The sequence below is a fragment of the Anguilla rostrata genome, chromosome 17 (assembly GCF_018555375.3).
Source record: "Anguilla rostrata isolate EN2019 chromosome 17, ASM1855537v3, whole genome shotgun sequence".
In the NCBI taxonomy this organism is placed as follows: Eukaryota; Metazoa; Chordata; class Actinopteri; order Anguilliformes; family Anguillidae; genus Anguilla; species Anguilla rostrata.
In genome coordinates, this window is record NC_057949.1 from 12,682,698 (window position 1) to 12,826,876 (window position 144,179).

Below are 144,179 nucleotides of genomic sequence, written 5' to 3' on the forward strand. Positions count from 1 at the left end.
GGTTATGGCTTCACGCCTGTCTAGGATGTTAAATGCGGTCTCTAACCGTTTGAAGAATATTAATGTTTTTGTCAATGTTGTAGAACTCCATTGTTTTAAATTACCAGTAGTGATTGTTACATCACCACGAGAACGTTCAGTGAAGAACATGTGTGATCTTACCATTTACAGGGTTAATGTAGATGAACAGATTATCGTTTTATTATTATAATTTTTTCGGACCGTTTGATAGGACGCACACCACCCATTGCGAGCTTTGGCCTACTACTCCCCTCTACTGGCGCTTCCCAGGCGTACAGTGGGGGCTCAAAGTTATTGGCATCTGCGATAAAGAAAGGAGACAGCGAGACAGTTGTCCGCACGCAGCATAACACTGGCGCTTAAATATTTCAGAAGTTCTGGAACAGCTGGGATCACCATTAAGAAAATAATTGAAGGCATCGTATTTCATGTGTTTGATTTATGAAGGTTGGCAGTTGGATACCTAGAAACTGGATGCAACTAGAGGTTGTGTTAGAATATCTCGTAAACCAGCTTGCTAATGGTTTGAGAACATCTTGAAAGTTAGCTAGTTAGCTAAATTATGATCAAAGCAAGATAGTACTTTTCTTGTAGTCTGGACTATATAAATGCAAATTACTTTATAGCGTGATAAACGTGTTATAACCAAGTAGTCACTTAGTTTAACGAGCAACTTGTCCAGGTAACGGGAATGCTGTAACGTTAGCTGGCTAGGTGTTGCCTGCCAGCTCGCTAGCTGGTTTCATTGATGGGCTGCAGTACGTAGGCTACTATCAGCGTGAGAACTGAGAAAAGGCGCATCCTTATTTTTTTTTACCGATGAAGTAAGTTACAAACTTTCAGATTCAAGGACTGGGGTTAATTACAAAGTTTGGACTGCAAGCAGTACGGAAGTCGGTGTACTTTCAAATGAAAAAAGATCATTAAGAGCAAGCATTTTGATCTTGTAAATTCGCAACGATGGCTGGCGTGGTGCGCACCCTCAGCCGGTGTTTGCTGTCAGCCGAAGCCAGTCGGGAGCGAAGTAATAGCAAGGAGAGAAACCTGGATCGAGATGTGAATCAGGAGCGAGAGGCAAGGCGCCGGAGTCGCGAAATCGATGCCATGCTTGCCCGTGAGAGAAGGGCTATCCGCCGCTTGGTGAAGATACTACTGCTCGGAGCTGGAGAAAGTGGCAAGTCAACCTTTTTGAAACAAATGAGGATTATCCACGGGAAAGTGTTCGACCAGAAAGCATTACTGGATTTTAGAGACACTATCTTCGAGAATATCATTAAGGTAACGAGAAGTTCACAAATGATGTAGTTTTAATATGTTAAACAATTGTTAACGTTAACATCCAAATGTATTGTAACTCTATTGTAACTATTGTAAAGTGCATGCGGGCAAATCTCATTTGAGGGCATAATTCAGCGTGATTGGCAACCATAAGGCCTTCTCGACGTAGAATTTAATAATTTGAGATAAACTTAAGTTAATGTATCCCAGTTATACATATAGCTGTCAGATTACAAAAGAGTACAACTGCTTGCTGTAAACACTTTCTATGTGGAAAATGTAAGCATACTGATTGGAGACAAAGTCAAAGACCTAAAAACACAGGAACAAAAGCATTGAAATATACAGTTGTTAATTGGGAATTGAAGAATGCTTATATTAGGCCTATTTGGTATTAGTGGTGTAGTAATTTGTAATGGTCAAGTCAGTGCAAACTGTCAAAGCTTTTGGAGAAGAAAGTGAGTTTGCAGGAGAAAATGCTTACAGAATTCACTTAATGGTAATGATGTTTACTGTCATAAATTGCAGGGATTCAAACGGAAGTACGAAGTATAGTGGTATGGGCGTGTGCACGCAGAGAATGTTTTGGGATTCATTCCTGAACGGGACACTGCTGGTCACTAGAGGAAGGTGCTAGTTCTTAACCTGAACTGCTTATAGTTAAAAGTGAAGCCAAAAGGAATAGTGACTATCAGGTCTCTCAAGGGCTGAGCCATCAGCAATTTCTATAATGCAGTCATCCGTTACATAACTTCATTTGTTTGCTGTGCTGACTCTTAGGGGGTCTTCCCACAAGCCTGTAGGAAGCATTATGCCCCATAGACTCACTGGACGACTTGGGGTATGGTAACCACTTGCTTACTGTTGGGTGGTCAGCAATACATCCAGTTTTATGCTGCCACATTGTTTTTTTTTTATAAGTTCATCCGAATGTTCGGCAAAGCAGAGGTGGAGAGCTGCCTCATATATGACTTTCTGATCCATCGGGCTTGTTTGGCATGTGAGAATGCAGCCTCTTGTTACGCCCAGTGTTATGCTAATGCCCCCTTGGCCTCCTGGGAGAGTGGCTTCTCTGTCTTCGTTGGACTCTAAATGCTGGTGTTTTTCAGCTGTCTACACCCCCCTCACCCCCCAACGTACAGCCATCTTTCTCCTTGGCTCTGCAGCATCTGTTTTTTTTAAAGGGCTCTGTGGGCTCTTCTCTGTAAAAATAATCTCTTCTCTTGAAATAATTAGGCGTTCTGGAGAAGACCGGTTTGTCTGTGAACCCCAGGGAGCATGTTTGGTTTGACGCACAAGTTTCACAACAAGCCAGCGGCCCTTTCAGCGTCTGCACATCAAGCTAACGGCCCCAGGCTCTCTCTGTTGGGTGACTGCTGCTTTTCTTGAGGACTGATCAGCATTCAGTACAGTAGAGAGACAGGCTAGGCTAGGGTATACCGGTCCATGGGTCCTTTTCATATGCTGGTTCTTTTCAAATGAGGTTTTTATACAGACTCATCTAAATAGCATCTAAAAACACTGGTGCTATTTAGGATAGCAGCCTAACCATTTCCGCATGGTTGTGTGTGTGGTGCCTATAAGCTCTGAATATGGTCTGTGATTCGTCGAAAAGAGTTGAAGTCCTTGGCTTCCCCTCATTTCTGTATAATAAATGATGACAGTGCTGCATGCACCCTTTCTCTTTTGCTTTAGCTTAGACTCAAACACAAAATATGTTCCTCATATTTCGCCTTTCTTCTCTGATTGGACCAGCTGTTAAAGGGTGTTCACCGGAGGGCGACAAAAGAATTAGGCTACAAAAGGGTTTATGGCAGACTGACATTGTGCACTGAGGCCACTTCTTGCCGATTGTCAGTTTTATTTTTTGTTTATTTGCTCTTATTGTATGAACAATATTTTTTGCTTCCATATATACAAGGTTTTGCAATTATCACATTAAACAGAAAACGTCCAACCCTGCAGGATGCTTCCAGTCATGCATATGAAAGAATACAAACCTAACGAACTGAGCAGATACTGGATTGTCAGTTTATAAATAATATTGCACCTGCTTCCCTACAGTCATAATGATTCTATACCATGAATTAATCATTTTGGATGTAGCTACACGTAGGCTAATTGGCAGAGGAGCTTTCAAAAGCCTCTATAGTTTGTTCATTTTCAATTTTCTTTTTTGTCCCCCAATTTGAAATACCCAGGGCAGCAGGGTAAATGGGAGGGGAACACACTGTACTCGGAAAAGTGTCACTACCTGAGCGATACTGAGGCCGAATATGTCTCAGGCAGCAGTACACATGGGCAGGTTTATCATCGTTAAAGATTCGGTTTTGAACCGCGTGATACATCAGCGTACCACGAATCAGCGTTTTAAGTGGGTAGTCCATCTGAGAACGCGCCGCGGTAGATGGTTTTATGCAGCGGCCTGTGCAATCATAATGTAGGCTATACATTCTTCATATCGCAACACGACTCCTGGGTTTTATTCTGTCCTCCGAAAGTCCCCGTTTGCACGTCTACTGTAATTACCGCCGTGCTTTATTGCTGAGGCGACGAACTTTAATGAGAAGTGAAAAGCGCATTAACGACTATAGGTCCATGTTTTTTAAACTCGTTTTAAAATTGCATAAAGCCAAAGGCGGGGCGCTTTACCATCTCTGGCTGCATTTCTCAACGCTTGCAGCACGATTTGCTTTACATTCGGTTATTTCTTTCAGGCTTGACCTGTGACCATGTGAGTAAAGACCAGTGTTTTAGGTCAGTAAAAGCCGTCCCCATTGGCCGTTGTTTTCATTACAGCCAAGCGGGTGGTTAACTGATTTCCTCAGAGAGCCCCAGCGTAGCAAGTAAAAGAGCGATCCCTGGAAAAGCCCCTCTGGCAGAACTCGGAGGACCAGGGATTTCAGCTGGAAAAAAACAGCTGACGAAGCTGGGAGCTGCAAATGGAGAACAGGCAAAAAATATGGAGAAGACGCACGAGCACGTAGTTGCAGAATCTGCACTCTTTTCAGTGATTGACATCACTTGTATCAAATTCCACCGTAAACAAACGTGAATGGTCTTATAGTACCACGTACCGATTCAGTTTCTGTTTAGTGACATTTGGTGTGACGTGGTCATTTTCAACATTTTATTATTTCGTATCAGTATCCAAATATAATGCAATACATTTAGGCTTAATGTCTGGAGTATGGAAATTTTAATGTAGGCCGTAAAGTGGGTACTGCTGGTGCTGGAGAGCAGCCAGTGTTCCATGGAAATATTCCTCCCCTTTGCGAATTCTAAAGGCTTCAGCCCCATTAAACGGCACCCGTCTCTGTAGCGGTGCCAACCCCGCTGTCTGATTCTGTTGTTTGTGCGAGACATCCAGCTTGTTAGCAATTGTCTGTGGTCATTTATAGCTTTGCTAGTTTCAAATAACTGCAGCTGATAAGCTTTTTGACATTCTGCACAGCAGCTGATAATTTGTAGGCTAATCGCTTGTAAATAGTAACTTTGCCAGCTAGTGAATAATCCTCACTTTACACATCACAAAGCACCTGGCAGTTGGTTGTGAACAGGCGAAAAAACAAAAACAAACACCATCTAGGAAAACCAAACCTAGACCTACACAACAACCAAAAACACAGGACAGGATTGCAGGATCCTAACAATAACAAAGAAACAAAACATTGAAACAATGACTGAACTAAAGCTCTATACCAATTGTGCTGTTCTTGCTTAGAGAAATCAATCTCTCTCTGTTTCCTGTGGACTGGAAACCTTTTTATACTGGTGTGCAGGTGATCCTGATCAAGAGATCAGCTGACAATATTGACACTCCATAGCTCCACCCACATTCCATGCTGACAGATGTAAACACAGGCACCACAGAAAAATGCAAAGCAAAAAGGACAACGTAATAGGAAGGAAACATAAAATGAATCGTGTAGATTCATGAACATAAAGATTCAAAATATTTAAAAAAATAATAATGTCAATAATCTTGGCTATACATTGGTTTGGTTTTGGTGTCTGTTTTGGTGTTTATTTGTGTATAATGTCATACATTTCCGAATCAACAACCTCCACTTTATTGGGCAACATGCAGGTTTGTCATGAACAAATTAGCCTTCTGCTAGTGAATGGAAGAGCTTATAAAACTGCACAAGCACTAAAATCCAAATACAAACTTTTGTGCCTTTAAACTGTGGGAGGTTACAGCATTAGCAAATTGTAACAAACCTGTGTGGAGTTCATTTTTTAGGTGATTTTTTTACATAGTCAGATGAAACTGACGAAACAAAATTAATGAGCTTTTTTTCTTATTATACCAGGACAGAAGACAGGCATATTGAATTTGTAAAAGTCAATTTTTCCCCGGTTTGATGTGTTCTTGTGCTACAGGGAACACTGATCTGAATTTAGCACACTTGAAAATGTGTGACCCAAACGGAGCTCTTAGCATGGAAAGGCGGGTATTTTAAATAGTGGTCTGACCAGCCAGTCATAACATTGAATGTCAATCGCTCCACGAAAATACTTTTCTTCACTGGTATGAACTTCCCAGTCGTATTCAGATAGCATGAGCAATGCATTGCCATAAAGTACTGGATTTATCTGGAGGCTTTGATTGAATTTCAGATGCCCTTAAACTGCCAAAACATTTTTTGATTGAATCCAGGCTATAGACTCTGAAGTGTTAAAAAATCATCCAGGCAAGGACACTTGATTTAACGGGAAGAACTTGATTTAACGGGATGCATGTACTACCGGAACACGCATGCAGTGCTGCCTGTCGGGCACCGTTTTCACTGAATTACAAGTAGCCTACTTATAATCGTGCATGAATTGAAAATGATCAACCGAGATAGCTGGCTCAGTTTGGATGATTTCCTTTTTGTGCATCCATCCACAGGCCCGTGTAGGCCTGTTGAGTCGCAGAAAGTGGCACCGCGTTTACCTCGTTTTCTTTCTCTTGGCTGGTCACTTTTGCCTGCTTCGCGTGCTCCTGTCGCTTCCGATAAACCGGCGCACTTTATCTGTGCCCAAGGCTCAGGTTGATGCTGAAATGAATTGCATTACTTAAACCTTAACAGCTCTGAAAGGTTGCGTCTCTGTAACCTCTCATCTATTACCTTTATAAAATAGAATGTAAAACGTTTTTCGGTGCCGGAAAGGCAGCAGCCGGTGAAGGAAGAATAAAGTTTCTTATCGTGTTCTGAGGCGACGTGCCTCCTTTTGCCCAAACTGTAGCTGAGAATGAAGCTCCCAAAGGAAGTGTTAAGCGAAGAATTTCCCTGCGTAGGTTTTTGCGCATTTCCTGCGCTGCGCAATGGAGAAGTTTTGGCGGCAGCGGAAGCCGGTATGCGCGTTGAGAGGTCGCTGTGGAGGGCGTGCTCTGAAAGGTCTGCGCTGTTTGCCCTGAGAGCGGTTGAGATCGTCTCTGTCTAAATCCACAGACAAGCCGATCAGTTCATAGATTGCACTGCACGTATTTATTTCAAAAAAATTGTTAGTACTTAAACCTTTGGATAAAGCAGGCTACCAGTGAAGCACACAAGTGCGTACGGGAAAAGGGTACCGGGATGTCCAGCGTTTCCGTGGTATTTTGGTGGAAATTCTAATTGCTCTTGTAATCTCACGTATGACAGAAAAACACCTCATTATAGACCGACACCTTTTTACTCAGGAACTAAAGACTAACGGAGAGAAAACTGCAGAAAGGCAAGGCCGTTAAATGCCAGCAGAGAAAGTGCCATGTCCCCAGTTCTCAAAATTTGATACCTCTGTGACATTTTTTGAAGGCCTTAAACTGTTTCGTTCCCTAAAGTAAAGTAGAGTACCAGTGCTTGGAAAAAAAGCCACGAAAAGTACGACCAAGAGGGGATATCAGATGTTAAATCCGCAGTAACTAGGCCTGCACGTGAGTCAGGGGCTGCTTGAGAAACGGTGCATGAGCATTTACGTGCCTGAACGAGTCCTCTGGGTGAGGTCGCAGACTCTCTGATCGACTCACCGAGGGAAACTCAAACGGGTATTTTATTTTCTCGTGACAAATGCAGCAGAGACAAACAGGACCTTTGCGGGGGAATTTTTGTCTACTTTTTAAAACTGTGCGTTCGTATACAACTCATTTTTGCAGGGACGGCACTGTTGTCGGAACACGCAGGGAAAACGTTTATAATTTCCTGAAGGACCGTGGGGTAGACCCACGTTCATCAGGACCAGGTAACGCCAGAGGTCACGCGAAAGAAGCTCCCGTGAAATCGTCTCCCTCGCGTGCGTCTGCTCCGCTCACCCCTGACTCAGCCGTAATGCCTCGCGCGTGTCATAACAGCGAGCGTGTAGCGCCTGGGGGTGGTGACTGTTCCTCTGCTGACTAGGCTAACCTTCAGCAATGGAGGGGGCTTAGGGGGCCTGCCTCCGCATCGTATTTCTGTCTGGCGTCCCCAGACAGCGGAGCCGCGCCCCTGCGACATTCACACACGGTTTCTTTTACCGCCAAACCCGCAGACCTTACTCCTGGGAATACGCGGCTGGCTTCCACCTTGGTAGCTCTCACTGCTAAAACACTGCAAAAAAACTTACCTAGTAAGGTTATTTTGCCTAATTTACAACATTTATTAATGGAAGTTGAATTATTTATGTGCAGTACATGAATTAGTGAAGGATTAATGTTAATTAATTTAAATTCTGGGAGCTGATCTTTACAGTTGTGGTGGTTTCTCTTCTGGGTTAGTATCTTAGTACATCACTTCAGTCAGAAATATTAGGCTAATTGTCCTTAATGTTTGTCTTTTCGATGCGTTTTCCAAACAGTTTGTTTGTGTTCAAAGTCGTCTGTAGTTTTTGGGCCGGTATTCAGGCCCAAGTGCATCATGGGTCTGAATACAGTGGCAAATAAGTTCTTATTGAATTCCAATACACCTGCTGTTCTGTGGGTGGTTTGATGCAGGAGATTGATAGCTTTTAGTTGTGCTTGTTTTCTAGGGTTAAGGGCATACCTGGGTATTTTGTTAGCCTGGCTGCCGTTTGCTTTGAAGTAGCAGCCTTGTCCCCAATGGTTGTTAGCGCACAATTGATCAAAAAACGGTGTGAAAGGCATGCAACTCCCTCATACTTTGCCTATCAAAACTAAATTGAGAGCTACAGGTAATGGAGCAGGTCAAACTCGTTCGGTTTGGAGCAGCCTGTCATGGTAAATTTCACTACAAAAGTGACTTAGCACCCTGCGCCAAGCTACGCTTGCTCAGCAGAAAGTGCTTATGAAAGCAAATAGCTTAACATAAATTAAACTATCTGTGCTGTCTGTAAGAATGGGGGAGGGGTGGTGAATGAAGGCATCCGGACAGTTGGGCATGTTTAGTCTCTGGTAGTGTAGGGTAACCTCCAGGAATTTATTAAGAATCTCTGTAATATAATAAGCGAAGCGATCGAGCTCCCGGGAGAAGCCCCTCGCAGGGGCTTCGCGTTACGATGCCGTCGAGCCCGAAGACCCGGCCCACGCAAGCTTGTGTGCAGGGAGAGTGTTTATGTGTCCGTCTGAGTGCCCTGGTCAAGGTCACCCTACAGCGGCTCCGCTCGGATGTAAACACCCTGCCTCGTCTACGCTGTCGTACGGGCAGAGGGCCAGAGCTGCGCCGATCGCCTGAAGGCCTCGCGGCCTTCGCCTTGAAGACGTGAATACGGCAAAGGGGCTTTTTTGTCTCTTAAAGTCCAGCTTAACTTTGAGGTAGGCCTACAAACTCTTGGGTTTCGCGACTCTTTCCAGATTATGTCAAATTCCTCGTTTTGTCCCTTTCCGCGCTCAACAGTTTGCCGTTTCGTCGCGACGATTTCGAGAAGCATGCCCGCATCCGTTGTTTACTACAAGCCTGAGAAAGAGTCTCAGGCATTCGACGACTGACTGGAATGTCTGTGGCAGAAACAAGCGTAAACGGAGCGTTTATCACAGCAGGCTCTAGATACTCAGCGCGCCTTCCTGGTAAGGTTAACAAGTTCCTGTCTGTGTTGAAACCTTAATGGGTTAACGTGGTGGTTCAGCTCTACAGGAACAGGGCTCTCAAAGTTAAGCATGGTCTGGCATTTCCGTTACTACTGATAAAGCATCTCTGCTAATACTGTGTCCACATTCCATGTGGAAGCGGAGCTGTATGTACAAAGGAAATGGGAGTCTCTGATTGTCTAAACCTCTCCCATGATATTTGGAAAATTTGTGAACATACTTTTTAATGCGTACATTTTAAGAATTTGGGAGTGGGTCCAGTTTGTAATAGCTGAGTCCAGTACAGTACTATCAATATCTTGTCTACAGAAATTCTAGGGGAGCAACAGATTTCATGGCTTGAAGCTTGCAGAATATAAAAAAAAAAAATGAAAGCCTATTTGTCAACTCCATTCAAACTAAAGGCAAGGCATTTTGTCCTTAAATCTGAGTTACGTTGAAAAGGGCAGACAGGACAGCTCTGGTAAAAGATGGAATGCGTAATTCGGATGATCGAGAAGTCTGTCAAAAGTCGGATCGGTCCACCCATCCACTTGTACGTGAACGTGCAGGGAAAGCATGTGTCTCGTAGATAAAATGCACTTCTTAAAATCCGAAATTGAAAAGCCAGCTGAGAGCGGGCTGTCAAGGTACGAGGACATAATTCACCATGCAATAACACCACTGTGACAGCTTGGGGAGGCTCAGCAGTGATCCGCATACACTAAAAACACTGGATACGACTGGCCACGAGGAGCGTCCCGCTACAGGATTCTTGGAGGGGAGGGGACAAAAATAACTGACGCCAGTGTATTATTTACCTTATTCTTGAGATGGCGTGTGGCTGTCAACAGTAGTGAACCAAGGAAAAATTTTTCTAGCACTGACAAAAAGCCCAGTATCGTATGCTGTGTTATAACTTAACAGCAACATAATATTGATTTGATGGTAATGCTCCACTGTAAGGCTGGTCAGTTTAGCCTTTAGCTTTAGAATGTAGGCTATCTTCTGTAAGTTTTAGCAACTGTTGTCAGGCATACCGATGTGTGTTTTAAGAGCTTTTGGGGGGGGGTTGGGGTCTTGCAGAGGGTCTTTCACTTGGCTTTTGTACAGGTTTTATGTTATAAAACTGCCCTCTTCAGTCTTCTGGCGACATCATTATTTACTTCATGGGTGCAGTCAAATGCCAAACTCTTGTAAACCCTGGTGTGAGGTTCTGGAGAAGGAGCCAAAATGGCAGATTTACCGGACGAGTTGGGGACATTCAATACTTAATGCGGTGTTACTGTTTGTCCACAGCCAAAGGGCATACTCGCTTACTTCATTTACGGAGCTCTTTATAATAGGCTGCCTTTTTTGTTCATCCAACAGGAAGTAGTAGGAAACCACAGGTTTTTTTTTTATTTTTTACTTTCATCTGCTATTTTATCGGTTTACATAATTCCTTTCCAAAGGTTATTCAGAGAGGAGCGTAATGAGTTCTGCGCTCATCAGGGAGAGCCTCTTGTGGGGTGAAGCCACGGGTGTCCATCCTCACAGTACTGGCTGCGGGCAATTTAAGGTGGTTATTAAAACCGAACTTTCGGGAAAACCGTTTGCTTGGCCGTTTATTTATTTTTATAAATGTGCCCTGTAAGGGCAATTAACTTTGGTTTGCTTGCGAAGCCCAACTGAACTCTCTCCCTGGGGCCAATTTCTAAACATGAAATAGTCTAAAGTGACCTCCAGTTTAATCTCTGACTGTGCGAAACAGTTAGCTAATTTGAGGAAAAACATTAATCAGTCGTCACGGAAAAAATCCTGTGCCCGTCTAGTTTTCTTGTTGTTGTTTTGTTTTGTTGCCTGAAATATCCCGGTTTTTGTTGAAATACTGCAGCACAGTGTGCTTTCCTTGTTAGAGTTCACATGCACTGTCGTGGTCTCTGTGAAATGTCTGGCTTAACCCAGCGGCAAGGGAGAACGTCGGTTTCGATTCGTCGCTCTAATTGGTCGCGTTGGGCGGCAGTGTAACATAATGGGTAAGGAACTGGGCTTGTAACCTAAAGGTCATCAGTTCGATTCCTGGTTAGGACGCTGCCGTTGTACTGTTGAGCAAGGTACTCAACCTGCATTGCTTCAGTATATGTCCAGCTACATGAATGGATACAATCTAAACGCTATGTAATGAGTCGTGTAAGTCTGCTAAATGCCTGTAACGTAATGTAATGTTTCTCCTCTACAGGGCATGAGGGTGCTGGTGGACGCCCGGGACAAGCTGGGCATCGTCTGGCAGAACTCGGAGAACGAGAAGCACGGCATGTTCGTGATGTCCTTTGAGAACAAGGCGGGCGTGCCCATGGAGCCGTGCACCTTCCAGCTGTACGTGCCCGCCCTGCGGGCCCTGTGGCGGGACGCCGGCATCCAGGAGGCCTACGGCCGGCGCAGCGAGTTCCAGCTGGTGAGTGCGCGAGGGGAGCTGCACTAAAGACTGAAGTCTCCCAAAGGCCTGATTTCATTGGCCGGCGATTCATCCGTCCTCTTGCGTGATAGCAAGCTATTGATAGCCTCTTCCTGTCCACATCTCCTCAGTACAGCCTTTTTATCAAAGACCACCCCACCCAATGGCCATCTTGAAAGTAACTATCGTTTTTTTCATGAGCTCATAATGGTGGCTTCGATGAAGTGGAGGGGGCCTTGACGTCTCTCGTGGCAACGAGAGAGAAATCTTTTCCTATTTCACTGTGGCCACCGGTAATGCGTTTATATCTGCAGCTCTCCAATGGGAATACGGTACACGTACCCTGAAGATGTGAGTTTTGCCGAGGCGAGATATCGTCCTGATCCACATTGGTTTCAGACAGAATCGTGAGCCGCAGTTCACTTCTGCTTGGAACAGATATGGACCAGGATGGTATCACCGCGAGAATAAGACATTAGGTTGCGAGAATAGGTGGGAGAATAAGTGCGAGAATAAGTGCAAGAATAGGTCTTTTGGTTTCCACGGCCGTTTTCCTGAGAACCATGAAGACAAATTTTGAAAATTCAAAGTTGTGAAGGTTTGTGCAGAGTGATTTAGGGTGTTTGATTTCCTAGTGTTCAGTGCGTATATTCATGAATCCCCCACAGCAAGAACCTAAATCATATTGCCCCATGCCTTGGATTTTATTCCCATAAAATATTCACACAGACTTCTTCTTCAGTTGACTCAGTTACATTTGTACTCAAAAACTTCCCCTGTGACTTTTTCTAGCCTAATCCCCCACATTTAGTATGAAATCCTGAAACCCCAAAGCTCTCAACAAACTTGTAAATTCTTTTACTTCAGACATTTTTTTTCTGTTTTCCAAGGTCAGTAATCTGCCTGATAAATTACATGGTTACAGAATGAGGGATGGATTTTTTAATCACCAAAAATGTCTTCTGATGTCCATTATTCTGACATTCTCAAATGTCCTCGTAAAATGGTAAAATTTTGAATGCAAAGTATCCTGTATTTTAAGGTCTGCATTAATTGGCACCGTATGTGAAGTGTGCTACAGACCAGCGCTGGGACTTTGGAATTAAGACATTTTCACAGATCATTTTGAACACAATTTTCACAGAGACTGAAAGAGGTCTCTTGTGGTTTGCGGTCAGATACAGATACATGTTAGCGTCTTTGAATGGCTGATACAATCAAAAAAAGAATCTTCTGGGAAGTATAACGTAATGTAGTACAGACAACTGAACTACGTAAGAGGAAAACAGGTTTTTCTGAAGTACAGCCCATATAAGTGCAAATGATACAAAAAACAAAAAAATAAATCAAGTGGAAACTATTCTTTCTCTGAAATGAATCTGGTCACGCCCCACACAAGGGTAGCCTGACAGGTCCAAGATGGTTGCACCGTTGGGCTGGCAGACAGATTCCCATCAGTTACAGTCACCTTGTCCTGTAAATCTTCAGATACACCTTGGCCAGAGATTCCCGCCAACTACAAAGTCACCCTGTCCTGTAAAACTCCGGATACACATTCCAGGTAACCTCAGAATGCAGAACCGGATTGCTGAGTGACTGGTTTTTTTTAAAATTACACATCTAAGTCACAGACTTTGGTTCTCATCCTGTTCTCGCAGCTTGTTTTGAGGGCCGGGAAAAAATGGGCCAGGCCTCTCTTTTCAGGTCTTGCTTAGACCGAGATGTCTGCTTAGATGGTTGCCTTTGAACGAATGAGACGTGGAAAAATGAACACAGAGCACCTTCATTTTTCCTTAACTTTAACTGCCTGAATTGAACTTTCAGTCGCAAAAACATTAAAAAACATGCCATTGTTCCTTTTGAATAATTCCATCTATTACCCTACCCACTATGCAAATTCACTTCTTTTTTGCATGCGTTAAGGTCTCATAATTGCCAGTCTGACGCACGTGGAGTTTGTTTCAGTCCTTTTGCCTCTGTCTCGGGGACAGATAAGCCCATTGACCCTGCCAAGCCATTCCATTATGTTCCAGAAAATGTGGACGTCAGTGGTTTTAGGGTCCCTCTCAATGTGTTTTTTTTTTTCTAAAGAGAGAGAATCTCACTTGCTAAGTGCACGCATTCAGTGCCAAGTGAGTGGGAGGACTCCACAATGAACGGTGCATTATCTGCGTCTGGTTTCGTCTGCCGGAGCGCACAACGCAAATCTGTCTAATCTGTGAAATGTGGGGTCTGCGCTGGCTTCTTTTTTTTTGCCTGTTAGACCCCTGACACAATGTCCCTCTCTCGAACAAGGGCCCGTTTGTGTGGGGGCGACGGGTCTCCTGTCCGCGATGAGGTCATTGTTGTCATTATCGCCGAGGTTACCCGCCCTTCGGTGAAAGCCCGGCCTGTGGAATTTGGGCGAAGCCGACGGCGGGACGGCGAGCGTGTGGCGGGGGACGGCCCCGCGTCTCATTAGGGAGCGTGTGGCCCCCGTTGCGTTTCGCTGTGCTCTTTTCTGCCGCCCCCTGAAAGGCAGGCCTCTGGTACAGAAGCCGCAAGTTAAGGGGACTGTGGAACTCAGGGAGTGTCTCAGTCTGTGTGTGTGTGTGTGTGTGTGTAAACACGGTGCGTGTTTCTGTCCATGGGAATGTGCATGTGTTGTGTGTACCTGTGTGTGTGTGTGTGTGTGTGTGTGCAAGTATACATTCTTGGGTGTGTGTGTGTGCGAGAGAGAGAGAGAAAGAGAGAGAGAGAGTGTGTGTGTTTCTGTCCATTTCTCTTATCTCACTAAGTGCACTTCATTTGTTTCCTATCTGCCTCTTTGCCTTGTACTGAAAAATGTGGCCTATCACCCACTTACAATATTATGTCCAGATTGGTACAGGCTCAGATAAGGAATTGTGCTTTATATTAAATGTGTGGGTTATGTTCAGTTTTTGGTATGGTATCGGGGTGATATGTTGCTTAAGGGAATGGGTCCAGTGGTGCCGGAACAAGTGTTGGGTGGGCCAAGATCCAATTGTACGCGTGCTCTGAAGCACATAGCAAACCTACAGCATAGACTACACATGTGCTGTCGAGTTTAGCATGTTAGAGATAACAATATAGATATATAGATAAGTGAAATAACGCCAAAGAAGGCAAAGGCTTTTGATAAGTAATCCCCACAGACATGGACATGAACATTAATCAGCAAAATGTACATGAAACCCTAAATATTTTTATCATAACCGACCCTAAACACGAATCAAGTTTGGCTCGGCAGCCACAAGAAGATCGATGAAAGAAAAAACAAGAACTGGACCAAAATGAAAATGAGCGTAATGTGTTTACAATGTGTTTACACTTGGTATTGGGGAAAGAAATGATGTCATCATACTCCAAAGACTCTAGTTGCGGTGTGTGGCTTTGTTGTTAGCCTCAAGTCTCATAAAATACTGTGAAACATTTCGTCTTCATGGCCAGTTTTTGTTAATCAATCATCTACAGTCACCACAGGGACGTTAGTGCCTTGTTTTGTAGAGAATAGTGTGGCTGCGTGTGCTATATGCCAGTTACTGAAACCAAGTTAGCTGTCATACCACCGGGCAAAGGAACTGCTGGTTTTAGAGGTAGTGGCTGGTCATTTACAATGTCTGGACTGGGTTGGCGATTCAACGGGGCTGCTAACTTTAACAACCACCAGACTAGGGGTACAGCTAGGCGGGTACATGTGGCCTCATTAATGTTAGCTGTCTTGTTAGCTAGCCTGTATGTCCGCTCATCATTGACATGCTGGCTGGAGGGTTTTTGTGCAGCAGTTGGAGTAGCTGTTGTAGGGGCTGAATCCTCACTTTCTCCTACCGTGTGAACGTGATTAAGAAATTTGAAGAAAGTACTCTGTTTAGTGTCTTTGCCATTTTGTTTATGTTGGCCTTAACTGACCAATCAGAATCGAGAATTTCACAACTTGCTACAGGTGAACAGATTTGCTGATCATAGAACATTGTGAGTCTACGTTATTTAAAAGTGGGGGTTACTGGTAATTACTGTGCTGTACGTCGACCCCTGATCTTTGCGCTTGTGCTGGCTTCGTTAAATCAGCCCGTACAGGCTTTCTCAACTTAGATAAGGAACTGCGGTGCATGCTAGCCGCAAGTTTTTTTCAGATTATGGCAAAGCGAAGCAAATGCGCTGTGCTTGTACGACGGTGGAGGCATCTGAGTGGAGAAGAAGGGGCCTGCTTCTTCGCTGTTGGAAAGGGTTCGGCCCCCCTCCTCTGGCCGCCTTCCCCCACCGCCTCCACCCCCCCCGTTCTGCAGCAGTCCTGGCCCGGGGCCCTGGGATGTGGAAGCGGTCCGGCGTGGGTGCAGCGCAGCTGTAATCAATCCCCACAACTCCCAGCGGGACATCCTGGCACAGGCCATGAGAAAAAACCGGGCCAGCTTTCCACCCCGGACGCAGGCCTCGTCCCTGAAAGCGCTCTCCTAATATCCCTACCAACGCACAAAGGGGGGCATTCAGTCCGACCGCTAGGCCCGCTAAGGCGCGTTCGAGCGCTTGGGCTCCAGTAAGGAGCCGAGCGCAGTTTATTCGATTCTTACGGCTCGTCGAAAGTTCGGCAAAACGGGCGAAAAATATTGTGTTAAATATTAGAAAAAGAACATGCAATACAGAGTCAAGTACTTTGTGCTTACAGTTGCAACGTGAGTAAAATGCTTTGTATCCAGTTGCCACATTTGTCCCTTGTGTGAATGCTGTACAGACGCTGAAAACGGTGTGACAGCTTGTCTACAGGTGCGAGTTCTGGCGAGGTGCCAACATTGTAACATGAATTTTCACGAGTTGTGTCTGAACTCCCATAGAAAGAGACAAACCAGATTCTGGCATATGTTTTCAACAGAGCGATCTGCACAGAATGGAATAAATGCTTCGTCTGGCCAAGTATAGAGCTCTTAATATCCCTAAGCATACCCTTGTTTTTTATTTAGTTAGTCAGTCTGTCATTTAAAGTCTACTCATTAGTCCAAATTCGTAAATCCAGTTGGATAGGCACTGTACTATGCTGATGCCATCAGCAGTAGAGTGTGAGCTGCAGTATTAGCATTACTAACAGGTGCTAATGAGATGTAATTTGTCAACTCTTTTGAAATTAGGCCTATAACCTAGAACAGCATCCAAAAAGCCACTGATTTGGTCTGATTTCAGATTTTCAGCGATTTTCAGTCACAAGTCAGATGCTTGGAGGAAACATATTGCTGGATGTTTTCGTTTTGAGCGGAGTGCGTTCTGTGCCAAGCGTTTGAGTCACAGCTTTCAGCTGGCGGGTTTGGCTCCTTGCATTTGTACGGACTTGCTGGTCGCCAGAATGAAAGAAAATGTTTTCTTTTTAGAGTTAAAAAAAAAAAACGACTCGATGCTTGTGTGAGTTTCTTACTCAAAGGAAGAGTCAAAGGAGATAGGGGAAAAAAATAAGCTTAACTACTTTCTTGGTGGGTTTCAAGTTTTGGCAAAAGTCTGTAATGTAGAATTGTTGAAGGTAACACCTTTCCCTCCAAGCCATAGCGGAGCCCACAGCCGGCAAGCTGTTACTTGTAAACATGCAGCTTATTTTCACTGTTTATTTTCTGAGATGGCTTCGTATCCACACTACGGAGCCAGGGAAGGAAATTGAGATAGCCTGCTGGATATTTGAGCACTTGATCAGCGCTCCTTTTTCGAATTATAATGCACGTTGCTTTCTACACTGCACAGCAATTAGGCCTACTTTTTCTCTGGGTTTTCCCCCCATCTGAAACAAGTAAAATACCTTCAGTCCATTTTTCCGTTTCAGTCTTTCCCCACACATGACAGAGACCGTTTAACAACCGTTTAGCACACGCTGCAGTGCAGGTTTAGCTTCTGGCATGGTTTACGTTACAGTGGATTACGGAGGTATGGATCTCGTTAGGATGACAAGGTTTAGGAGTGCGAGTGCGAGTCGCGGGTCAATATTGAGTGAGACAGGGCCGGTCTTTAAATCGTGAGCGTAGTGCTTTCTGTAATCTGCTCCCGCAACCCACTTCAAACCCAACACCAGATCCGATTATAGCGCATTGCCGTTCGCGGGTTTAATTGGAAAGGATCGGGTTTTAGATGAAGTCCTGCAGATATGATCCAGTTTAAACACAGACTTGCAGAAGCTGCCTCATTTTTTTTCCTGTTGCGTCCTTGTTAATTTTACAAGGCGAGATCAAAAATCTTTTCCGCCAAACTTAGTTGCATATTTTAGCGGACAAATTCGAAACAGATGTGATTGTGTCGCCACTTGGAGAAACGCTGCTGACACAGTGACACTGCCCTGGCCTAAGCTCTGGAACTTTGAAAAGACTCCAGTCTTTAAATTCTTTAATTAAAAACTTGTTTTGGGACCACAGAGCAATAAACATCCATGCCATTAGAGGGTTACAATACGCTACACTCTGTATTCATTTAGTACATGCCCCTATTCAGAGAAACTAGCAATGTAGGGGAACAGAAGTCTATTCACCTGATTTACATGTGCAAAAGAGCCAGCCTTGGCTAACGACATTCCCAGACCAGCGTGCACACATGCAACATCAGTAAAGCACTCATGCAAGTTAACTTTGCTAATCAAGAGCAAAAATGCAAAATACAAAGCCTGAATACATACAGGTAACAAGCCCTAGGAAGAGTCTTAATTATGCCATAATGTGAATCAGTACAAAAAGTTACAGTCTTAGAGGTAGAGTGTGGGAGGAGAACCAAGATGCAGTCTGAAGAGGTGTTCTTACAATTGATATGAGCTGTATGAGGTACAGTAGCTAGTTGTTTCCCATGAATTGTTCCCCCTGAAGCCTTTTGCGAATCTCTGTGGTGTTAGCAATTTGAGATACAGGCCTTTTCTGGTCTTTAATTACGTGTGTATTATAAAGAAAATGTTTTTGTCACCCTTAACAAAAACCTTGTTTAATTTAGTACTATGAGATTGTTCGTCCAGTCAGGTTTTGGAGGGGGGTGGGGGTGGGGGGGGGCTCGGAAGAACCCTGGAGATTTGTCTCCATCTCCATCCTGAAGACTGATATACAATTCCCTACAAACATTATTATTTTCTAATTTTATTTTCAAGTGAATGCCAGGAAATGGAAATCTCTGGGTTCACGTCCTCTTGTAAAATAATTTTGTCGGCACTACTCAGACCTTTTGTGGGTTACCACAAAATTCAGCGTAGTCTTTTATTGTCTCCGTATTCCGTGGCAAAAAAAGGACTGTTTATTATGAGTTTGGCTGCTTCTTCTAAAGACACCGCAAAGTAGATCAAAGAAAGAACAAACAGTGTTTGTGTAATGGACTTAAGCTTGGCGACTGTCCAGTGAAAAAGGACACACATTAGTCATGCTTTTTTCTCTTACCGTTTGCTCTCTCACACCTGCAATGTGCCACATGCGTGCTGCAGAATTCCCAGGAGTTGGGCACTTTTCCAGGGAATGTGACGGAAACTTCTTTACCGTGTAGTGTACACGCAGTGTGTGTGTGTGTGTGTGTGTGTGTGCACGTGCATGCGTGTGTGTGATCACAAGATCCTGCCACTACAACTGTTTTGTATGGTAAGTGGTAGGCTACCCAACCCTGTTACTGGAGGTATGGTGCCCTGAAAGTTTTCATTTCAACCCAACCAGGAGCAGGGCTGTTCTGCATATTGTTTCTTTTCATTGGTCATGAAAAAAGGAAACCAGTTGAATTGATGGCTTTTTAAGAACACTTTGTTGTTTTCCTTATTTTTAAGCGATTTCTTGCCGATGTTGGCAATTAGGCGTAGGCCCCACAGCTAGTCGCGTTCGTGCCCTTAAACCGAGGAGGCCTTCCCCAGCCACGGCCGGGATACGTTTCAGTGTCTGTCTCGCGGTCCTTGCCAACGAAAGCATCCGCATACGCTAAGGAGCGAGCAGGGGTGGTCGCAGTTTTTTGGGTGCTGAGTTTTAGAAGAATTACAAGAATTATTTGCTAGGCAAATGCCCTTTCGCCCGGAGTGCCTCGCATAGCTTAAATACCTCCGTGTTATCCATTTGCTCAGCTGGATGTTTACCAAAGCGTCTATAGTTAAGCACCTCGCCTGGGGGTACAGCGGGCAGCGCCCCGCCCCCATGGTTCGACTCCCGGTCGCTGACTCGCCACCCAATCACGGGGCTTCTGCAAGTCGGAGTCTCCGGCGAGAGTCGCCCGGCGAGGTCTGACTCGTTCGCGCGTCGGAAAGCCCGCTCTGTCGAATATTTTCGAACATTCCTTTGGCAAAGCCTGTAATCCGGGCACACAGGACCTGCGCTATCCACGGGCGCCAGAGGGGAAGGCATTCTTCCAGCCTTAGTCACCGCCCTCCGCCAACGCGGTAAACAGCCTGGGCCTGGGCCTCTGCCAGCCTGGCAGAGTCTGCACTTTGACCTCTGACCTCAGGTGGCTCTGAAACATCTGCAGCTCCTTACAGGTCAAGAGCCTATGACGGTAAACTTGGGTGCGTCTGACTCAAACTCTCATTAGCAACGGTCTCTGGGTTAGAATTTCGAACTAAAATAAAGCTAGCGGTTCAGGTCTGACAAATACACATGGTCATTTTTCTAATGATTGCGTATTTTCATAGTTTGCGCAAGAACTGAAGTGGCTAACTACAGTGAAGCAACTGACTTCTCTTCTAATCCCTTGTGTGGACGTTTGGACATCCTTCTGGTTGACAAAATTTTAAATATCATACTAAAAAAGGTTCTAAAATAATTGAAAAAAACCAATTGCTGCATAGTGGAATCATTCAAGAAAAATGTATAGGCCTGAGCATTGCCACATTGCAGCTCTTACAGGCAGTTAAGTAAATATGGCGTTCTGCTGGACTCCGGGGCTAAGTAAAGCCCTGTAGTTACCGTAGCAGCGGGACGCCCCCGCCGCCGAGTTTGGCCGCACAGCTGAGCCCAGCTGAAGAGACTGATAATGTGAGACGACCGGTCCAAAGCAAACAGCCCGGGGGAGGAAGGGGGAGGGGCTCGCGCGCAGGCCGGGCTAGAAGCGGCGGCGGGCCGCGGAACTCGAGCGGGCCCCTCTGGAAGGCGCGCTCGACGAGGGAAGAGTCGCGCATTCCAGCGCGGCCGCGGCGAGCCCCCCGGGGGGCGGATCCCTCGCCCGCCTCGTCTCGAAGACCCACCGGGGCGGCTTGTGAAATGGGGAACAATACGATGTTTCATCGTATAGGAATGTCATAGCCCCCCCCCCCCCCCCATTGCTTATCCCCCTCTACATTTACTGCATATGATGTTCCATTGTGATTTCTTTTTTAGTTTCAGGCTAACCTCAGTGGTATACGGTGATTCATTTTTTCTGGAAACCTTTTCTCGCCCACCTCTGTGATCAACCCTTCAACCCTACATGTACGATAAGTCACTCTTCTAGAAAGTTGGCTTATCGAAACCTGGATGGTGTCCTCCTCTGCGAACCAACACTTGAGGGCCTGATTTACTAAGACCTTTAGCATGTGCAAAACCTTTTAGCTCACGCAAAACAAATACCATGGCCAAAAGAATGGTTTTGCACACACTAAACGTTTTAGTAAATCAGACCCAGGCCCTGAATGTGTGGACATTTGTTTTCCTGGCAAATTTCTCTTAGCAAAACATGTTTGGTTTTCACCTCTGTGACTAGCTAAATGGCACCCTGTGTAGACAGGAGTTGTGGATCTACCATAATTTCTGAAGACATCAGCAGTTTGGTTCCCATGTTTGCTTAGCAGCGTTAAAATGGCTTATTTTAAACAGGCAGCTGCTTTCTTTGACATGGTTCGGTTAGTCTATTGTAAATTCAGGATTCCTGCAGGATTCCGTAACCAAACAAAGCATGGAAACACTATAGGGCTTTTCGTGGGGTCTGAACTGGGCAGGAGCAGGCTGACTTCTGAGAAACCCAACAAGCCTGACTGTTCAAAGGCATACAGTTGGCAGTAAAGTCTGTGAGAAAAAGCTGCTTGGCTTTTTAAAAGATCTTTTATTGCTGTCCAGTGAGAACGAAAGAGAGAGTCCTGGTTGCTGGGTGATGTGCCTTGACGGGGTGACTAAGCCCGATCTGGTTATCACACAGTAAAAGTTTCATTTAAAAATCTACTCTGATAGAGTATCTTAACTCTAACAGAGCACATTTGGTCCCTATTGGTCCCATGCCGTGCAAACTCTGATTTACAGTATAACTGAATCTTTCCTGCCACCTGAGTAGAGGAAGCGGGCTTGACTGATGTTGGCCTTGGCACACTCGAATCTTGGCGCTCAGCTATGCGCTTATCCGAAATTACGCAACTTACCGCATCTCCTCAAATTCCTGTTATGTCAGCACGGACCGCCATTACCTGCTGATGGCCATCGGTTCAGGAGGAAGCGCTTTCGGAAGAACGGCCCCTCTGTTGCCGCTTGTCAGCGGCGCGCACAGCGCACAACAGAGCCCCATTGTCTGAGGAGCGGGAGTCCGGGGTTCGCGACAAAGCAGCCACACAGCCGGTGTGTGGGGGGTGAGGCGGGGGCAGGGGGTGAGGGCCGATTCGATTGTGCGACGTTCCGGAAAGAGGCCAGACTCATTCACATAGCTGTCCTTTCCGGCCCAGTCCAGGCCCCGAACGATAGCCAAGTCTGTCCTCCGTGGGCTTGCTGAAACGTTTGATTAAAAAAAAGACAAATAAATAAAACATAAGAGGACGCTGAAATTAGGCTTGTAAAATCTGTATTATTTTAGGAGTAGGCTTATAAATTTTCATACTAATTCAAATTGTAAAGAAATTTTTCTGAATTTAATTTGAGGAGCGATAATGCAATGATCTTGCACTGTACTTGTAACCCATTGTATATTGTATATTACATCCCAGGCTACAGGCTAATGACCAGATTACCTTCAGTGCAATTATCATGTCTACAACACCATAGTGTTTTAGTGACCTACACTACCATGATAAGTGTATTCTATATGTAGATTATGCATGTATATATTAATAAAATTATAGCTAAACTGAGCCATTAACTGAAGAAATTTAACAAAGCTTGATTAATCTAGTGACATTCAGTTTTTATCATTTAGTTTACGGTGCACCGTCCAGTTAAAACTGTATTTGGCATGCACTTTCTCCATTATCTCCAATGATCTGGCCTTGTCTCATCTAGTAGACCCACGTTACTGTGGGCTCGCTGTACATTGGAAAGCCTGTTGTGTAACATCTTGGCGTGATTCTACCCCCTCCCCTCAGTGGGCTTAGACCCAGTGCTCTCCCTGCCTCCCACTGACAAAAATAGTTCAGTCTAGAACAGTTATCTGTGTGGTCTCAAGGGAAGAGAACCCACAGCCCAGCATGGAAAATGATTAGCGGACGAAACCTAGAGGTTAGCAACAGAGGTGGAAAATCCAGGTTCAGAAAGTCGAAGTCTCCCCCAGTATTTTGTTCCAATCACCTCGATTTGCTAATTAGCACAATTCTTCAGCCAGGTGGTAGAACTAATTAGCGAAATTAGCGAGTTCATGGATGGAAGAAACACGTGGCAGAACTTTTACTTTCTGACCCCTGGACTTTCCAGCTCTTGTTAGCACACATTGCCAGTATACTTATCAGTATATTTCTCTCAGTGGACAGCTGCTTTGATGTCTCTCTATAAATGGCCCAGATATTTCTGTTCGTTTCTATTTAAAGCTTCATCGGGGCTGGGGAGCCTGATGCTGCCAGAACAATGGCAGAGTTTGCCCTCCTCCAGTTTTGTTTATTTTTATGATCTTTTGGCTAAATTGACATTTGGAGTGTTTAGGGGGACGGAGGGGAAGGGGACTCGCACTGTAGCGGAGTACATCCTCCGGCGAATGTCTGCGGTATTTTGGACGATGCGTACGCAATCTTCAGTTGTTTACTCGGAGTTAAAATTGAATGTAAACAGCAGTCTCTTTCCCGATCGCCAAGTGACGTTTCAGGGCGGAACAGCTGAATTTTAGCCCGAGGGCTGCTGGAATTTGGTCGGTTCCTGACAGGTTTCTCCGATTTGTTTCTCCTTTTTTTGCGCGCCTTACTAACCGCGGTTTATTTTCCCCCTTCACCCTCTCGCTTTCTTTCTCTCGCTCCAGCTGTGTGTGGGACGCGTAATATCCGTGGCCAGGCAGGAGTCACCACCTCACGGCCCATCTTGTTTTTCGAAAGGCGATTTGGTGTCTCCTGATGGGAGCTTTCTTTAATGCTGCGCTTGTCTCCGTTTTGCATGCTCACACCACATTCAGTAACGCTCAATGGCGGCAAGAGGAGATTGTTTCATCAGCCCAGGCTGAAGTCAAATGGCACACCAGGTTGGCTGGAAGTAGAAAACTTTGATCAAACTCCTGTACGTCTAACCAATCATGTCTTCCGGTTTCAGTTTCAGGCTTTTTTGTATCGTTGGAGGGAGGTTGAGTGCGTTACTCACTAACTAGACAACCTGTACATCGAACGACAATAGGAAGGTCAGATTTTGGTAGGTTTTCAGCAAACAGCACCCTTTATGTCCCTTTTTTGTTTGATGGGTCGGGGAGTGATTGTTTAACACTGTAACACTGTCATGGCCAACTGTTGCCGTCGACAGCCCTCGTGGTATCGGTGGGGGCGAGGGCCGCGTCGTGAATAACCTGCCCCGCTGTTTCGCCCTTCAAAGACGCGCTCTTTGCCGACATTGCTCTCGTCTTTTTGGCATTTCCCCAAAACCCCTGCCAACAGTAATTTTGATTCTAAAAGGAGCCCATTGCATTTCCTGTGAATCCGCGCATGTAGCCCTGCCTGCTCCCGCGCTTACCCTGAGCGTCTCTCACGCCATGCTCCAGGAATGGCGTGCGCGTCAGGGTGAAGGGGTCGCAAGCGGAACTTAGCGGTCAGGCAATGGCACGGGAGCCCGCCGGACAAAGCGCGCCTCTGTTTCCGCGCTCCCTTTCGGCTACCTGCGACGGGCGCCGAGCCTCTTCCGCTCGGAGGTCCCGAGCGGGGCATTCCAGCGGGCTCTAGCTCTGTTACGCAACGTTATGAACCTGGCAGTGTCGTCTGAAAAGCCCGGAGATTGCCTGAACAATTCCACGTCCGGCGCAGTGAAAGAGACGGCCTGCGGTCGCGAGAACTTCTCGCGGCGTCAGTCACTCTGATTAGCTCTGTTCCGCTTCAGCAGCAGCCGCGCTCGTGGAAAAAAAAAAAACCTGCACCAGTCAAGAGGAAGCAGCAGCCTCTAAAAGCAGCAGGGCTCTAAATAACTGCCCGGTTATCTACATCTGTGCTGCGAGACCATGTGACATTTCACAAATTAGGCAGAAATCAAGCCAGCGGCTCGAGCCTGGACGTTACTTTCCTCTTGTTGAGAGCATTCTATAGCAACAACAATCGAGACCTGTTTTGATCGTATTTCTTCAGGTACAGGGACACAAGAACACTTTTTTTGGATATGGTATTCACATACAGAAGTCAATGGCAAAGTGTACTGTTTTCTTTTATAGTGGAATCTAAACATTTGTGGGTTCACATGTCCTTCTTGGCTGTAAGGTGAAATGTGAAAAAGTGCAATGATTGAGCCAAAGGAGGGGCGCTCGTTAGAGACAACAGCTGAGCGAGGGTTTCGTCAGCAAGTCTCGCGCCTCATTAATCCGATTTTAACGTCCATGGGAAACTGTGAAGGAAAAGCAACGGGATTCGCAACTGATATTACAGTAACCTATAAAAGGCTTTGTGAAACAGATGGCAAGAGTCTTGTTTTTTCTGCTACATTTCAAAAGCCCAAGGGATCCCGTTCTGGGTGGAAAAAAATAATAAATTTACGAGAAGCCGTGTCCTCAGATGTGTGTTTTTTTTTTTTTTTTTTTTTTGGTCCTCCGAAATATTTTTCCCCGTTCTTTTTTTGGCTCGCTGCAGCGGTCCTGTCTGAGGAATCGAGGCCCTCGGGAACCGGCGTTTCAGTCAGGAGGGGGAGGGGGTAGCGAGGAGCAGCGGGCGGGCCTGACGGAGGCGCGCGGGAAGGCGGCGGGATCGTGCGCGCGTGGGCGGGAGGGAAGCGGGGGCGAAGGGTCGATCCGTCGGGAGGGCGGCGCGAGCGGGAGGCCTGGATTTGCCCGGGAGGATCGGGGGGGGGGGGGTTTTCGCAATGGTGGACGCTGGCCAAGAAACCGAGAGGAGCATTTTGGAGCCCCGATTGGTCGGGGGGGGGATGGGGGGAATTTCTGTGTAAAGGCCAAGGAGAGAGTTGTAGGGGGAGAGTCATTGTTGGTAGGGGCAGCTTTGGGAGTCTTCCTGTTTGAACTCCTACGAGGAGAACGTTACTGTGAAATAAGCTGCTATGACTAAGCAAACGCCAATCTGATGAAGCAGGCCGTAGTCTTATAAACCAGACCTGTACACTCTACTGATGACTAATGATTGGTGAGTCAACACACGGTGTTGCACAAGTGGCACTCTTTCGTTGCTCTTCAAGTCCACCTCAAATGTGAAACCTTCCAATTTTTTCAAGACCCTCAACATGCCATTGGAGCCCAGCCCCAGGTCTTTACCCTTCAGATAGCTCTCTCCACACCCTCCCAGAACAGAACCACCAGCACAGTCTTCCCATCCGATAGTGAAGTGTCCAGTAGTGTAAGGGAAGAATGACCAGGCACATATAGTCTAAGGTGATACACTGATTGGTACAAATCATGTCATTTTACAAAGATTTTCCAGGTTTTTTCTGGTAGCACTAGGTGTGATCATTTTTAAGGCTTGCTATATTCAGTTCAGCTGAAGTACATTGATGAAAAGTTTGAAAGCGGATGTCTTATCTACTCAGGCTATTTTTAGAGCTGTGCGGACTGACATCTCCCTCTGAGGGGGGCACTGTGTGTGTGTGTGTGTGTCTCGGGGGGGGGGGGACTGCACTTTTGTACCATGTTATGACAGGCTGTGGGAGGGGGGCTGGCCTGTATCAACAGGAGCTATGGATGAGGGTTGTTAGCCAGGCTTGGACAGTAGAGGAGGATGACCAATCGTGCAGCTCGACAGCTTATAGCCAAATGGCTAGCCTTCACGAACGTTTGACTGCATTTACTTCCATTCCTGGCATCACTCTAAGGGTCGAGTTAACATACTTAAGGAAACCATATTTAAAGGATCCTTGTGAAAATTTAACAGCATAGATCTCTAGGGTCTTAAGTTTTGGAAAGCTGTCTTTTGTAGAGCAGTTACTATTAGCCTAAATCTTTACGGTAAACTAAACTGTACACTAAACAGTCTGTTCAATCCGCTCATTATATAATATATGTCATCATTATGAAGGCAGACAACATTATGTTGGTCTGTGCTTACTCTTCTTGTGAAGTTAATTAAATAATAAAAAATATTAGATTATCATATATAAAGTGATTATTATGTGGGATGGGGGTAAGAAATATCCTCACTCAATTAAGCCTTGCTCTCAGTGACCACTTTCATAAGTGGATCAGATATTCGCTGAATTTCTGCTGGTATACCTAACCCTCCATCCCATTTCAGCACGCTCCTTTTTATTATTTTGCATATGCATTTACTTATTACTTCTGCCACGCTCAAATTCGAGTTCATTCTAGTTTAGTTGGCAGCAATGAAATCACATGTAGTTATAATATGTTAACCTAATTTGTTTGCCTTGCTCAATGATAGAATAATCTTCATGTAAACTGGCTTTGACGGGGCCAAGGAATGATGCCTCCGGTGGAAATAAACCTTAACAATAACAAAATTAAAAACTTGTTAAAAGTGTCACGCCAAGCAATAAAAACACATCTTTTAACAAAAGGATCATAGGAAAATTACCACAGAAACCCATCCACAACATGTTTCTGACGTTCTTCCTGCAAAACAGACATAATAATCACATGAAAAAGGATATAGAATCAATGTGCCAGACTGCCAGTATCAATAGGATCAACAGAACAATAACTGCAAATGAAGCCTTTTGTTTTAAAAACCCAATAACCTTAGATTGCTAAATGTATCGTAAAACATTTTTTGAGTTCTCTTAAGCGGCACACTGCTCTGTAAAATGGCGGCAGTTATCGAATGATTGATCTGACCACGTTGTCAGAGTGGACAGAGAGGAGCCATAAGTCTTGCAATTACAATGAAACAGAAAAATAATCAAATGAGCGCCGAGTGAAGTGACGAGGCGGAGGAGGAGGCACCAGGAAGCCCAATTTTCCATCTCTGGGTAATTTACAAGATGTCCAGTGCCTTCCAGGAAGGAACTGTGAGGTCCCTATACACAAAAATAGAACCTTCCGGAATGTCTCCTCCTAGGCAGTCTGGATCTGCCGGCCTGATCTCGGCTAGAAGTCTTTAGTGGGAAACCCTGTGAGTCGACGTGCTGACCTCTCACCTCATTACATTTTCCGCTTACCTGGATGTGGTTTCGCCAGTCTCAGCACACGGTGCGATGTGTGCGGGCGAGCGAGTCTTAAATGGCACGTAGCGCCGACGGTTAAAGACGGCTTCAGATGGGGGCGGCCCTATCCCGCGGATCAGCGGCGCGCCGTTCCTTTAAACAGGAACGGGCAGCGACGATAGCGATCGCGGCCTGGAGAGACGGGAGGACCCGCTCATTCGTTCGCCCGCCCGCCCGCCCCTCAGGGCGCCAGGCCCCCGGCGCCCTCCGCGTAGTCTCGCCTCGCTTGGGAAATGCCCGGGGGGGCCACGCTCGCGCCGGTCGTTTGAAAGACGCCACCGTCGCGCTGTCCGTCTGCCACCCTCGAGGCTTCGTGCTTTCCCACGCTCCGAGACGACAGCCCTGCATGTCACGCAGCATGGCGTCACTCTTTCATAGGACGGAACATATTTAAAAAGGCCACATTTGGGAATCTTGTTGCTGATTAACAGCAGTTATTGTTTGACATTTACTGTAATGCATATTTTGAAATTGCAGTGTCAAGTTGAAATCAACTGAAGTCAACCTAAGCCAGTGTTCAGTTGGGCATCTCGCTCCACAAATGACAAATCAGATTCAGAAATACCACCAACCCAAACACTTCATATTGCTTTCTTGTTAAACAGCTGTTAATGCCTCTTTGCCGTGAATACACTGGTTGAATGCGTACATGTCAACGGCCTGGACAAGTTCTATAGCAATCTGCCAAGACATAGCCTATTCATAGCAGTTTCTGTGTGTTGCATCATGCAAGAACCGTTTTAAAGGGGGGGATAGTTTCAAAAAGCCTGAAATCTATTCTGCTCCTGGTATACTAGGGCATTTGTGACTCTGAGTTGGCCTGCAATGTAAACGTTGCTGTACGAGCTGCTTCGGAGTTGAATTGCATTCTCTTGCTTTCGACCATGAACCCCCGATTGCTGTGTACTTTCCATTGTAAGCTGACAGGCCACCAGAAATTTCTCTGAATATCTAAATTATCCTTTAGCACACACAAGAACTGTCTAGTCCAGTCAAAACATACCTGAAAACACATAATATTTTTAAGAAACCCAGAAATTGAGGTCTGCCTTTAAGGGTCATGACTGAACTTTGCCCTTGACTCTTGTCCTATCTTGTTTTCGTAGTGTTGTGAGCACATCTCACTCATGACGTACAGTACCATTTTGTGTTTTTTAAGGCATTGTGTGTCAACTGTATTATTTTCTTTTATTCATATAGTTGTTTTTGTTGTAACATAGCCTAGACTTTCTAAAAACTTTCACTAAGTTACCAAAGTTCAATATAAATAAAATGAATTATTGTTATTATTATTATTATTATTATTAGTTGCAACAACTCTCCCTTTGTTTTTCTATGGAACATGCTCGTTGGTTCATGTTTTGGTAAGACAGCAAGCATCAACGATTTGGTTTTGAAGGTGTGGAACAAGATTAGGCTACAACAGTGGGCCAGCTGTGCGGCTTAAGAGCCGGATGACAAGTAAAATATTTACTGCTGTTGTAACAAATGGTTTATTTTGCATATCTCTTAAAGGAGGGTTTGATTGCAGCTGCAGGCTGAGATAGCTGCTTTGTTTATTTGGCCGGGATGCGTTATGCACCCGGTGGCCGTCTTCCCCTAGGATTCCGGAGCGCGGCCATGGTTACGGTAACCGTGGGCGGAGCCGCTGTATTAATCCCCCTGTTTTCACACACAGCTGTTTCCCGTCAGGAACGCTGGCCGTTTCGGTGGGGGGTGGGGTACGGGCGCGTCAGATGTCTGACATTGTCTCAGGCAGACAGCGGTTTTGAAAAGCCATGGTCTGAGAGACGGGGTGGGAGGGGTCGAGGGGTCAGGGTGGGGCGAAACCATGGAAACACAGGGGAAGCAGCCATCTCAGGAAGCGAGCGCTCCTCTAGGTCCTCAGCGGCGTCTCTTGTGTCAGCTTATTTCCTTCATAAATCTTGTTTTTTTACGGCGCGTCGCCAGTAGCAAATGAGCACCTGTGCATTATGGGTAAGTCTCAACATTTCAGACCGCGCAGATTGTGCCACCCACAGACAGGCTTTACTATACTGCCCCAGTGGCTGGCTGCAGCCACAGAAGTAAACACCATGATGTGGTCTGATTAATATGAATCGTGAGGTCACGCGATAAGCACGTTCGGAAAGCGGCCTGCATAATTGAGTCTTCGAGCGCTCAGTTACTCAGCTCTTAAACTGAGATCGAGTGCTCCGTGTCCAACCTGGACTGAACACCATGCATCTGTAATACATTGTGTGAGCACTGTAATGACCCCTCGACTCGGTACAGTAACGTGAATCAGTTCAATCACAAACATCTCAAAATGAGATATCTGACTCCTTGTGCATATCATATACCACACCATTTTTGCTGCGATTTTGCTGTCGAAGACAGCTGTTCTATTGTATTTCTAAGGCCCACAATGCCCATGATGCAGATACCTACTTTTCTGTGTATCATCTCTGTGCTTTGACCTGAGACCTGCAGACTGCAAAGGTGGAAAATCCAGGTTCCGGAAGCAAACATCCTCCCTAGTATTTTGTTCCAAATACCTGGATTTACAAAGCAACGCAATTCTACAGCCAGGAGGCAGAGCTAATTAGTGAAATCAGCTGGATGAGTTCATGGGTGGAAGAAACACACGGCAAGACTTTCACTTTCTGACCCTTGGACTTTCCACCTCTGGAACACTGTGGCGAAATCTTCATGGCAGTGCGGCATACAGAACATTGAAATTGTTATTGCATGATGTTGTGCAGATAGAGGCTTTTGAAGTCGTTGCAAGGTTTATTTTTCATTCCGCGACCCACCCAAACATCGCTGTGTGCCCTTTCGCCGCCCTCTTGGCACCCAGTCGGTTCCTCAGTGTAGTAAACCACATCTCTGAGGGAAACGGAGTGGAGCTCCCCTGTATCCTGCTTAAACGGTAAAGCCGCAGAGCCCACAAGTCACTGCGGCGTCATTGTGGAGACACTGCTTAATACGGCTCTCTTTTTTTTCTCCGCAGGGGGAATCCGTCAAATATTTTCTGGACAACTTGGATCGCATTGGCCAGTTGGTGAGTCACAGCACAGCTACAGCATCTTATTCTTGAATAGCTTGTAGTTATTTCGTGTAGTCATACCCACCATATTTACAGGGCAGTCCACGTCATTTGCTGACATTTGCTCTTGACAGGTGTTTTAATCTTCTCTATTGAAACACTTCAAGGTGTGGTTGACGTGCTTAGCATGTACAAATTACCCTTGGTAAATCACCAGGTAAGTCTCACTAAACTGTACACATTGGGTGAAAATATGCATGCAATCACATTTGATTGTGCTTATGGACATTTCCACAAACATTTCCCCATTCATCTCTTTTTGTTCTTTGGAAAAATCACAATCTCATTGTGTTTGAAAACACGTGTGAAGGCGTACGTAGATGTTTCTATTGAGAATGCTTTATTATTCATGTCATTTTAAGTCGTTTATAGACCTCATGTTAATAACAATGCAATTGTTAATTAGAAATAGTCTATTGATTTTAACTACATTAACAAACCTGTCTGGATAACCTCAAATTTTAGATTATCTCTGGCAGTAATTTTTGCTCAAGTCTTTATTCTATATAGGGGTTTGACAAAATAATGGAAACACCTAATAATACATGAATATTAAGTAATGAGTAGGGCACTACTTATTTACCTTCAGAACAGCTTCAGTCCTTCTTGGAATGCTGTTATGTAAGTTCTGACCACTCAAGAAGGTAAAGCCTTAAGTTCTTTGAGAGATGAAGGAGGTGGGAATCTACTTTTGGACCCTCCAGAACTTCCCATAGAGGTTCAATGATGCTGAGAGGACATGGAAGGATGACCAGGATGACTTCATCTTGGCGCTCATGAAACCATAATTGAATTTGTTGAACAGTGTGTATGGGGGGCTTTATTGTTTTGGAGTATGGGGACATTATGAGGGACCTTTGTTTGGTCTTGTAAAATGGCTTCATAATCCTCAGCCTTTATACAACCATGCAGAGTAAACATTGGACCCAGTCACCATACCGTTACGGATTCGCCGCTATGTTTAACAGTTGGCAACAGACATTGTGGGTGTAAGGCTTCCTTTGGCTTTGTCCAAATGTAAACCCTTCCAGATGTTGCACAGAGGCCCAGTTTTTGTGGTTCTTGCACCAGGTTGTGTCTTTGGCTTTAGCATTTGGATACAAGAAGCTTCCAAATAGAAGCTCTGCCATATATTCTAGCTTTGTGAAGTGCATAACACACATTTTTGTTAAGAATGGGTCACAGAAGTGTTGATTCATTTCTGTGCTCTTTTTCGAGGCTGTAGTTTTGAGGTGTTTAGTAACTATCCTGAGCTTTGAGACATGACCGTTGTTCCTGTTTGCTGATGCAGTTTGTTCTTCTTTGGTATATGCTGTCATATTCTTTACATTGTTCCCCTTGCTACATTAAACAGTTTAGCAGCTTTTGTGATTGATGCACCTCCTATTTGGGTACAGACTATTTGGCCTCTTTGAATCTCATGTTGCTTTGGAAATATCTCTTTTGGAGAGATCTGCCAATCATCACATATCACAGAGTGGCAAACCTCTTTTATAGCTGACACATACTGCTAATTAGCATTCAACTTAAATGACTTAGCTGAGCAGCTCTCGCTTTAATTGTGAATTAGTTACATCAGTTTGAGTCAGTTTTCATGTTAAGTTTCCTTTATTTTGTCCAAACCCTGTACATTTTATTAATTATTGTGGGATAAACTTCAGATATTTCTAGTTTATTCTTTGGCACTCATTAACACACAGTGAATCTGTTAAACATGGAAGTGTCCTGCATGGGCTTGGACATTGATCATTTTTGCTTGGGTCCTGCAGAAGTTCTCGGGTCTTGCTTCGATTCGCTGTTGTCAGTTTTTTGCGAAATGAACTCAAGGAAATCATCGCAGTTCTTTTCCAGTTATCTGCTGGGGCGTCTGGACGGGTGCCAGGCCAGCCCAGCATGCGTGTCCTTTTAAGGGCTGCCTCCGCGGCGGGAACCATTTCCGTCCCAAAGACATAAACCCAAAAACCCCCGGTGCCTTTACTTAGCTAGTGGTGCCGAGGAAGGGTTTGACACGGCCGAGGCCTTCTGGCCTGCTCCGAGGGCAGAGAGGAGGAGCAGAGCCAGGGAGTTTCTGGTGTTGGCACCACCAGGGCTTTTTTTTTTTTTCCAGGCTATCGCATCCCTTTAAGTTCCAAACTCCTGTCCGCCACTAAATGGGTCAGGCTGTCAGCGGCTATTTATGATTCTCAAAAACTCTAAAAGGGATTTGGAAATGCAAACCCTACTATGACCTTTGGAGTGACCGCGCGTCATAGCTTCTGCTAGCTATATTGTGTCAGTGCTTTCTGTCTTCTGTGCAGAAATGCATTCCCCTCCCCTCAGCAGATTGAACAAACTGCCGGAGTGACGCTGGTTTGTAACCGGGCGCACGCTCGGCTGGGCGTGTCCTTAGTCACCGCTTACAGAATGAGATTAGTCACCGCTCTTTGTGTTGCCAGGACAGAGCAAGTGCGACCAAACAATAATCCCGGTCCCATTTGAGCGGTAAAAAAAGAGTTAAGGGACCTGGATGTATTTGCTTTGTGGAAACTTAATCTATTGTCATCAAGGTCACGTAAGACTCTGGAAAAAATTGTTGAAATTGCTTGGGAAAGGACTGCATGATCCCTTCTTTCAGAGGCAGCTGCAAGGTTGTTTACACACTACTAAAACCAAAAAATAAGTTAGTCTTAATAAGTATATTTGTCTTATATTTAGAATTAAAATCTTATTTCTGTTACTTTCTTTGTTGAACAAGACAAAAGGATTGCCAATGAGACAGTTTGATTCATTTCAGGATTAAAAGTAAGACAATTTCACTTGACAAGCAAAAAACTTAAAACAAGCTAATATTTTCTTTCTAATATAAGTCTGACTACAAGACTGAAGCAGTTGATAAGACAGACTTTTTTGCAGTGCTGCTTCAAATATTTAGTATGAACCTGGAGTGTAATCATGTATTTTACAGTGCTGTGTGAAGTTGAGGGGCAGCTGTAATTTGACCATATTTGCAGACCTCATGACCTGGATTATGAATTACACTATTTATTAATTCAATCATATTCTTACTGGGTAAAAAAGCATTTCAATTTGAATTACATTCAATGCAAGTAAGTGCACTCTGTACAATTTCATTTAGTAAGCATTTATGTTTCAAAGCCATAATAAAACCCATTTAAAATAGCCAGAGGGTGGAATATGGGTAAAATGATAAACCCTCACTGAAACCATTAAAGATCCCACGGCACTAACTGAAAGAAGAAGGGCCCTTATCAAAGTCAGTCAGGCTGTCTAATCTGTCATCGTGTACCTTTTATAAGTAAGTTCTTGTCTCTATAAATGAACTAAAGGGTAGTTCAACTTCTGATGCAAACAACAGCAGCCATACATTGGCTCGTTGTTCCCCCCCCAATGTAACAATGCATTAGAATCCTTTAAACAAATAATAATAATAATAATAATAATCATCCATCCATCCATCCATCCATCCATTATCTATACCCACATATCCTAGACAGGGTCGTGGGGGGTGCTGGAACCTATTCCAGCGTGCATTGGGTGGAAGGCAGGAATACACCCTGGACAGGCCGTCAATCTATCACAGTGCATGCACACCATTAATAATAATAATCATAATAATAATCCTTTTTAAAATTAAAAATCACACAGGAACACCAGTTGGGATGTCAGTTACTGACTCTGCCTCTGTCTCTCTGTCTCTCTGTGTTTTCAGAATTATGTACCAAGCAGGCAGGACATCCTGCTGGCTAGGAAGGCCACGAAGGGGATCGTGGAGCATGACTTTGTCATCAAGAAGATCCCCTTCAAGATGGTGGACGTGGGCGGCCAGCGCTCCCAGCGCCAGAAGTGGTTCCAGTGCTTCGACGGCATCACCTCCATCCTCTTCATGGTGTCGTCCAGCGAGTACGACCAGGTCCTGATGGAGGACCGGCGCACCAACCGCCTGGTGGAGTCCATGAACATCTTCGAGACCATCGTCAACAACAAGCTCTTCTCCAACGTCTCCATCATCCTCTTCCTCAACAAGATGGACCTGCTGGTGGAGAAGGTGAGAACGGTCAGCATCCGCAAGCACTTTGCCGACTTCAAGGGCGACCCGCACCGGCTGGAGGACGTGCAGGCCTACCTGGTGCAGTGCTTCAACCGCCGGCGGAGGAACCGCAGCAAGCCCCTCTTCCACCACTTCACCACCGCCATCGACACGGAGAACATCCGCTTCGTCTTCCACGCGGTCAAAGACACCATCCTGCAGGATAATCTTAAGGACATCATGCTGCAGTGAGGCCTCCTGACCACAGGTGGCGCCATCCTGTCTGCATCGCCCTGGCTTACAACTAAGCTCTTTGTCCACACCTTCTTCCTTCATTTAAGGGCAGCAGTAGAGGCACATAAACTGTTAGAAGCTTGCCTTACCTATCAAAACATGCACTGGCTTTCCCCAGACCTCTGTTACAGACTCTGAAAGGTTTTGAAAAGTATTTGAATAGCGTGGCTTCTCTTGTATGTGTTCCACAGGAAACAACGTTTATGAAACCAGGCTAAACCAGTCTACCTTCAGATCTGTATTCCATCATATTTATGATTAGCAATTAAAAATTAGCAAATGAAAGGTTATGCAAAAGGCTTTGCACTAGTATGCAAAATGAGTGTTATCGAAGTTTGCGTAAATATAAGCAGTTAGTGGTAGGAACCTTCACATGCAATTTACTCTTTCAATTGACGCTGAAAATAAGTGGTGCTTGGAGAGGTGGGTTCTGTTTGAACCACCTTTAATACATGGCTGAATCCAACAGGGCTTTTTACACCATTTTCAGAGTGTGTGTGATTAGCAAGGCCACACGTCCAGCTGGCCTGCAGAAAGTTTGAACATGCATTTATAAAACAAGACAGAATAGTTCTTGGAGAACGTATTTAAAGCACACTGCCCTTGGCCCTTTTGTGTGTGTGTATGTGTGTGTGTGTGTGTGTGTATATATTTGTCTTGTTGCTTTGGAACAGGAAGTCCAGCTTCTCCAGCTCTCATTAATCCAAGGCCACTCACCTCCGATCCCAGAGGGCTGCAGAATGTTCCAGCAAGTTTACAGTTCAGTTTAAGCCACTCCCACATCTCAGAACCACGGAGGGACACCAAATTGGTTCAGTCAGAGCAGCAGTTAGTCGAGTCAGGTGGTTAAAAGCCCGTCCGCGGCAGGAGGCCGTGGACACGGGATAAACCAATCACAGTGCGCGCATTGTTTCCGGGACAAAGAAATGCGATTAGTCACGATAATGCGAAGCAATTCAACGGTCTCCTGTTCCATCGTCCGGCTCATGTCCCTGATGCGCTGTTCAATTGGAATTAACAGGAAAAAAGACCGGGTCATATTTTTCGGTGATAATGCTGGGGCGGACAACGAGTGACGCGCTTACGAACGTTTCACAATGCGAGCGCTTATCTCGCTGGCTCGCCGTGCGACGGGCCGGGCGGACGTGCGAAGCGGCGTGCTCGTAAGTGCCTGACCCGCGGACGCAAACCCTGGCTCACATTCGGCCGAGCAGAAGTGACGCATTAGCCCTCTGTCTGTTCGTACGGTCTACCGTGTATGGGTCACATTGTGTTCCTTTATTACTTTAAGAAGGAACACTACTTTAAGAAAAGAGAAGCAGAACTGTCTTCTCTCACGCAGAGAGGGCACAAAGTAATTTACGGAAAGTTGTTGATAGGGCGCCTTGTGGTTTTAGCAGCTTAGGGCCAAGTTCCTAGTGTCATTTTCTGCCACAGGACGAAAGGTGGCCAGTGACCCAAGAATATCATTTAGCTCAATTTGCAGTTACAGAGGGCACACCACTGACAGTCTCAGGCAAACAAAAACAGTGCCCATTTAGACGAGTGTGCTCCAATGCCTCGTTTGTAAAGACATCGGCAGCGGCCACTGTAATGAGACCTGATTGGCTCATCACTACCTGTCAAGCAGTGTTAAATCTAGCGCTGGCTTTTTTTTTCTTTACACATTACAGACAGGACAGGCCTATGCTAATTTGCTTGTCACGCCAACCTATTTCTTCTGACAGAGGTATCGCGCAGTGTAAAGCCTGGTGGAAATCATTATTACACTTCTGATTGCCAGCCAGAGACTAGAGCAAAGCTGTTAATTACAGCCTCTGATATGACAGTATTGAATTTGTGAGGTGGTCACGGGAATGTGAGTGGTGCAGATCTCTGGAGTACACACTCTCTCCTGTCACTAGTTTTGTAAGGACATTGTCCCCGCAAGGTGAAACAGGACATGCTTACCTCTGTCTGCAGTTGTCCTGCCCTCTGATATCCCTACACTGTTCCGAGATGTCTGTTACTTCATAAGGTCTTAATTGGGTTGCATATGGAATTGAACACAATGCTTGTGAGGGCAGAAAAAGCCCAAATGTCCAAAATTCAGTTCTGTCCGAATGGTTTTTCCATTGTCACCTGCAGTGACTCTCTAGAGTGTGGCAGTAGACAAAGGTACTTCCAGATCTGGCCTGTTGCAACTGGGAATAGTTGCTATAATAATTTACATTATATTTATCAAGAGTACGAATATTTAAATGAGAGAGTGCGAGAGCGAGAGAGTGTGTGCGTGTGTGTGCGTGCGTGTGTGTAAAGAGAGCGAGGGCAAGGAGAGAGACATTACAGCTTATAGAATATGAGGCCATGCCAGAAACAGGGCAAGTTCAACATGGCTGGGAGCTGTTGACAGTGGCCTTTGTTCGGTCGCGGGGTGAGGAGGAAGGCCGTTTGACCTGCCTTCGCCGGCAGCAGGCGAACGGGCAGCCGGAGGCTCCGAGGGGGCGGAGCTCAGGGAGGCCGCGCTGCTGCGTCGAGGCTGGAGCGCTCATCAGGATTCCCCGTGCCCGTCTGTTTTTCCACCCCATCTGCTTTTCCATTTTTCCATCCGCGGCGGCCCTCTCCGCGGCAGGGCCTCTGTCCGCGGACCTCCCGGGTGGTCCGTGCGCCGAGGCGGCTGGGTTTGGCCTCAGGTGTCAGCCCCGCAGGTCCCGGAGGGCAGGTCTTAGAGGCTGTCTTGAAACCACTAAAACCCCGAAAACCCAGCCAGCCAGCCGCCTCGGACCAGACAGTATAACAGCAAGCTAAGGACATTTGACTCTTACGGCCTGATTTAGCAAGACTGTTAGCATATGCAAAACCTATTAACACACGCATAACTGATAACAGCCAATGATTGGGGCAAAACAAATACCATGACCAATCATCGGTCGTGTTGTTGGTTTTGTACGTGCTGAATGGTTTTGCACATGCTAAAGGTCTTAGTAAATCAGGCCCCTGGTCCGTCCAGCTCGCTAGCAGTGGCTAAGAGGAAGGTAAATATCAGGCCACTGAAAACCAGCTAAATTAGTTCAGTGAATGACGTGGTGAGTTTAATCAGGCAGGTACAGTAGTGCCTTTAGCCCTCCTTGCCACAGTACCAAGGCACTCCTGTCTGTTGGATTCAGCCATGTCCACCACACAATAACGCCTTTGCGCGAGTCTGCCTCCGTGTGTGGCAAGCATGTGGAAATGTCAGCTCTGTTTGGCAGATGTGCCCGCGGCGTATTTTTCCACGCTTGCCATTGGTCTAAAACGCCCGTGTGTGTGGATTTTCGACTGAGGGACATCTGCCGATTTGATTATCTGTTCAACAGTTTTTCCTCTCAAAAACGGAAACCCAGAAAGTGTTTTGGCTGGACGTACCAAGCAGTTCGAACCGACCTTTTCGAGGTCATACTTTATGCTTTCTTGGTAATTCAGATTGTGCGCATTGTAACACACATTGCATTTTTTAAAATAAAGTAATTTCAAACTCTGACTGATAATTACAGATATATTTAGCATTACCCATGATACCCTTAAAGGGAAGCTTTGGAGCTATTTGCTATTTGGATCTATAAAACTATTCATTTTGTATGTACTTCACAAAGGCTTATTCTACATTTGCCAGTAGGAACTGATTGTGGGTGTTGAATGACCCTGGGATAAATAGCTCAGTCACAGACGGGAGGTCAGAACTGCAGCTGAAGTGAGCGCTGGTTTAGCCGACCGGTATCAAGAATTTGAGAGGCTGATAATGATAACGCTGGCCCCTGCCTCTCTCTCTAAAAAGGATTCCACCTCAGCCTGAAATTACCCTCGTGGCCCAGAGGGATCTGGAAGAGACCACTATGTTCTGTATGCAAGCTTGTAAATTTGAGCTCCGCCTCCCCCGCCCGCATCGGGAAAGGCCTCTGCAGCGTTGCCAACGAGAAACGGCGCACACCCAGCGGCTGAAGACTACCCCCGCGAACGGGAGCTCCTTAGCGGCAGACTGTTTATTAGCTTTAGCATCTGCTATTCAAACTAATGTATGACACATTTGGGAACCATTTTGATTATGCTTTACAGGCGTGCTTAAAAACAAGTGTGTTTCTGAGTCATTACCCAGTCCTTGCTTGTTATAGGGTGTCATAAGGCTAAGGTATAAACTTAATGAGATTTTGGCTAAATTCGCAAATAGCTCCCTACTGTGTGTGCGGAAACTCAATAACTTAGTTTCCTAATTATGGATTCCGCGGAGAGCGTCCCGGGGAGAACTGTCTCATCTCCACTTGTACCGACGGGCTGTGCCGCAACCGTTTACTGCTTCTCTCTCTTCGTTTCAGGTGCTTCAGAACTTAACTGTATGTCACGTTGACTTAGCAGATGTATGTTATCTTAACCTTCACAGGCTCAAGATTGCATTTCTGAACGTCGCCCGTCTCCAAAAGAGCTTTGCATATGTATGCGGGACAATCTACCTGACATATTTTCCACAATGACTAATCCTTGCAGTGCTCAGAGACCTACCCTTAAGTGTTGTAAGTGTTTCCTTTGTGTAGAACCGAGGCTCCAAAAACGTCTTCATTGTAAATGTCTGTAAAACTCTTAAAGCGATTAATTGTGTTTCAGTTGGTTTGTATATAATACTTGTATAAATACATTAAATGTACGTTGTGTCGTGTGGCTGCTTCTTACGATGTTTTTAAAAAAAAATCATGCAGGTAGCAGTAAGTAAATGTTTTATCAACCCCTGTGCACAGTACACTTGTGGCTTTGACAATAAAGCTTGATGTGTCTTTCTAATAATTGGCTGTGTTGTTGGAAAAGCGCGTTCAAACCCGGCACGGGTCTGACACAAAACAGAGCTGATTACCGACTAATGTTATACATCAAGGGGTGGCCAACCCTGGACCTGGGGAGCCACGGGGCCTGCTGGTTTCCATTGTTACTCAGCACATAATTGATTAAAGCAGGTGATTACACTGTCAGCTCACCTCTGGTTTCTGATTTTCAGGCAAAAACTCCGAACCGGAGTTTGCCATCTTCGCTCGACGGTTTCCCTCATTGTTTGGGCAGTCATTTTAAATATGTTTCGTGACGCACATACAGGTGACAGTTGTTGGATTATGACGGTTCTGTACCTTGCACAATTTATTTTATGGATCTGCTCATTGTCTGTACATCACACTACTGTCAGGGCCCTTTGTTCAACCCTTTCAAAGTCAAAGTCAAAGTCAAAGTGTTTTTATTTGTCAAGTGCACAGTATAACACAGGTCATTCTGAGCAAAGAAATTCTTGTGACATGGCAGGCAGCAACTACGTAGAAGCAAGAGCAAAATATCGAAAATATCTAAAATATATCAAAGAAATATCACACAATAAAAATACACATAATATTAAACATAGTGTTAAATATTAACAGCAAATAAGTACCAGCCTGTACAGATGGGGGGTATGGACAGTGGGAATAGGAGTATTAAATATTTAAATATTAGCCATATATAAAGTGCAGGAGTGCTGATGGATATGTGCATAAGATTGTACATTGAACGTACATAGCATACACAGGAGGACATGTGATCAATGTGATCCCAGGGATTTATGTTGCTGGTTGAGAAGCCTGATGGCCTGAGGGAAAAAACTGTTTGTGAGTCTGGTCGTCCGTGCCCGGATGCTCCGGAAGCGTCTGCCAGACGGCAGCAGTGAGAACAGACCATGGCCTGGGTGGCTGAAGTCTGTTATGATTTTCTGTGCTTTCCTGAGGCATCGTGTGTGGTAGATGCCTCGCACAGATGGGAGGTGGCAGCCAATGATGCGCTCCGCTGTCTTCACCACCCTCTGGAGGGCTTTGTGGTCAGCAGCGGAGCAGCTGCCGTACCAGGCAGTAATGCAGCCAGTGAGGATGCTCTCGATGGTGCACCTGTAGAAATTGATGAGGGTCTTAGCAGACATTCCAAACTTCTTGAGTCTCCTCAGGAAGTATAGGCGCTTTTGGGCAGTTTTCACTGCTGCGTCTGATTGCCTGGACCAGGTGAGGTTATCGTTTATGACCACACCGAGGAACTTGAAGCAGGAGACTCTCTCCACTTCAGCTCCGTCGATGTGAATGGGGGCGTGACCCCCCCCCTGTCGCTTCCTGAAGTCCACGATCATCTCCTTAGTCTTGCAGACGTTGAGGGAGAGGTTATTGTCCTGGCACCATGTTGCCAAGACACTGACCTCCTCTCTGTAGGCGGTCTCATCGTTGTTGGAGATGAGACCCAGGATGGTGGTGTCGTCTGCAAACTTGAAGATGGCATTGGAGCTGCGTGTGGCCACACAGTCGTGCGTGAACAGGGCGTACCTCTGCTAACATGGCCAATGTATGTAAACGTGACAATTATAAGTCTTTTTTTTTTTTTTTTTTTTTACCATCCAGGATGATGATCTTTCTGTGCACAGTCCCAGATTCCTGCACACCCTTAAAAAAAAAAAAAGCTCAGCATTTCTGTACTGAAGTGAACCAAGCTGGAAAGATTTATTTCTTCGCTGTGGAGAATCACTCTGAACCACCTGCAGAATTTGTCCAGTTAACTCTTCCTGTTCAAAATATCAAAATTCAAAATTGAACCAATGCGCAGAAGTTGTGCAAAGACTTAATGAGCGTAGGAAGGCTTTTAGCTCCCAGTGGACCAGATACTTTTCTTTCATTTTTACTTGAATGTTTGAGACATGCATCCCTTCGACGGCAACATGAGACAGCTTATTTTAGGTGCTATTGTCACGCTGCATTGTGGGTCAGTTTTTTTCCCCACCAACTCCTTCTGTTTGCTTTGCGTCGCTTTTGACCCCAAAAAAGAAAAGAAGAAAAAAAGCCACACGGACACGCCTTATAGTATGTTCCTCATGTAACCCTGAACGTACCCTTTCCCAGCAGCAGCAGGGGCTGTGTGTATGCAGAAACACAAAGACCCTTTCTGCAGGCAAACTGTAATTTACATGAGTAAAACCCCATGACTCTTGTTTTCCCTACGTTTCCTTCAGGCTGTTTTTAATTGGACCTAAAGCTGAACTCTGATATTTAATAACCTCCCATCAACATGAACAACAGCTGTTGCCCGGGTGAGCATCTTGGCAAAGATAACAGGCAACTGCCTCTGTGATCCGTTTGCCCTTTGAATGTTAGTTAGCACAGGAAGAATATATATATATATATATATATATTAATCTTGTCTATATTTATGCTTGCATTCTAAGTTTAAATAACTCACCTCCCTCTTGAAACATCAAATTAATTATGCTGTTTATGTAATTTGTACAGCAAGCTACTTGGGCAAAGTGGGCAGCAACTAGGCTACCATAACAGTGTTAACCGGAAGCTTAAAGAGGCCAATACTGGGGGCTTCATAAACTCATCATCAGCAGTCACTGTAATGTGTGGAAAAACTATTTTAAAATAATGTAATAACTTTTTCATGAGTAATATATTTGAAGTTAATACTTTTGATATGACGATTTAATATGAAAGTAGGCTACTATAGTGGTGACTGAGCTTAATTTAAGGTGTTCTACTGTGGCTTTGTTAATTCTCTGCTTTTCTCCCAAGGTTTTCCAGATTATGATCTCTCGAGCGATGAAGATGGGTATTAAAGAGAGATACAGTCATATGCTGCAAATGGGGATTTCTGTTATTGGGAAAGTGAATGATGTAGCATCTGGATTTGGTTATAGCATTAAAACACTTAAATGGCATTTCCACAGATTTCATGAAGCGGCCACAGAGATATGATTTTAAATACATTATCCCTAACGTTCATAGTCATATACAGTTTTGTAAAAACTAGCAAATAGAAGGAAAGTTCATAAATACTGGAAAAAATATTTATCAGCTTCAAGAAAAAATAGATCTATTTAAGTTGAATTTGGGAATGTCCTTAGCCCATAATTTACTGACATGAATTGCATGGTAGGGGAGAAAAAAAAAAGAAAGTATTTGGGCTTGGACAATATTTTATTACACTGTTCTTTTTGAAGATCATTTTACAATTTTAGCCCGTACATATGCCTTACATTACGTTGAGCCGAAGTGAGGAAATGCAGGAGGACGTATTTGATATAGTAATAAAACTCCCATTTGGCCGAACAGAGTTGAGATCAAGGAGAGCAGTTGTGGTATAGTTCAGCTGGACAGCTGAAGGGTGGGAACAAGTAATGCAATCCACCGCCTGAGGCGTAACCAAAGGGAATTAGGGAGGTGACGCTTGGGCAAAACATCTGTGCCGTTGTTTCTCTCCCCCCCTCACCGCACAGTTCTTTCCCAGCATCCCTTCTGCCCTGCATCCCTGGCGGATGTCTTTTTACAGGAAGTCCCTGTCAAGCGGTGTCTGTCGTTCGTCTTCTCCGGTTTCGTCGAATGAGCATCCTTGCTCGAGGTCTCCTTTGCGCTGTGACGCCCCCTCCAGTGAGGTCTGGGAGGAGGCAGTGGGGTAGAGGGTAAAAGTGCCGTTTGTACACCAGCTTTACCATGGGCACTGGCGGGTAGAGACCTCCTTACCGCCAGGCTGCATGGTGGGGTAGCTGATGACCAGCGGGCATATTCTGAGAGACAAACCGCTGCGTTTGAGCGAGAGGTTGGAGTGGCCTTTATGGTACATTTCTAGACGAAGACGAGAGCTGAAAGCCGCTCTCCAGTTTTAGGCCTGGATTCAATGCGCAGGCCTTTAAATGGGGGGAATTTATTTGACATCAGTAGGATATCTTTTTGGAGAATAGCTCGCTTAATAAGAATAAAGCTACTTAAATGTCCCTTTCTTAGTTTTACTTTTTCATGGGGGAAAAGTCAGGGCAGTATTAAAAACCATGTGGAAGCAATTACAGTTTTCGTATCAAGTCATACTTCCTCAAGCCCTTTCTAGGTCACGGTATCTTTTGGTTGCTAAGTGTGGGAAAAGTAAGACCACACGCACTACATCTTAGCCCTGATCGCCATCTGCTGGTCAATTCTATATACTGCAATTTGGTTTTTTGTTTGTTTTTTGTTTTTTATACATCCATTACAAACTTTTTGGTATGAAATGACAAATCTGCGATTAATCTATGATATTTTATGACTCAATAAGTTAACTTGTATAAGTCTACTTGTCATGGGTACAGCAGAAACATTTTTTTCTAAAGGCAATACAGGTTAAGCTTCTGCATTCCTGTGCAATCTAACGGAATACAATCCGGTCCCAGCTGTACCTAACTAAGGAGTAAAAAGTAGTGTGGGTCCTGCACACTACTGACCCGTGGGGTCCTGCACTACACCTTGGGTGATGGCGTACCCCACGGCTCCAAGGCAGGACCCGTGGGGTACGCCATCACCCAAGGTGTAGTGCGGCTTCCTGGCTTTAATGGGAATTTGGGGTACTACTTTGAGGCTTGTCAACCCCTGTATAGTCTCAATAAATTAATGCTATCACCCTCCTCCTCTGAATACAGTTACCCCATTGTACATTTACACACTATTTAGCGGAAGATAAACAGCACTACTAAAGCAAAGCCTGTTTCAAGTCTGAAAATATTTAGACATGTTCTTCAGATGCAAACACCAGTACTTTTCTTTAAACAACACTGATAAAAAGCAGGTTTAAGCAACTGTTTGTCCATGTTTTTTTTTTTTAATACAAATAAATAAATCCCATGACTTTCTTTAGGAGTATCATTTTTTGGTAAAATGTTGTGCACTGGAGGCAGTTCAACATATTGTATATTTGGACTTATATTAATTTGCAATATATAACATTTTTCAGAGCACTACAATACACAAAGTACAATATTAAATATATAATTCATAATTAATACATTACTGACAAAAAGAAAGTTTCTCATTGAATTTCCCTCCAGATGTTATATGGTGGCCTATGAGATACATATATTAGTCGTCTATTATGAGAGAAACCTAAACATTAGAGCATAGCATCTTATGCTTTCTAATTTCCCCTCCATATAAATAGAACAGGGATAAATATAGTCAAGGGTAGTGAGCCAAAAGTGAAAAATGGCAAAATTTTCTTCGTGGGAAGAAATGCTTACCGACCTTACCTGAAGTCATTCAAGACACAATGTAGCACAAAGTCAATAAAATGAACAAGGACAAAATATTCAATGTGAGCGTCTTATGCTGAATGTGGATTCAATGTTATCCGTGTAAATGCGTAGTGTCTAACATATTTCTAGTTTTAAATGTAGGCAATAAACAAACGAATAGTAATACAATTGGATCTTTTTAACCACACAAATCGGCGTTAGCTGTTTTACAAATAATGACAAAAAACTGCACAAAAGTATTAAAGCACCAGAAAAAAGGCGATATAATCATTAATTCACCAGTGATAGGGAGATCTTGTCTTACTTGCCCGTTCTAAGAGGTTTTATTTTATTTACACTCCTACCTACTAAACAAATGTAGAAAGTTTTCTTCCCAAGTTTCAAGAATGTTCATTGTGCGAGAACATGATATCTGTAATTTCCACACAACTCTTTACAGTCACTGTTGGTTAGAAAATTTGCTGGATGCAGTTAGACAAGTAACATGGGAAGATGAAAAGCGCGTAGCCTAGTTTGAGAGAAATAAAACAACTCAAATTGAATGGGCTACCATTCAGTTACCTTACTCAATTGTTATGTCGGATGTTTGCACACAATATATGCCAGCACAAATTTCCATACTGATAATCAATTTAACAGCAATGAACAAAATGCCGAAAAATACACGTGAGCACTCGCATTCAATTCATTAAATATTTTTTCACTTCCTTTATTGCACAGCCAGGAAGAAAATTCTGTACGCGGCCATATTTGGAATCGACCAATATTTTTAGGGGTAGATTAAAAATTGTACATGTAAAACAGGCACATTTAACATTGAACGTGTATGTTTACAGATGGATATTGATATATTTAGTTAACTTATTACGTCACATGTTTTATTACTGTCACAAATTCTGGTTTGAAATACTCTTGGAATTAACAGTCTCAACTCAATATGTACACCCTTACTTTCGGAAAAAGGTATGATCCTTTCCCTCTGACGAGTGGATGGCGCCGGGCGTACCGCACATGGCGTGCTGAGCAAAATCTGTTGGATTGCAGTCTTTAAACCCGTTACAATCAATTTCTGATAAGAAACTGATCGCGTTTGACGTTAAATGCACGATACAGAGAACATGGAGGCCGAAGCTGAGTTTGAAGAGGGCGAAGAGCCTTCGTTTAGTGATCCGGAGGATTTCGTAGATGACATCAGCGACCAGGGTGAGCATACCGAGGAAAGTAGCCGGCTTGCGGCCTGGAACTGGACCTTCGAAATGGCTGGAGTTATTTGGTTGCTTTTGCGAATCAAGCCAGTTCTCTGTGGCTGCCTCACTAGTTATCGTGCTATTTGTGTCTGTATTCCTGTGGTGTATGTACCTATCAACTCCAATAACTGTAAAATGCATGTGGTCATCGATGCTTAGCTATATTACGTAAAGCCAGCTAATTGTTCCAGCTAGCTAACGTTACTGAACGGTGTTGAAGAGCTAGGGAGTGCGGTGTAGCCTGTAAATTGGCTAAACACCATGCCAGGCTCACTGATCTATGGTGATCATAAAACCTGTGCGAAAACGTCGATACATCTGCTCCGTGCAATGTACACCCGCTGACTTTTGATTCTGTTATAAATGGGTTAGATACAGTGTTGCGACAGGAATGCTTAGGATGCCCGCTTAGGATGCCCACAGGCAATGCATCCAATAGCTTATGGTTTACTTAATGTTTAGGGAATGTACCGTTACCATATGAAATGTAATTTTAGTCTCAACTTGCTAGGTATGAGTACCGTACGTCGTATGCACGAATACTTTATGAATTGACGCATTAGGACGTATTTTATGTTCTGATCCATGTAACATTCAGTTATTGTTCTACTGTGCCGTGATTTCATTAAGGACTAGAAGTAGCAGCAGGTGTCATTTGTGTTCTGTAGTTGCGCATTGTCAACTTTGTCGTCTGCAGAGCTTCTCGAAGACATTCTGAGGGAGCAGCCGCAGGAGGCGGATGGCATCGACTCCGTGATTGTGGTGGACAACGTCCCTCAGGTTGGGCCAGAACGTATCGAGAAGCTGAAGAATGTCATTCATAAGATTTTCTCAAAGTTCGGCAAAATCACAAACGAGTTTTACCCGGAAGAGGATGGGAAGACCAAGGGGTTAGTGTGCCTGTTGACGAAACATTGAGTGATCGTTATACTGTCATGGTGAAATATTGCTGTTATGTTGAGAATCATGTGTTTTTTTTATCTTCATTTTTTACATCTTCAGGTATATTTTTTTGGAGTACGCCTCTCCCAGTCATGCCCTTGACGCCGTGAAAAATGCTGACAGCTACAAGCTGGACAAGCAGCACACATTTCGTGTGAATGTCTTCACTGACTTTGATAAGTAAGATGGGCTTCTAGCACAATGTTATGCATGTCCTTCTAATCGACCTCTTTCAGCCTTCATTGGATATTTGAATTCTATTAGCATATTCCTGCCTGGAAGGCTAGTTTGTTGCACTTGAAATTTGCTATTGGGTTGTAAATTAAATGGCTCCAGTGAATCAAAGTAATATGTTCTGTCAACGCAATTTATTTTATATCTGAAGGTTATGCATGTCTGCTGTAAATAGGAGAATTGTAAAACACACACTGGGTTTTTTGGTGCAGGTGAGGATATAAAGTATCTATATTTTTACATGAAGTTAATTTGTTTCCCTCAGGTACATGACAATCAGTGATGAGTGGGAAACGCCTGAGAAACAACCCTTCAAAGATTTTGTGAGTATTTTTACTCTTATGTTTAAGGAAACACTTTACAGTTTTGCCTATTTACTCTGGTATTTATAGAAAGTTCAGGCCTGCTTTTGAAGTCAGTTCTTAACAGTGTAGGACCCACCATTGACATCAGACATGACCTAAACTACTATACCCACAATGCAAAACTGTCCCTCACACATGATTTACCGCTGTGTGGTTTGTGTATGCACTTTATGTTTATGTTGTTTCTTAGCAGTTTTCCTTTCCTTTTCAAGGGAAACCTGCGTCACTGGATGGAGGAATCAGATTGTCGTGACCAGTACAGTGTGATCTTTGAAGCGGGCGAACGGACAGGCATATTTGCCAACGATGTCAAGGAGGCCATCACCGTGGAGGAGAGAGCGGTGAGCGAAACGTGTCCTCCGGATAGGTTCGGTGCAAAAGTTTAATTTAATGCACATGGCAGGTTCTTATGCAGAGTGATTTACAGTGATTTACCTTCTGTTAACATAAAATCTTTTATAGAGCTGCATATTTGCAGAAACAGTTTTGGCTAAGTGCCTTCCTCAAGGGAACAATGACCGCACCCCATGAGGAAATTTAACTACGATCTTGGGGTTTAAAGCCCAGATCCCTAGCAGTCATGCTACAATGTTGCAATGCAGCAACTTGGCACGGCTAAACAATATCAATTTCTCACTGACACACCACTGTGCATAATGAAATTAAGTGACATTGTAATTTTGGAGGCTTTTCCCCCTTGTAAAGCAGACTAAGCTTCTGTCTCCAGATCTAAGCCCTTCAGTCTTCATTCGTTGATTAATCGCGCACGTGCAGTTATCGATTAAAAAGATCCAGTGTGTCCGAGCTTTCTTCTGAAGCGCTCCAAGCGGTCACTGTCACTAATCACGTTGTTGAAGTGAAGCGCGAGTTATGGGGAGTCCCTTAATGGGGCGGGTTCAGATTGCATCAGGATCGAAGAACGGTGCGGATGAGTGAAAATAAAATGTGGAACCCGTCTCTGATTGCGTGTCCCTGATCTGTTGGGCAGAGGTGGACGGAGACGTACGTCCGCTGGTCCCCGAAAGGCACGTACCTGGCCACCTTCCACCAGAGGGGCATCGCGCTGTGGGGCGGGGAGAAATTCAAGCAGATCCAGAGGTTCAGTCACCAGGGCGTGCAGCTCATCGACTTCTCCCCGTGCGAAAGGTACGTGCTCCTCCCACCCCAACCTAGGGCCCTTCTGAGAAAATATGGGTATCGTACAGCTGTCCCATGACCTTCCTCTGATTTGAATTTAAAATGTTTGCTTAAGTGAGGACATTGAAGACGCTTATGAAAACCAACTCGGGCAAACCAACCATTTCATTTTCACCTTGGAGTACACCTACTGGCTTTTAAAAATGAAACCATAGTCTATATTTTAATGTGAGATTTAGTTGCTACTGAAAATATATGTTGAAGATTTGATTACTCTTAGAATGCTTTCTGAATTCTTGATTTTTGAATTATATTTTGTACTCTTGCCATGGGTTATGGGATTTGAGATTTGTTCAGTGAGGATTTGACATTTTTAAACGTTTCTTTTTTTTTCAGGTACGTGGTGACATTCAGCCCTTTAATGGACACGAAGGATGACCCCCAGGCCATTATAATCTGGGATGTCCTGACTGGTCAGAAGAAGAGAGGATTCCACTGCGAGAGCTCTGCACATTGGCCCATCTTCAAGTAAGTGGATGCTTCCGTGCTACACGGTGCCTGTCACTCGGCCTGCAGACTTGGAGGGACTTTGGTGCAAAAGTCAAAGGCAAAAGTGAGACAGCTCTTAGAAGTCTGTATTATTCGTTTGGATTTGCCTGTCAGATTCTGTTTTTACAATTACAGTGCATCTATTTTACAGACACTCGTACAAAACTAAGCATATAGCAGTTGACATGCTGCAGTACCACAGAAAAGATTCTTAAACCCTCTTTGAGTGAGTAACAGTAAAAGGGAGTGCTAGAATCGACCGTTGTGTTAACACTGCAAACTTTCCAGCTAAAAATATTCAACAATTACTGAATAAGGTTTGGTGGAGTATGGCTGTGGAAAAAAATGCATTTGAATATGAATCAAACCATCATCTTTTCATGTTATGTTGGTTATGAAGTGACTACAAACAATCTATGCAACCTATGGCTCATGTTCACAAATTAATTGACTGTGGTGCTTGTTTTGTGAAATTTAAAAATCTCTCTTCTCTCATTTTTGCACTGGGCCATCCTGTAATAATCAATTGGTATTTTGTCATTTCAGGTGGAGTCATGATGGGAAGTTCTTTGCCAGAATGACTCAGGACACGCTGAGCATCTATGAAACACCAGTAAGAAGTTAAATTAAATTAGAATTTGTTTATTGGAGAAAGATTGTTAAAATACAATTGTACACATTAGTAATATCCAATGACTGCATGTATTCAGATTTGAACAGGCTATAAATATGATTTGTTGAAGTAAATTCTTCCCAGTTTTGTATTTATGTCTATCTAATGCGTTTACTTTTTTCTTTGGCACAAATGCAGCTGTGAGATTTAACCTAAATAAGAAATCCATGCGTGTACATTCATATTTCTCTTTATACTTGCATTTTAGTATAACATGTGAATTTTCTTTTATAGTCCATGGGGCTCCTGGACAAGAAGAGTTTGAAAATCACTGGCATAAAGTGAGTGAATGTGAAGTGACTTCCGTCCAGGGAAAGCTGGTTGAGCTCTGCATTTAAACATACGTACCACTTGTAATACGTACCTTTGCATAGACGTGTTGCTGTATTTCTGTTTAATGCCTTGGGTGGGTGCCTTCGCTAAATAGCTCTACTGTAATATGTGCACAGTCTATTAACCGTCAGCTTGCTTTTTCCTCAAACATTATTCCTCAAACATTGACAAATTTATTTATAATTAGGTAATAGACAGTAAGACCTTTTTCAGAGACTGTTAGGAAAATCCTCCCAGAAATAAGACTGGTAACTGTTGCAAACATCTGACTTTCAGGGATTTCTCCTGGTCGCCCGGCGACAACATAATTGCATTCTGGGTACCGGAGGACAAGGACATCCCTGCCAGGGTGACGCTCATGCAGATGCCCTCCCGGCAGGAGATCAGGGTGCGGAACCTGTTCAACGTGGTGGACTGCAAGCTCCACTGGCAGAAGAACGGGGACTACCTGTGCGTCAAGGTGGACAGGACCCCGAAGGGCACACAGGTACGCTTCCCGTGCGCTAACAGCCGCCATGGGCCACGCGGTGGATAAACGAATCGGAAGCCAGAAAACTTGACCAAATATACTTATTAAGGTGGTGCTCAATGCACGTTCATGGGGGGAAAGGCCTGTCTGGATTTCTCAAGGTCACCTGTTGAATATGTTTCTCCTTGTTGAACCTGGTTTTTGTACAGGCTCGCTCCATGAATAGAGCTACCACTCTGTTGTGTTTTTGTGGAATTAATTCATATTTAATTTTTGTTTTTGTTTTTTTGCACCATAGGGGGTCGTGACCAACTTTGAAATCTTCCGAATGAGAGAGAAACAGGTCCCTGTTGACGTTGTGGAAATGAAAGGTAAGCAGGGCTTGAGTGTTCAAATTTTCCACTTAGTAAAAACGTTAAACCGTCAGTCAGGTGATCGATAGACTACGAGTAGCCAGTAGGAGCTTGTTACACCGGAACTTCTGTTGTCCCCTTAAGCAGGAAGCCCCATACGTCCAGTGTCCTTATTGCCTTTATGCCGAGCGAATGTCATGAGAAATGGCAACGTGAATAGTCTTGGTTTATTGTTTGTGCATTTAATGCGTTTCCTGCTTTACAGAGAGCATCATTGCCTTTGCCTGGGAGCCGAACGGAAGCAAGTTTGCCGTCCTGCACGGCGAGTCGCCGAGAATCAACGCGTCCTTCTACCACGTGAAGAACAACGGCAAGATCGAGCTAATCAGTAAGCGCAGCACGTTTCCGAATTTAATTCCTTCTGCCATCAGGAAAGCCGTGAATAAACTGAGGTAAATTCTGTTAAAAGGGCATCAGTCTTTTTGAAATATTTGGTGTTTTGAATCAACCCCCCTGTACTGTAACGTGTAAAACGGAAGTCCATTGTGTAAAGCATGATGCATTGTTTTTCAGAAATGTTTGATAAGCAGCAAGCCAACAGCATTTTCTGGAGTCCTCAGGGGCAGTTCCTGGTGCTGGCTGGATTGAGGAGGTAGTAAATCATTTGTCAGATCGCTAAACAATTACAAAGTGTCATGCCAGTTGGGATATTGTTTTCAGCTTTGACGGATGGATACTCCCCTAGCAGCTTTTGTGTTCCTCAGCCACTCACTGTCGCACTCGCTCAAATTCAAATACGCTTGCTATTTCGGTCGCTCGGCCTCTCACTTGATAACTAGCCTCATGTTTCAGGCTAATAACCTTGTGCTGCTGTGAGCCTGTTGGCCAGGTTGACACTTGTATTGGAAGATGGTCCTACTTATAGAGATGTGATCTACTAATAAACCTATGGTCAGTTGCTGCTTCTGACCAATTGCAATCTTATGTAAGCAGGGCTCCAACTATTCCAGCTGACTGCTATAACACTGGCTAAAACTGGGTAGACCCAATAAGATTGCAGGAAACAAATCTCACAAACCAACTTCTTTCAAGAACTCCTAATCTACCTTACTTGCTGTTTTCTTTTTTCACCATTAGAGTGGGTTAGTGAAGTGGTTGAAGTGTTGCTGTTCCTTTATCATTTTATAAACTATTTAAAGTAGACGACACAGTGTTGAGAAAAACGATCCCCCTTCCTTCCAAAGCATGAACGGTGCCCTGGCCTTCGTGGACACGTCGGACTGTACCATGATGAACATCGCCGAGCACTACATGGCGTCGGACGTTGAGTGGGACCCAACAGGCCGATATGTGGTGACTTCGGTCTCCTGGTGGAGTCATAAGGTATGTTTATTTTGTTAAAAATGACAGTGCATGTCATGAAGAATAAAGGTCCCAGATTCACATCCCAGGACCTGTATTTCAGTCAGATCAACCAGAACTTTAATTTATGAAATGTGCTGTATGACATGGCACATGGTTCCTTCAGAAAGAGGTTACATTAGGTGAAATCAGTGGGGTCCTGAAAGTATGACGAGACTAAACCCAAAATCCTAAGACTGAAGTCTGTTTCCTTCCCTCAGGTGGACAACGCTTTCTGGCTCTGGACCTTCCAGGGACGCCTCCTCCAGAAGAACAACAAGGACCGCTTCTGTCAGCTGCTGTGGAGGCCCCGCCCACCCACACTCCTCAGTGCCGACCAGATCAAGGTGACCACCCCTGCCCCCACCCCCAGCCCCGTCAAGGTGTTTCCTATTCTACCTTCGGAAAAGAGCCGCAACTCAAAGTTCAATTTTCCTTTCTCAACAGCTTATCAAGAAGGACCTGAAGAAGTACTCCAAGATCTTCGAGCAGAAGGATCGACTGAGTCAGTCCAAGGCCTCCAAGGTAAGGGTCCTCGGGCCAGGTTGCCACGCGCAACGTACATTTCGGCTCTCATATGAAAGCCCAGACTTCACAAGCAGGAGATGAGATGCCATAAACTGGATAGCCATTCTGATATTGCGACCGTCTCTCCCTCCCCCGTTAGGAACTGGTGGATAAGCGTCGTGCCATGATGGACGAGTACCGCAAGTACCGCGAGATGGCCGCGCAGATGTACCAGGAGCAGAGGCCTCTCCGCCTCGAGCTCAGAGGAGGTAAGTCCGCTCTGCCTGAGAGGCTTAACCAGTGTTCACGCTTAAGGTCTGCTACTCGAATGCGAAAGGGGAGGGGATGCTAAGTTTTGAGGTGACAGAGGGTTGAGTGTCGAGTTGAATTGTTTCAAGTTCTCCCTGAAACGAGCCTGAATTAACACGGGTTAATTCAGCCAAATTCAGTCAATTGCAGCCAAATGGGTACATAAAAATGTGACGTTCATTATTTCACAGGCAGTGCATTCCTTGCTCTTATTGCTTAGTTAATCAGTAATTTGCTGGAATAAGTCTGTCCAAATGTAATTTTAGCATACGTGGAATTTCAAGAAATGTGACTATTACAGCACGTTGTGTAAATCGTGCCACTTGAATTTTAGTGAATTTAAGTGAAACTCACCCATGTTTTTAAGGTGTGGACACCGATGAACTTGACAGTAACGTCGATGACTGGGAGGAGGAGACCATCGAATTTTTCATCAATGAAGAAACAATTCACATCGGAGATCTGTAATCCCCACAGCAGGTGATTTATGGATAAGATTTAAATTATGAACAAATAATTGGCAATTAAGATCCGTCTGCTGTAAAATCGAGCTTTGGAGTCTTCAGACATTTTGTGTCTGCACGGTAATGTAATTCTCATTCCAAACGTTTAAGCTGATTTTTTTTTTCTTTTTCTGTTCTTCCGTTAACAGAGCACAAATCATTGAAGAGAAGACCAGTTGCATCGAGGGGAGGGGGGGGGGACAGGTCAAAAAGTCCCGATTTCATTTGTTTATTTGGGAATTCCTTGCTCCAGCATAATAATCCTTGTGTGACATCTATTTTAGTGCCTTTGATATTGGTCACTGCAGCGGGAGGAATTAGGTTTTTTTGAAACCCGTTCCTGATTTTGGGGGGGGGGGGGGGCCTCTTTGCCGAACAGCCTGGCAGCGGCGCCATCTCCGCGGCTCTCCACCATGTCCTTTTCGTACCTCGTTTTTGGGTCCCTGCGCATCGAGAACTTTGCCACCAGCAGGAAGAGGAGCCGCTCTGCCTCTCGGCACAGCGGGGACTGCTTTCACATGGCCAAACGGGAGGATGCGCACCCGCTACCAAGAACGAGTAGAACGGTCTACACACATTTTAGCGTGCTGAAACGGCACTACAGATGGCTTTACCCTCCTCCGTTCAGATTATCTGATATTAAAAAGCGCTGCAAGGTAATAAAGTACACTTAAAATATTGTGCATGCTCGGTGTCTTTTCTTCTGTTTTTTTTTTTTTTTTTTTTAAACGATCGAGTGTTTTTAACAACGTTGGTTTGGTCCTGCAAGTTTTCCTAAAAATGGCTTAACCTTATTCGACAGTACTTGTGTTATGTGCGGGCATTCATTTTTGTGCAGAATGAAAATGGAATGATCTAAAATTCTCAATCGGTTTTCAGTTGAAACCATAATAAGGTGTATTAAATGGGCCAGGTGGTTGTGTATCTGGCAGCTTCTTCAGGGGTGTTGGTTCAGGTCACGTGTGGCAGAGGTCCCAGGTTTCCATTGCATTTAAATCGAAATGTTGCTGTCTAAAGTTAACTATAAAAATTGTGTGTCTATCACTTTTTTCCAAGTGTGCACTTTAGTTAGCGCTCGACTACGAATCACACAGCATGAGTGTGTTAGCTATTGGGTGAGGGATGTTGAAGAGATCTGTGCCAACCCAAACCTAGTAACCTGTAGGTGCCTGTTGAGTGGCTGGGGAGTTGTTTTCAGAAGCAATTGTTAGGAAGCTCTCATACAACCGTGGAATGATTCATATTGCTCCTGTCTTTTTAATGCAAATCATCCAACAAGCTGTTAGCAGTGGCTCTACCAGTCTACGTGTAGACATTAGTGGTGTTTGGATGAATAGAATCAGGGTCAAAGGGGGTTCCCAGCAATATTCCATAATGGCAAAATAAGCAAGGGACCTCACTGAGGTGCAGTAGTTACTTTCTAGAAGATTCACATTGAATAAAAACAGGTAGGACAATGTCGTAATACCCTTGGGCGAGACACTTAATCTAATTCGCTTTAGTATATACACAGCTGTAATTTATGGATTCTTGTTGCGCAAGTTTCTCTGGATAATAGCGTATGCTAAATGCCAGTATGTAATGCAATGTTTGCAGCTGCTTGCTAAAGGGAATTAAAAGGTAATCTGGGAGCTTTCCGAGCCCTTGGCTGCCAGATCACAGCAAGACTCAAAGGTGAAAATCAGGGATGGCCCAGTCTTCTCGACCCAGCCATCAGAGACACGCTGGGCAGACCTTGCTTTCCTGCCTCGGAGTCTCGTGTTTTTACTCAATGGCACAGAGTTATGCTTAAGTAGCTTCAACCAAAAAAAAACATGTATACTGAACTCATCTCTTGTGAAGCTGAAAATAAATTGGAATATCACTTCCATATTGTAAACTATTTTTGAGTGGGGAGCGCAGGTTCTTAGGCCATAAAGAAATTGTTCATGTTTCATTTTATCTGTTTCTTCTTTCAGTCTGGCACAGGCTGTATGTTCAATCTCAGGTCATATCGCCATTATAGATCAAACCATCATATGCAGTGGACATATAGCTTAAGTATGATTCAAATAATGCATCAGTAATGAATGCAATTAATCAGGTTTGATTTTAATATGGCTGTGGTTAGGGTTATAAAAATGGTTAGGGTTGAGGCAGAATTTGGGTTTCATTCAGGATCTAGGGCTTGGGTCAACCTTCTGCATTGTAATGTGTTATTGGTGAAATACAGTTATTTCCAATTTTGCATTGTATCGACTATTTTGATTGTTTATAATCAGTGTTAATAGAAAAAAACTCATGTAAATCTCTTATTTTCATGTTCAAGTGCTAGGACTAGAATTTATACAAGGGTTATTTTTTTAACATTTGATTGTTTTTCATTCATTAATCGAAAAATCACCCATAGTCTTATGTATTGTTTCTGGGATTTGGGTTAGGGATTTTGGGTTATGTTCAGGATTAAGGGTGAGTGTTAGTCTTAGTTTTTCATATTACCCAAAGAAAAAGGAATCCAGAGTTCTGTGGAACAGTTTCTTTTTCAAGCTGAATGATTAGTTAAGCATGTACCTGCTGATTCTTTTTTTAACAGGATATGTGAGGTTTCGACGCGTTTCGTGCATAACTATTCACTTAACACTTGTTCTGACCTGTATCCCTGTATTATTTTTTTCTCAGACCTGGAAAGTCAGCATTTTTCACATTGAAACTCAAGTGTGTGTGCAGTTCCTTGCACGTGTGTATGCATATGCACATCAATCATTTGTACAGATTTCACTTCTGCTAATCAACTTGTCAATGCATTTGTAATTATTATAAATATTATTCTAATGAAAGACAGTATTAGCTCAGTGTTTCTCAACCCTGGTCCTGGGGACCCATTGTGTATGTTAGTTTTTGTTCCAACCTAAATAGCAAGCTTTGTTTTGTAATGAGAAATACTATAATAATTTTGTTATTATAGTATACTTTTCTTTTTTTATTTAGGGTGTAGACCTACTAATATCCCATTTTTTTGTACTTGACAGTATAAATGTTACATGACTCCCTCAGTTAAAAAAAAAAAACCCATCATATTTAGTTCAATCCTGAGTCAAAGAGACCCTCTGTTCAGCAAGAGCGCCCAGATGCGGACTCACAGACAGGTCTTCTTTCTCATACTCCGGCTCATTTCAAATCTCGCGATTTTACGTCCTCGCGATGTGTTGCCTTGACTTGTGTGGCAAGCAGCTCTCGGACGTTAACTGTATCGAGCTTCTCCTGAACGCGCTAGTACAGTTGAGCGTGGAGAGCGCAGAAGACGTGAGGCAGAGGTAAGCTGGCACTGTAAAAGCTAGTATTGTTAAATTAATTTTCTGAGTCATAAAACTTGGAAACTTTTTTTTTTAAAAGATCAGACACTTGTATGTATTCCTTTACTGTACACGATTACGGAGACAGGGTTGACAAAAATAATGAAAAAAGCATACCGGTTTATTTTGCTGGAGGGATATCTTTGAAAAACTGTTTCAGAAGTCATGTCTGAACTAGTCTTGGATACTCTTTTTCTGAGACAAAAAAGAGTATCTAAAAAAGAGCAGTCGGAGTGCATAGATATATTGTAATTCTCTGAGCGCATAACGTTTGCATTTGAAATTCTAGTTTCAAGGACTTATATTTAATCAGATGATGAAAACAGACGTTGGGGGGATAGTCAGAGGTCTGATATGGACTGTAAGGTTCACTGGCTCACTCAGAGAACGGAGTGAAAGGGCTACGCTGTGTTCAGTAAAAGGTGAGCAATATTTGCAGTTGCTTTTAACCTGTGTAGTAGTTGTGTCTAGCTAGCATGTTATTTATCAAAACAAAAACACGTCGTTTTCAACGTAAAACATGCCTAATTAGTCACGCATATAAAGTCCTGTCTTTAAGTCAGTCATTAAAATTAGGAAAATCTAGCCCTGCCATTAAAATTATTGATAATAAAAATGAGGCCAAGTTTCAACAAACAATAGTGACTCGCATAAATTAAACGAACTCTATTCCAAAGCAGTGCTACCCAGTGTTTCCCAAATTATTTCATGTAAATTGGCCCTGTGTTTTTTTTTTTCATTTTACCATCTGAAGAGAATGTGGTCATTCAACGTTTGTGTCATATGAAAGTGACAATTACCAATCATTTACAGTGGAAATAATCAGCAATTCAGCTGTGTTACACTTTAAAAAATTGTAGAAATGACTACATTGTATGTTTGAACAATTGTCTGCATCCAGTGCTTCAGGAGTATGAAAAGCACATGAATAAAATGCATTATTGTTGTTGTTGTTGCTGCTGTTGCTGTTGTGTTTAGAAAATTGTGTTCAGAAATTAGATTTTAAAAATGAATTCCTCCCACCCCTATCCCTTCTCTAGTGTAAATAATTGTGTGTTTCTTGGTATAAAAGTATGTTTGTAAATGTGAACGCTATTAGAAATTTTTCCCATGGGAATAATGCAGTATTCTATCCATCTATTTATCTATCTATCTATAGTATTTATTTTACAATCTGTATTTATTTACAAGTTTAAAATATACAAGAACATGTATGTTTTGTAAAATTAACTTGACAACAAAGTATGAACATATCCTTTCTGGATTGTAGGTTTTCATCAGCTGTTTAAAACATTCATTTAAATGTCTTTTTCCATGAGGCAATTTGTCAGTTTATTATATGTGCCTGTACTTCATTTGTGTGTTTCATTTGAATGTTGATTAGACCCTAATAAGGTGCTTAATGTTGGAACACAGGAACAATCTTCAGCTGTTCCCTTGAGAATCTAAAGAAATGTAGCTGAAATATGAATCACTAAATAAATGATAGGGATAATTGTGTAATTACAATCTGAGTTGAACATGGAATCCGGTGAAGAGATGCTGCCCTCCTTGCCCACCCCTGATCAACACCCTTAAAATATTGTTTTTCTCTGACCCATGAGCCTTACAACTCATTAAGTGTCTTAAAAAGCCAATAAACCAATTATTTACAGTAATATACATCATGTATGCATATATAACACAATTTAACATTGTTGCCAAAATCGTCAGACACTATATACAGTTCAATGCAAAAGTATTGGAACAGTGACTATGTATAAAAAGGTGCAATTCCTACACGGATTCCCCAATATGGATATAAACACTCAAATTAAAGCTGACAGTCTGCACTTTAACCTCATATTTTGTTTCATTTCAAATGCAATATACTGGAGTACAGAGCCAAAAAAAAAAGTGTCACCATCTCAGTACTTTTACATTTAACTGTAACTTTTAAACAGAACAGTGCACTGGATGTATTAGTCCAAGTTTCATGCAAATCAATCAATTGCTGTAGGAGGAGATTGTAGTAAGTTTTTTTATTTATTCAAAATTGTGAGAATTATGTTAAGGGCGGAATCGAGAGACATTAATCCAGTTTCAGTATTGAATATTCAGTTGATTGCGGGTAGCACTGTTGCCTCACAGCAAGAAGGTGCTAGGTTTGAATCCCGGCCTGGGCCTTTCTGTGTGGAGTTTGCATGTTCTCCTCGTGTCCATGTGGGTTTCCTCCGGGTACTCTGGTTTCCTCCCACAGTCAAAAGACATGCAGTTAGGCTAATCGGAGACTCTAAATTGCCCATGAGTGTGTGAGTGAATGGTGAGTGAAGGGTGTGTGTGCCCTGTCATAAATTGGCAACCTGTCCAGGGTGTATTTCCTGCCTCTTGCCCAATGCACACTGGGATAGGCTCCAGCACCCCCCGCGACCCTGACCAGGAATAAGCGGGTATAGATAATGGATGGATGGATGTAATTGATCGCTATGGCACCATTGAGTGGCCAGTTGCTGCTATTTTAATGCAGGATGTAGGGGGCATCAACCTTAACAGTTTTCACCTGTCCAAACAGATGTTATGAACCTTTAAGCCAAAAAAAAGAAAAATCTGAACAAAACAGCATTCCAGCAGCTTTGTGTGTGTGTTAAGGATGGTTGACAGAAACTTTGACCTGCTCTGATCGAGAACTGGTCTCAAAAAGTGTGGGAGCCCATGCTATGATCTGTGCAATTCACCCACTGAGGCAGTGGCTCCACAAAGGCCTACTAAAGAGTTTGAAGAATTTATTTTTGGTTGTTGGTCACAGTGCAGGATCTATTACACTGGGTTTTGGCAGAGTTTGAAGTGATACTATCCCATTGACAAACCACATAAAACTCCACCTTCGTTCCTGAGGTTGAGTCCAGGTTTACTCACAGCTAGATGTGAGTTTAGATGTTTAACTTGAATTCTCTTCTGTTCCATAGGAAGACTAGCTGTAGATGTCAAATAACTGTGGCTTGGAAAGCATTTGGCAAGGACGACTAGGATCAGAGTGATATTTCTTGCAGGCAGTATACGTCTTTTATTAATATGCCGCGAGGGACTAAACAAAATCAAAAAGTATTTTATGTTGGAAAATTTTTTGATCAAATTTATTCCTTTAAAGCGTCCATCAAAAATATAAACATAAACATTATTTGAATGAACACAGAATCCAGTCTAACTTATTTTATTGACTGTTCATTCTGAGACTGGATTTTTTAGAAACACCGTCTCAATTTTGTAATCTGTAATATTTTAGTGAATGAATGTTTGTTCTCTCCCTTTCTTTTTTGTGCTGAATATAGGGCTGACACAGTGGGACAGACAAGAGGATATTAGCATGGAGTTAAGATGATAATGACATGTTCTCAGCTCGGATCAGATAAAATGGGCAAGTCAAGATTTTTTCGAAATGGTCTAATCCTGGGTTCTGTGTTTATGATTCTACTGATTATTATTTATTGGGATGATGTGGGAGCTGCTCATTTTTACCTGCACACCACCATATCTGGACCTCAGGCTTCCCGACCCCCCCCCATAAGTCGCTCCACGCCTAAGCACGAGGCTGTCGAGAACTCCATCCCGTTAGACATTGATGCATTTCTTAACCAGTTCTTAGAAGGCACTTCAGAGCCCCATCAAAAAACAAGGGATGACAACACCCCAGCAGCCTTTGGAAATGCATCCACGGCTGCCGGCAAACCAGAAGACAAGGACACCTCCGAGGAGAAGAGAAAGAGACAGGACGACAGGAAGCAGTTGATGCATGACTTGTGCAGCATCAACAGCACCCTAGACTTTCCGGGGAAGAGCAGAACTTTTGACGACATTCCCAGCAGAGAGCTGGACCACCTAATTGTTGACGACCGCCACGGGATCATTTACTGCTACGTGCCCAAGGTGGCGTGCAGCCACTGGAAGCGTGTCATGATAGTGCTGAGCGAGACCCTCCTAGTCAATGGTGTACCCTACAGGGACCCTATGGATGTTCCATCCGAGCAAGTTCATGACATTAAAGTCCATCTCACCCTCAACAAGTTCTGGAAGCGCTATGGCAAGTTCTCCCGACACCTTATGAATGTCAAGCTGAAGAATTATACCAAGTTCCTGTTTGTCAGGGACCCGTTTGTGCGTCTGATTTCAGCCTTCAGGAACAAGCTTGAGAAGGCGAATGAGGACTTCTACCGAAGGTTTTCCACCGTCATGCTAAAGAGGTATGGCAATTACTCCAACCCCCCGGCTTCGGTTGTTGATGCATTCAGGTCCGGTATTCGACCGTCTTTTTCTCATTTCATTCAGTATCTATTGGACCCTAAGACACAAAAAGAGAAGCCCTTCAACGAGCACTGGAAACAAGTATATCGCTTGTGTCATCCCTGCCAAATCAACTATGACTTCATAGGAAAGTTGGAGACTGTGGACGAGGATGCCGAACACTTGCTCCGAACCCTTCAGGTGGATAACATCATCCATTTCCCCCCCGGCTACCGCAACAGAACAACTAGCAGTTGGCAGCGAGACTGGTTTTCCAACATCCCCTATGAATCAACCAGGAAGCTATACAAGCTCTATGAACCAGACTTCAAACTGTTTGGATACTCCAAGCCAGAAAAACTGTTAAATGACTTATAGACAAACCTCCTGGGGAGAGTTTAGAGACAGCTTTGAGATTACATTTATTTTCCTCACCAAAAAATACATACATATTCCAGTGAAAGAAGCCTGGATGGTCCATCAGAGCAGTCCACATTGCATTTCTGAAGCCTGAACCTTCCATTAATCTCTAGTGTGCATGGCATTTTGAGCAACCACTATCAAAGTGGGATCTGCTTCTCAATTCTAATCAGTGAATTGAATAGGAACAAGTACATGCGCTTTAGAAAGGTTTCCGACAACAGGACCTGGATCTGCAACAATCCTTTTGGAAAGTCTGAATAATATTTGTAGGGATGAAGGAGGCACTAAGCAGTATGTTATTGGTAATAAATAAAACCGCTTTGAAATGGGTACACATTTTCAGGAATGATCATTAGAAAGATAGGGCCTATGACTTAAAATGATCTATGCAATGGGAACTTATTGTTGACAAAATTAAGTTTACAACTGAAGCAGTGGTAACACTGAAAATATGCCTAGCAAGCTAGTGAATTTTTGTTGCACAAACAAGGGTTTTGGTTACTATAGTATTGGTTAACCTTGAGATCTCAAAAGTTTCAAATATCCCAAATGAGCACTTTCTGTTCAGAACTTTTTCCATGAGGAGCCTAAACTCATCATTTATTCTGTGCCCAGCCATTTTGATCATTTATGAATTAAGTGGTCCACGTTTCAACTTGTGAGATTAGCCCGAGGCTAAACATCAGTGTAGCATTGGTGTTTACTTCCGGCTGTAGAATGCAAATTTCTGAGCAGTGTTGGAGGTCCCAAATGTATCCTCTTTTGAAGAGTCAGTGAATTGTTGAATGTTTAAGACTGCACACAATTCAGCTTCCATGAGAAATATCTGCAAGCCATAGTCCCTGGTCACAGAACATATGTTGTGTTCTAACCAGGCATATCTATTGTGTGCCATCATGAAATATGGATAGAAAGCAATATATGTCCATTGTAATGTGTAGACATAAATACATGCTTACCCATATGGAGATTATTAGATTGAGGTTTTGTTTTTTTTAGTGTGTATTTTCCATACAGAAATATATATTTTTTTTAGTTTATGCACATACAAACATTTTATGGTAGTAGTGTTATTGGAATGAACACACTCCTGCCAGTATTGTCTGGGTTCTTCTTCCATGCATGCCTGTATGTAACATTATTTTTGACTATTTTTATGAATGTTGTTGGGTTCACAGGGAAAGGTGGCATACTGTGCAGGATTTTTACCTTGAAAATATGACAAAAATAACCATGCTAAGGCATATCTATGATGCCCCGGCAATCTCTTGTCATTCTATGCACTTTTGCTGAATTAGGGCACTGGCACCTGTATTTGTTATTCTAAAATGTGTTTGGGACATTTCTGGGTGGCACTCTTTTCTGTGTGGGGAGGGGTGGGTGTGGCTACAGAGCCTGAAGTTTGGAATTAGATGTTAGCGGACTGTTGCTAGCTGGCTAACCGCTGCAATGGCCCAAATACAGTGAAGCACGAGCCGAAAGGGCTCATTCAAGAACTGGAGTTAGCTTTCAGTTGCTTTTCCCTCAGTGGCATCAGCTTAAATTCGGCAAGGGGATGATGCGTTACCTCTAGCTAGCCAGCTCTGGTTTTCAAATTATTTGTACACTCGTGGTCCCGACCGGACCATGTAATGTCAGGTCTGATAGGAGAAAGTTACCTGTAGTTTATAATGAATTCACATGTGAGTGGCTTGGTCGGGTACTTGGGGGTGAGTGGGCGGGGAGACTTCTTTGAATGTAAACACATGGCCACAGCAAGGCTAAAATATCCTACAAATTATTCCCTTTAAACAGCTAGAATATTTAGCATTTTTACTTCAGAAAATGGGGCCTGCGATGTAAATACAGTATCTATGTTGGCTGGAGATTACAAAGAGATACTCCATTGCACAGCCATACCTCAGGGTTGGAAAATGTGTGTGTGTGGGGGGAGATCAAAGTTTTTCAAGTCAAGTATTTTTCTAATTGAATTTTATTTAAGGAAATATTTTTAAGTAAGGGAATTATTTTCATAAGCTGAGGTGTAAAACATAGTATATTTTTGCTACCACTTAAAAAGTGTTTTATTAAATAATTTTTCCAGCTATTGTGCTGCAATTGATGAGAGCAGTTTTTTGTTGGGGGAAGTCAATGATTTTGTGGTATTTTATAAGGCTTTGATCTATATGCGCTTAAATGAAAAGACTGTATTCTATGTTCTGCCTCTGCAGTAGCTTGCCTTTAATGTTCAGTGGGTATCCTAAACAAACTTCTGGTTTTGGTGACTTTTTGTTAATCTGTATGGATGAGGTGTCCTTGAAAGGACTGGTCTATAAACTTCAGTTTGCACAGAGGTGTCCTCACTATCTGTTAAACTACATAAAAAATATAAATGGTCTCCATCAATGACTAGATGGGGGTTATTTTAGACATGTATTTAAATGTTCAACATGGCTTTTACTTGCATGGACCAAGTTTTTTTGGGAGTTCACTGTATTAACTGTAAAAATTGGTGTATGTTTGTTCTGCATTTTATATTGCCCTAACGAAGGCTAGATTGGCCAAATTGACCGATTACATTACCAACAGGGATTACTTCTAGGTCCAGTTGATTTCAGCATTTTGTTTAATTCTTAACCTACTTTCCAAGAGTTAAAGAACACAATTTTCAGTTCTTGCTGTATGGTTTTTTTCAGGTTGTCATTTTTCTGTGGGTTTATTAAAGCATACAGTGACATTCAAACCTGGTTTGTTTGCTCATTTACTCATTGTGGAACATAAATACATGTTGTATAAAACACACGGTGATGAGCTGACAGTTGAAACAGCCCTGTACTGAAGTCAGTGGAGATCAAGAGCTTGTACATTGTGCACAGATGTGCGAGCAGATGTTCTTTAATGAGCCGCCAGCAGACCTGAAGAAATTATAGATTCAGAAGGAAGTCTTTGATGGTGTGTGTGTGAAGGGAAAAACTATCAAACGGTGACAGTAACTCTGAATTTATGGAGACTACATTACACATCGTTTCTGAACAAGTGAACATTTTGGCACATGTGCTTAACCAGGGTGTGAATTGCATTGTATTTGCAGTGTCCGGTTTTCAACCGTCGTTTTATGAGATGGACCCTGTTGTATAATTGTACGACTGTTGCCATGAAGTCTGAATACCTCTGGGCTGTCTCTGTCTCAGGGATTTCAGTAACTGAATATAACATTTTTGAAAGATAGCAGCTATTGAGATTCTTCAGAAAGCTAATCTTTTTCTGTATCCAGTCCATTCATGCTTATGGTTAAGGTTTATGACCTAAATTAGTCTACCATAATTTGTCACATTAAAGTGAAACCAAGCAATGGCATTAACCAGTGGGCTTAAAAGCAATAATTCCACATCAAGGATGTGGCGTGGTCCTTCCATTTTGTGAAATGGTAACCTATTCATCACCAGCCTGTTAGCCTTTGCTATTGCACCACGTCAAGTGAAAAGCTACGCAAGGGAAATGATCCCAAAACAGTATTTGTTTTTATGGTGGGTACTGGGGAAGGGGCCCAGTTTCTGTTCCCACATGTTCCACAGTTCTCTGGGGGTCTACCTGCATGTGGTGTGTTTAGTGTGGGTGTAAATCAGACGTTGTCAGCAGGTTGTTTTCAGTCAGCTGGAAGACAGGTCTCAGGTTCCACGCAGAGCCACAGCAAAGGGCCTGGGGAAGCAGTAAGCATCAGCAGGTCGTATTGCTGGCTGGCGCAATCCTATTCTCTGCACAGGTCTTTGCTGTGAACTGTCAGTGTCCCGTGGAGTATCGTTTTTCCCAACTGGCAAAAAATCCTTCTGAAAGGATTTTAAAAGTTCAAATTTATTTTAAAAAGGAAACGCCTTAATGAACACATCTCATTCACAGCCAAAAGCCAAAATAAATGTCATTAAATGCATATTAAATGCTAAATTAAAACCCCAGAAGAACATTTATACCTACATGTCAAATCAGCATCAGTACATCACTTTTGAGAGCTTTGTGCCATGAGATTTGGACAGGGTGCTGTGGAAGGTAAAAGGTGGGGAAACGATGTCATAGAGTACATGGAGCCTGTGCTGCATGTCAGATTTTTATTACTAATTACCATAATTACCAACTATTTATTTTACTCATATTTCAGGGGCATTGCACAATTGTTTATCAGGAACAGGGCTGGGCAGCCCTGCGCTAGACAGTGTGGGGCTTGCGGCAGAAGCTCTGTCTCTTGGTCGGCGGTAGCATTCACGCTTGCCTCCTATCGTGCGCTCTGCAGTCAGGCCCCGTGGGGGCACCGTGTCTGCCTCGCTGCCACACCAACCAGCCGGCTGCTCTACAGTGAAGTCAGCTTTCTGCAGTCTCTACTCAAGGAGCTAAGCCCGCCCTGCTCTGGTTTCCAAGGGCATTGTGCCTCACGGCAGTTCAGCAGCGGGGTCCTCTCATCTGGTGGAGAGAGTGCCGGAAATGTGTCATGTGACCCGGATTCTGAGCAAAGGTTTCTTCAATGTGTCTGCAAGCTGAGCACTGCACCAAAGGATGCCGCCATCTAACTAGCCTCAGGTCCTCGCTGAAACAGCACACAGGTTGTCAATTATGCTGTCACAACCTGCATTGCTGATGTGTCAACCGCAACCAGTGCACAAGGACCAGGTGGCCTATATCGGCTCTGGGGACTTAAACATAGCTTTGTCACTACGAGATGAAAGCTCTCGTCAAGAGGTAAGGTAAGAACGGGTGTACAGTTCCAACCTACTCTTCCTGAAGAAGAGTGGAGAATATCTTTATTACGTCTAGAAGAATGTACTGCACTAAATTCTTCCACCAGGGCCTCTGGCTCCAGGCAACTTCCCAAGGACAAGAATAAGACAGAAAAATTGCATGTACTTGTGTGTCTGTGTGTGTTTTCTCTCTCTCATACATTTCTTGGAGTACAAACTGGTGGGCCTGGCCTTTTCTTTATCCTTACTCTTGCCATATATACCAGGTAGGAACCGTCTCTGACACCATGTTTCCTGGGTCTCTCAAAACATGTTGGATAAAGTCTAAATGATTATTTCTGATTCAGAGCTTGTTTTTGTAAAGCTGAAGGCTAGAGCTCGATGTGTGCTTATTCAGTATTTATACTGTACACTTAGACATAACCATTATTTATGTTATGTTATTACTAAAATGCTTTTTTTATCCTCCTCCTCCAGAGAATCAATGCTGCTGCTCTGTTCTTCTGACTTACTGCAGAAAACAGTATCAGCTAGGTCTATCAGCAACATATGCCTTAGCCATGCTCATAAGACTTGGTCAAACAGGACTAAATAGTACCCTGTTTATTATAAAGAAGCATGAATCTAGAAGGCATGATTTTTGGTGTGAAGAGGAAAGTGTATTTCACACCATCAATAATTGTGGTATGTATAACTTAAATATCGAGGACGAGTTTGCAAGAGATAGGGGAGGAACTTAAAATTTTGAAAAATTCTACAGGGGATAGAAGCATGAAAGTTATTTTACAGTATTTGTGAAAAAGTCGAACAGTGCCAACTGTAGTGACAATGTACCACAAGGGGGCGCTATACCACCTGTGTGGCTTCATTGCACTCTGAGTCTCCTAACGTTAGTTTGACAGAGATCTGACTGAAAGGTTAGATTATGATAAGGTGATAAACTTTTTCAGACCCTAAACCCGCCACATCCTCCTATAAAGAACACATCTCTTAGTCAATGAAAAATAATCCAGGTGTAATCTGACAGTAAACTGTGTGAAGTCAGGAAATAATAATTAATAAATTAATCCAGTGTAGCACTGTTAACATGGACAGGCAATTGTGAGACATGAATATTCCTGTAGAGGTTAGGATGATTCCAAGGGCCCTGACTGACAGGGGCCCTCAAAAAAAATGAGAACATAGGACTTTCTGGGGAGATGGTTCCAGATGTTCATGGGGCCCAGAATCCCTGGTGGCACCCGTGGTTTGGAGTGTTATTTGCAAACGGTGCAGTAATATTTCATCCACATCATTTCAGAGGTACATTAATTTAGTTTCTTTCATATAACGCGTGACGCGGTACAGTGTTGAGACGATTAGAATTTGGGGAGGAAAAAAATTGCGTCTGACGCATGTCAGATCTTTCCATATTACAGCCTTTAAAATACATGCGAAGTGAACGTACCCTAAATTAAAAATATGATTAAGTATTTTGTTTCATAATCACCTTTGTTCAATTGCTCATTTGAGCTGTGAGCCGTTAGCTCACTTTTCGAAGCACATTTTTGCCGGTGCCAGCGCGTAAGGAAGACCATGAAAGCATACCATAAATAGCACTACTCAACTGATTTAAGGTGGACCGGAAATTTCGAATCAGGAACGAACTTCTAACGTCATCGTAAAATGTCAGCAGTCAAGGAAGAACACGATACAACTAGAGAGAAACCGGTTTCCCCGACTGCAGTGAAACAGCGCCTACGATCTGCTTGTCAAAACTTGTACAATTGAGGGAGTAGAGACAGCAGAAGACCTGAGACAGGTAAGCTGGCACTGCAAAAGTTAGTGTTAAGTATCCTTACTGAATCATAAAATTTATTTTAAAAAAGACCTGAATTGTATGTATTCCTTTACTGTACATGATTACAGAGTCAGGTTGACAATAATGGAAAAAAATACATGTTATTTTTTCCTCATCCTTGAAATATGATATGAAAAATAGAAAGTTCGTCCGAACTTGGATACTCTTTTCCTGAGACAAATTTTCCCGTTGCTGTCTGTTGATGGTTGTAATTTTTGGAGCTGATCACGTGTTTTTCATTTCAAATGTGATCAAGGAATTATGTATAATCAGATGATGAAAACAGACATGGAGGGATAGGCTGAACTGTGACATGAACTAGAGTACCAGCTCACTCAGAGAGCGGCGTGAAAGGGCTACATTGTGCTCAGTAAAACAGGAGCGAGGTTGGCAGTTGCACATTATTAGCCAGCACAGCTAGTTGAGGCTAGAATGCCATTTATCAAGTACCTTTATCCATAGTATAACTACCCTTCTGGCTCAGTACGACGTTAGCTATCGAGCTAAATGTAAGCCAATGAAATATGAAGTATAGCTAACAGGAAGACATGGTCATGCAACTTGCTAAATACATGGAACTGTCAGATGAATTCAATGGCAACGTTGCAGTTAAACTTGCAACGACTTCCGACCACAAAGCGAAAATAAAAGAAATGGCTGAACCGGGGAAGATGATGCTTGTTAGTGATTAACCGTGTTGTTACACAACTGCAAGCATAACATGATTTATTAGGCATGTAGGAACTTTTACTCAACCGAGTCCTTTAATAGCTTAAATTGGCTTGAGACAATTGTTTACCATTCACTGTGTAGTTTACCATGTAGGCTATGGGGGTATTATTTTCTCAAAAATAAATTAATAAATGTAGCTGATCCATAAATAAGTGTAGTCTCAAGGAATTAAGCCTTGAAACCTTGAACCAAAGTGAAACCACATCATCTTATATTTACACCATCCCATTAGATTTGAAAAATGGCTGACGAAAAAGCTGTAATTTATAGTCATGAAAACGCCAACATTCAGTAGCCACACCCAGTGCAACCATACGCCATTGACTGCTTAGAAAATACAGCCCTTTAGATTTTCCAGTGAAGAGATGGTACAGAACAATCTCTTCTGTCTTTTTAGAAACACAATATTAATATTGTAATTTATAATATTTTAGTGAATACATGTTTGTTCTCTCCCTTTCTTTTCATGTTGAATATAGGGCTAACACAGTGGGACAGACGAGAGGATATTAGCATGGAGTTAAGATAATAATAACATGTCCTCAGCTTGGATCAGATGAAATGGGCAAGTCAAGATTTTTTCGAAATGGCCTAATCCTGGGTTCTGTATTTATGATCCTATTGATTATTATTTATTGGGATGCTGTGGGAGCTGCTCATTTTTACCTGCACACCACCATATCACGATCTCAGGCTTCCCGGCCACCCCCCATAAGTCGCTCCATGCCTAAGCACGAGGCTGTCGACAACAAAGACAACTCCATCCCGTCAGGCAGTGATGCATTTCTTAAGTTTTTAGAAGGCACTTCAGAGCCCCGTCAAAAAACAAGGGATGACAACACCCCAGCGGCCTTTGGAAATGCATCCACGGCTGCCGGCAAACCAGAAGACAAGGACACCTCTGAGGATAAGAAAAAGAGACAGGACGACAGGAAGCAGTTGATGCATGACTTGTGCAGCATCAACAGCACCCTAGACTTTCCGGGCAAGAGCAGAACTTTTAACGACATTCCCAGCAGAGAGCTGGACCACCTAATTGTTGACGACCGTCACGGGATCATCTACTGCTACGTGCCCAAGGTGGCGTGCAGCCACTGGAAGCGTGTCATGATAGTGCTGAGCGAGACCCTCCTAGACAACGGTGTGCCCTACAGGGACCCTATGGATGTTCCATTAGAGCAAGTTCATGAAATTAAAGTCCATCTCACCCTCAACAAGTTCTCTCGTCGCTTGAGGAAAGTCAAGCTGAAGAATTATACCAAGTTCCTGTTTGTCAGGGACCCGTTTGTGCGTCTGATCTCGGCCTACAGAGACAAGCTTGCAACAGCGAACGAGGACTTCTACAGAAGGTTTTCCACCGTCATGCTGAAGAGGTATGGCAATTACTCCAACCCCCCAGCTTCAGTCGTTGATGCCTTCAGATCCGGTATTCAACCGTCTTTTTCTCATTTCATTCAGTATCTATTGGACCCAAAAACAGAAAAACAGAGGCCCTTCAACGAGCACTGGAAACAAGTATATCGCTTGTGTCATCCCTGCCAAATCAAATATGACTTCATAGGAAAGTTGGAGACTGTGGATGAGGATGCCGAGCACTTGCTCCGCATCCTTCAGGTGGATAACATCATCCATTTCCCTCCCAGCTACAACAACAGAACAACTAGCAGTTGGCAGCAATACTGGTTTTCCAGCATCCCCTATGAGTCAACCAGGAAACTATACAAGCTCTATGAACCAGACTACAAATTCTTTGGATACCCTAAGCCAGAAAAACTGTTACAGGACTTGTAGGCAAACCTCCTGGGGAGTTTTTAGAGACAGCTTTGAGATTACATTTATTTTCCTCACCAGAAAATTAATATCAGAGCAAAAAATCCCTGATGGCCCACATGGCATTTATGAAGTGTGAGCCCTCCATTAATCCGTCCATTCTGAAGAATCACAATCCAGCTGACATTGGCTTCTTAATTGTACTCAGTGAATTCAATGGGCACTGGAATATGTACAATAATTTAATGTACATTAGAAAGGTTTCCAACAGCAGGACCTGAATCTGCAACAATTCTTTTGGAAAGAATAATATTGGTAGGGAGGAAGGAGATGCCAAGCAGTACTTTGTTTTGGATAAATGATAATGTAGAAAGTTGTGGAACTGTATTGTGAGGTAGCATGTTTGTCTTCATTGATAATTAATAGATTATCCAGTGTTAAAAACGTTGAATTGCTTTTCGAACAGGGTAATTTATTAATGCAAAAAGAAAATCAATGGAGTTGTGCATGTCATATAGCAGGTATATGCATCCAGTCTTAACTGGACACTTACAAAATTGACTTGTAATCTGCATCCAAACTGTGTTAGATAAACATTGGAGCCAAGCGACAATAAGCCTATAAATGACTTCACCATCTTGCTAATTGTACCACGTTTGCTAGCTTCAATTATTGCCAACTAAACTTGAACATTATCTAAATGGTCAAATACATGTATCAAGTCCCAATCTTCTCACCAAAACCTCTGTAAAACGTTTAAACGTAATGTTCTTGCTAGTTTACTAGACTACAGTACATTGAATTAGTATTGGGGTTAAACTCAGGAGTTTAAACACATTTGGGAATTGATACTTCCCAAAAAGCTTCAAACAGAATTCTGTAATCAGGACTATTATTTTAAAGAACAAACAGTTACAAAAATATAATTTGTTGCTGTTATAAGGAAACAAGACAAAAATGTTTACACAGGGTACACAACAGCTTTGAAAGGGGTTCACTCACCAGAAAATTTTCAGCAATGAACAATAGGAAGACTGGGCATATGATTTCAAGTAACATTTGCGATGGCAACTGTATTTGTGATTACAAAATTCATTTTACAGTTGAAGCATGTAGCATTCGGTCCGCCGGAGAAGCGAATTGATCTCGGCTACGCCGGCTGGTGGAGAGAGCACACGTGCCTGGGTTGCGTTAATGATATCTCAGTGTGTCCAGTATCCAAAGTTAGCACTTTTCCTGTTAATATCTTTTTTGACAGGAGCCTAAACTCATTTATTCTGTGCCCGATCATTTTTCCCATTTATGAATTAAGTGATAATGGTCCACGTTTCAACTTGTGAGCATAGCATTGGTGTTTACGTCTGTCTGGAATGCAGTTTTTTGCTTTGGATTTCTGAGGCGTGTTGGAGGTCTCAAATTTATGCTCTTTAGATGGGTCAATTAATTGTTGAATGAATGATTAAAACTGCACACAATTAGGCTTCCATAGGAAATATCTGGAAGCCATGCACCCCGTTTACAGAGCATGTGTGTCTTGTGTTCTAACAACCATATCAACTATGTACCATTATGAAGTATGGGTAGAAAGCAATATTTGTCCCTCGTAATAAATATGTACAGAAAGATGTGATTTCCCATATCGAGATGAGTATATTATGAGGTTTCATTTTTAGTACACACAGTGTGCATTTTCCATGAGGAAATATTTATTGGTTTCAATTTTTTTTTTCATCTTATGCACATGCCAGCATTTTATGCTGTTAGTGTTATTGAAATGAACACACTCCTGCCAACTCTGGCTACTTTTTGCATGTCTGTATGTAAAATCGTTGATCATTTTTATGAATGTTGGGGAAGGGAAACGTGTATTAAACAGCCTGCATATTTGGTATTTTTAATTTGTGTGTATATATATATATATATATATATATATATATATATATATATATAATTTGTATATTTTTGCTACCATTAAAAAATGCTTTTAATAAGCATAATTCCAACTATTTTCCTGACATTGATGATTGCAGCAGTTTTTTGTCGAGGGGGCTGGTGGGGGCAGGGCGGGGTGGGGGGAGCCAATGATTTAGCAGTATTTTATAAGGCTTTTTTGATCTATATGCTCTTAAGTGAAAATGGACTGCATTCCTGACCAAAGGACTGACCCTCTGCTTAGTCACATCCACTATTAACTTTTTCTGGTCAGCTAAGGCATAATTAAGTGCCTGTCTGACTGACATGTTGGTCACCAATCAACACCCTGAGCTGACCTGAGGAGGATGGGTTTCCCCCTTGAGTCTCGTTCCTTCCAAGGTTTCTTCCCTTCTGCCGCAGGGAGTTTTCCCTTGCCACTGTTGCCTTAGGCTTGCTCCTGTGGGGGTTTAGGCCAGGGTTGTCTGTGAAGCGTATTGTGATAACTGCTGTAAAATAAAATATAAAAAAAATAAAGTATAAAAACGCTATACAAATAAAATTTGATTGATTAATTTGACTGGCCTCTTCATGTTGTGACCCTGCAATAAACTCACTCCCTGCTTGATCAATTAAGGCACCAGCTTGGGGCAGGAACATGCCTTGTAGGAGGAAATGGGGACCCAGATTTAACATGCTTAAATATCAAAGCAGTAATCAATGGTTTATCTATCGGTGTTTGGTTAACAGCTCCAATACCATGAGCCAATCAAAGGTTTTGTGCCAAAAATAATCTACCTACCAGGTTCCAGGGAACACGTGAGGTTCTGTGACATCAGTGATTTTGTGAGCATAAAAATTTGCTAAAAGCTTTGCGTAAAGCGTAAAGACGCTTGTCTGCCCAACCAGACGCAGTAAGGAAATCGGCAGACTTCTCTGCGAGTCCTTACGCGCACCTCGTCTGATCGCCGAGACCTGTCTGAGTTGGCCTGCCACTGCCTGCGAAATAAACCAAGATGGCTCCCATCGACAGCTGTTTTGAGGAACACGCATCTACGCACATACTTTTCCACTGTATCTCCCTTGCAGGCCGGAAGATCTGTGCACATCCAAAGTCGCCTTGACCGGAACCAAGCGAGCACATGTACATAATATTATTCCTCATATTGTGCACAATATTGTTTCCATTTAGTCTATTCACATATTCATAGCCAATATATATATATATAACCTTTATTTACAAACCACTGTCGTGTCTGTGTTATTGGGCTCTACAGATGTATAGAATTGTGATTGGTTGTTGAAGTTAATTTGTTCTGATTAAACCTGACCAAACCTCACTACACCAGAAATCAAGAGCTTGTACGTTGTGCACAGATGTTCAAGCAGATGTGTTTTTTTAATGAACTGCCAATAGACCTGAAGAAATTATGTTTTCAGAAGGAAGGCTTTGATATTGTGTGTATGTGTGTGTGTGTATGAAGAACAAACCTTTGCAAATGGTGACAGTAACTCAGTAATTTATGGAGGCTACATTGCACATCATTTCTGAACAGGAGAGCGTGTTGGTGCATGTGCTTAACCAGCTAGGGTGTGAAGATTGTATTTACAGTGTCAGCTTTTCAACCATCAGTTTAAGAAGAGGACCCTTTAATTGTACAGCTGTTGCCATGAAGTCTAAATTATTCTGGGCTGTCTCTGCCTCAGGGTTTTCAGGAACTGAATATAACATTTTGGCCAGATAGCAGCTATTGAGATTCTTCAGGAAGTGTGCATCTCTTTCTGTATCCAGTTGATTCATGCTTATGGGAAATATTTGCGGCCTGAGTCACATTGGAGTGAAGCCAAGTGATAGCATTAAACAGTGGGTTGAAAAGCAGTAATTGCACCTCAAGAATGTGGCATAGTTGTCCTTCCATTTTGTGAAATGGTAACCTATTTATCACCAGCCTGTTAGCCTTTGCTATTGCACCACGTCAAGTGGCAAGTTATGCAAGGGAAATAGTCCCAAAACAGCACCATGCATTTGTTTTTGTGGCAGGTACTGGGGAAGGGGGCCAGTTTGTGTGTTCCCACATGTTCCAACTAAAGATGCTGCTTTAATTCAAATTTTCAATTGTGAATGTGCAGTAAATAGATTTTGAGATTTCGACACTTAAATGAGACAACTAAAAACTGGGCAAAAATTGCCGTAGTGGACCAAAGTAAATATCGTTAAAGTCTAGCTATTTGTTCTGTTCTTTCAGATTATATTGGAATTATGTTTTTATGACAGTATTTCTAATGCAACACAAATGTAACCAATGATAGCGATGGTTATTCGTGTAGTTTCCCCATCCCCATTTGATTGTGGTTTTAGGGCATATTGTTTCTGGCCTAGGGCAGAGAAATCTGATTCGGGCCTGGATGCAGTAATGTTAAAAGAAGTAAAGGATTTTGTAGCAGATAGCATATGTTAGCTCATAATTGATAATGATAGATTCTTACCAGTGGAAGGAGGACCAAGTGAACAGGCAGAGTGGTACCAGAGTATTAACAAAAAGAGCAATCAAAACTCAAGTCTGCAGTATGATCATCATGAATGGAATGTCAAACGACCAGTGGGTCAGGCTAAAGAATTCTTCGGTGACACGGACGTGATGCAAGGATAAATTTGTTATACGTGATGAAATGAGGAAGTGAATGAAATGCAGCCATCTATCTAGGCTTGGTCGTTTCGCAACCTTGTCAGCGTTGCATTAGGAGTAACCACATCACACAAAATTGCCAATACACACACACACACACACACACACACACAGTGTCATGAAAAAGTATTTTCCCCCTGCCCGACTTCCTCTATTATTGCATACTAAATGGTTTCAGATCTTTTGACAAAATGTAATTTGAAAAAGCGAACCTGAGAAAACACAAAACATTTTTAAACTTATTATTTCATTTATTTAATGAAAAAAAGTTAACATGCACGTCAGATTATGCAGTGATATAGATAAAAAGTGGCTTCCAGGATAGCCCTGGAAGCATGATTAAATAACAGGAAGGTATTAAAACTCCCAAATAAAGTTGCCAGTTTTAAAGTGAAAGCTCATCGCAACACAAATCAACACAAAACATTTTTTTCCTTGTAACAGCAGTTTACCTGGGCAGAACTATTTACGCACTGTGCAATCCCCTTTATAGGCACAGTTCTCCTGAGAAAATGTGTGCTGCAATTAGATAACACTGGTGGAATCCACATATGAGTAAAGCGACCTACCATTAATGTACGCGATGTGTAACATGCCAAAAATAATCCAGCTGCATAGACTAAGAGACTGGTATCAACGTGTTGGCAATTGTCCTTTTTCTGCCGTGGCAGAGATTTTACTAGACCACTTCCCTCATGCACAGGACGGAAGTATATTCTGGTGATGTGTGATAATTTTACAACATGGTCAGAAGCCTTCCTGACTAGGGACTTTTAAAAATTCTGTTCCTGTTTCTGACCAATATAATGCAGTCACATGCCATGTTTTTTAATATACCGATTGTTGAAGAACAACTTTATCATAACAATCAAAACACTAGGTAGCTTCCTCAACGAATGGCAAAAGATTTGTCAACCATGACCATCCTTTGTCAGGCATGACCTTCCCTTTTCACAATTCTTCCAGGAATATGTTAGCTGCTCTTACAAAACCGGATGGAGCCACTTATAATATAGGCCATGATATTAGTCTGTTCAGCCCCCCAAACCACCTACAGTGGAACTGTGTTTGTTTGTGGAAAAAGGCGCATATGCATGATTGACAGCAGAGGTATGTTATGTTGCATATGTAATTCTGGCCATAAGGCATCAAGCTGTACAATTAGACGTAACAAATCACTTATTTGGTTAAATTTTACTGTATGATTATGTATTAAACATGAATCGATTAGATTTCCAATTATGTATGATATTACTAAAACACATTTTGATTATAAAAAGTAGGGACTGCCCATACTTTCTTCAGTTTGTGCATGTCCACCTGTCCATTTCTTGTATGGATATACTTCCTTTTTGGGCCTGGTTATTACCATGTTAGAATTTTCACCAATCAACACTGGGTGAACATAAGGCCTGATGTCTACTTTAATAATCAATAACCACAATTATTTTTGTTTTATATATCATTTATACACTGTAGTCATTTATACACAGTAGTCCCACTGACAAAAAAATCTGTTTCAAAGGAGCCCTGAAATTCAGGCCAAGGTCTGAACCAGGTAAGGCAAGTAAACAACTACTTGAATTGATCGGTCTCATAGCAACAAAAACCAGTCAACGCTTTGGCTCTCCAGAACTACTGGCACCCCCTGCTGTACCATAGTTAAACAGTCTGTCCTATAAACAATATATCAATCAGCTGGAGCAAATCACAGACTTTGGGGCAGTTCTGTCCCATTTATCATGCAGTGTACAGTAGTGTCCCATGTTGTGAGAGATAGATTCGGTAGTTGGTTATGCACCGGGGCCATAGTGCAGGTTTGGATCTCTTGGCAAACAAGCCTGATGTGTCCACAGTCCCAGTTATGATTGCACTTCCAAACTCTTCCACAAGAGTGCGCTGTTGTCCTTCCTGACTGTAACTCTTTTCCTGCTTGAACGGTCTCCTTAGAGCAGTTGCTTAGCACAATAAGCACATGTGAATATGGGAATTTTATTCTTCACGACATACATAGCTATTTATGAAAATGTGGCTTAAATAATCTCTCAAAACATGAACAGTAGCAAATTAAAAAAATTACCAGCATGTTAAAATTCAGGCATTGCAGTTGTGATTGGAATAAAAACCAGCACACACAGGGGTTCCCAGGACCGAGAACCACTGCTTTAGACCAGAGGGGGTCAACGAGGGCTGTATCCATTTCTGGTTGTCATGCCAACTGTTGGCCTTAATTACTTAATTAGCCCTAATAATTATGCCATCTGCCATTTAGCTTGACGTTTGCTTGATAAGCACATGAATGACAGTTAAAGACTGTTCTTGTGTCCCTATCTGAAATGTTTTACTGTGATCTAATCTACTAGTGAACCAGTGTTGGAGCATACAGCTAATTAGCTCATTTAGCCAGGATAATTGCTTGAAACAATAACCTGCAAACACACCGGCCCTCCAGGCCTGGAATTGCCCACCGCTGCTTTAGATCATGATGTGGTTGCAGCCGAGATGACATCACTCAGGAGGAACGAGTGGCCTTCATGTTTGCGCACAGCAACTCGACCACCCACAGCATTTTGCAATTTGCCTGGAGGCAGGTTCTCTCTGACACTGTCACACAACTTTTGCGATCTTTCTAATGACCTTGAATCGTTTTCAGGTTGAAAGAGCAAATGGTTTGAATACTTCAATGCATTTTAGAATCAAATAAAAACTAGACAACTGTACTTCCATTTTAGCTTTCTTGGATTGAAATATATTATTTTGGTTCTAAATGCAAAGTCCAATTAAAAATAAATGGGACCATTTTGTTTTTTTGCTTTAAACAAAATCTTAAAAGGTTTTAAAATGCAACAAGCCAGTTTTTTGAAGAAATGGACATACTCTTTCAGTTTCTGTTAACAGAAATGGTCTGGCTGAATTGTGCTTGAGTACAGCCTAAAAAAGAAGCACAAACCATAGTGTTCCTCACAATTTAACAGACTATTCTTGATTAAACTGCCTGCTCATACCCAAGATTGATATTTGCAGTGATTCAGTTTTTCATGTTTTACCCAGCATTTCAAACCTATGCAGGCTTGTCACTGAGATCTCTAACTGCAGTCACAAAAGCTTGAAATAAGGAGCAACAGGCTATGCCCAGCATTTTTATACACAGCCTGAGCATGCTGGGATGGTTAATTGCTTAATTAACTCATGAACCTCACCTGTGTGGAAGCACCTGCTTTCAATTTACTTTTTAGCTCTCGTTTAGTGAAGTGTTTCCTTTAAATTGGTGGTTACCTGTAGCTGTCTTTGGAGGTAAATGGGGGATCCAATAAACACATAATTACTACAGTATAGTTAGTCAAATAATGTCATTTTTCAGGATCAGAATGACATGTCTTTTTTGCTCTTTTTTAAGATGGAATGAACTCCTTAAAAATGTGACCCAAGCAAAAACAGTTCTTTTTTGCTTCTTACAGCAATTTGCTTTTCTTCTTTTTCCATCACACAATCATATTACAAGATTGGCTGTCAAAGACATTGGCTGAATAGAAAATGGTAAATTCCTCAAGATCCAATTTATTCTAGATTTAAAGGCAGTGGACAATACAGTAAATCCAATCTCTGTTGAAATTCTTAGATTTGTATGAGCATGCGTCCATGGGTGCACAGCCGATTAGACCTCATCACACAGGAATTTATGGTGCGAACCTTATTGGACCTTTTCAGGCTGCTACTGAGTATTCACTTCTGAGAGAGGACATGGGTGGGAGGTTTCTTCACTCTTTCTCTGAGGAGATGGTTTACTAACTTATCTAACTGGGTCTCTTGGGATTTTGACAGAATGCCCTAACAGTATGCCCCCCCTCCCCCTCCCACATGCAGTTCCACACGGCATGGTTCTTAGCCGGAGTGGCATGGTGGTATGGTGGTTAGCGCTCACGGCAAGAAGGTCCTGGGTTCAAATCCGGGCTGGGCCTTTCTGTGTGGAGTTTGTATTGTTCCCCCCGTGTCCGTGTGGGTTTCCTCTGAGTACTCTGGTTTCCTCACACAGTCCAAAGACATGCAGGTAGGCTAATTGGACACTCAAAATTGCTCATAGCTTTGAGTGTGGGAGTGAATGGTGTGTGTGCCCTGCTACAGATTGGAGGCCTGTCCATGGTGTATTCCTGTCTCTCACCCAATGTATGATGACCCTGCCCAGAATAAGCGGGTATAGATAATGGATGGATGTTTCTTAGCCATCTCCCTTTCGTCGCTGTGATCCAAAAATGTTCTTGAAGCATGCAAGTTGAAGAAAGTTGGATCAGCAATGGTTGCAGCTTTTTCCAGCAGTTATCTTGAAATATACACTGTACTGTGAGAGGTGTCTCTGCAAAAGTTTTTGTCATATGTGCTTTGCTTTCAAACAGAACTGAAAGGATCAAGACAGGAAATTAGGTTTTATTTTTAGCTTTCATATAGCCATTGTTTTTAGAACAATCATCCCTGGGATTTTCTGTGGCATGTGCTGATTCATCACATGAATAATTATTTTATTTGTTGTCTTATCAGATAACATGGCTTCCCATAGTAATGCTGCCCAGTGTCTGGTGGCAAATAAACAAAAACGAACAACACACCACCACTGCAATGTCCAGCAGTGCTGCCAGGCTAATTTTAATGTTCTAAACCAAGTGAGATAACTCTCTAAAGCCAAAGCAGTCAAATCATGATGCACAGTGACCAAAATATAAGCCAATGCCTGTAATAGTTTGTTCTGGAAGAAAAAAAAATAAGCTAAAAAGGTTTCAATCTCATGTCTACTTTAACTCTGACTATTTTTAAGAGCTAAAATGGCAGTTGGCTTTTCAGTCTCACACATCTAGTACAGCACATTACCTTCATTCACCACACACTCAGCCTGAGTGCCGTACAGTCTGAGAGAACATAAATGCATCCACCTGAGTCCTTTAGAAACAGTGATGTGAATCTGGCTAAGAACAGCAGTCCCAAATCAGAGAGTCTGTGTGCATACAAAAATCATATCACGCACGCATGCACGCACACACGCACACACGCTAACACGCACACAGGCACACATGCACACACGCACACACACGCATACACAAATCAAATAGCAAGTGCTAGGTAGGTCTTTAGCCCGTTTTGGAAGATGAATGATATGCAGGCCTGTTCACTGTGAAAAGTTCATGCTATGTCTGCGGGACCAGGACAGATGGGCTCCCTGGCCAGTTACACAGCACACAGGGAAGAAACAGCCATCTTGCCCAAGACTGTAAAAAGGAGCTGTTTTGTCAACATGTACGGTCTGAGGATTGACTGGAGGTGTGATGGAACTTCTCCATTTGCCACCCTGTAGATTATCATCAAGGTCTTGAAATGGATGCAAGCTGCAACAGTTAGTGAAAAGTCAGTGACAATTCAACCAATTTGTCTTCAACCGTCAAAGTTGGCAATGCTGATGGTCAGTGGCCATTTTACTTACCCAACCCAGAGTTTTAAATAAAAAAGTACAAAAATGGTCCAGGCTGTCTTTTAATTACTGCAGCAACAGCTGGCTGAAGAGACATAGAATGGTGTATGCATAAAGGAGCAGTTTCTTTCTCCAAACAGGTCAATATGCACCTCATCTGATAGACTTTGTTCTATAACTCTACAGTTTTTAATGTACTTTTTAGCAAACTCTAAACTGGCCGTTCTGTTCTTAAGGCTTACCTGTGGTGAACCCTCTGAGGTTACGCTGGTGTGGTCTTCTCTTTATGGCAGTCTTTGACACACCTATGCCTACATCCTGGAAAGTGTTCTTTATCTGCTTCACAGTTGAAAAGGGGTATTTATTAACAATTGAAAGTATTCTCAAATCATCCACTACAATGGTCTTCTGTGGTCATTGTCTATTGGTAGTCTATTGCTGCCAGTGCATTCTTGCTTCCTAATGAGCCAAACTGGTGATTTTGACGGTGTTGTCACACTTGGTTCATTTCAGCCTCTCAAGTGGACTCAAACTGCTGACTTAGCTTTTGTTTTAATTATATTTTATTTATTTAAAAAATATGTGAACATGGAAAACAAACTTGGAAACTAACCAAACTCAGAACACCTCAGGAGCTTGTCTCAACACAATTTGTTTGCGGTTCTTTTCAAGGTCCACTTAATTTGTGAAAAATGCAAGGCCCCAGTCTGCTTTGCATTTTGCCAAACACTTTAATACCTCGAGACTTGTATGCAGCTGCAGTGACTTCTGAGTGTACCCGGATAAAAATAAATAGCAGAATAGCTGCCAGTGGGGTTTGGGAGATTACTGTATGTGGTCAGAAGAAACCTGCGCTCTTCTTGCATCCGCTTCCTCGAAATGCAGCAGAACCAAATGATGAACACATCTGCAGAGGCCATCTTAAAGAAAATTACCCATAATCAGGGGTTGACATAAGTGGCGCACAATTACGCATAAATGGCAAAAAGATTTTTTTTAAATGCCTGGCAATTTTATGTCACAATGGTGCAAATGCTTAATTTCTTAATTTCAGGTACAGGTTCTGTTAGGGCATGAAATTGCCGTTCATTTTAATCTTTTTCCCTTTAACGTGTACTTATGTCGCTTATGTCAAACCCTGCCCATTCTCCAGTGTTGCAGCAGTGGGGTCGGAGTCCTATAGGAGCTGTTGTGTGAGCAAGTGGTTGGAGATCTCATCAATGCTTACGTTGACCAGAAAGGGAGCAGAACCCTCTTTCTAGTCCACTTACAATGTGATCACAAAAAAGACCGAGTTCATTTGCAGCTGGTTCACTTTAAAAGAACGGAGTCCATTTCATTCTAAAATAATTGTATGTGAAAACACCCTGAGACACCCAGCATTTTCATTATGTCTGTGATTGATTTTTTCAGATTTTTCAGCCTCACAATGATCTGCTTTACTGGCATTGACACTTCTTTGGTCCTTATTTTAGGATACAACAGCAACAGACTACAAATGCAATCAATTAACTATTAATACTATTGGTTTTTCTTCACAAACACACATTCATTTTGGAGGTCCCTGAAATCATCAGACAATTATTTCCAATGGGAAAAAGAACACTCGCTTTCCATGCAAATTAATATTTAGGGCAAATATTGATTAAATCCAGGTCATTATTTCAAATTCTACACAGGAAAGACATTGAAAATCCTCAGTAACCATTGTAATGGTTGGTTGCCAGAGAGCAAGGCTACATTGCTTAACAGTAAATCAACTAATAAATATTTTTTTCAATAATTAAAAATCAACTAATGAGGTTAGCGACCATGCAGCGATACATATTTTCTATGCATGTTCCAGAATGGTTTAAATGGTACAGAGAAAATGATTTAGTTTAGTTAATTCCAAACAGTACAATTGACAGTATTGTCTGCAGTGCACTGCTGCATTGTTCAGCCAGCAGACATTAGGCTGACTGTTTGTCATTTGTGTGACCTGTTTAAGCTTTTCTGAGCACCTGTCAATCATCAACAGCAGCACAGTCATTGACAGGCAATATCCGTTTATTTTTTTTTTTTACTGTGTATCTCGTGAAGACCTTCTGTTGGAATACAGACTGATACATAAGATATTTTTAAGAATAATGACGGCATTAGGAGCTGTGTTTTGCCTGTTCAGACTAAACACATATCCAATATGAAGCACAGCCTCGAAGCTCATTAATTCAAAATGTTGTGTGACTTCACAGAGGCAGAAGTGGGAAGAAAACACCATGTGGCTATGTGAGATAATGCTGTTTACCCTTCCGGTACAGAATCTCTGCCACCCATAGTATTTGCGGTAGGACTCTTTGAAGCTCAAGCTCAGTCACAGTTTACTTTTACTGAGATAAAAAAAGGCATAGTGATTGGACGGCGGTAACATTTTCACTGAGGTAATCAATGCCTGACTTTTTCAGTGAGCCACTGAATCTGTAGGTACGCTGGATGTATTAATACAACAGAGGAAGATGTGTGTTTACTACTAGAAAATGTTTGAACCTTTGAGATCTGCCAGATCTGAGCTTACTTTCACAAGCCTTGCTGCTTTGAAGTCTATAGAAGCTCCATGTCCAATTAGCAAAACATGCATTCAGTGAGATTTGATCATGAAATGTGCATATGAACGTTTCGACTGACACGTTTTTTTCTTATCTGAATTTGTTCTTTGGTAAGATCAAAATTGATGTATTTGGAAACATACATAAAGGTACAAATACAGAAGAGATTTCAATTTAGAATTATTCATACAAAGCTAAGTAGTTACGAATGACCTATTAACACCAAAATGTTTATCAATATGTAGGCTCTATGGGCACCATTTTGAATCAACAGGTCAGAATCATGTCACAGTCACATGACTATGGCTTGTCAGGCATATCACATGGTGATTGGGTGCAGTACGTCACTTCCTGTCCTATAAATGTGCATTCCCATCTCGGTTTCTCCCTGTTTACTGCTCGACTGGGGCCTGGAGGACTTGCACCACAGCACAGCCTCTAATGCCGCTTTTTCACCGCATGGCACCAGCTCAACTCGACTCGACTCGACTCTACTCGCTTTTGGTACCAGGCACTTTGTTTTCCACTTCAGGTAGTACCCCCGTCAATGTAGCTGGTCGTCATAGCGACGCCGCATGAAACATGTTGCTCTGACCAATCAGTGGTCTGCAGTGTTTTCACGTCACCTTCTGGTATTGCCTCAGCTTGCTTGGAACCTCGACGGATGTGATACCAGGTACTATCCACAGCTTTTGCCTGAAAAAAAAAAAGTTGAGAAGAGTCGAGGCGAGTGGCGTTAATGCACTGCTTTTAAAGGGAAAGACATGCGGTGAACTGATTGACATTAACGAAACCAAAACCCCATCACATCCACAAATAATTTATTATCATAGTTGCGCTCAAGCCTGGAGTCACAAAACAATTGCGGTGAACACTACTATCTAGTTGGCTAGTGTTAAATAGGGCCCTGAGACATAATATGCAACCTTTCATACGATGTCAAGAAATGTTAGCACAATATTTAGTAAGGCTGCTGTATAGGCTGTCCTCATACAATAATATCCTACGACAATAATATCCTGTAACTGTGTTGTAGGATAATGCATGCAAGCTAAGAAATATCACCTGTGAAGTGGTATCATTTAGTTTACAGAGTAAAAATAAGCTACCAGTCTATCATATGCACCTTTCACTAGCTTGTTTGGTGGACACATTGATTAGCTACGGAAATTCATCAGATGACATGCGTACAAATACATGCTGATGTTCATAGAGAGACATAATGTTCATTAATTTTTCTCTGAAATCAAGTGAACTTTAAAGTGATATCAACAGGCAGATACCGAAGGACCCCATTCATTGTACGCTGCTGTGTCCTCATTCCAAACGTGCAGTGAATGAATTAGAACAAGAACCTTCTCACCTTAATGCTTGTCCTTGCACATTATTCAAGGCTGTTAGATGTCCCATCTCGTTGCTCAAGGTGCCAGAGGGACCAGTGAGAATATTAATTGGACAGAACCTTTTAATCTCGTCAAATGTCAATGTGATAACAGCCACATGACCTTTGCACCTTTGCTGATTAAATATAGGCAAAGCTGATTCCTCGCCGGGGAGGGAGCCTTGTTGACTATAGTCCCTGGTTCTCACCGGAAGGAATCGTGTGTTGTTTTATGAACTTTGACAAGCCGCCTCCCCCCGCCCTTTTCCAAACTTCACATTTATGACTGCTGGCCAGATTCACACATCCATGGAAGATAAAAGCGCTCCAGTGATGAGGGGGTGGTGAGGTGGGTGTAGGAGGGAAGATTGAGAAACCCCCCAATTCGCACGCCATAGCCAATCAGATGATTAACCCATAGTAAATATCTTGTGTGGAAATGGAATCATGGTAAATATACTGTTTGGGAACAGATGAATGGCAACTATACAAAATCATGGTAAATTCTGGTAGATCAAGGTATAATGGTGGTAAATAGACTGTGTGGAAAAATTGAATACCCTGTTTGGCAATAGAGTAATGGAAAATATACAATTTTGGAAGAGACTTATGGTAAATATTAGCGGTGTGCAGTTTGGGAGCGATTCGCTCGAATTGACCGACTCTTTTTTTACCGACTCGGGAGTAATGATTAGCTTTCTAAGTTGAGTCGTTCTATTTTAATCGTTTGATTGACCAAGCGGCTCCACCTACATTGCACTTAAATTCTAACCAACATGTTTTTAAACATGATAATGTATTTCATTTAAATGATGCAATGTTGAAGGACATTGTAAAACTGAAAGTAAACCCATTCGCTGCTGACTGTCTAAACTCGTGCTTTATGAGTGAACAAATGGGCATTACCCTAGGCTACTGAACGAAATAATGGGGCTCAAGAATAACAACTTTGGAGTTCTTCTAATTGGTTACATTATCTAATTATGCTTTCTATGAGAGCGATGTATTGCAATGGTTAAGTACTCATGGGCCAAGTTAATTTATTATGTCCAAAAAATAGCTATCTCCACTCCACCGAGCGAACGAGGCCTGTCTGAACTAACTGCAACTGAACAAAGATCACAACAATGGTAAACAATGTTAATAATAGTTAAATCATGGCCTACTGTCCCTGTGGCCAATGTTTTCATTGGTGATCTGGGCCAGCTTCTGTAATTTGTTATTTATTTGTCACAATGACTGCTGTTACTGTAACACTAAAGGGAAATTTCAGAGTTTTAAAGGGCAATTTTTCTCACTGTCTATGTTGATTTATTTTCTTATCACCGAGACTCTGCTCTCTCTGGGTTGACTGGTCTTTCAACTCACAGTGAGGCATTTGTCCAAATGTTGTGTCACCAAATGTTGACAGTACTTTTTAAATATGTTCTTCTGTGGCTGCCATTCATTTTCTATGCACCTTCCTGTCAGAGATGATTAATGTTGACCTGAGGTCTTCAGCCTGGGAAAATCCACTTGTGTCTATTGGTTTTTTCTGTTTTAGACTGCCCACAACAGGAGCTCTCAGCGGTCATATTGATATTTATGTTGACCCTGCAAGTTTCTGTTTGGTGAATTTTTTATATAGCTGTCATAAATAAAGACGCTGAACAAAGGAACAATTGTTATCTCTGCTACATTCATGTTAATGCACATTTACAGCGATAATAAAAAATAATGAATTTAAATACACAAGTAACAACTTGTCGAAAGTTATTATGTTATTGCATTATATACCAATGAATTTCTGGAAGATTGGAATTGGCAAAATAAGCATTTAAATATGCCTCACAGAAAGGCGATATGTATTATCAATACAGAATTTTTTTGGGGTGTAAAAATATATACTTATAAAATGGTACATTTTACGGTACACATTCGGACCATATCTTGACCTTAAGTGGCATCATTTTAAGTGATACAGTAATACATAGCCATTATAAAAGGGACCATTTTAGGATTGAGTCTCATTATTTGTAAAGAGCAAAGGAGATACTAGAGATATTTCAACGTCTAGACACAGATTGGGTTAAGGAAGCCATTGATTAAGCTGTCGAGCAAACAAACCGAGTGAATATCAGAAGAGCTTAGCCCTTTAAACAATTCAATCAATAACAATAACATTAAGTCAAACCCATTTCCTAACCACCATACTTAAGAAGCGCAAAGCAACATTTTCTTTAAAAAGTTCAACGGAGAAATTAGCATCAGGATCAGAACCCATTCCCTGATTTTGTCTATAAAATTATGTATGTCTGGATGTTATGTGCCGTACAACATGGTAGAGCAAATCCATGGTGGTCAAACTGTTTTAAAGTCAGATTTTTTCATTGCACTGCAAGCATGAGGTAAAAAAGGAATTTTCCATCCATTACGAGAGTCAGATACTGGACAGAAAAATAAAATAGTTTCCATACACCCCCTACTGTGCCTCCATTTGAAATAAATTCATTATTTGTACGCATGGGCGGCTCTGTCATCCTCAGCTGGAAGCGCTGAAAGAAAGGTGATTGGGTTTCGGTGCGAACGGGAAAAACGGAAAGCGATTCATCAGGCCGAGGCCTTGCAATAGACAGCAGATGATGTTCATTTGCCTTTTATGATCAGAGATGAGCAGGCTTATTGACCTCTGACACGTTCACCTGAGGAACCATTTGCATCATTAGCATCAGGCATGAGTCAGCCGGGGAAAAGAGAAGGAATGAGCGGAAAGGTTGGCTATTAAATTCCACTGTTTCCGTTCTGTTCACCTGCAGGTCCCATACCCTGCCTGCCAATTTCACTCATGTTTTTAAGAACCACTTTGAAGCTTGTTCTGTTATTTGATGGTAAGTTCAAGAGAGACTTAAGGATTCTGTACTAATGATTCGAAAGGACCTGCATCTGTAAATAGGTGCCAACAATCTTTTGGATGTTTCTGGTAAAAAAAACATCTTACCTATCCTCTTATTAACATCTTACATATCCTCTTATTATTTATTCCATCGCAGTGCCCACCTACTGAGCTGGCAATTTACAGCCCATGTTATGAGGCCATCTCCCAGAAGGCACTAGGGAATTAATGGGCAATTTTATTATTTTTTTATTATTTGAAAACTATTATTCGGATTTTTTTGGTGATAAATGGTTTTTTATGACCTGGACAGACACACCAGGAATTTTACTGTCATTGTCCTCAGCGTCTTTTCAAATGAATCAAAATAACTTGAACACGATTCGTTCGGATTCATTTTCTTTTTCTTTCCATTATAGATTTGGTAGAAGAAGGGGTCACACTGTGCAGACTGCAAGGAATTTACTTTTATTCATGTCATCAAAAGGCAATGCTCTAACCCTGACAGAGAGGGGAGATTTTCCAATATATTGTTATTAGGGATATCATCAAGATCACAAAAAGGTATAGGAATGCTTCACAGTATATTGGAAAACATATGAAAATACATTGCTGTTAAATATATTTATCGCCATATCCCCATTATTTACAATGTATTTGTGTGTATTCCAACTGCATAAGGGAATGCAAAATTGGAGCTGATATAGTACTCTTCCAGTTGGTACCAACTGGTTTATCAAGACCTTTGTCAAGAGGATATGTAAGATATGGTACCTAGAATGGAAAGTATAATGGTACAAACATTACAGTGAGTAAGGTGTAACCAGGGTTTTTTTTGAGCATGTTGTCCCCTTGCCCTCATTCCCCATGACAACCAACTTTACCATTCAGGATGTCACCACAGAGGTGGCCTCTTAATAGGCTGTCAGAGATGCCCGCCATTGGTCTCTCCAATCCCATGTTACCTATCAGCAGATTCACTGGTAGCCTGAAAATGTGATACTGACAGTGAAGAGCGGCTGCTTCCCAGCCAGCCCGTGTCACCCCTGTGGGATAGCCACTCAGACTGAATGGCACACCTTTGCCATTCGGAGCCTAACCTTTCCCAGGCCTCTATCACAGCCATCTTTCCCGCTTATTACCCAAGTTGCAGTTGACAGGCACCCTCAGTGCAGTTGACAGCCAACCTCCCTGAATTGGACTGCTGAATCGGTCATACAAAAGGCACTAGGGCTGAGGATTTAAAGATCGGTGTCTTTTAATCTGGATAGCATTTAACATTGCACACCTCAAGATAAATGGCTAATCCTTTCCTTAAAAAGTCAGACAGTTATCAGAAAATATCTGAACCTGCCAGTCTCCTGTGTATGTGATGCAGAAATGTAACTGGGGCAGGGGGTGGAGGGAGAGGGTTTAAGTTCATCACAAAAAATCCAAACCCTCCCCAGAAACTAAAGGTATGCAGGTGATTATAATTGTAAATTCCCCTACCGTGGTCAACAATTTCATCCATTCTAGTGGTTTTTGGTTTTGGAATGTCAAACCCCCTTTCCATCAAAATCAATCCCTAGTGTGAAGCACAGGCCACGTTGGGTCATTCTTCCACAGCAAATTTCTGGGATTCAAAAAATCTAGTGTTAGACAAAAAAGTGTGAAGTGTGAAGATTATTTTCAGACCTGTGCTCCAGCTTGTGTTCAGTACAATAGAGATTCTTATTACACAAACACATTTGTGCAATTTTACAATTCCTATATTTGCAAGACCTAGTCTGCATCATTATATTACCTTAATGTTTTGTGCAGCATATTGTTCGGTGTGTAGCCTGGTCCACAAATGAGAATGCATGTATTTTTTGTGTCACGTTTAGAAAGGGAAATTTAACAGGCACAGGGTGTGAAATTACTTTCGTGCAAGATGAATCTGAGTATGATATTAGAAATCTGTTTATTTGGAATCTGTGTTTCCCAAGGCTAAGAGATTACACAGAGACAACTATCACTAATGTGGCACAACAACCCTTTGTTGAACCAGAACAAAGGACATAAAATAACAAAGGAATATGGTCTTCATGTGAATCCATCATCATACAGAATGATATGAAGGTATAAATAAAGTTTTAAGAGCTCAGACAGCACTATTGTCACTTTTATACGTCCTTCATACTTTCACCAATGTCCCTGTTTTTCCCAGCTGACACTACTTCTAAGAAAGGAATATTTACAAGCTTGCATCACGTCTGCCTTTGGTCACTGTGTCGCATTTACATGGTCTCCCGTCTTTTTTTTGGTTATTGCTTGCCTGCTTGCTTTAACTGCCACATCTTCTCTTCTTTAGTGTCTCTCCATGAAATGGCCCCTACTGCCAACTTATTCCGATGTAATATAGCGCTAACTTTGTTCATTTATATTCTGATTTATGGTATCACTTTATACTGTCAGAAAAATGGCAGGTCACAATAAATTTTAAACTAAAATGACATTTTTGAAATAAATTCATACACATAAATGAACACATTTTGAATCTTGCGAAGGTTTGGAAAATGGTCAAGTGTTCTCGGGTTCAGAAATTTTTCTGACAACAGTGGCAGTTCAAACTTGACTGGAAGCTTTTAACGGAGTAGCTTGCCACACTCCTGTTAAAAATCACACTCTCCTGAGACATACCCATTTTGGCAATTTCTCTCTATAGGGGATTTGGTCATATTTCTTTTACTAAGGTGAAATATGGTGATAAAACACTGCTGGATCACAGCTGGAGGTCATTGTGCAGGAATTATGGGATACGGGAAACTTGCTCAGCATTGTTTCAGTTCCACTTTAATAAATACTTTGAGCTCCTTAGATGTTATGGCTTTTCTTGATACAGTCACTGGCATCTTTTCAAATGTGAAATGCGGTATTCTTTGAAAAAAAGATTTTTTTTCCAGGAAGTGGCAAAGTAGCACAAAACCTGGGAAAGCTAACAATTCCCTGTCACTATGGTCCTAGGACAGTTGAATTTGGATTACAGATGCATTATGGGTGATCTGACCCAACATTGCCCAGCAGAATAGAGAAGTCTCTGTACAATGGATGGACAATGGGCTGCAGCTAATGTGTAGTCTGACATTTCCCATTCCCATTTAATATCCTGAATTTGAACAATTCTGGATAAAACTATGTGTTGTTTTGCTTTATATCACAGAGCCCTATTGTAAAAATGAGTGGCAAGTGTAAATTTGGCTCTTTTTGTGTTTCTATTTGATATTATAAAAAATATCAAATAGATAAAGATGAAAAATAATAAATGCCGGTTCAAAACAATAAATAACAACAATCTACTGCAGGGTCCTGCACAGGATTTGCCTGTCATGGGGGTGCAAATGAAAAGCAATTAACAAATGCCGGGGCGGGGGGAGGGGGGAATTTTTGATCACAGGTAGCAATAAAAAACAATGATTCTTGACTACCCCAGGTGCTGGCATGCTGCTGAATTCAATGTCTGTGTCCCCTGTATATTCCCCCAATACTTTCCATGTTGGCTACTGATTTCTAAAGAATGTTCGCTACGTCTTACACATTTTCATGGTTTCGCGACTTTAAGGTAATGCCAGTATTTCTAGTAAAGAATTCTAACAATTAACCACATTGTGTTAATTTATATTAAATGTAAAAATTGGTGAAGAATGATGCAAAGATGGCTCCTGTGAATAAGAACGATGCTCATATCACTCTGTCATTCTGAAGACTTCATGTTTGAATGCAATTGTAATTCTCTGGGAGATGGTGATTCGTGAGGGTGTAATAGCACCACCTAGCACCTTTGACCACAAGCCCCTGATCTGTGGCATGAAAGCTTTGGTTAAAAGTAAGATAACATTGGTTCACACCCCCAAAAAGTAACCGAGTACAAGGGTTAAATGAACAAGGACTCCAAGTGCTGTAAGGGGGAAGAGTAATTAACTGTGATTTGCCAGTCTTATGGTGTATGTCACATTTAATGCACCACTAGGCACAATTAGCATATACTTATTTAAATTTGCCCTAAGAAGTACTCATTTTTGTGAATATCTCATCTATAAACAGAACGCATATATTTGATCCCTTCCAAATCTAGATATTTGTCATCAGTCCCTTTTGTATATATGTCAGTAATTTCCATTTCTTAATGAGCCATTAGGTGCTCGGGAAACCATAAACAATTATGTTATTAAAAATGAACACGCTGAGAGTATTTATTTATCCACACGGGACTACTTTCCCTTATTTTAGCTCACATCAGTTGCTTGTATTTTGAAATACAAATTAAGCGCTGCAGCTTAAAGGGCCCTAAAACCTCACCTTAAAAACTCTAAGAGAGTAACACATATAATTTAAATGTTTGCTGAAATTTCTTATTACACACCACTAACATACATGCATACTGTATGAGCATAACTCAAGGGAACCAGAGACAGCAGGAAGTTTAATTGTGTGTTTTTGGTAGTGCATTGTGGCAGGAGTAGTAAGTTAAGTGACCTATTTCCGAAAAGGGTTTGCAGCAGGGATACTGAACTCCAGTCCTGGGGGGTCTTCTGGATTTTGGTGCATTACAACACTTATCATTAATTTAAGTCACTGAATGGGTAGGTTACAAACACCTTGGTTCCAAAGCCTGAACCGGCCACCAAACTCAAAATTATGGTCAAAGAAATGTATGATGTTTAATGAAGTGTAGCTTTATGATTGACTCTTATTTAACCCTACAGACTAATGCTACCAAGTTATGATTCTCAGAAAATGAGTTTGAGGCACAGTTAGGAAGCCGGTGAATACACCTGAAATAATAAAAACGACTAATCTCACCGTGATATCAAATTCATCTACAGTGAACACACAACCATTCGCTTTACTGAGAGTGCTTATTGGGTTACATAGTGCTTACAAGGAATCAAAAGGCTTCAGGACAATATGACATATTCATCTTCAGTAGATCATAATTTTTTGTTGTTCTAGAGCACTTTTAAATCAGTGCTACAACGCTTCGGAATCTGGAATGAGGTCTGGAATGACTGTTGTAATTATGTCATGTTTTCCATTCAGACAGTGATAAAACATTTTTCGCTATAATCACTATGTTTTTTTTATTACAGGTGATTGATATTAAGTGGAAATTTACATCTATAAACCTGAAAAATAAGTTGAAAATGATCTTGAAATGCATAAAAGAATTTGCCTCTTAGAGCAACTGAATAGACTATGCTCAAAGCAACAAAATAGCAGAGCATTCACAGTCTTGATTCTTTATAGTTTCTTAAGCATGAAAGAACCACGTCAGTAGTTACAATATGTATTCATGAGCCAGGCATGAAAGTGTGGATATGAATGTGAGTAATATAAAACTGTTATAATTGATTGAATGTTAATGAAATATCATTTCCGGGAACAGCTGGCTTTCCAACCCTGTGCTGCTAAGCACTGGTTAATAAACTCATATCTTTATACAACCTCCTACTGAGTGACAGTCTGTGCATGAAAATAGATCAGGAAGTTTGTGTGTTTTAAGAAGACCTGAGTGTCGAGAGAGAGACAGGGAGAGACACAGAAAGATCACTTCTGAAAAAATGTTACCATACAAGATTCCCAAACTAATTCATGAAGAGTTGCTTGTAGGGAGAAAGGGAGGTATTTTAGTGCAGTGGTTAAGAGAACAAACCTGTGTCCATGAGATCATTGGTGTGAACCCCAAGCAAGGTGCTGCTATTTAACCAGGCACTGAATCTACAGCACTGCCATCTGAAACACTTATGCATCCATGCAAATATAATTTGGTAAACTCCCAAACATGGCCATAAAAGTCACTCGATAAAGGTATTTGCTCACAAATTTATCATTATTCGTGCAAAAGCTGGCTGGTTCACACTTAGCAAATTGCATCTGTCACGGCTGTTGATTGCATTTCTCATCTCATTAGCACCAATCAGTGTTTGTCTTGGGGCCATTTCTGCAGCAGCTTCTCGAGGGTGGATTGCTTGTTAGACGGTGCAGGCAATCAGAGAGGCGCTTCACTGGGGAAGAAGGGGTGGGGACAGGTCGCCACTGCTGACTCCATTTTACAGTCTTCCTCTTTTCTGCATGGTAGTGCACATGTGCTTGAAAGGCTGATTAAATGATCAAGAGGGTCATCAAGATTTTTCTTTTTCTCTCTATCCCCCCTCCCCCTCTCTCATCTCTCATGCTCACACACGTTCACAAACCGCAGTAGAAGATACCACAAAAGCAAATATTGCGATTTTACATTCCCTAGATGTTTGGTTTTGTACTTCGCAAATTGAATTGTTGCTGGGACGTAATATATGTCCTCAAAACTGAGGACACCATGAAAATACACACGCTTCATTCAATACCAGTGTGCTGACACTGAGCCACTACCATCTTTGTCTTTCTTTGACCTGTTGAAGACCCGTAGAGGATGAAGTATTTCCCTGTTTACCCAGATTTCCGATCTCCCAGTCTCATTTTTCTCCACCTGGCATCAAAGCCTTCGCGACGGGAAGACAAATGAGACGACGAGTCCGTGAGAGACTCAATGAGGAGAACAGCTGTTGATTCCGGCAGCTGACCCAGAACAGGCGTGAATTAGCTCAGGGGGACAAATTTCTCAACCTAAATCCCTTTCAATTCAAATCGCTCCAATGCCCAGACCCTGTAAAATGGTCACGTCACAAATAGCCCCTGGTGTCCTTCTGCCCACAACTGGAAAATTGCTTTTAATCAGACGCAATTTTGTTTTATGTTTGCCGTGCAATGCCCCAGGCCAGACGTAAAAATGGAAACCCATGTCGTTACACAGCGAGCTAAGACACCTTGTTCCTTTTCATTGAGAGAACCAGCTCCATGTACACAAGAAGACATTTCCTGTTTCAAAAGAAATCTCTGCAAAGCCAGATTGCATTTTGTACTTAAATCTGGCACACAGTGAGCCCCCTATCGTTGTGACCAATTTTAACAGAAACAGAATTACCTTCTTCATACAATATTTTAAGGAGTAAGGTAAGTGTGGCAAGTAGATCTTTCCTATATATAAAGAATAGGCCACACACACACACACACACACACACACGTGCACATGCACACACACAAACACACACACACATGCATATATGCATGCATACGGTTAAATGTGACAGTATTGGGGCAGTGACATTTTTGTTATTTTGGCTCTGTACTCCAGCACACTCAGTTGACATGAAACAATGCATATGACTGTCAGGTTTAATATGAGGGCATTTACATCCATATTGGGTGATCCATGTAATTACAGCCCTTTTCATACATAGTCCCCCATTTTAGGGGACCAAAAGTAATTGGACAAATGAATGTAATCTGAAGTAATATATACACACATTTTTTCCCCAGTAGATATTTGGTAGCATACAAAATTTATATTTATATCTGAGTTATGTCTCATGCTTCTGTTAAAAATAATAATTGAGTCACAGTAATGTGTTATGCTAATGACACTGAAAATACGTTTTCAATTATCAACATATAACTACAGGAGTCATCAATTATGAAACCCAGCAATTGCTTTGTCCAAATTTACCCACTGTAGAGATCCACACTGAAATACAAAGCATATTTTGACGCAAACAATATTGTTTTTTGATGTAGTGGTGTTTTCACTTGTCAATATGCTTACCAAAATATATTCCACTTGAAATCACTTTTCAAAGTACAGCTGCTTAAATAAGCATCGGTCCGTCCCTACATACCAAACAATGCTGCATGTGCTTCAGTTAGCAATGTTCTTGAGGTCACTTATCTTCTTTCCCCAAAGGCTAAAGGGCCATAGAATCATCTTGTAGCTTACAACAGTTTTCGCCATTTAGCGCAATCCACAAAAGGACGCTGACGATGGTCAATCTACGGTGATGCAGCACACGGTACCCTCCTCTCTCTGGAAGAAATGATTACGATTACAGGTTAGAAGCCTGTGTGACCAGACATGTCCCTGAAGTCTCTGTGGGCTAACACGCCGTGAAGCGGTACCTGCTGACCGGAGCCGAGCGTGGTCTCGCACGTACTGCCGTGGGAGTACCAGTCGGAGAACCGCTCCTCCAGCCGGCAGCAGATGGCCTCTCCGTGCTGCCCGGACTTGGGCTGCTTACTGGCGAGCATTTTGGGCAGCGAGTCAGAGGTGGACGACCTGAAGAAGGTGAGGCACCTCTGGCGGTACTTGGTCTTGATGACCTTGGCCGAGCGGTACAGGTCGCCTATGAAGCAGTAGCAGATGGGGTTCAGGCTGGAATTGGTGAGGCCCAGCCACTGGGCGAAGGACTGCAGCTGCAGGAGCCAGGGCGGGGTGTCCGCCTCGTGGTCGATCCAGATGTCGGCCACGTAGAGCGGAAGCCAGGAGACGGCGAACAGCAGCACCAGGGCCACCACCATCTTGGCGATCTTCTTGCGGGCCTTCAGGCGGGAGGAGAGGGCGGCCTGGCCGCGGGCCTCGAGCTCGGCGAAGTGGCGGGAGGCGTGCCACAGCTTCCGGCCGGTCAGGAAGCTGATGGTCAGGTTGAAGGCCACGGGCACGCAGTAGAGGGTGACGAAGAGCAGGACGTTGTAGGCCTGCTTGAGCCTGGCCTGGGGCCAGATCTCCCGGCATATGGGGAAGACGAAGGGCAGCTCCTCGATGGGCCGGAACTCGTCTCGCTGGTTCATGAAGACGAGAGGCGAACAGATGCCGGAGGACAGGACCCAGACCACCGCGATGGTCCAGAGGATCTTCCTCCGGGTGAAGAAGGACCGGGCGTTCAGCGGGCTGTGGACGCTGTAGTAGCGGTTGATGCTGATGACGGTCAGGCTGAGGACGCTGGCCGACACGGACACGGCCTGCGTGAAGGGCACCACCCGGCACAGGAAGTCCCCGTACACCCAGGCCTTGTAGATCTTGTAGCCGAGGGTGATGGGCATGCAGACGCACACCACCATCAGGTCGCACACGGCCAGGTTGATCAGCAGGCTCCGGGTGGCGCTCACCCCCGGCAGCCTCTTGCTCCGCCTCCCCGTGAGGACCCTGATGGACATGATGTTCCCCGCGAAGCCCACCACGAAGGACAGAACATACATGGCGGTCAGGGCGATGGTGGTGGGCTCCCAAATGGTGAGCAGGAAGAGCCTCTCCAGCTCGCCGCTCCCCTGCGGGAAGGAGTCTTCGCTCCAGTTCCTCGCGTCTCCCAGCGACGCGTTACCATAGCGCGGGGAGGGGAAGGACTGCCGTGCCCCGGGGCGAACCAAAGAGCCGTTCATTTTCCGACTTACGCGCTGCACCGCACCAAGACCGCGGGTCCTTCGGCTTGTGACTCAAACGATCCCAGAGGTTGACTGAGAAGATGTTTCTATAGCTTCCCAGCCTCTCTCTCACCAGCCAGTGGAGAATGTCTAGTCTGCTGCCTCAGCTGGAACAAAGACAATCCGATGTGTTCAGTTCTCCCCTACCTTTTCTCAAAAACTAATCACTGGAAAGAATATTATCATACACCTATTTTAACATATATGTTTACATATGAAAGGCTTTTCAGCCAGTTTTTAAAAAAATCATAACTTACAAGAGAGCTCAAAACTACAAGGCATAAGACATGCCATTTTCTTGCGATTTTTGTTTTGTTTTGATTTATTTATTTATTTTTTGAAGGGAGAGAGTTTGTGGAGATTTGTTATCTAGTTTGTTATATTTTAACAAAAAGATCGTTTTTATATAAAGTTTCCTAAAAATATATGTTATAAGTATAAACAATTCCTTTCTGATTAGTGCCGTCGAATTTTCACATTTCTTGCTAGTTTTCCTTAACGTTCGTCATTTTAATATTAGTTCACTGGGTTAATGAGTGGTCCTCGTCAAATTACGAACAATATAGGCTACTGAACTAGCATTCTCCACTAGTTGCTTCAGCAAACACGATTATTTCCGAAACAAACATGTAAATAAAATGGCTCAATAGCACACCAATATATGGGAAGGGTCGCCTCGTAAGGAAAGCTAAATAATGGCATCATAATGCAAAGTCGTAGTTAATATTGAGCTAACTTCCAGAATTCTAACAATTACTTCTTTATCTAAGTAATAATATTACGCCATAATTAAAACCAGTAGACTGTATTTCTGAACATTGCACCAACATACTACATATTATCGTTAATTCAAAAAAAGAATAATTATTTAAAAACTAAGGATGTCTTCATACCCATTGTGTTTAACGCAGTTTGCTATGGTCGCGGTCTGGAAATGTCGACAAAGTCTTCTTTTCATTTTGTCGCAAAGCAAAAATGGTATTACTAAATTATAATGTCCCATAGTCCAGGATTGTTGCACTGTCCTTGTCGATGTCTTAGAATGACTGGGCGAATGTCTGGGCGCCTTGAATCCTGTAAGACGTTGAAGAGACTTCCCGACCCCGATGCTGGGCGCAGAGGTAAGTCCCTTATGCGCAAAGATACCTCTGCGATAGTTAAAAGCAGTGACTTTCCTTTCCCTCCTTGCGTAAATCTGACTCACATGTTACAAAAGCATACTGGATCCTAATAGCCTAACAGTCATTCATGGAAGCAACAGACTATTCGCGGGAAATGATTTTTACGCATTGGCAATTTGTAAACTCTTTCGCGAGCCACATTCGGAAAGTTTTTACGGATTAATTGTATAAAATGAAACCATCAAAATATCCGAGAGAAACGATGCATTTCTAGAAGTAGGGGCATTGTTTTTAAACGTGTAGCCTAATGAACATTTAATTTAAAAAACAATTAGATTGGCGAAATTACATCAATGACACAGCACGGATGTAACGATATTAATAATCTTTAATGTATGCATTATGTTGGATAGTAGTTAGGGGCACATTCGGTGTATCGCAATGGAACTAAAGAAGACTATATCGTAAGAAAAAATGAGCCATTTATATCGTATAAAACTCGCGTGCAAGGGCAAAACGCACAGATCACTCAGAATATGTTCTCATATTAATAATGTCAATGCACAGATTGGCTGGGATTAGTCACTGGCGGACAACACGCCATCTGGCCAGTTGACTTTAATATTCCAGTCCAACTGCTTTACATCTCAAGGCGTTTTGGAATTTGTTTCCCAGGCGAGGAGCTGTACTTAACATGACTTGCGTCAGGAAATATCCATATATAAATGCACTGCATGAAAAATAAGTATGTAAACGGTGAAGCGCTCTACATAAGAATATCTGCTCATGCTGAAAATGTAAACAAAAATGTTTTTATTATATCAAACCGTTGTCACATTCCACTAATACAAAGATGCGTTTTTCACGATAGGCAAACGCGCATGCTGGTTGGGTAGCAGGCACTGCTGTTGTATCCCTGAGCTGTTTACACCCTTGACCCGAATTACTTCACTAAATGTCCAGCCATGTAGGAATCACATGTAATAATAAGCACGCGAACACTCAGGATAAGAGCGCCCAGTAAACAAATCAACAGTAATAATGCAATTTACAGTGATGCACTGTGCTTCGGTGATAGCAGTGTGCATTAGGAACTCATTGGGAGCTGTCCTTTCAGTACCACATTGAAATACAGATTAGCTGGTACTGGGAAGGAGAGACATTATGTATGCTGTCATTTATTAAATATACAAACATATATTCGTGATGGCTTGTTATGAAATATTGCCATGTAGCAGTGCTTTGTTGTTGGAATGTGGGCACATTTGAATCATAATGAAATAAATTCCGTGACAATTTAAGGACCAAAGTAACTGGAATTCTTTTTTGATATAGTGGGTTTATAGGTTGGTTTGTTAATAATGGTGAGTTGTCGCATTTTTATAATGGTGAGAGAAGTAGTGAATGTGTGAATTATTAACAATGAAAAGAAAAGGAAACATCACACTTGAAATGTGTCTTCCACACACAAACTGAAAAGCGTGCCTGTGAAAGGTTGTTGAACAGGGTTAACATATATGTAACTCATTGTGGAAAGGGACCATCATTCATGACAACTCCAAGCGTGATCATATTTTAGAGTTTATTTAAAGAGCATCATTTTAAAATATGGCCTTCGGATATTTCAGCACCATTGTTGAAAATGCTGGTGACCCCAAGCAAAATCAACATTCATACATCTCCAGGAAAATTCCAATCAAATGAGATTACCATCATTATTAAAGATTCAATAACAAAAAATTCTGAGACGCTGATTAATCCACGTTGTGAACAAACAAAACTTTCTCAAAAGAGGGCAGCAGCTTTGCATATAGACAGGAAAGCCCCCTAAGAACTCATTTTGCTTTAATAAAAAGGCTTTTTCGTGATCTCCAATGAGGAGATGTTGACGTCGTTCGCCACCTGCACTTTGGTGATGGTCTTCAGGTCTTCCACACGATGCTTGTACTGCATGACCTTCGTGTCGTCAATGTAAACATGAAAGCTTTCATTGTCAGAGTAAATTTCGATCTGCAAAAAAATAAAAAAATAAATAAAAGGGAGAAGATTTCAGATCACTTGCATTCACCATGATTCAGACCCTGCTTTACCTCTGTGGGGGTGTGGTTGGTGAAGTTAGATGGACATTAGCTGAAATTAGCTACAGAACAGGTCTTCCCCAAACAAGGTCCAGAGTCCCTCAGCTTTTGATTCTGGGTTTGTGATTTTAGGAGACCTCCTACTTCTGATAACGCACAAAGAGCATGCTGCTTCCAAGATGCCACTGCGTCTGTCTCATTACAAAACCCATCTCAAAAACTGTCATTTTTTAAATTTCTTTGCCTGTTCTCCAAGGTCTCTTGTCTTGTGTGGAAGAGACAGTGATTATCCACACTGTTACTGTGGAGCCAAGTTCAGTCAACACAGAAACATCCAATAAATTACAAGTAAGAATTATCTCCAAGAAGGTACAGAGGCCCATTTATAATAATCAATAAGTGTAGCATTAGCCTAACAAACAAAAATTTGCATTGTCACAGAAAGATAAGGTGAGGCCAATAGTCTATTTGTACACAGCTATACATATAACATTACCCAAAGGAAATCCAAAGAAAGAAAGAGAAAAATAAAAGAAATCTAAAGGGGGTCAGGGGAGATCTGAAGAGGTAAAGCATCAGTCTGTGTTGGATGATGGTCGAGGTTTCTGCTGTCCTGAGTGCAGAGGTTCATTCCACCACTGTGGGGCCAGGGCAGACAGGAGACGTGACCTGGAGGTACAGGCACGCCAGGGGGAGGTACCTAACACCCAACCCAGCCATAGCATGGCAAGTACTAGAGATCTTTTGGTGTAGCCAATAGGCTAGCACCAAGGTTTTGAGCCATTAGACTAGCAGCATGGTTTTTAGCCAATAGGCTAGCACCAAGGTTTTTAGCCAATAGGCTAGCACCAAGGTTTTGAGCCATTAGACCAGCACCAAAGTTCTGGGCCAATAGAATAGCGCCAAGGTTTGGACTTTCATGGGAGCTGACACTGTATAAGTTATGGTTAAGAAATGAATTCTGATGTACATGCACAGAAACTTGTCAGGAGGTCCCACGGGCCTGCTTGGTTCTGGAAACCCAGGAGAGGGGTGGATCACCTGGAAGGGCTCCTCTGTTCCAAAAGGGAAGTTGGTACACCTCTCCTCCTGCCCCCAGCGGTTGGACATGAAGGAGTTGCACACAATGTCAGATTCCGTGAAGCGAGGATTGAAGTGGAAGGCTATCCTGTCATCGCGGTCGCATAGGAAGTTAATCTCAAACCTGAAGGGGCACACGAGACATGCACAGAAAGAGATGGTCTCAATGTATGAGGCCAAAGTCACAAGAGAAACAGTCACAGAAAGGTCAGTGTGGGGACACTGGGAATCTCTACTTTCCCTATGCATGCAATGACCGATCATCACAGTTTATTCATCTTCATTTAATCAATGGCCCTCGTTGCTTTAACTGTTTTGCAATCTGTAAATCAATGCGATTAAAAATTAAATCTAGCGTACTGATGACAAACTTTGGCAGAGTTCATTTATCATTGCCTGCAAACTACAGAAGCCCACGCATTTTAATTTGGAAGTAATTTGGATTTATTTCATTGTTAATTTAAGAGGCAGTAGTTTTCAGAGCACAGACCATAAGCAGCTCCATGGCCTGCTGGGAGTTGTAGGCCACTCTACTGTACCCCATGTTCAGGCCCTGTATGACACGTGGCTTATTGTGCAGAAGCAAGGGCACGGCAAGGCCCTTTCCTTGCCTGTCATCGTGATTCTCGTTAAGAGCTGCTGCCTTGGCAGCACTTCTCCGGAAATGAAAAACCTTCTGCGCGCCATAATTTTTTGACCTCCTCGGCACATTCACTGATATCAGCAGATACCGCCATCTCTGACTGTCTAGAAAGTGTATATTTTCACAGCAGTTGTTCCCCCTGTACCCTGTAGCTCGCGGCATAACATAAGCCGCCATTTTTCTGTTACTGTACAGTCTAGTACCCACTTTGTGTTCATCGGAGCGTGTGTCAGGTACAGCCAGATGAGCCAGTGCCTGCCTTGTCACAAATCCAGTTCTGTAGCACAGCCTTGACTGTAAATAAAGTCTTGCTCCTGTATTGCTTAGCAGTGAATTACAGAACTCCGCAGGCATAGTGGAGTGACTTCAAATGAGCTATCCTGCAGTTGTATCATGTGCTGTTGTATCATGCAGCCCATAAGATGTTGGATAGCACCCAAAATGGTTCTTTAATAATCCTAAACCCAGGGAAAGTGTCTGATTGGACAAGACCAATAATTGCTCTGAAATATTTTTGAGGGCCTGCTAGTGGATGTGTGATTGTTTAACCCTTTAAGTCCATATTCGGGCCAGTGTGGGTTTATTTGGATTCATTCTGTTTTTTTATGGTGAAATTTTCAGTCAGTCGGGTGACACGATATACCGTTTAAAAGTGATAAAACTCACAGTTCTATCTCTATAAACAATTCTATGGTACCAATGTTTTAGTGACACCGGCTACCTATTTTGTAGCATGTGGACTGGCAAAAGAAGCGTGGGGGTTCTCAACTTCTATTAATTTTTGAAATCTACAAATGACCTGAATAACTGTAATTCAGTGTTTTTTTATCATAGCAAGGATCCAGCGAACAAGTCATTATTTTTAAATGTTAAATGTATTTTTATTATAGGGCCAATCATGGACATTAAGCTAGATAGATATGAAAGCTTCTTTAGGGGAATTGATCTTAGGCACCTAATAACACCATGTCCCTTCAGACATAAGCTTGAGCACGCTTCCAGAACATTCTCACAGCATCACGCACGGTTCACTACCTGCAGCGTGCGCTGGAAGCCCAGTTCTTACATTAGCACTAAGAAATAACTCAGCCTTGATGTCAAAAGCATTCAGATGGAAACTATTCCCATTTGTGCCGGTGACCCTGGATAAATACAAGGGGAAGTAAATTGGAACATCGATTCCTCTCTGGCTGTACAACGCAGCTCTGCGCTGATTGAACATTGCTCATATTTGTCATTGTGAATAGCGAGCGCTGTCTGCTTTAGCAACAGAAGCACACAGGGAACAAAGGACAAAAATACATTAAAACATCAAATTTTCAAGAGGGTCCTTGATTCTTAATATATAAATAAATAAAACTTGCATAGAAATGCATGCATAAACACACACACACACACACACACACGTGAAAAATGAAAGGAAAAACCTGAATAAATGAGTGGAGAAACGTAATGAATGCAGATGCGTCCATACAGGTTTACTACATGATACAATTAAGCAATTAACATTCTATCATGCCCTGTGGCATGCATAAAAATGCTAAGCAGGCCCAGTTGACCTCGATCAAGATGGCATGAGGAAAATAATCCAAGTGACTTTGAAAGAGGGTTCATTATTGGGGCACGGATGGCAGGAGCTTCAGTCACAAAGACTGCTCAACAGGCTAGTGTTCTGCATTTAGATCTGTGGGAAAGACATCAGTAAATAGGGTCGGAAATTGTGGTCGAAAGAGTACATTCAGTGACCACGTTGCTTGTACATTAGTGCGACGTGTAAGGAAAAACAGAAAAGCAACCCTTCCTCAGGTGACTGAGAATGTCAATTCAGGATGTGAACAGACTGCGTCAGCAAGAGCAGTCCGTCAAAAACTTTGTGTCACTGTCAAAATACTTACGGACTACACTATATATGCATATGAGGAATATATTTGCAACACAAATGTATTATGCATAAATACCTATTTTCTGTTTCTTAATATGTGCGTAATTAAAAACGTACTTTGATGAGGGTATTGATACTGCTTTTTGCATTTGTAATAGGAATATTTTAGCATTCCTGAGAATAACACTGATGTTCTCCACTACTGTACATTGCTCTAGGAAAGACTGTCTGCCAAGTGACTAATATAATTTTGTGTAATCTATTTTTTATTTTACAAAATCTGGTTTTGGTGACATTTCCCACCGTTGTATATGCATGATATTATGCATGACACAGCAAATGATGGCTGAAAACTTGGAATGTGTCTTTTATCTCTTTTAGATCTCTGTGCCAATGAAATCCTTTTAGCCTACCCTAGATCATAACTTACTTGCTTGCCTCAGATGGTGGCTCTCCTTTCAGAATAATGCTCCATCCGGGACACAGGCCGTCAGGACAGGACGCCTCAAACTAAAAAAAAGGGATCGTGACATTATTTAAGTAATAGGTTGACTTTCAAAGAAAAAGATGTAATTTGATCAGCGGTGCATTTCGCCGATGCCCGATGACGGCGGTAGCTTGGCACTTCCGAATCTTGTGACCCATTCAGTTCGTCACGAGCGAACAGAATTACGTTAAAAATGGAAATTGCAAAGTGAAGACGCACCCACCCCTCCACTGACGCGTGCTTCCATTCATCATGTACGGGCGCTCTTTCGGTGAGATGAAGCTTTTCAATAACATTCTCTGAAGTTCTGAAGTTATCTTCTATGTGCCGAGTCGTAGCACGGCACGTCTGCGTGCCGGAGCCTCTCAAAAACGCAACGACATTCCTTAGGAGATGTTTACAAGCAGACTTTTGACTTAACTGCTGGATTAGGCCATCGGAAAAAAAGTTTAAGCAAGAGTCACATTTCCAAACGCTTCAGACTGTAATAGAGGTTGCCTTTTGAGATCTGCACTGTTAGCGATTATTATGAAATACCTTGTCGATTAGTGATGTGAACATTGAAATAACATGGGTCAGCTTCAAAAAAGAACACTTGAAATGATTTTTCAAAACTAACGCTCATCCATTTATTATTATTATTATTATTATTATTATTATTATTATTATTATTATTATTATATTATACCCATTTCCATATGCAGGCTGTGCTTGGCTGTACATTTCCTAACCCAAGTCAGAGCTGTACCAGCTGCTGATAGATATTCAGTTTTTTTCAACACTGCAGCATTGAATCAGCAAACAATGCACAGCCTCTCATTCCAAATCTTCTATTTGCAAGCTGGAACACTGAGAACCCATCTACTCCACCTGCGCAGTGCAATTACATTTGATTCAAAATAGGCGGTTAGACTGTGCGCCTTCTAGCCTAGACAGCACAAAGTAGTGCTTTTATGTATAATTATTTATTATGGATTTATTTGCTTGGTTCTTTGGTTGTTTGCGGTGGTGTGCGCCATTAACACAATACCCATTATTTGACATTTTGCCAAGTTCTTAAATAATTATCATCCTCATCATCATCAACAACAAAAACAACAGCAAGAGCAATAAACAAGTACAATACACATCAATATGTAGCCCAAGTTATACAACAACGTTATATAATTCATAACAATGAGCGATTAAACTTTGTTGAGGTTATGCTCATCTTATTAAATGTTCTTGAATAATAATAACAGAGCTGCTTCTATTGAAAGAGATGAGAACAGTGAATCTGCCCCAGCTTGGGGGGGGGGGGGGGGGGGTGGAAACCGTGGAAACCGCTGCACACCGGTGGCGGTGATGTAAGCTCCTTACCCGTAAAGTCATGCTGTCTGCGGGGGTCTCTGCGCTCCCTAATTCAGAGCTCTGGGCTGGCGCTGGTTCAAGCCGGGGGGGAGCCATTTAAAGAGCGCACCGGGGTCACGTGATTGGCTGGCTTTAGGGGGGATGAGGCCGGTCAAAGGCCTTTGTCTCTGCCCAGTCGGGGCCGGCTCTGTCCCTCCGCTCTTTTGAGGTTTTTCTGCACACCGCACGGAGGCATGGATTTGTGCCTCCCCATTTTGCAGCCAGCCTTTATACTGACATTAAAGCCACAGATTGATGGAATCCTTCCTCATTTACACACAGTGCACCAACTTTTAACATTTGAAAAGTTTCTAAACAATATCATATGTATTCAAAATCAGATACAGTCTCTGGACTGCTAGCCAGGGAAATCAAGGCAGCTCCTTCTGTCATAATCATTTCTGGAAGGCATGTTTTTATAAGGATAAGGACAGTCCAGGTCCTTTCCAGCACACTGTACAATGTGTCAGCTTGCACCTCCCAGTGCTGTAGCCCTCCTTTACCGCAGAGCAGCCAGATTTGGTGACCCAGTTTGCCCTGGGAGGAATCCAGTTGTGCAACGCATTGAAAGCATATGCTACATAAGACATAAAAATGACCCATATGGACTGCGTTCTCATAGGAAATAAATGTTTCATTTTGTTAATGGGTGTGAATTCTTTATGCAGCACAAAAAGTAAAATATACTTAACAGTGTTTTGCCTCTATGAATAATGCATAAATAAATAAATAAATAAATAAATAAATCAGGAAAATCTAATAAATGTTCAGAATGAATCCTAATATAATACTCATTATTATGTTGTGGATAAAATATGTTATTTTGAGCTGGTGTAGTTCACCCACCCTAATGGTTATAAAGATGTGGAGAAAGTATGTAAAATGACAGCATTCAGTCTTTTTTACTTTTTGCTGTATTAACAGAGTGGAACATGTATAAAAAGGTACAGAACACCTCGATCTTTACCACATATTTTTTTGATTCAGTGATAATCATTTATTTTAAACTTGAAGATATAAGACCGTGGATAGATCATATGCCTCCTGTTCCTGTCTGGGGTGAAAATAACTACAAGAGTACACAAAAGATTGGATAACATCAATTTTAACATATTGAAGTGCTGAACAATAAGTAATTTCAAATTGAAGGTGAAAAACAAATACATTCTCTGAAAAATGAATGAATAAATAAAATTAATGAATACATGAATAAATAAAATAATTATGTTTGACTACAAGTCATTTCTGGGTTTAATGGCATTGACACCTACACTAAAGTTCTGTAACTAATGCATTTCCTATATAGGTTGTGAGGGCCATTTGGTTCCATTTTGGTTTGTTCCTCGTCTATCTTCCCTTGCAGAGCACCTGTTAAGTTCACTTGTTGCGCGTCACAAATTTAATGACAAGCTTACTCGAAGGAAGAGAGCAAGGGCAAGGAATGTGTTAAATTGAAATCCAGCCCAGAAGGAGAGCCACAGTTGTCTGGACTCTCTTGAACTGGCAGTATGGTTCATGTAGTTTCAGATAATTGGACATTCCAAAATGAAGGTGCAAATTGGACTTGTTCAGCCCCACATTGGGCACCAAAATTACGAAAAAGAAAAGGATAAAATATATATATTAATTTAAAATGACTTCAACCAGCAAAGCTAGTTAGCTCTAGGAATAAAAAATGTCACATACATTCTGTCAGTTGTTTGCTGTACCTCTCCTATTCCTCTGTACCTCATTTTTCTTCCTGTTCTTTTTGTTTGTTATGATAAAAGTAGGAGTGGGTCTTATCTTTACCGCCTAGCGCATCCCTGGGCTCCAAGCCCAAGACTCCCTTGAACATACTTATTTTATTTGGAAATGAAGTTATTTGGAATGGGGCTTTTAACTTGGGCTTCGCAATTTTATTAATCAAAGTCTTCTGCCATTGGCATTATGATGTGAGTTATTTATGAAAAATTTCCATCGGGCCAATTCACAAAGTGGATTTTGCTGCGTGTTTTGTTCGCGGAAAAGCTTTTAAGTCTGTGGCGCACTGTCTAACGGAATCCTGTCTTCGCTGATAGAGCATCAGGTTTATTAGTATGCATACAGCTCGCTTTGGATTCCTCCCAGCTTAAAAAAGTAAATATCCTGAATCTTTTTTTGTTTTAATACTCTTCAGATGTCCTTTGCTGTGTGCCTTATACTGAATTTAATTCACCACCAATGCCATTATGTTCCTGTCATACGGATTGCCATGTAAAGCGTTTACAAATTGCACCTTCTCATGTCTGAGCGCACTGAATGATCAAATGAAGCGGAGCTGGTCGTGGGTTTGAGGTGAGGTCGCTCCAGCTGAGCTTAGATTCCTTAAGCCATTACCTCCTTCGCTGTCAGATGCGTCCAGCCCATTAAGCTGATTCTTTAATATGGTGATTAGACCAATCTCATTATGACTGGCTTTTCTTTATATACTTAGTCGCTGTGTAATCACAGCTAATTGCCTTATTAATGTTCAAACAGAGCGGCAAGAGACGAGAATTGAAGCCGAACGGCAGCCCCCAATATAAATCACCAACCAGCAGAGCTCCGGGCACAAGGCTCATGAAAACCAGTTTCCCCTGAAGCATCCCAGGAGAATATACTCGCCCTTGAATGACAGATCAAACCTTTAAGAAACCAGAAGGAAGGCTACTTAACCACCACATAACAGTAGAAATAATAGCAAAGACAAATATAGACATCATGTTCTTTACTGGAACTTCAGACCCTGAAGGTTCTGAGGCAGTGGACCTCTTCAAAGCTTATCTGAAGCCTTGTGTAGAGTGAATAGATTCGTTTTGTGGCAGTTGGGTTTAAAACAATGCTATTTTTGTAACTTGCGTACCAGACCCCCTCCCCTCCTTCTGAACTCGTCTCCTAGTCACCAAAGACTGCAGTAACGATTTACATCTGGCCTGGGTCATAAAAGAGTACTGACATCTCAGAGATGCCGTTAAAGATGGTGCTGAAAAACCGTTCGTACTGGACCTGCGGTTCGGAAACACGAGTTTTGAAAGGACGAGGAAAATGCTTACGGTGAAACTCGGTAACACTGGCCGTCGGACTGAGCGCGTGCGGCGTGTGACGCTTTGTGGTGGCTCATTGTCAGCCCCCGATCCGAGGGATTAGGCGGTCCGTCGGGCGTCTGTTTGGGTTTCGCACCCCCATAGAATTTGCCTGCCCTTTGGAATTTCCTGTCTCTGTTTGAATATAATGCCGGCCAACGTTCATTAATCTTTTTTCTTATCAATCTGCTTGTGGTGGCAAAATGCTCTGCATTTTTTTAAACCTGCAGTTTCAAAGACATTATTCAGTTTATAAGCTTTAAAGGTCCTATTATTTCCAGGTGATTTAGCATGACGTGAAATTACATTATGCGATTGCAGAACCAATATATTGAAGATGACAGTTTTACTTATCTTTATGTTAAGCCTATCGGCATCAGTTTTATAAGCTTTGCAGCTGCAACATGACTTGTCCCATTCATGGGCACATTGTTGCAAATGGTCACCATCTGTTCTATTAATCCAGTCTAATTCACAAATAGGAATTTCAGCCCTGATTCAACCGTCAACCTCAAGTAACAAATGTATATTTCTCCACAAGTTACACAGAACACATTTTTATTATTATTGTTACGAGTGGCTGTGGCTATCGGAGTGAGACCGAAGTCAGTGGATCATCGTCTTCTGGGCTGAGGCTCGTAAGTGGAGCCACCTCCTTTTTAGTTGGAATCATTGGGCAGAGCCTGTTTGGTTTGGTCACCTGTGGCCAATCAGCCACAGGGTTTACTGTATTTACTAGCTCTCCCCCCTCCCCAGTCTCAGGAGGGCTGAGAGTAGTGTGAGATGAGGAGCTTAGTCTCTTGGTAATTTGTGATTCCCCATCTCAAATGTCATTTGGAGAGAAGTTTAGTGGAAAACAAAACTGTTGGCATTTAAGTTGGCAGTTAACTTTTGAGTTCTTGATGAACAGTTAATTGAAACACGGTGAGGAAATAACAGCCCAAAGTGGCAGATTTAAATGAAAGCGATTAAAGCGAGTTGAGTGATAATCTTAGAAACATTTTGTTGTGAGCTGACATTTGGTTTTATTGTTATTATTATTATTATGATGATGCTGTGTTGGCCCCTAATATTTAGTTTTTTTTTAAGCACTCCAAAACTTCTATGCTGGCTATGTGCTGCAAATATACTTTTATCAACCTGGCTTCCAGCCCATATTGCACTTTGCAGTTATACGATTGCCATTATCAATGTAAATGAAGTTGGCATCGTCTTAAATAACCCAGGTACCAATTGAATCAGCTGTCTTGCCTGGGCAGCGTTCTGTAAAATTTGGTTCTGCTTGTGTGGATTTCCACAATGGCTAAACTGAGTGGAAGAATGCAGGATCATTTTGGACCTTGAAGTCTGCTGATGGGTTCACGGTTTTATCTTGCGATAGCAGTAGTTGAGGGTGTGTGTGTTTTTTATTTAGGTTTTTGTGCAAGATGCAATCGCATGTGCTGTTTGTGAACAATGCTTGTGCCATTCCTAAACAGAGATAGGAACTGGCATTTCAGACCCGATAGGGTAGAACATGTGTGTTATCATCTCAGATGTATTAAAACCAGGATGTTATTTAAGACCAGTGCGTTGAAGGTTATTGCAGCACAAACCCGTCTTGTTTGTTATCTTCCTGGCCAGCAGCTTGACAAAACTTCAGTTTCTTTTGTTGTTTGTTGTGGTGAATTTCTACATTGCCCCTAACTGACCCCATGCAATGAAGCTTCGGATCCTAACATTGCCCTTATTAACTGGAGTATCCTCCTGTTTGCAGGTGATGGAAAGCAGCCTTATGACATCAATACCCCCAGGCCAAGCTCAGCTCCTAATCATTCCCCCTCTGTTTTGAGTTACGCTTAATTATAACTGTCACATAAGGGCCAATCACAAGCAAGGGCAGGCGTAGAGGCGATAGGGAGCATAAAAAGCAGCAGGTGTGTGCGACACACTTTTGGTCTGGTCCGACGAATCGGAATCCAGAAAGAATTAATTATTATCAATAATGGATCATCACCTTTTAAAAGAATATCACTTGACGGTTGGGAACAGTGAGCAATTCTGAACTGCCACATTCGCAGTACAAATGATGATTACCGCAATTTAGATCCGTGCACTTCAATTGACGAAATCTCCGTCATTTGAGACAACCCTTGTCTGCAAACAAGACAATGTCTGCGATGACCATGATAACTGTCTTTTGAAAAGGCCTGACATGGCAGTTAAATGGCATTTAAATGGGATTAGCGCCACCGTGCTTTAATGACTCTGGCAACACAATCAAGCAACGCAATTCCTGCTGGGTCAGCGCTCGCTGCTATGCCAGCACTTTAATTTCCTCATTATTTGGGGAGTGTCAGAAGTCAGAACAGCCACTATCCCTCGCTGAAATTTGGCTCACTCAGTTCTGGGACAGCCCTTATGCAAGATGGCAGCTCTCATGAAAACGCAAAATGAGTGCGTGGGTGGAGTGATTAGGAGGTGAATTGGGGAGTGGGCCATAGTTTACTTATCAGAAGCTCTACAGATAAATCGGGTCACTTCCTGCTAGATTACATAGCATGCAAGGAGTAAATAGCGGTCGGGTCGGTAACAAAAATGATACCCCGTTTACCTAGGAGGCTTGATGAAACCTCCAGCGGGTGCTGAGTTAATGGCGGTAAAGCCATGGATGAATTTTAACTTGTTGCTAAGCAACCAAAGTTTTAATCAAATCCACCAAAAACATTTTCCACTTCATTTGTTACATCATATGAAAACTTTAAATAAATTTAACTGCAGCACGATTGCATCCTGTTGCTGCCAGCTGGCAACCGTGTTTTTATTTGAGCAAGATCGGTCTGCCGGACTCCTCCCCTCTCTGAAAAACATTGACTTTCAGTATCGAGCTGCCCTTTATCTTGGTCAATATGAACATGGCCTGTTTAACAGGGCGAACGTCAAACACTTTGACCCATCGATGGATCAAGGGGGGAAAAACAGTGTCAGAAAACAGCGAACAGAACTTTCTCGGTAATCGCCTGATGAATAATATATCCCCTAATAAATGCTAAATTTCCAAATAAATAATTTATCAGCTAATAACTTATTCTATTACATAAGCACTGTTTTGAAATGAGATGAATTCTGACAACAAAATAAAGTCTAGCCAATTAAAACATTAAAATTTCATAATTATAATTTACATACCTGGAACTGGCAATTTGAAACGTGAGAGAAAGTGTGGGCAGTATAAATATTAATATTTGTTCTGAATGTTCATTCAGTTTAGTATAATTTCTAAATTTTCAGAGAGATGGGCCTGGTTTTGTGACCTTGTGATTACAGTGACCACCCTGTTTTTCATGCCTCTCTAACTGGCTCTTCTATTGCCTTGATTCCAATGGCATCAACTCTAGTTTGGGCTTGAGTTGCATTTGGCTGGAAGGGGCGGAAGAAATGAGAGTAAGATGGCCCCCGATAAACAAACAGGACTGAATCCCTGCCTTAATTAAGAATCACATGTCCATTCACACCTTTGAATTTAGAGCAGTAGTGGGCAATAAGGGCTGTATCTATTTGTCAATATCATGCTAACTTGATGGATCAGTGGAGTGGTGCGACCAGAATTCTCTCATTATTAATTCAAAGAAAACTGAAATTATTTTTGGTGCTCCATACAAAATCTCCTAGTCAAAATCCATAAAATGTAGATAAAAGAAGTTACTTCCTATACATATCTAGGAATATATGTGGATGCTACGTTGTCTTTGAGTATGCACACAGATTGCATCTGCAGCAAGGTACAGTGGTACATCTATTTTCTCAGAAGGTTAAGGTCATTCTGTCATTCTGTACGACTTACGCATACTATATAGGATTTTCTAGCCTTGCTGTGGTCCTGTGCTTACAATCAAAGAAGTCTGTTGCCTGACCATTCACCATGTTCATCAATACCATCTTTCCTCTAAAGCAGTGGTCTCCAACCCTTGTCCTGGAGAGCTACAGGGTCTGCTGGTTTTCATAGTGACTCAATGAATCAATTACAGCAGTTGATTACACAGTTAACTCGACTCACTTGGTGTCTTGGGTCTCAATTGGGTGCTGATTTTAAGGTGAAAACCAGCAGACCCTGTAGTTCTCCAGGACCAGGGTTGGAGACCACTGCTCTAAAGCATATCAAAATCTAATCTAATCTAACTTCTGCTTTTAATTATTTCATTCTCCGCCGTTTATGTGGTGTAACATTTAATTAAATTTCTCAATAAGATAATGAATGATTGAGGAATGTTTTATTTTCCCATATTAATTGTTTTACTGTGGTCTAATCTATGGTAAAATCGCTCTAGCGTATACCGCTGCTGAGCACATTGAACCAGGGAAACTGAATAAAGGAGAAACCGGCATGAACACTGGACCTCCAGGAATGGAATTGCCCTCCCCTGATATGGAGTAATTCAGTGGAGTCACATTCATTCATTCTCACCAAGGTTGGCCAAAATGAAAGAAGACACTGATATTAAAGCTCGGTTGTTTTCCGATGATGGGGACGGAATTATTGTGTAAGGTTAACGGTGAAAGCTTGTGGTCGTGCGGTTGCAATTTATGACCGTAACACGGAAGGTATAATTTTGATTTGTTATTTTGGAGTGTTGAACGGGTTTGTAAATTCTTTGTTGAAATGTGTTATGCACTGCTATTAAGGCAAAAAATTTCATCCATTTTGGAGCGTTTTCAAAAAGCCATTACACTGACTTGCTAATCTTGCTTCTAATTTGTCAGTTTCTACGCTAATGGCATTACCTTTTCAATTTCTTTTAGTCCTCAAGGCACAGCCCAGTCAATGACTGTTATTGGCTTTGGCTGAGATTATGTTTTTGATACTATCCTTGCTGTAGATAGTATAGCATCATATTTATATATATACACAATTTGGTTTGCTTCATGTTATTTAGAGGCCATTTAAAAAATACCAATAAGTGGCATTTCAAAATCATAACTTTTATAACAAACCACAGTATACGTTGATGAGATCAATTTTCTTTTAATTCAGACAGCAGCAAAAATCAATAACACTTTTCCACACCACAGTCTATAGTGTATAGTGTTTGTTCAGTGGTCTGTGCCTTTTCACGTATATTACCGAATAAGTAGAGATATAGATTTAAGAAACAAATGTAGGGCTGCACTCAGTCCTCAGGGTGCTGGGGGTTGAACCCTAAAACAACTTTCAGATGTGTTTTAGGGTTCATTCATGACTGTGCACACATTAATAATCCAAAACCAGCTTTTCTGCAAGCCCTTGATGAGAGCAGTAACATTTTTCATTTGTAGAATTTTACTAATTCAATCTATATAGGTTACTTATTTGACTGAATTTGAAATGGTACATTTTTCAAAATTGTGTAGTAGCCAAAGCCAGGCTGAAACAGCGAATTAAATTACTTTAAGTCAATAGAGAACACTGTCTGCAAATTGTAGTCAGACTGTAGTATGTCGGGCAACTTGATGGACATGTGTTGAGACCAAACAATCTTCATGCAAATATTAATATAAATACGTAAAGCAGAATGTGTACTTTAAGAATAACAATGAGGACTAGCTCAAAGGCAAGGTGCTAGTTATCAGGTCAATTTGTTGGCTGTGTAGGAAATTGACAGGATGAACAAATTTATTTCAATTCAAGGCAAATTCCTGAACAAACGTCAAACCCAATTCATAAACATACATGAAGTAGTGGAAGTGTGGTAGTATTATACAAAACAATTTCTCAAATGGACTTATTGTTACACTCGCATTTTCACAATAATTTGACCACCTAGGTGTTACAGATCAATTATTCCAAGAAATAAGAGTGGTTCACAGGTTGCGAGCAATAAAACCCACTTATGACAAGGGTAAAAAAAATCCTGCTGATTCCTGTGCAAACTGTAAAGCTACATCCGCTCTCCTGTTCTGACCCAACAGAAAATCCAAGAAGTCGCATCTCGCCCATTTTCTCGTGTTACATAATCACGTGGATCTATTTTCAGTATAAAGATCCAACACATGCTTTGCCAGGGTGAAGTTTTCGGAGCACCCCCTCCTCCCAACCTGCTCTCCGTTAAGCGGACTACGATGACATGGGGGTCAACAGGTCTCGCTAATGACCAGGTGCATTCTTAACTGTTCCTGTTTATGTGTAGGTCTGCCCTTTGTCTTGTAATGGATTTTTACTGTGCTGGATTTGGGCATGGAGATAATTAAAAGCGAACTATTGGCAACTCGGCTAGACGTGTGCTGCAGTCCATAGGGCAGCTGTCTCTTGGCCTGTCTCTTGGGCGTGTCGAAGTGTCCCTGAGCAAGACACCTAACTCCTAATTGCTCCCAACGAGCTGATTGGTACCTTACATGGCAGCCTTTCACCGTTGGTGTGTGAGTGTGTGTGTGTGAATGGGTGAATGAGAGGCATCAATTGTAAAGCGCTTTGGATAAAAGCACTATATAAATGCAGTCCATTTACCATTTACCATATGTGCCCCCCCCCCCCATGAGACTTTCTCAGCTGTGGGATCCTGTGGTATAATAAATAAACAAACAGGCTTGTTACAGTAAACAAATGCAAATCAAGAGCAAGAAGTACATTATAACTAGCATCACCTACTAACAATTGTACTCATGGAAGCAAGTAAATTTACAGTTGACTTTTACTAGGTCAAGACAATGGACGTGCCCAATGTATTGCATTTTATATGTGTTATTTTGGGTCATAGGAGCTGCTGAACATTTTGATCCATATAAATGGTTTTCAGGATGGGTGTATAATTGGAGCTTGAGAATTTTATGAGTTTAAGATTAATGTGCAGCACATGCTGTGCCTTAAAATGATTAGTCTCTATGAAGGAATGTATAATTGACACAGGATGGCGGCTTTGGCTCCCTCCTGTGGGACAACTGAGAAAACACTTAATTCCATTTTATTTTCATTCCAATCTGCAATACAATATTAGGTCAAAAATGATAAATGTCTTTCTGATACATTGTCTTTTGTAAAAACGTACCCCTAAATAAAGGCCTCAAAACTGAACAGTACTCTAATACCATGTATATAATCAAGCATTGTTTTTTTCCACTATTAAACTGATGAATCCATCCATCCATTATCTATAACCGCTTATCCTGGGCAGGTTCGTGGGGGGTGCTGGAGCACAGTGTGCATTGGGTGAGGGGCAGGAATACACCCTAGACAGGCAGCCAATCTATCGCTGGGAACACACACCATTCACTCACACACTCATACCTATGGGCAATTCGGAGTCTCCAATTAGCCTAACAGCATGTCTTTGGACTGTGGGAGGAACCCGGAGTACCCAGGGGAAACCCACGCAAATATGGGGAGAACACTCCGCACACAAAATAAAAATGCATAAAATGTTAAAAATGCATTAATTATAATGGAACCGAGGGAAAAGCATCGTTAGCAACAGCTGCGGGTGGGAGCACATACTCCAGGATCCTGATGTCTCTGCATTAATGTGAAGCGCCATGAAAAACAGATGAACAGCCATGGATCAGTTGACCTACAATTTCGACATTTGTCAAGAGTTTCCAGCCAGTGCTGTAAAAATGAGTGGTTAACCAACACCCTAATACTCATACTTCCTTTTTTCGCACACTAGCTAAACATGAGACTGTTAAAACTAATTCTAAAATAAATCCATTTTGGATAACTGGTTCAAGACTTTTTTCTCCTCTTAAGAAAGTAAGAATCTTACAAGTGATGTCAGCATTTGTAATGAAACTAGCCACTGAGAAATCTTTCTATTGTTGGACTTGATTTATGGTAGGAACAGATATGTATGTGTCTGGCATAGATATGCAGAGAGCTCATTTTACTATGTTCTACCCATAGAGGGGGATAAAGATCTTTCTTCATTTTTCTATATAACAGAAACAGATTCTTATAAAGAAGCTAAATCAGATTTTTAAGAAATCTTTGTTTATATTTGTTCAAAAGGTAAGCATTTACGACAGGCAAAAATGATCATTGAAAATGTTTTACATTTTTTTTTGTATGTATTTCCCCACATTCAAAAAAATATTGCATTGTTCACTTTGCAAAAGTAAATGCTGCCATTTTTTTTCTAGTGAGACATTTTAAGTAATGAAACGAGGCACAAAAACAAATAAATTACATGCAAATAATGCATTGATTCTCTTGCTAAAGGTTCCACTTTGAGCTGTCTGCTGAGTAATGTCTCTGTCCAGAGCAGGTGAAATGGCTTATGCGTACTTCATGCATGCTTCTGGATGGTTCGGGTTAAGTGCTTTAAGGTTCACGATGTGCTTAAGGACGTACCATCTGTATCCCTTTGGGAACTGTAATCTGTCTGGTTAAAGGCCAAACCTCTAAGCCATTCCTCTCGCCAGAGCTCCCCGTAAACTGCCTTTGCTGTAACATACAGCGTCCCGACTTGAAGCCTATGCTTCGGTCAGCTGTTTGCAACATTTTTGTCTACTTTTAAGATTCTTATGTTGTATTTTATGAAAATTTCAGACAGCCAAAGCTATCTATAAAGCTTCCTTATGTTGTATTGCTGAAGATTTAAGGTCAGGCCATTCAGGCCGTATAACCAAACACAGAGCCGGGCCCTAGGGTTTTGGTGGCCCTACACAAGAATGTTGCTGTGGCCCCTATGTGCTCCATCTCCAGTAAGTCATACAGTTCAATTGTGTGGCCCAGGGATGGTTGTGGCCCTAAACAACTCCATCGTGTTTATGCCAGCGCTTGGCTTGGCTGAGCATTCTGGACGTAACCTGGTCATAAGCCGAATTTCCAGACCAATACTCCACAGTTCCAGAAAATCTCATTGAAAACTGCCTACAGGTTACAGATATAGCATTCTGACTCAGCAGTCTGAGTCATTCCTGTCCAAAGAGGGAAGCACACGAATGAAGAAACACGCGCTTCGATGCACCTTTTGCTATATTAGTCATAACTACGGAGTTCAAGGTTCATGGGGAGTTGGAACAGCGGCCTGTGTGAGAGAAAAACCCCTATGGCTCCTGTGTGAAATGAACATTGCCTTCGGAAGATTGCCTGTTTTGGACTGAATATTGCCGTCTGAAAGAGCCTGTTTTGATTCTCCAGACCATAAATGTCAAATATTACACACATATCCATAAATCGACCAAAAACAACAGCTTTAAACCGCATTGCTATACAAGTCCAGTTCTTAGAAATACACATATTAGACGGAAATGGGCTGTACTGTTTATTTAGGCTGGAGAGAGCATTTCTAAATCCTGAGTAGGCATGACTCTTAGACATCATCTGTTTAATATGTTTTATACTAGGTCGTCATCTATGTCTCTTTTGAACCTCAATAGCCTGGCTAAATCTGTAATCTGAAGTAAATCGTCTAATGTCAATATAAAGTATGTACATTTTGGAAATGGACAATGTGCCAAGACATGCATTGGTAACTTATTTTAGACCCCCTCACCTCCCTCCTTTTGACATGGTCATGGGAACAGAAGAATATCATTTAAATTCCAGTTGACTATTGGCCTCTCAATGGCATATGGACACACTGTTCACAGAAGGCACGCAACATTGTTTAATTTCAAAGCTGCACCATATGGTTAGCCTAGCGTGTATAAAGAGAAGACTGAGTGTTGGTATTGTATGAATGCAGAAATTCTAACTGAAATTCTTTTTGTCTATCCACCTGTTTTTAACTACAGGCTGAAATTAGACAGCAATATATTTCCTCAAAATTACAAAATGACATCAGAAGTGATCTTCTAAACTGGCCTAATGCGTGCTTTTTTTATCATTCCTGCATCATTTTTAGTTTCAGGACATAACGGCAGACTCGGTTTTGTGTGCAAGTTGACACCGGATGACATGAGACACCATATGACTCCCCTGCCCTTTGTTGTTTTATTATGCGGCAGAAGGAACTTATCCTTTTTTTATGGGAAGTCTAACTTTGCGTCATCCCATTCACAGCCACGTCTGCGTTCATGACAATGACGCGGTCTTTGACATCGGTCCTGAAGCCACACTGCTCCGGCTTTCGACCGAGCCGTGAAGACGCGCCTTTGTCCCGGCTAGCCGCGGCACGCGATAACAAAGAGCCGTGCTTGCGCATACGCGCACGCTGTGGTCTTACAGCCACGGCGGGGCTTCTGCCATACACATATCTCAGGCGTTTTTTTTCCCCCCATGATGCCCTCTGAGATGCGGGTCACGCGCTGCCTGAGGCAGGTAACGTCGGGCGAGCCGATCGAGATGCAGCTTCGCTCGCCGGCCGACGCAGTGGGAATGGCTAACAGGCACCGGAGTGAGAGACCGGGGGAGGGAGCGGGGCATAGTCACGGCAACAAAGATCCATCTCTCCTCAGTCGCCGGCACTTTTTGAAGGCCGTTAGCAATTGCTTGAAGAGAAGAGAGCCGACAAAATCTATTTTTTTTGTTTCTGTTGCAATGAAAGAAAGAAAAAATCTTCTCACGCTACATTAACTTGCGAAAAGTACCTAATTTTAAATTGCATGACCTTTCAACTAGTATGCAGCATCCAATATATGTCTGGATTTGCTAAAGCCTCACCTTTACACTACAGTACAGTAGGAAGCAAATGAGAAATAAATCACTGAGCTGTGAGAATACGTGGCTGCATTATTTTATTCAACCGTAAAGCCATGGGGGACTTTTTTCTGCTGTAGTCTTAAGATTATATCTGACCTAAAACTATAGCAAAAGCATGGAAAAATATTCAATGCAAAATAAAATTTATTTTCCCTGGAATTCTGAAGCCAAAACAATGGATCTGGTTTTGTCTGTGCATAATATTGACTTTTGTAGTAGCACATTGCCAGTAACAAGTATGAAACTAGTCGCTGGAAAAATCATTCCACTGTTGGCCTTGATCAATTGTAGAAACAGATATGTGTCTGGTAGATTCTACTCAGGCATGCACACTTAGGACTCAATCCAGTCGTTTACTTTCTCACCCTACTTCATTTCTTCATGTCCTTTCCTTGCTCCTTAGCTCCACCCAACGGAGGACGCAAGGAAATGACACAAAGTAAGGGCACAAGGATGGAGGAATAAAGGAAATGTGTATTAGGCAAATTGAATGATCCTTGTTTAGTCAAGCATCAGTTTGAAGCCATGTCAGTTACAGACATGGCACATGTGAACAGGTATATTCACAGGTGAATCATTTATATGTCACACGTTATGAAAAAAAAGAAAAAGTTCTGCAAAGAATACGCTTGTGTTTCCTTGCTCAAGCATTCTTCAGGAGTCTCCTAGCTCCTTGCTCTGCACCGCCGTTTCAGGAGTGTAGACATTTATGGTCCTCCTCCAAAACACGTGGTGTCACCAGCTGCTTCTTTTCCCTCCGCAGACTATGCTCACGTAGAGTGGAGTCAGAGGAGGACCTTTCATTTGTGGCTTTAATATGCAGTCCACAGACACACGATGGACCAGTGGGGGTTGCCAGAGAGTGATAAAACGTGGACCCCTATCTGAGAAAACCTCCGAAACACTGAGCAATGCAATCAATCATCAATTGCGCATTACTCTATGGAGCTACCAGCCAGTCAGCACTGGCATAATTTGAATTCAATCTGAGACTGGGGGGCGCAGGGTTAAAGTATTTTGAATAATTATTTGACCTGATGTGACATTTGTGTTCCCATCACAAAATCTCCATTCCTCTGGGATACACAGGAAATTTGTTGGATCTAACAAAGAACACAATAAAATAAATTATTTTACACACATATCCACCGTGGGACAACCTGAAATTAGACCCACAAATAATAGGCACACCTGGGAAAGGTCCAATCGATCAATTATTTGCTTCCAAGACATGACATTCATGGTAATCTGGTGCGTGCTTGCATGTGGGTGGGGGGATGGGTGCGGGTACATGCTTGTTATTGATTGAATCCAGAAGTTCCACAGGGCCCACAGTGAAGGACAGATTGTGGGGTTTTCCTCTGTCAGTGTGGGGCTGAAGTGACCAGGGTGGGGGGCACTTACTCCTGCCCAGAAGCCCCATGCTCTCAGATGCTGCTCGTTCAGATAAAGTGATCTGACCCCCTCAAGGTCAAATGTTCAGGACTCTGAAACTCACTGTTGGGAATGTAGGAAGGGGCAGTCCAATCGGTGTGTGGGTTTAGCTTCCTAATTCAGGCCATATGGTTTTGTTTTGTCTTTTAAAACCCAAGCCGCCCTTGAGAAAACATTAAAAGCTGAAATTTAGGAGATGGAAATCCAGGAATTGAATTATTAAAATGACACATTTAAAGCAAATTCAAATTTCATGGTCACGGTTGAGCAGTTGCTTGATTTAGACTTGAGGTGGAATATACAAGCCCACTGATAAGTATAATAAATCACCATAATGCAACCCAGGTTTATGTCAAATCGGGGCCTTACTACAAAGAAAGGTTTTCTTATTGGTGGTGCTCTGAGTGCTAAGGCGCCAGATACGTAGTAATCTCACTCCACGGCAACAGTCGTTCCACATCAGTGCACACTGTACATTAGCACTGACGGAACAGTCGTCAGTTTTTAATTTTGCCATTGGACTGCCATTATAAAGCAATAATAATAAGAGAAATGGAAATTACCATTCAGCACCGGGGAGATACGACAAAGGCCTAATTACACTCACAGAAATTGCCTTCAACGGCCACGCCATCTTGAATCTCATCTACGTGAATTCCCTTTGAACGTTAGTACAGTTTTAGAGGCATTATTCCAGAATGCCATTGCACTTCTGCGGTGATATCAAATTAGGGCCCTGTGTAATGGAGACGACATGTCCGATGGAATTATCTAAGAGGGACATGAAAATATTCTGCGGCCTGGTCAACCTCATTTATCACTGGTACAGTACAGATTACATCTCTTTCCTTGGCCTGCGGCCACAAACAGTAATAATGCTCAGTGTTAATATAACTCTAACAGAGCTCACGAGTCCAAGAGGTATCAAGTGCACAAGTTTTTTAAACACTGAATATTTTATTACGTGTGAATGTCATCCTGCTTTAGCATTTGGGGAAAAGCCTCAGCTTGCTGACATGCTATGGCTACGTCCCTGCGGGGTTTCACAATTTTGCTGGCATATTTTTCGGCTTAATTGGCACGGTTGACTGCTTACAGAACTTTCATGGGTTAGAGTCTTAAATGCAGCGATTGACACAAGTACTCAGACTCCCTGCACTGCCAGGGACCCAAAATGTCCTTACATCTCACTGGGCTTGCATTAATAATGTGTGGCAGTGTTGGGCCTAGCTGCAGACACAGAGAAACTCAGTGTGACAGCGCTGATTTGCATTTTACGTAGACTAGAGGCCTCTGCTAAAAGAAAACTTATTTTTCTTGGAGGCTGGTCAGTACTCTTAACATCAAAATCCCCAAGAAGCCCATTTATAACTAAGGCAATAAAAAGATTCCATTTTAAAAGCTTCATTTGTATTCACGTTATTTATACAACACTTGTTAACTGCTAGTCATTTCCTTTCCGTTATATTAGCGGTCTTATCTGTTGGTAATATACACAGAGCAGGGAGTTACGAGGTTGGCCATAGATAATAAAAATGTAAATGGTTTTATGGCCTGTGATAAAAGCATTTATTCTCAGCGGATAATATTCTTGGATCAATGGAACAGCCACATTAGCAGTAATTATTCCATTCTTTCAGAGATTCAAGCCAGAACAAAGCCAGTGCGCTGTTAACATTCTCTTTCCTCGTTTGCGGGAATGATGTTAACTTTGTCCATTGTATACAGTTAAAAGCCAGTCAGATGGCTTCAATACTTTAATACAAAAGATGCAACCTTATGTAACCTTCAACCTTACGTAATATTAGGCCATTTTTTGTATTTTAATTTCAGATTTTACTACACCAATGCTGTCTTCTCAATTTTCAATTGGCCGGTGTCTCATACATGGAAACCCAGTACACACTTACCTAATCAGAGCTTTTTTTCAACCTTCAGAAGCAGCATGAATATTTTTGGTAGCCATATAACCATGGAATGCAGTTACAAAACTAAAACTTGGCCAAGGCCACTTTATGGGGGGTCTAAGAACATGCTTAAATAATTCACTCATAGATCATAAAATTATATGAAAGATGCTAATGTAATCATGATAGATGTCAGGGTGTGAAAATGCTTTGTAGAATGTGCTATATACATAAAATGTGACTGTTTGCATAAGGGTTGTGAGAGGCCAACCGCTGTGTATAAAAAGTAGTTGTTAAAACAAGAATGAAAGATTAATGGAGGCAACACTGTACAATGACTATCTCAAAATGATCTTCACGCACCTCTTTCCCTTTCAGGATTAAAAAACTTCAAAAGAAAACTGAAAAAACTCAAAGGACATTCATCTAACAAACCAGACATGAAGAAGAGGGTATTGGGTTGATGGAGCCCCAAAAGGTTAGAAAAGTGAAAGACTAGATTTGGAATTTGTATGCTTTCTGCTACTGATTGAATGAAGAAATTATTGTAATGTGTTTTGGGAGACATACCGGTGTTGACTGCAAAACATTGATGGACGATGCACTTTTAAGGAAAATCCACACATGGTTTTCATGCTGTAATGAAATACAGATACCTCTGTAGATGCTGCACGTTTGGCATCTGTTCTACTGCGCTATTGTGGTGGTGAACTCAGTTCTTACATTCCATTGTTTTTTTTTTTTTGGTTTTTCCATGTTACATGTTCCCCATCATTTTGCTTCCATCTTTCGTAACTGCTATATGTGCCTGCGTGTAAAAAAGCTAGACTACAGCAGATTTACTTCTATGGACAGATGTGGATGGAACTCAAAGAGCAAGGAAATAATGAGCCAATGGTAGTTCAGGGAAGATGAGTAATACCCTCTGTTTTCAGTTTTACTGATAACTGTTATGATCCTGATTTATATCATATACATTGGGGATCTATGTTATAAGTGGTAAGATCACCCCGTGTTTCATTTTCAGTAGTTGCATAATGCATGCTGCATTGTACTCATTGACCATTTGTATTTGTTAATTTTCTTGCTTTCTGTAGTTTTGGATATTAAGAGGCCATTTGAAACGTGGCCCTTGGAACTCAGAGATTCCTTTCGATGGTTTTGGTCTCTCAAGATGAACATGATTTTTCTTTATTTCATCACCATTTGCTTGTTCATAATACAAAAAATTCAGTGGAAAGAATGAATCAAGGTTTAACCCTTACTTGCATTTGTTTTTTAAACCTATGGACAGAGAGCACTTTAGTCTGACTCAATCTCAGTCCCTACTCTATAATTGAACAGTTCATGTGAAAACTGGGGGGCCTAGGATTTGCTGCAGATCCCACCCTAATAATGCTTGTAAAGACCTACAGAGTTCTCGCCTGGTCAAGCAGACATTCTACATGAATTTCCTGTATACAGCCCCTGGGTGTGGTGGCCATGACTCCTACACAAGCACTTGGGGCAGTCCATCTTGCCCAGAGGTGCAGGGTAAAAGCTGATCCTTTTAGAGATGCCTTGCCGACTTCTGCTCTTCCTGACTTAATTATCACAATCATTTATTTGATCTGATTCGGATGACGTCATGAGCTACAACCCAGACAGCACGTGTCCTCTGTGAACATGCGTTACTCTGGTCTGACACAAGAGTGAATCAGCCCTGGCATCTGAAGCCTTTTGGAAAATTAAGCCAGAATAATTAGCTGGAACAGAAACCAATATACACATTGGCGCTCCAGGAATAGAGCTGCGTTATCCTGGTGCACCTCAGCCCTCATTGCTACGCAATATACAGACAGACAGCCCCTTCCTCCCCCTCCCCCTAAAAACTAAGCAAATAGAAAACACAGCTGGGGGTGAATTGAATTGAATCCACCTTCATTTATCTCCTCGTGTGACCCCAGGGGCCCACCCCACCAAGCTCTGTTTTGGGTACTGTCAGATATGGGGGTGGGGAGGGGGCAAGAGGGGGGTCTAGGGGATTTGAGGATAAGTCTGTTTTCCACAAACAAACCTCTGCTTAGCTCTCTGCACATATATATTCTAAGATAGGTTATCTCTTCAGGAGGGGAAAAACTAATACTAGTACAGCAGTAAGGCTTCCTGGATTCCAAATGGAGTGGGGCTATACAGTTTCTTCAGTCACTCACTAATCTAAACAAATCAAACTGTTCTGCAGTGCAGCCCAATGTCATTTGTTTGATTCATGCAGTACAATTCAAGTTGATTGACACCACACTGTAATTACACCAATCGTGGTGGGGTGCCAGGAGTGTACTATAGTAGCTAAGGGGCTAAACTTTGCAGGTTCACATTAATACAGCATACTGCTGCTTTAACAGCTGAATAAGGTGCTTAACCTTTATTGCTTCAGTGCATATCCAGTTCTGTTTGAACACGCTTCCATAATGCAATTGAGCCTAATTTAATGCATGATGCTTTCGGCTATGATAATATGCACACTGAATATTAATTACGAGAGGTCCAATGAAGTCCACAATGACGGTTCAGGTGTTTAACGAGCGAGCGGTTAGTTTGGAAAGCCGCGGGCTCTGTTTGCTTAGCTGCAAGGGCCATTTCAGTGAGGGAGCACAGAAGCCTTATGCTCGCCCAGCAGGGGTCCCGGCGAGAGAGAGGTACTTCACAGCACCGCAGGGCCGGCTCTCTTATTTATGTTTGTTTGGAGACGTGGGCTCACGCAAACAGTTTTCCAGCAGTCAGGCGGGCTCTAATACGTTCTCCAGATGTTGCTTTTTCCAGCACGCTCCGGGACGCCTGCTCGATACGGCAACGCCACACTCGGCACTCCGTCGCCACAGAAACAGGAGCTTCTCTTTGGTGCCGGAGAGGCCAGTTAGACTCCATAAGCAGGAACAATAAGCAGTCCTCCCCAATTACGGGTTTTTATCAGTAGCTATACGGAAGGGGCATTTGACAACAATTGTCGCATTTTATTTTATGATTATTTAGATTTTTATGGGTGAATGCACATAAGCACTGTGGAAGAAGACTGTGATTCTGGAGACTTTCTTATCCAGAGTAAATTACAGCATGGATCATTTAACTGTTGCAGTAAATTATTATTTCAAGCACCAAAAAGGTATACTAATTGAGACTAAGGCCTGTATTCAATCAACATTTGTCCTGGTTTTTAGTGATTTACGTTTAGTGATTTAATGCTGAGCTTGAATGAAGAAAAAAATCATTCTCGCTATTCGTCAAAGTTGTTAGTCAAAAGGACAAATGATAATTACTTGCTGGCCTGAATCCCAAAGAAAGTATTTTGTTGGACGTACCCCAAACTAATCCATCCAGTGGCTAATAAGGTTTGGTGTGTCTAACAACTTTCCCTGTGTTTGGTTCTTTTCATAAATCCAAGGCACATTTCAAGTTGAAGGTTTATGCATTTTGTGTCAACATTAAATTAATATCAGTTAGCGCAGCTGTAATACTTATACTGGTAGTGTGACTGACTTAAAGCAAAGCAAGAAACTTTCATCGAGACACAGAAAACATGGATATTTCTTGTACTTTTTAAATAGCCTTTGCATCTGGAGCGCACAGGGTTAGCACCTGCCATTATTTTCTTTCTTTTCCAGTCTCTCGGCTGTTTTCAAACAATCCCAACATGCATCTGGAATTTAAGGCAAAATGGCTCAATCACAGAGTAACAGACATTCGCAAGGAACACCTATGATTGTATATCCTTTTTATCCAGTTCTAATTGTTACACGGCTATCATTGGTCAGAAAACTTGCAAATTCCAACGCTTCTGATTCCACTGACACTCAAAGGCCTTGTACTGGGGGAGCACCCAGAACAGCAGGGGCTTATGGGTAGGGAGCAGTAGGAGACCATAGAAGGAGGGGAAGAACCTGAGTGTGGGGGGGGTGGGGGGAGCCTGACTTCACACCCGGTGTAATATCATGTGAGGATTTACACTTGTCGGTGCAATATGGGCCCCTGTCCTGTCTATTTCCATCCTCCAGATAAGATACCTCTCACACCTCTCTCACACCCTCGGTTCGGTGTGTCGCGCGTCGGTCCGACACCGCGTGCCTGTCATCCGCTTAACGAGCGCTGTCACAGATTCTCTGGTGCCCCGCGGTCACTCTGTGTTTCTAAATTTGTCGCTTTGGATGAAACCCTTTTATAATAATCCTCTTTAAAACTTGAATCGTTCGCGTTCTCCTTTGAGTTTCCATCGCCTTTCTGGGAATTATGTTTTTGGGTCATGATTGCGTGCATACATTACTCAACCCATGAAGATAATCCAGTACCTTTAATGTTTTTCTGAAGTTTAGAGCTTAAATTCTGCATTGACAGTCTGGCATCTCATTCATTGTTGATATGAAGGAATATCAGAATAATTTAGAAGGGAAATTTGGTAAATATAAGGTTTAATTTAAATCTTGTTATGATAGCCAATTAAAGCTAATGTGGATTGCTCTGTTAAATTTGAAACGTGTTTGATAAATATTGAATGTACTGAAAGGGACCTTTATGAGTGGCAGTAGCATTACAGAATGTTTGCTTACGCATAACCTTTTTGAATGTGAAGCCTCATTTTTAATGTCTGTCAACGGAGGCCATAAATCTCTATGCAACAAAAGGTCTTCTGAGGCACTGTGATGGGGGGATGGGCGGAGGGGGGGGGGTCACACTCCACATCTGTTCAAGCCATCAACTCAAGGGACATGCCTAAAAGCACACACACACACACACAAGCCTCCAACATTTCAGTAGTTTGAATCTGGGGAATACAATACAGTGTCACTACCTTCCAATGAATTCCAAGTATTTTGTGAACTAAATACTACCTTTTTTAAAACACTAAACAACTCCCTAATTAGGGTTACATCAGAGTACATATACAGTCCCGAGTGGTGTCAGGTTCAAACAAACTCAATGTGCAAAAAAGCACGATGTGAACAGTTTCTGTGCTTTTCATATTCATGTTTTCTAATTGCTTATCCATATCAGAGTGGCTTACATTTATGACTTCGTCTGTCCAGAGGAAGAGGACATTTTGCTTTAAAATGAATAAAAAAATGAATAAGAAAAAAATGTAAATGTGATGTCTGACATTTTGTCTGATTTTCCTCTTAATGCTGAGTACAGCGACTTGAGAAGAGACCATAACTTGTTGCCACGGTGTACGGGGTTGAATGGTCAAATGCACAACAAGGAACACAGTGATACACAACCAGTATTCTCAACGTGTTTTCTGAAGTTAGCTCTGCAAAGCGTTGTAATGGTATTCACTATACGGCCATTCTATTAACAAGAAGGATTGAGGTTTGCTTCCCTTGTTTTTTTCCCCTCAGACCCCTAAATAAGGGCGCACATCGTGACTAACTGCTCTCTTGTAATTTTTCCTAAAAAGGTGATAGCTGTCACAGTCATTTAGCCACGGTGTCGAGAGAGAGTTCAGTCAGTAGGGTCCAGCCTTGAGGCCCGCACAGGCACAGAAACCCTTTGGCCCGGACGGCGGCCCCTAATTCAATTTCCCCGGGTCGGCCCTCTTCGGCTGTCAGATCAGACAAGACGGACGGGGCCGGATCAAACGGGCCGCGGGGGCCGGCTTTCCCGCACGCGCTCCATTGGGCCACGCGGAAGACCGGGGCGGAGCAACACGTGAACCGTCCGACACGACCGTCATCCCTGGCGGAGCGAATCTCTCCAAGGCGGGTTTTCAGCTCGCGGGCAATAACGCCGGTGTAACGGCTGACCCCAGATCAGCCCTAGCTGAAGGCAGCCTCGAGCCATCATTCAATCGCCCGTCGGCCCTGACAGGCCGTCGGGAGAGATGTGAGAAGTGCCTTAACCGGTCGGAAAGAACGCCGATATATTCCTTCCCCGTATAGCAACCGTTTTTTTTCAACGTTGTGTCAGGCACCGTGAAAACGGCACCTCCAGTTTAAGCCCCTGCGCTCGTTTTAAGAGCGCTCATGTGATCGCTCCCTTGACGCATGCCTTTGAAGCGCTGCAGCTTCACGTGGTAGCCACTTGGATTGAGGTGACGGCTGATTAGAAAGCGGCTTGATATGGCCGGATGCTTTGCAAGGAGGGAGCTGGGTTGTGTTCAGCCACTGATATGCTTGTCCACAGGGGTTCGGGTACAAATCGCAGCACCCGCAAGCCCCCTGCACACCCACCAAAACAATCCTGTGCTTGTCGGGGTGGTTGGATACCCTTAAAGAATTCGGTATACAGCTGGTGACACAAGGAGTCTTTGACTGGGATAATAAGAGGCCCTGTTCTCTGGAACTGAGAGAGGTTTTTCCATCCTGTCATACACCTTCCACAGTGACAAAGAGGCTAATTAGCCTGCCCTGATATGTTCAAGGCTGGTGTTGCTTTTAGCGGCAGGAGTTCTCACTTCTGCTTCCAAGCTTCACACTAGCAGCGGTAGCCTTGTGATGGGCTAACACGTGGGCTAACACTACATATGCTGGTTGAAGACTTAAAAAAAAAGTAAAGCAACTTCACCCACTAAATGCAGTAGGAATGCATGCAAACTAAGACCAAAGCTAGCTGACCAAGCATTGCACTGCTGCTTTGAAATCTCGCTGAGAGAAAGTGAAAGGGAGAGAGAAAGAGAAAGAGAGCAACACCTAAATGAGGAAATTGGCACAATCTTCTAAAAGTGGTGTGAGTTTCTATAGACTGCTCTAAAGTTTCAAAGCACTTTGAAGCTATTGCACTAACACAAGTCTCTCTGTTGCGAGATCACCATCACGAATCTGAGATTTCACCTGTCATGCAGCCAGGTTCTTTACACAATCACCTGCATTTAACAGAATTAATAGCACATATTGTTGTAGAAATGGCATAGAGAATTTACCACCATTAAATTCTTTTGAAATTTATTTACTTAAAAAAAATTTTTTTTTTACAGAGACTGCTTGCTCAAAGCATTAAGGAACCCATCTTTGTTTTCAAGCTAGAGAGGGAGTAATAGGATCCTTCCACAAGGCCGTCTCCCTCCCGTGGCTATGTACAAACCAGTCAGAATTACCTCAAGCTGGGAAGCACTTCTAAAAATAAATGCAAAAAACAGAAAAGAACCCTGTGCCTAGCAATTGTCTGTAAGAGGAAACACAGGTACATCTTTCTGGAGCAGTGAGGGTGACAGGGTTTGAGTTTGAGGCAGTGCTGAGCTTACATGTGATCCCATCTCTCTGGTCCACTTCATTTCTCTCCCGGAACGACGGCATTGCAGAGTTCTACCGGGATTTGCAGACCAGTCCACAGCACAACACTGAAGAGATCCATAATGCATGTCAGTGTCGAATCGACTCTGAGAGTTGATGCAACAAGACTCAATTAAAAATACTCTATCAGAGTTGATTTTATGCTGAAAACATGGTGTAGTCTGTGGCACTGCAATGCTGAATCTGACTCTGTGAGAGCGATTAGTTGGGGATCTGTATTATCTGATCTTCTGGACGGGTCTTTCTCTGCCCGTATTGTACTTCCATACAGAGCAAGTGAAAGCATGTTGTGTGGTATTTAGAGGATCACAGTTCCTTGTATGTAGATAATCTAGCATCCATATGTCAAGTGCTTTTTCAAAATGACTATGTTCCCCTGTTGGCTGGCTTTTGTGACGTTTGTTTGGCCAGTGTTACCTGGCATCAAGGTAACATCCAGTTCATTCGACCACATCTGCAACAGGACGCTGCCATCTATACAGAATCAGGGAGACATCAGAGCCAGACATCTTAATCCTCGGACCTCCAAATGAACCGAGCATTCTTTATTTACGCCATAAATTTCATAAACGTCTCGGTCCCCTGTGCTCTGTATACAATCTGAAATCGCTCTAGAGTCCCATCTACCCCTTGGGGTTCACGCCAATGCAAGCATTCTGGGAAGAAAAGTTTCCCATTGCTGTTTTTTTGCTTTGAGAGAGCCTCTGGAAGGAGTCGGGGGATCCGACGGTGGGACAGAGGCCCCCGTCATCCGTCAGCGTCTGAGGAGGAGAGCCGCGGCGCAGAGAAGCTCAGCTTCTAAATCTCCCAGGGCTAACGCCGGCCCCTGCGCTATCTCCGCTATCGAAAAAGGCCATTAAAAACAAATCTCCTGTTTTCACAGCAACTTTGGGGGAAAGAAGGGGAAAGGGTCTCTGGAACTTGTAGTTGAACTCGCTGCGAGCGTAGCGCGGGTTAGCTGAGGACAGCGACTTCACCGCCAGTGGAGAACGCCGCTGGATCGGTCTCCTAAATGCAAGCGCGTGATTTGGGCCTTAAGCACACCAAAACGGCCAAATGGAGACTCGGGTTCAAACCCGGCGCCAGACACAGCGGTAGCCTTTTCCTCAGCAGCAGTGTATTGTAGTTGTGAATGGCTTATAACCAGAGGTTTGGAAGTTTGATTTGCAGGATTGGATCTGTCATTCTTATGTAAAATGCTTATGCACATGTTTGGCAGTCGTGTGGAAATAAACTGTTTTAAATGCAAGTTGCTTGATACCCCATGTGTAAAGGTATCTGAAATGTAGATTATGGAGTTATGGAGTAAATGTAAATTATGGAGCTCTTGGTCCCACATACGGAATGCTCCTGGGCCAGGGGTTCATAAAGCTTCTCAGATCAGCAGAACTGATCTCAGATCAGTTTGTCTGTTTAAATTATAATGAAAAAGGTTAAGAAACAGGCAGTGGAACCCTGAACCTAGAACAGCACTCCTGCTATGATACACTGCTTGAACGCAAGCCCTGATATAATTCCGTTAACGTTTTCCGTTCAGGTCATCCCAGGAGCCGTACAGTGAAGATGGGATACGTCGCGTTCCCATGTGCGTCTGGGCAGCCCCGTACGGTCGTCCCTTCCTGGAGTCTTTCATCCGTATGGCACCCTGCCTGCCTCTCTCTCTCTCCCAGCCAGGGCCTGGCTTGGTCCCACTTTCCCACATCCAGCAAACAGAAGATGAAAGCCCGTGACTGTCGCGGGATCCCAGGTTCAAAACCAAACCGCTCGGTTCTCAGAATCCTTCCCTGGACAATGCATGAAAAAATGTCTTCTGTTTTTCATTTGCATTTTTGTACATGCTCAGAACACAAGTGCTGGTGATGGTAAGTTGAACAACTACTCTTGTAGGTTGTAGTTTCCTTCCCCTAGGTATTCTCTAACTGTTTAAACCCTCTCACTTTGGCTGGTCTCCCTGCTGTCTTCTACAATATTGCTGATCTTTGAAATCTTGCTAGTCTCCCTGTGGTCCTCTACAATTTCTTGTCTCCCTGTGGTCCTCTGTACTCTGGCTGGTTTCTATGCAAACTGTTTTACATTCATTGGACACTTCATCTAATTAAGTCTAGTACTGTATAAAGACTCCACAAGGACATGTCAAGGTATTTGCTGTGTCATCCTACATCAACACACTTGTAATCTGGGTCTCTTTGTCCCTTGTATTTCCATTGTAGAGAAGGTGTCCTACACATACTGTGTCTTGCAGAGGACTGAATTATGTTCAGTGGCTCCTTCGACATACTTATGAACCGACTCTTGGCAAAGAGCAGAATCTCCTTCCCTAGGATTGATCTTTATGCACAGCGCTGTGGCATTTTGTGACTTGCTGCAGTTTAAACAAGATTCATTAGTATTAAGGATTTGAAATGTCTTTTTTTCCAAGTACTGAAATGAATTGTGTTCCGTATGGAACTCTGTCACATTCCCTTCTAGGCGTGAAGCAGTACCAGCTCATAGAATGGTTTATTTCTATTTAGTAATTCAATACCCAATTAAACATAGCAGTATTATTTATACAGGGAGACTAGAATTTATATAAGGGAAAAGCAATGTTTTTAAAGAAAGATACTTTCATTCTCACAATTTATGGGTTCCTGGCACAGATCCATACTATTAAAATCGATCCCCTGTGTGCAATGAAATTTTCAAATGGGGGCTAGAATGTCGCTACAGCTCTACTGATGACCTGTTAAAAGAGGACTGACAGAGGCATGTCTCCCAGTGGATATATTGGCTTGTATATACAATATTACATCATCATCTGAAGCCTCATTGGTCTCTGCAGCTGTCCGTCTTCCTCTTGGGAACACCCACATTTGAAATTGTTGGTAAGAGTGGTCCATCTGACCTGGTCAGGTTCTGCTTCTGCTCCTTTGCACGTCTATCATAGCCACCCTTGGCAGATTTGCCACTCTTTAACCAGGTGTGATCCTTGGCAAGTCAGCCTAGCCAAAATGCCGCTAGCTGTGCCCATGCTAAATATGACTGCAATGCTCCTCTTCTAGTTAATGTAGGCATTTCTGCTGGTCTTACGTGTCCACCTTTTGCTGCATGCATGGTGTTAATGCATTGTTAAGGGTAATCAGATACTTTATGGCCTACATGGGGTAGCCAATCCACCTGCATTTACGGAAACTGACTAAATAAATGCCATGATTGATGGATCCCAAAAAAGTACACTTTTTGTTTCATGTGTATCAACTCTTCTTTCACAGTTTCGCTCATTGCAAACAAACGGCAAAAAATAACCATTCCCATTATCTTAAAGATAACTTATCTAATCACACAAACTCAAAGAAAGGGTATTGAGTTCTTCTCTTTTTTCAATTTCTAACCCTTCTTGCTGGCTCTGCGTCTCTGGCACGCAGTGGACGCCAGTGAAACACGATCTCCTGCCTCGTCCGTTCCAATATGGGCCAATAACGATAAGGAGAGAGCAAACGTCCCCCTTTTCCCAGATGACTTCAAAGGATCAAAGCTTGGAAGGAGCAGGACCGGGGAGGAACAGGTCAAACAGCAGATGACGGCGCTCCTCCGCGCGGCTGACCGTCCCTTCAACCGCACACGTCCTCGCCGGGTATGTCTAATCCAATTTGCGCCCCTCTCCGAGCGCCCCCGATGGAAGACACCTTGCTTGAATTCCCCCCACGTGGCCTCGCGTGTTCAGCCTCAAGCATGGCAAACGAGAGGTGCATATCGACTAAAACAATATTCTGCAACAAGAATATTCTGCCACCTGTTAATGTATATGTATGCCAATGGGAACTTTTAAGGAACCTTTGTAAAACTACATGACATGGATGTGTATCATTAGGATTTTAATGATTTGATACCAATACTGATGCTTCTTCAATCAAAATCAAACTTCACGCAGAGAATCAAAATCAAGCTTCAAGCTAATGCCAAGTCATCTATGGCTTTAACACAACACCAAAACTACAGCCCTTCAGTACAAACCAACCAGTTTTTCCTTAAAAGACAACTGGTAATAAATAATAAAACCACAGTAAATCACTGAAATAAATCACAGAATTGCAGAAGTGTCGGAAAAACTGAAAACTCTTTTTTAACAATTTGAAAATAAGTTAAGCTATGAACCTCTCCACTTTTTGCCAGCTTTAACAGTTAAATTACAATGGACATTTTCTGAGTTTGGAATACATGCACAGAAATTCTCTTGACAAATCTGTACAGCTATCGTATTTGGTTATGACAGTATAAGCTCAAAAATGAAAAATGACGCATCAACTAAACTTTCCCTTGGTTGTTGTTGAGAGAGAGAGAGAGAGAGAGAGAGAGAGATCCATTCGTCTTGAGGTTTAACGTTTCTGGCAGGAAGCTCCCGTTTGGAACAATACCGCTCCCCTGTTATCAGCGCTTTCACAGGGAGGATATCGTCTGGCGCCTCACGTATCCTGCAAACGCTAACGGCACAGCCCCAAAGAGGCCGGACACCTTCCCCCCGCACGTCGTGTGCCGGGCAGGCCCCGCCCGCCCTACAGACTCATGGGTCGTAAAAACCGATAAATCCTGGGCCGGATAGAGCAGGAGACTACTTCTACACAGAGGAAAACATCCAAAAAAAACCATTGTCATTGCTAAATCAACTCTGATGAAGCACGGCTAACGGCGTTAGCACGTAATTGATTCATTTGAACTTCCGCCAGAGTTGAATTAGCACTGAAAATTCTACCGTGCGTATACCCATGAAAGAGCATTATGTTTCTGGCAGTAGTGTCAGCATGAGACAGTGAAGCTCTTTTGCTGCTGAAAGGCCCTCCATCTCATAGCAGCATGTCTAAATGAGAATACAACAGGCCTGGGGAGAGTGCTTCACAAATAATGTGGAGGGGAGGATTTCTTTTAAAAGGTACATTGCTCTACAATGCTCTCTCTGTTCTTCTTTTCATCAAACACATTGACCTGGAGGCTTGAGTGTGTGTGCACTTGTGTCTGTGTTTGTGTGAATGTGTATATGCCTTTACATGCGTTCTCATATGTTTGTGCGTGCATGTTTGATTTTGTGTATCCAATCATTTTTTTCACTGACAAACAGTGAAATATTTTGATCACTTGAATTATAATCTATGTGCTAGCATCACATGTAATGTCTGATATTGTTAGTGATTTTTGAATGTCGTGAATCACATACCATCTGCTTTATGACATTGGGGTTGGGAGTTTCATGGCAGAAAATAGAAGTAAGACAGAGTAACCTGCAACCAGTGTTCCATCTTGTTATTCAAACGTAACAGGTCAATTCTCCACCATCTTCCCCCGGTAAGGCCACACCTCAAATGGTCCTTTCATAACTGAAAATAACGCTTGCTGTTTAAATATTACAATTGGGCATTTAGAAAATGCTTATATCTGCAGTGACTTACGAAAGTTCATTTGTAGAGGGTTAGGCAAGGATCAAGAACAATACAGATTTCTTACAGCCAACAGTAGTAGCCGTTACATAAACATTCAGGACGACGTTAAGCGCCATAATAGGTACAAGATTTATGTAACTTGGCATCTCTGGTATCGTCCTCCAGCAGCCCTTGTGAACCAGGTTATCTGCAGCTTCTAGCGCGTTCTATCACAGTAGCAAAGAGTCATGGGAAAAGAGCAGGTTAGAGTCTCTTTCTTATGGGGGGAGATTTATTACTCTTCTTAACTCAATTAGCGTCTGTTTTTAATGGATTCGAGGACTTTTTCTTCTTTTCTTCCAGGATAGATTAGATCTCCTCAGGCTCGGGCCCAAGGGAAACAAACTTTGACGAGCTTCTCCTCAACATGGCCGCGACGCGGGCAGGAGATGTTATCTCCCAAAGTCCCCGACACCGATCTCCGGAGGGACGCGACCCCGGAGGAGCGAGGGGTCCCGGCTTGCGCGGCGGAGATACGATTGTTATTTCCTCCGCCTCGCGGGTCGATTCCGGCACATTCGGCCCGGGGGGACGTCCCACCCTGGGTGGCTGAGCAGGAAGAGAACGTGGGGGTCGGGTCAGGGGGAGAGGCTTCCCGTCCACCCGCACTCCACGGTCTGGGCTCGTCCCGCCGAGCGACGGGTAACAGGCAGAGCTTCGACCTCCTTCGTGTCCTTCCTGAGAGCCATATTTGGGAAAGTCCGCCTCGAGAAAAAGTGCGAGATATTCAACTTTTCAACAAATTTGAAAACGTGATAATGCGAACAGGGCTTCACTTCCTGTCATCTGAGTGCGTTCAGTTGTGCTTTCGTATCGCAGACTCTCCAATTATTTGGCGTGTGATCTAAACAGATTCAAACAGATTTATTTTCAATGTCAGTGGGTGGAGGTGGGGGTTCTCTGCTCCAGGCAGAGAGATTGATGTCATGTAATGTTGGTGAAGCGTTGCAAACCTGGGTAATTAGTGGGGTGGGGGGTTACAGCTAATCGGGTATTAACAGTCTGGAAAAGAAAATGCAGCAAGATGAAAGAGCAGTAGCGTCTAATACCATATCGCTCAAAAAAAAAAAAAAAAAACTATTATCAACCATCATCATCCAAAAATAAATGAAGATTGTTTTTGTAACATGTTATACTGCAGCATTGTACTGTTAACAGCTGGAAGGGCCTTCGAGCCAAAAAGTAAGCGCTGCTCCCTGACTCTGAATCTCGCAAAGAGCCGTTATGCTTCGGAAAACAATATTGATCACAAACTGTCTGGCCTTTGACCCTGCGTGCTTGTGTGCGAAACCAGTCAAACAATGATATCCTTTCAACAGCTGTGTAATGCACCAGTAGAAGAAAACAGTTTACATCTTCAAGACTTTTTGAAGTCAAGCCAGGGCATAAAAAATAAAAGGGTAACACTTTACTTGAAATATAAGCAATAAGACCTACATAACTCCGTTATCGGCATGACATAACACCTGTCATAAATAGCCACGACAGTGTATTACAGCTCATGATAAATGTCATAATGTACACAGTGAATTATGCAAAACTGTATCAAAACTAAAGCAGCAGGGGTGGGGGTGGTATTCTCATTATTTGAGCAGTAGCCAGTGTAAGCAACGAAACAGTGCCATCAAACAGACTACTAATCTGAAATATTGCTCTGGCCACTGACATCATGCTGACACTTGGGCCTTCGGTAGAGGAAAAACACGGAGGACTTTTCATCAGACTCATTCCTTTGGAAATTCGCTATGGGAAACCACGGACATCGACTGGCCTGCCCCCCTTGATCAAGCCATCCTTCATCTGTCAGTGCAGACGACCTGCTGTGATGGAGGAAGCAGCGGTACCCCTGCAGGCTAATTAAAGTCTTCCACCATCCGGATACCTATCCAGGGCAATGCTTTTTCAGTGGGCCAAAGCACCTCCCCCCGGGGCACCATTCGTTAAAGTGGTATCAGCGATGCCGAAGGGTAAGAAATGTGCTCCGTTTCACAATCCGAAACATGAAGGAAAGAAACGCCGTTTTAGCGTACTCCCTGATCAAAATAAATCCCTGCAAGTCATGTTTCCCTGAGAAATGCCAAAACTGGATTAAGGCTTCCAGAAGAACACACGCATACTGCTAGAAGTTTTGAGTTGCCAAGAGAAGTATTTGTATCAAGCTAATTAGCAGACCATCTAATCTCATTTTTGTAACCGTATATTCTCTAGATGACTAAGAGAGGAGGTATGTCTTATTTAGGTCTTGTCTTAGGAGGTATGTCTTATTTAGTCGTAGATTTTTATGTTGGCAAATCGCAATGTATGAGGTTGCATGAGAATAGGGCGGCAGTGTAGTATAATAGTTATGGAACTGGGTTTTTGTTGGGTTTGATTCCCAGATGGGGTGCTATCGTTGTAACCTTGAGTAAGGAACTTCCATCCAGCTGAATAAATGGATTGTATGTAAATATGTAATGTGCAAGTCACTCAGGCAAATTATAGTATGCAAATTTCACCAACTGTCATGCAATATAAAAAACTACAACCCCCCATGAAATGAAAGCTGATTGTCTCTACTGTTGTCTCGTTCATCTTTTGATTTCAAATCCAAAGCCCTAAGTTTGTTATAACTAAAAGTACAACCAAAAGTATGTGAACAGCTGACATCCAACCAAAAGTATGGGCATTCATATGGACTTGGTCCACCCTTTGCTGCTATAACAACCTGTACTGGGAAGGCTTTAGATATTGGAACATTGCTGCAGGGATTTGCTTCCATTCAGCCAGAAGAGCATTAGTGAGGTCGGGCACTGATTGGGCGAGTAGGCCTGGCTTGCAGTTGGCTTTCCAATTGATCCCAAAGGTGTTGAATGGGGTTGAGGTCAGGGCTCTGAGCAGGCCAGTCAAGTTCTTCCACACCATTCTCGACAAACCCATTTCTATATGGACCTCACTGTGTGCCCAGCGGCATTGTCCTGCTGAAACAAGAAAGGGCCTTCCCCAAACTGTTGGGGAAGCATAGAATCTTCTAGAATGTGATTGTATGCTGTAGCATGAAGATTTGCCTTCACTGGAACTAAGGGGCCTAGCCCAAACCAGATACGTTTGGTCATATAGTGAATGTGCACACATATACGCATGCACGTGCACACACACACACAACTTGCTTAGTTCATAACCTCTCACCGGAACCCCTAACTAGTCCCAGTGGGATGTTGGCGGTAACTGCTCGGCAATTAGGGACGCGGACGCGGAGGAAGAGATCTTCCTGACCTTGCACGGGCCGTGACGTCCCTGTGTTTATGTTGGCCCGGGTCGTCGGGGGTTGATTGGTTCGGATCCAAGCGCTTACCGCTGAGGATTCCAGTTCATACTCCCGCTCAGACCGATTTCACATTAATCCCGTTCCAATTTGTTCACAATATTCTGTATAAAGCGAGGATTTGTCCCTCTCACTGCCACGGCCTGCTTTGGCTGCCATAAAGTAACCATCCCCTGCAGCAATATCGTTTAAGCCCTCCATGTATATGAACAGTTGTTTTTCTCTGAGACTAAGCTCAAGATAACGATCCTTCATACTGAACCGTTTCATGAATTAAAAACAGAATAAGCTCTTTTTATATACCTCTCAGAACTGCAGTTTAGACATGAGGCACAGTCAGTGCTCCTGAAAAATATTCTCACCCAGAAGTTTTGGCATGTGTGAAATCAAAATCAGATTTCACTGAAAACACCATAGTAATGGTAGGACAGATTTGACAGTCTGATAGCTGAACAACACTGAATAGGAACCCCAGGATGGGCGGAGCTACGGTGCTGTGCACTGTCAATCAAAAAACTGAACCAACCAATAGGCTGCTCATAACTAGGCTCCTGTCAAATTAATTCCTTTCTGATCTACGTTCACTATTCTATTAGCACCACCAAGCGTCACTTCAGAAGTCACAAAGAAACGCTTGTGAAAAAACAATGGCAGAGGGTAGAAACAAATCCAATTTGTATTTCAAAAACTAGTTCTACAGATGTTCAGAGGACATACAGGCTGAGCAATGCATTGAACTTGCAAAATAAGCACTGAAACACTATTCTGCACATCTGGTTCTCTACTTGTCTCTCTCTGTGAAATGAGAAGAGCAAGCATGCGTCTCGTTCCGTTGAGAGAAAGCGTGCGGACAGGGGCTGCATGCTGTAATTGATTAACCAAGAGAGCGAAGAGATGATAAACCAGGCCTGCGATTCTCAGTGGAGGCCAGGCCGGTTTTCGCCATTCGCGGGTGAGCGATTCGGGTCGGACGAGGAAGCGTGGCTGACCCGTCACCAGAGGGGTCAAACCCTTGGGGGGGGGGCGGGGTTGCCAAGCGGTCTCTGTTTAGGGTTTGTTTAGGTCTTCCGTGGAAAAACGGGCGCGAGCCTAGCCGACTGGCGGGAGAGATAAGGGAGCTCATCTGCGTGCCGGTCTGCCGGGTACGCCCAGGCGAATCTGCAGCAGCGCAGACGAGCAGCGGAGTTCAGCGGAGTTCGTGAAAACCGCATCCTTGACTCAAAATGAGAGCAGCGTTCTTTACCCTGTTATGAGCTCTGTTACTCAGGTTCTGAAGAACTCCGTAGATCTGACTCAGTGTCAGCTGCAAAGCCACAGCAGCATAATTTCTGGGGTGACCAGTCTGCAGCGGTGTGATTGCGTGACTTACTGTTTGTGTCACAGAGATATTTGGGAATAATCACATGACCGTGAGACCGGGATGGTACACAGGTTTGGAGGTTCAGTTCACATATGGATGAAGTATGCAATTGTTTAAAGAATAATACATTTCTGGTTTGCTACTATGGCTATGTCAGATCAAGAGTTCACCACCCTGGTCCTGAAGTGCCACAGGGTATGTTGATTTTGGTGCTTGGAAAGAATTGGTTACTCAGACAAAACCCAACAGGCACTACATTCCACCAGGATCAGGGTTGAGAACCCCTGTTGTAGACACAGGTATGAAGCCAACAAATAACATGATCAACTGTTCAGATGACCTGATAAAAATATGATCAACTTTTAGTGCAATCAAACAGTTACAGAACAGGAAATTGTGAGCACCAAGTAGTTTCCATTTTGGTTCAACCTAAACTTTTTATTAAAGTGGAGCTGAACATTAGTAGGAACTTTAGGAGGAATTTGGAGAATTTGGAGTCTGAATCAGGAAGACTCTACTTTCCAGGCCTAACTGGACAGTCTGCCAGTTTCAGCCTAGATTTAAACAGCGTTACTAAAGAGGAATTCAGCAGTAAACGTTTCAGCAAAGCAAGGGCATGACTAAATGTTAAAATAAAGGTCTGTGTCACCTTGCTTACTACTGACATGGCATCCCTGGGACTGCCCTCTTGTAACACACACCTTTTCGCTCATTTCTATTGGGCTCCTATTGAAACGCGGCTGAGTAAAATATTGGTGGCAGCCTCCTTGCAGACAGAGTAAAGAGCAGGATAATGAGGAGTTTTTCCTTCTGTTTGCGAGCTGCAGTTTATAAAATGCCACAAAGGCGTATCAGATGACACCCGGTGGCTTTGACAGCTGCAACAAACTTTTAAAAAAAGGACAAAACGGGGGCGTTTCTGACCTGAACCCTATACCTTTAAAAAAAAAAAAAACAACAAAAAAAAAACTAGCCTCAGCTCCCCCCCCCCCAACCCTGCTTCCCCCCTCCCTCGAGTCCCCCTTAAACACAATGCCACAAAAAAGTCTGCTTTTGTTTAATGGGCTGTCCCCACTAGTTCGTGCACTGGTCCCTTTGATGTCGCATTCCTGAGGGGCTGAAACTTTTCTGCGGGTCTGCACTCATCTCTCGGCCTGCTGTTTAATACCACGGCCGGGCGGCCGCGCTAAATTCAGTTAGCGACGGGCAGCAGCAGGCGCTAGAACAAAACCCTCCTTCAGCCGCTTCCATGCAATTGGATTTAGGACGGTAGATTCGATTTGGGGTGGGGGTGGTGGGGTGAAGAGAAACTTATCTGGGCCCTGTTCCCCAAATCGCCATGCCAGAACTGTCTGTTCTGTCAGCTCCCATTTTCTTTCATCTGCTGTGCACGGAAAACATCCACACTGTTACGCTTTGTGTAGGAGGGACGCTGTGGTTCTGATAAAGACAAAGGAAAATTAAGAAATAAAGACTAAATAAAGAAATAAAAACTTCTTGGCACTGCATTTGAAAAGGCTTTCTTCAAAAGCATTTGTCTAACATGTTATTCAGAATGAAAATGGTAAGCTTTTTCAAATACACTGTTGATATTGCATGTCCCTAAAATCAACACACTGAGTAAATGACACAGTAAGTCCGTTTACTTTGTTAGCTTACTTGCAAATCGGTTTGTTGAGAAGGATAATAGGGTTCCACGTTTCAAACGGCGCACTATGCGTCGTGCTTCACATCGCACTGATCTGAGCCTGTTGCGATACATCTCTCAGCAGCGCAGTCAAAATAATCTCCTCCCTTTCAGCGCCGCAAAGACCTCGGGGAATGGGAGCGCTGATTGGCTTTGGACGCGCGTTAGCGACTGTGTAGAACGCACTTTTGTTCAAAGCAAAAGAAAAGAATTAGCATCGAGACCTTGCCTCTTTCCTGTCATGTCATTTTCTCCATCCCCTCTCACCCCCCCACCCCCTCACCCCCCATATGGCATTGCAGCAGCTGCTGCCCTCTCGACATGATGAATGATTTTGACATTTCGCACCAAAATGATGAAAGGCCCTCCTCTTGAGCTGCTCGGAAACTTAGTGGCCCAGCTGGAGCAGAAAGGGCCCTGGGTGGGTCGCATGCGCGCCCAGCCGTAAAGGCCGGAAGTTCACGGATCGTCCGCTGCATTGCAACCGCCGGGGGCACCGCTTGGCCACCGTCACCCTCTCCACTCTGACCTGTGGCGGTGAGCCCTGCAATGCATCATGGGATCGGTGGGCCCAATACAAATAACCAGCTCTATAAGCCGCCGGAACGACGTCCGCGGGCTCTCTGGGGCGGTGAGGAGACCCCTGGCCCTCGTACAATGCTGCTTTAATGGCGAGGCCCAACGGAAGACGCTATTGAAGAGAAACAATGTTTCGTTCCTTATAGCTTCCCATTCACTGGTTCGCTAAACTTCTGGAACGGGCTGGGAGTCCGCTCTCAAAGAGACCACTGTTCTGATGTCTACACCTCCAGCCGTTGCCAAAGCAGTTCCTTAAGGCGGTTAGCGGCCATGCTCAGAAACACTCACAGAGTGAGAGCTCCCTCAATCAAAGATAGGGTATTACTGATCATAAAGGGTATTACTGCAGTCTGTGGCTTTCAGATTACCCATGGGCTGTCAGGCATAAAGCACACAGAATCTGTCACAGATTTATGACAAATATCACTCATGTAAAGGTTTTATGTCACTGTGCTGAGCTTTAATAAACTTAAGTCTCGTGGACATTTATAGTATATGCTTCTGTTTAATAATAAATAACAATTTTTCCCCCCGGATAGTATAATTATTTTCACATTTCATCTACACATAGATATTACCTCCTATATAATATTTTTTGAGATGAATTAAAACAGTAAAAAAAAAAAAAACTGCAGAGGATTTGTGATGGAAAAATGTACGTTATCCAACGCTGAAAGTTTAGAGTTGGAGTTTATGCTTTCTCCTTCAGGCCTACACAGAAGCATGATTTCACAGCTGCACTCTTTAAAACGTCCCGCACCTCTCAGCCCACATAATTCTCAGCCTCTGACTGCTGGGTGTGGACGGACTTAATCGCCCCGGGTTCCCCCGCGATCGGAACCCTCTTCCTGCTTCTAGAAGTGATTCGTAAACAGATTGTGCTCCGCCGCATTGTCTTTCCAAGTGCTCTCCGGAATGATTTTGAAGAACCCCTCCGGAGAGAGACACAAAACAGCCCCGTCGAGCTGCACTGCGTGTCCATGCCAAAAACA

At 42.7% G+C, this 144,179-nt stretch overlaps 6 protein-coding genes across 7 annotated transcripts; 4 read left to right on the forward strand and 2 right to left on the reverse strand.

The window, feature by feature from the left end:
• The first annotated feature begins 277 nt into the window (after positions 1-277).
• Positions 278-40,186, forward strand: gna12a (guanine nucleotide binding protein (G protein) alpha 12a). Its single transcript, XM_064314798.1, has 4 exons — positions 278-1,299; positions 11,487-11,702; positions 31,104-31,154; positions 34,909-40,186. Exons 1-4 carry the CDS (start codon positions 982-984, stop codon positions 35,476-35,478), a joined length of 1,155 nt encoding a protein of 384 aa, XP_064170868.1. The 5' UTR covers positions 278-981; the 3' UTR covers positions 35,479-40,186.
• Positions 40,187-46,537: 6,351 nt separating this feature from the next.
• eif3ba (eukaryotic translation initiation factor 3, subunit Ba) lies at positions 46,538-55,279 on the forward strand. Its single transcript, XM_064314599.1, has 19 exons — positions 46,538-46,777; positions 47,519-47,711; positions 47,824-47,943; positions 48,263-48,320; positions 48,575-48,703; positions 49,351-49,508; positions 49,896-50,027; positions 50,595-50,661; positions 50,956-51,002; positions 51,331-51,541; positions 51,822-51,894; positions 52,142-52,264; positions 52,450-52,528; positions 53,121-53,259; positions 53,499-53,624; positions 53,725-53,802; positions 53,945-54,053; positions 54,461-54,573; positions 54,746-55,279. The coding sequence occupies exons 1-18, from the start codon at positions 46,675-46,677 to the stop codon at positions 54,559-54,561; spliced, it is 2,046 nt and encodes a 681-aa protein (XP_064170669.1). The 5' UTR covers positions 46,538-46,674; the 3' UTR covers positions 54,562-54,573; positions 54,746-55,279.
• A 148-nt stretch (positions 55,280-55,427) lies between these two features.
• Positions 55,428-65,330, forward strand: LOC135243085 (carbohydrate sulfotransferase 12-like). 2 transcript variants are annotated; one of them, XM_064314601.1, is made up of 2 exons: positions 55,428-58,350; positions 61,237-65,330. In XM_064314601.1, exon 2 carries the CDS (start codon positions 61,283-61,285, stop codon positions 62,561-62,563), a length of 1,281 nt encoding a protein of 426 aa, XP_064170671.1. In that variant the 5' UTR covers positions 55,428-58,350; positions 61,237-61,282; the 3' UTR covers positions 62,564-65,330. The 2 variants fall into 2 exon arrangements, with proteins under 2 accessions (XP_064170671.1, XP_064170670.1); XM_064314600.1 differs by having other exon boundaries at positions 55,428-57,889.
• Positions 65,331-68,726: 3,396 nt separating this feature from the next.
• Positions 68,727-74,142, forward strand: LOC135243650 (carbohydrate sulfotransferase 12-like). Its single transcript, XM_064315623.1, has 2 exons — positions 68,727-69,115; positions 70,366-74,142. The coding sequence occupies exon 2, from the start codon at positions 70,448-70,450 to the stop codon at positions 71,675-71,677; it is 1,230 nt and encodes a 409-aa protein (XP_064171693.1). The 5' UTR covers positions 68,727-69,115; positions 70,366-70,447; the 3' UTR covers positions 71,678-74,142.
• A 21,639-nt stretch (positions 74,143-95,781) lies between these two features.
• LOC135243737 (QRFP-like peptide receptor) lies at positions 95,782-97,951 on the reverse strand. Its single transcript, XM_064315739.1, has one exon. It carries the CDS (start codon positions 97,812-97,814, stop codon positions 96,492-96,494), a length of 1,323 nt encoding a protein of 440 aa, XP_064171809.1. The 5' UTR covers positions 97,815-97,951; the 3' UTR covers positions 95,782-96,491.
• A 2,594-nt stretch (positions 97,952-100,545) lies between these two features.
• Positions 100,546-106,617, reverse strand: grifin (galectin-related inter-fiber protein). Its single transcript, XM_064316090.1, has 4 exons — positions 106,507-106,617; positions 105,091-105,170; positions 102,097-102,259; positions 100,546-100,987 (listed from the first exon to the last, which is right to left on the reverse strand). The coding sequence occupies exons 1-4, from the start codon at positions 106,591-106,593 to the stop codon at positions 100,823-100,825; spliced, it is 495 nt and encodes a 164-aa protein (XP_064172160.1). The 5' UTR covers positions 106,594-106,617; the 3' UTR covers positions 100,546-100,822.
• Positions 106,618-144,179: the final 37,562 nt, after the last annotated feature.

Bases quoted from the DNA above. Each gene is read 5' to 3' on its own strand.
- gna12a (XM_064314798.1), top strand. From the start codon at position 982: ATGGCTGGCGTGGTGCGCACCCTCAGCCGGTGTTTGCTGTCAGCCGAA. The intron at 11,703-31,103 runs GTGAGTGCGCGA...TTTTCTCCGCAG, and splicing joins GGCGCAGCGAGTTCCAGCTG to GGGGAATCCGTCAAATATTT. The intron at 31,155-34,908 runs GTGAGTCACAGC...CTGTGTTTTCAG, and splicing joins TGGATCGCATTGGCCAGTTG to AATTATGTACCAAGCAGGCA.
- eif3ba (XM_064314599.1), top strand. From the start codon at position 46,675: ATGCACGATACAGAGAACATGGAGGCCGAAGCTGAGTTTGAAGAGGGC. The intron at 53,625-53,724 runs GTGACCACCCCT...CTTTCTCAACAG, and splicing joins TCAGTGCCGACCAGATCAAG to CTTATCAAGAAGGACCTGAA. The intron at 53,803-53,944 runs GTAAGGGTCCTC...CTCCCCCGTTAG, and splicing joins GTCAGTCCAAGGCCTCCAAG to GAACTGGTGGATAAGCGTCG.
- LOC135243085 (XM_064314601.1), top strand. From the start codon at position 61,283: ATGATAATGACATGTTCTCAGCTCGGATCAGATAAAATGGGCAAGTCA.
- LOC135243650 (XM_064315623.1), top strand. From the start codon at position 70,448: ATGGGCAAGTCAAGATTTTTTCGAAATGGCCTAATCCTGGGTTCTGTA.
- LOC135243737 (XM_064315739.1), bottom strand. From the start codon at position 97,814: ATGAACGGCTCTTTGGTTCGCCCCGGGGCACGGCAGTCCTTCCCCTCC.
- grifin (XM_064316090.1), bottom strand. From the start codon at position 106,593: ATGGCTCCCCCCCGGCTTGAACCAGCGCCAGCCCAGAGCTCTGAATTA. The intron at 105,171-106,506 runs GTAAGGAGCTTA...CCTTTTTTTTAG, and splicing joins CAGACAGCATGACTTTACGG to TTTGAGGCGTCCTGTCCTGA. The intron at 102,260-105,090 runs GTAAGTTATGAT...GTGCCCCTTCAG, and splicing joins CCACCATCTGAGGCAAGCAA to GTTTGAGATTAACTTCCTAT.